The 144,179-nt window shown below is 41.8% G+C and overlaps 4 protein-coding genes across 13 annotated transcripts in view; all 4 read left to right on the top strand.

Moving 5' to 3' along the window:
• rasal2 (RAS protein activator like 2) overlaps window positions 1-27,637 on the top strand; it is a 307,207-nt gene extending 279,570 nt beyond the window's left edge. For 5 of the 8 annotated variants that reach the window (XM_078407405.1, XM_078407407.1, XM_078407410.1 and 2 more), the window contains 8 exons: window positions 1-50; window positions 1,261-1,463; window positions 5,086-5,962; window positions 8,066-8,197; window positions 14,174-14,376; window positions 16,025-16,112; window positions 22,341-22,371; window positions 25,518-27,637. The exon at window positions 1-50 is cut by the window's left edge and continues 152 nt beyond it. In XM_078407405.1, coding sequence (XP_078263531.1) covers window positions 1-50; window positions 1,261-1,463; window positions 5,086-5,962; window positions 8,066-8,197; window positions 14,174-14,376; window positions 16,025-16,112; window positions 22,341-22,371; window positions 25,518-25,732 — 1,799 coding nt within the window. In that variant the 3' untranslated portion in view covers window positions 25,733-27,637. The remainder of the gene's footprint in view (window positions 51-1,260; window positions 1,464-5,085; window positions 5,963-8,065; window positions 8,198-14,173; window positions 14,377-16,024; window positions 16,113-22,340; window positions 22,372-25,517) is intronic. The other 3 variants (XM_078407406.1, XM_078407409.1, XM_078407408.1) reach the window with 3 other exon arrangements.
• A 5,898-nt stretch (window positions 27,638-33,535) lies between these two features.
• Window positions 33,536-54,666, top strand: LOC144598115 (torsin-1A-interacting protein 2-like). Of its 2 annotated transcripts, none has more exons than XM_078408004.1 (7): window positions 33,536-33,734; window positions 37,925-38,011; window positions 43,543-43,647; window positions 46,530-46,634; window positions 48,693-48,794; window positions 50,601-50,699; window positions 53,540-54,666. In XM_078408004.1, exons 1-7 carry the CDS (start codon window positions 33,695-33,697, stop codon window positions 54,331-54,333), a joined length of 1,332 nt encoding a protein of 443 aa, XP_078264130.1. In that variant the 5' UTR covers window positions 33,536-33,694; the 3' UTR covers window positions 54,334-54,666. The 2 variants fall into 2 exon arrangements, with proteins under 2 accessions (XP_078264130.1, XP_078264129.1); XM_078408003.1 differs by having other exon boundaries at window positions 33,587-33,734; window positions 43,540-43,647.
• A 9,858-nt stretch (window positions 54,667-64,524) lies between these two features.
• On the top strand, window positions 64,525-109,267 carry LOC144598114 (uncharacterized). Its single transcript, XM_078408002.1, has 15 exons — window positions 64,525-64,675; window positions 68,406-68,456; window positions 69,941-70,015; window positions 71,345-71,422; window positions 75,054-75,104; window positions 77,558-77,641; window positions 86,707-86,757; window positions 87,615-87,671; window positions 90,353-90,403; window positions 96,129-96,197; window positions 97,608-97,697; window positions 98,946-99,035; window positions 103,409-103,498; window positions 106,883-106,972; window positions 108,295-109,267. Exons 1-15 carry the CDS (start codon window positions 64,648-64,650, stop codon window positions 109,068-109,070), a joined length of 1,731 nt encoding a protein of 576 aa, XP_078264128.1. The 5' UTR covers window positions 64,525-64,647; the 3' UTR covers window positions 109,071-109,267.
• A 7,769-nt stretch (window positions 109,268-117,036) lies between these two features.
• Window positions 117,037-136,696, top strand: LOC144597803 (torsin-1A-interacting protein 2-like). 2 transcript variants are annotated; one of them, XR_013547792.1, is made up of 9 exons: window positions 117,037-117,248; window positions 125,812-125,877; window positions 127,795-127,839; window positions 127,976-128,056; window positions 128,926-128,985; window positions 129,942-129,998; window positions 131,290-131,352; window positions 132,741-134,371; window positions 135,717-136,696. XR_013547792.1 is itself a non-coding variant. In XM_078407403.1 (8 exons), the coding sequence occupies exons 1-8, from the start codon at window positions 117,182-117,184 to the stop codon at window positions 133,532-133,534; spliced, it is 1,233 nt and encodes a 410-aa protein (XP_078263529.1). In that variant the 5' UTR covers window positions 117,037-117,181; the 3' UTR covers window positions 133,535-135,701. The 2 variants fall into 2 exon arrangements, 1 of the variants encoding a protein (XP_078263529.1); XM_078407403.1 differs by lacking the exon at window positions 135,717-136,696 and having other exon boundaries at window positions 132,741-135,701.
• Window positions 136,697-144,179: the final 7,483 nt, after the last annotated feature.

The following is a 144,179-nucleotide window of genomic DNA, read 5'->3' as shown; positions in this document are numbered from 1 at the left end:
TCTCTGTCCTGCACTGTCTGCTCTGGGAAGTGGTGTCACAACTTGATAAGGTACCTTGAAGTCATTTATCTATTAACTATTAAGCACTGTAGTTAAGGCACAATACTAAGCTTTTAAAAAATCCGTTATTTTTAATCTTTTAAGTGTTTTTATCCAGGTTTTAATACTTTCCTGCTTCAATCCTCCAAACTTCACATTTCCGATTAATAATGTTGTATTGAGGCAAACATTGTTGCATCAATTGTTTTAAATTTAGTTGTTTCCATTTCACCAAAGCTTTCCATGTAATAGAAAAATACTTTTATTTATTTATAGAAAAAAATTAAAATAGGAAGTTCTTTCATTTACTCACTTGAAATATTGGTTGCTGTACAGTTTATTTGGTCCCCATTTGTGGTCGGGAATCTAGTTTGTCAGAAGTTGGGAGAACTCAGCAAATGGCTTCGTTCTTTGGTGAAGGCAATAAATAAACTCCGTTAATGAGGACAAAAGTGTTGCTGTGGTTGGGATCGTACTCCAGCAGAAGTTGGTTGGAAAAGTGGACAAAAATGTCAACCATTCAAGGCTTACAATCTACTTAGTTTCCCTTACATCCTGCCTATAAAAGTGTAATCCACTTTTTCACTTTAATGAAATTGAGATGATTAACCTTGGCTAAAAGTAGCACTTTTGTTGAATGTCCCAAACAAATAACTTACTGCTCTCAATTATCTTAAGACTGAATATCTGAATATCTAATTAAGACTGAAGTCTATACTATTGCACCGTATTTTTTTCCTGGTATATTGTAAGTAGAAGTCATAATTTACACTACGAACATCAAACTGACATTACAATTGTTTGCATGCATAAACAGTTTGGTTTTGCTCCCATTTTCAGTCTCTTGTTTTACCAGTGAATCCTTTCCAACCATCCTTCCCTTCCTCTGGGTGGATGCAAGTTTTTCTTTTAAGTTGCTCTGTTTTTAGAATCATTTAAGATATTTATTTTGCATGTTTTGTATGTTTGAATGCTACGTTTGAATGGATAAGTTTGAAAGCACATTGAGTTATGTTAGTTTTGTTCCTAATTTATTTATGTCCCCTTTCTCCTCCTTCCCTTTCATTCATCCCTACCCCACTCCTGCACCATTTTTGCTGCCTCCCTCACCACAATCATCATGGTTATGTTGTTTGGCGCATCTGCATTCTGCTCCGTTCACATCAATCGTCATCCTCCACCCAATAAATTGTGGATGTTTCCGTGGCACTGTCCAACCAGGGTGAAAATTCATTTCTACAGGCAACAGTAGCGAAGCTTGGCCCTCTCCCACGCATACTCGGCGATATTACCAAATCACTAACTAGCCCCACACCAATCCAGCAGCAGGTCCGTCGATTTGGAGAGCATGTCAGTTCTTCCCCAAATGTGAGTGGCAGTGTGTCGTCTGGACTGCAGCGGATATTCGAGGATCCCAGTGACAGGTAGGATTTTGTTGCGAGATTTTCCCACATTTGCCTCGGTTTTGTTTGTTGTTCGTCTGCACTGCCTGAGAAAGGTACACTTGTAATCCCCAGAAAATTATTTTTCTTTTGGATGAGTCTGTGAATAAAACCATTACTGTGTTCAAGGAAAGGGAATAGGGAGAGAGAGAGAATTTTGCTCCATACACTGATAAGAGTATTGAGACAGTTTTGGGCTCTCCCAAACTGTCCCAAGTTCATGACGCATGCACCTAAAGACAGTCGCTTGATAGAGGCTGCCTGTCTGAACGCTGTTGCGTCCACCAGCTGCAGTCAGCATGATTCAGATAAATATTTTTCTTCCCTCTATTTCTAACATGACCAATATTTCACATTCTGTCCCCTTAATCACAGTGTCTAGAGCCACATTTTTTTATGGTCCAAAAGGCATATTTTTGGTTATTTTTCCTAAAATGCCCAGCTTGTTGATTTCCTCCACTTATTTTACAAAATGTCCTGGTTTATCTGCCACCAATCTTTATTTAGCTCTTTTGCCTTCCTAATTTTTGTTTCTAATTTCACCCCTGCATTTTTTTGACGCTCAAGGCCTTCTGCAAAATTGAGCACTCATTATTTGTCACAGGCGTCTTGATTTTGTCTTATTGGATTACACATGCACTTTGAACTCCAATGGGTCCAGAATTTGACATTCTATCCTTTTCTAAGCGGGAAAATATTTGCCGTGGATCCTTATTGAGGTCTTTCTTGAATCCCTTCAAAAGTTCTGACTCTATCCACTTTTAAATTGCTGTTTCCATTCCATTTAGTCAATCAAATCTTGGGCAAATAAAATTGGCATTATGTTGGTTGAAATCTTGTACTCTGAGTCGACAGGAATCTTTGTCCTTTTGAATAATTACGCTAACTAACTTAATTATGATCAATCACAATGATAACATAGTTTCCCTATGCCAATCCTTTCACCTTCACACTTTAATTTCTGAAACTAACGCCTAAATTGCCCTGTCTCTTGTCGAGCAGCTACATACTGATCATAAACATTCTCTTGGATGTATTTTAAGAATTTTACACTCTGTCCATTTTTTAATACTATTTCTGTCCTTTTCAAAATTAGGGCAGTTGAAATCTCCTGCTGTTGCTGCTATTTATATGGCACATCAGACATTATCCCACCTACTTGATCTTCAACCTCCCTCTGACATGGACTATGCCATTGGCAGACAGGGTCTATACTTTGCTCCTAACAGTATGAAAGCTCATTTGTGATCCTCGATTCAACCAGTTTAGTTTCATATGTTAATCTTCAGCATCCGATCCCTCCTCAGTTGCATTTATTTAATTAACCAATATTGCACCACCTCTATCCCCATCCTCAGTTTTATTCCTATCTCAATGATACCTTTCTGTAATAGTGATGTCATACAGTCACATATCTACTTATGTTCTTGTTCCACTGGACCTAATTTCTTTGATTTCTTGATGCATGAAATCATCTATTGGTTTTTGTTCACAAAATGCTGGAGTAACTCAGCAGGTCAGGCAGCATCTCAGGCGAGAAGGAATGGGTGACGTTTCAGGTTGAGACCCTTCTTCAGACTCGACCCGAAACGTCACCCATTCCTTCTCTCCTGAGATGCTGCCTGACCTGCTGAGTTACTCCAGCATTTTGTGAATAAATACCTTCGATTTGTATCAGCATCTGCAGTTATTTTCTTACACTACCTATTGCATTTTGTTCATCCTTTGTTTCCTTTGCCAAGTTTTTTTTAACAAATTCCCTGTCCTTCATGATAATAATACCCTTCTGGTTTAAATCCTCTCTAATTGGTCCTGCAAACATCCCAGCAGTGATATTGACCCCAGTAACTCAGCGTGTCAGGCAGCATCTCTGGATGACGTGGATGTGCATTTCGTCTATAGATGATGTGGCGAGGTTTTGAGTTATTAGCTGCTACTGAGTCACAGGCAGACGCTGCTGAGACAACGAGCTTTAGCCCAGCAACATTGACTCTCGCGCTTTGTGTCAGTGTTCTCAGTGAGTTATTTTGGACAGGGGAGGAAACAGGCACAGAGTTGGTGATTCTGAATTACATAAAATCTGACTTACATGAGGGATTTCTGAAAGTAACCATTGCGTAACTTTGGGAATGCCTGTACCTCTTTTACCCCTCCTCCCCTCATATCCAGTTATTGAAAGTATTCCCTGTTGTGGCAGCTTTCATGCTCACATCTTGTTCAGCTGAGCCATGTAAGATGCTGTAGAATTGGTTTCAGTTGCATATTACCAAGGAATCACTACATTCTCATGTGTCTGGGGTGATTAATTGACTACTGAAAGGTGGTATATGTTTCTACTAACTTGTATAATGCACATTTGTCTGAATTGCAATTTTCTATTAAAATTAGCATATAGATAACTTGCCTCATGTTAGCAATTACTTTTGGACCACTTTACCAGTAGAAACCTATTTCAGTCAGAACATTAGTCTTTGTGTTCAACTCACAATAATCTGAATGGTCAAGACTAAAGTACATCCAAGTCTTCTATTCTCTTGCTTGTTGTGAGGAAAGCAGAGGTCAGCAAACGGGTCGATTGCATGGCACCCTGTCCCAGTAAACCAATCATACCTGGTGTAAGAAAGATAACATCCCTCTGCGTATAATATTAGAGTCATGGAGTCATACAGCGTGGAAACAGGCCCTTCGGCCCAACGCCCTCATTGACCAACATTCCATCTACACTAGTCCTATCTGCCTACGTTTGGCCCATATTCCTCTGAACCTGTCCTCTCCATGTACCTGTCTAATTGTTTCTTAAATGTTGCAACAGTCCTTGCTTCAACTACCTCCTCTGGCAGTTCGTTCCATACACCCACAACCCTTTGTGTGAAAAGGTTACCCTTCAGATTCCTATTAAATCTTTCCCCCTTCACCTTAAACCTATGTCCTCTGGTTCTATATTCCCCTACTCTGGGCAAGAGACTCTGTACGTCTACCCGATCTATTCCTCTATTGATTTTATACACCTCTATAAGATCACCCCTCATTCTCCTGCGCTCCAAGGAATAGAGTCCTAACCTTCTCAACCTCTTCCTATAGCTCAAGTCCTCAAGCCCTGGCAACATCCTAGTAAACCTTCTCTGTACACTTTCCAACTTGACATCTTTCCTGGAACCTGGTGCCCAGAACTGAACACAATACTCTAAATGTGGCCTCACCAATGTCTTAGATAACTGCAACATGACCTCCCAATTTCAATCACAAAATGCTGGAGTAACTCAGCAGGTCAGGCAGCATCTCAGGAGAGAAGGAATGGGCGACGTTTCGGGTCGACCCGAAACCTCGCCCATTCCTTCTCTCCTGAGATGCTGCCTGACCTGCTGAGTTACTCCAGCATTTTGTGAATAAATACCTTCGATTTGTACCAGCATCTGCAGTTATTTTCTTTTCCTCCCAATTTCAATACTCAATACTCTGACTGATGAAGGCCAATGTGCCAACAGCCCGTTTGAAAGATGAAGAGTAGTGTAGAGAATAAATGTAAATAAAAAGCAAACTTGGAAAATAAATATTTTTGTAAGAAATGTGAATATGCAAATGGAAAATATATTTTTATTTCCAGCGACGTACAGAAACTGCAATCTCCAACTCAAGAGAACATTGAAGCGTTTTTCCATAGCAAGCCGCACTTTCCAGCTCAGCCAGCCTCCACTCATAGCATGACTTACTCTGACAAGGATGAAGAAGAGTCCACCCTGCATAACGGCAGGAGTGTATCACTCGTAGATCTGCAGAGCACCGCCGTGACTCAAGGGGCGAGTAGCGTTCCGGTTATCCCCAGTGTTCCTGCACGCCACCCTGGTAGCCAGGCCTCAATTACGCACATAGCAAACACCAAGCAGCCGCGGGAGGTGCAGAGTGGAGCGCAGAGTGTCCCTCAGATCCGCAGGCCTCTTCATCCAGCTCTGAGCCAACAGAGCAGCCTTCAACCTCTGTCCTTCCAAAACCCCGTCTACCAACTGAACAACCCCCCAGCAGGAGGCAGTAAAGCTGGCGTGGACTCTAGTTCTGAGAACCTGAGTTCCACCAGCTCCCAGAGCCACACTAACAGTGAAGAGCTGATCAGCAAGCTGAGCGGCCCCAGTAACAGTAGCATTGAGGATTTTGCCAAACGCAGCGTGTTCAGCGAAGACTACTCCAAACGACACACCATGCCGGACAGGAGCAATCTCCCGGTGGCGTTGCCTCGGCAGAATTGTATTGGGCATTCACAGCTCCGCAGGACAGAGCTGTCCGGGTCCAGCGGTCGAGTGAAAGCACCGCATTCGTTACCACTTAGTGCATCGCAGAGAAGCACAGGCAGCATGACCGGATTACCATCGACATCACCTGAGCCACCACACAGCGAAAACCGGTCACGGCAGCCATCAACATCATCAAAAGGGGAAAGCCCTGTGCCGAAAGTCCGGGCAGTACATAAACAGCAGCAAACACACCAGGTGAGAAGCTTCTTCAAGCTACTGTAACTCGAGTTATGGAAACGCTGTCCTCTTTATCGACTTTACTGTGAGTTCCCTTATCCTGAGGATTATGACAGTTTCTGCTAGAATGCTGTTCTGTAGATGCTTCAACTAAACTGCTATTCATCAATTTTGAAGGTTGGCCGGCTAATTATAGCAAGCAACAGGTGCTGCACTCAGCACGGCTGCTTTAGTGTGATGGGAATTGCTTGACAGCAGCAAGAATGGGTTTCATTCCATGTGCTTCCTCCTGCCTTTTCTCTCATTCATGTGCATCCTAATTCTCAGGAAGGGACGCATATCTTAATGCCACAAGGTCTTTCAGTTCAAGCATATAAATACATACCAGACCAAGGTGATGAAAGGCGTCTTGTATGGCTGCAAGGATCCTATTCCCGATTTCAATGAATGTGAGCAGGTTTCCACCTATGGTAGATGCTGGCTCAGAACTATCAATAGACAATAGGTGCAAGAGTAGGCCATTCGGCCCTTTGAGCCAGCATCACCATTCAATGTGATCATGGCTGACCATTCACAATCATTACCCCGTTCCTGCCTTCTCCCCATACCCCCTGACTCCACTATCTTTGAGAGCTCTATCTAGCTCTCTCTTTAAAGCATCCAGAGAATTGACCTCCACTGCCTTCTGCGGCACAGAATTCCACAGATTTACAACTCTGACTGAAAAAGTTCATGACATGTCTGTGTCTGGAAATTTGATGCTGGTGCAGGGAGTGAAAATGTTACACTGGTGCAGAAACAGTGCTGATCTAGAAATCAAGTTGTAGCACTGTTTTATTTTGTACTTAACCCCTCTTACACTTGGTTTGAGAATGTTGAAACTTCTTTAGTCAGAGGGTGGTGAATCTATGGAATTCATTGTCACAGACGGTTGTGGAGGCCAAGTCATTGGGTTTTTTAAAGAAGAGTTTGAAAGGTTCTTAATTAGTAAGGGCTTCAAAGGCAACAGGGAAAAGGCGGGAAAATGGAGTTGAGAGGGAAAAATAGATCGCCCATGATCAAGCGCGGCACAATGATAGTGTTGCTGCCTCACAGTGCCAGAGACCCGGGTTCAATATACCGACAACAGGTGCTATCTGTACGGAGCTTGTACGTTCTTCCTATGACCGTGTGGGTTTTCTTGGGTTGCTCCGGTTTCCTCCCGCACTCCAATGACATACAGGTTTGTAGGTTAATTTGCTTTGGTAAGTTGTGAAATTGTCCCCATCGTGTGTAGGTTAGTGAACGGGGTGAGCGCTGGTTGGCGCGGGCTCTGTGGGGTGAAGGGCTTGTTTCCACACTCTATCTCTAAAGAATGGCAGAGAAGACTCAATAGGCCAAATGGCCTAATTCTGCTCCAATGTCGTATGATCTTAGAAGAGATTGTTCCTGTCAAAAGCAGCCCTCCAATACTGATACCACACAAGCTTCCCTCCCCACCACGAGGTTCACAACATGCATTGTTGATAACTGATGTAACAGCACATACAATTTCAATGTTACTTTGCATTTATTGACAATAACTCAATGCTGTAAGGATAAGTGTCCATCTCTTATTAACTTTTCCAATTACCTGAGGACATGATGATCACAAAATGTTTGCTACGTCTCTTTGACATTATTTAATTCATTTGTAGCCAATGCGGAGATCTGTTACGATGTAAATCAGTGAGGAAGGGAGACTAACTGCCTGTGCTCTCTAATCCTGGCACCAGCTCATTTAGACTTTAGAGATACAGTGCAGAAACAGGTACATCAAGTCCGTGCTGACCAGCGATCACCCCATACACTAGCACTATCCTACACACTAGGGACAGTTTACAATTTTTACTGAAGCCAATTAACCTACAAACCTGTACATCTTTGGAGTGTGGGAGGAAACCAGAGCAACTGGAGAAAACCCATGCGGTCACAGGGAGAACAAACTCTGTACAGACAGCACCCATAGTAGGGATTGAAACTGGGTCTCTGCCACTGTAAGGCAGCATATCTACCGCTGCGCCACTATGCTGCCCTGTGTGATTGTTATACTCTGGCAATGTATAGAAGTTTAAGCTAGTCACCTGATTTTATTTAATGCAGGTTCAGTCACCGGTAGAGACTGCCACCATGTCCCCAGTAGAGAGAACAGCTGCCTGGGTGCTGAACAATGGACAGTATTTAGAAGACGACGAGACTGACCAGATTCGTGAGGAGGGTAAACACGCAGAGAAGGTAGGTAAAAGTTGCTTGCTTCTTCCCTAATCAATGTCAGGGATAAAAAAAACTCAGTAAACCATAACTTCAATCGTGTAAGTGAAAGGGGCAGAATATTTTCCCTTGGGAACAACCTGATTTTATTTTTACAAAGAAAAACATTAAAAACAAATCTGGTTCTTTCGAAGACAAAATATTCTGCACCTTTCACTTACTGTACATGATTGAAGTTATTTTTGTAAATCTGCCCGTTACTAAATCTAGCCTGTTCAATGTCACCAATGTCATGTTGATTTATTTTAAGTGGCATATCTTAGCGATAGATATTAGGCAGGCATTTACAAGTAGTATGTCGAGGAGAGGAATTTGGATTAGTATTGCTGGCTATATTCAATTTGTCACAACGCCATTTTGTTTTCTTTAAATCCCTCGTGGAAGAAAGATGGCACCAGCATGGTCACAAAAAAATCCCCATCTTTCCCATTAGTTACTAAACTCTGACAGACTATACCAATCTTTTTTCTCTGTTTCACATCCTCCAAATAAAAATCTCATGCAGCAATGGTAAGGCAGTCAAACTGATGCTACTTTATTTAGCATGTCACACACTCTGAATCTGTAAATTACCTCTCTCATGTTTTTCTACAGTTAGAACTCTTGTTTTAGATGATTCCTGTTAACTGCTGAGTATCTGGGGCAGTTGATGAGTGAACAGTGTGAAGCAAAGTAGGGGAGTGAGTAATTGGTTCTGCACTGAAATGACACACTTCTGGAGTTGCAACACTGCACAATATTTTGGCTCCTCTATATTTGCAACAAATACAGAAAATAATCATTGTGACATTGTTTGAATTCCTAGCTTGCTCACAAATTATGATCGTGGAATTAAAACCAATTTCTATTTATGACATTTATTTTAAATTTGCAAATACTATGGGGTATAATGTGAAAACTAGTATTTGATTCGGGTAGAGATCTGGAAATCTTTAAGTTTAGAAGTTGAAAAGGCAACCGAAAGCCAGACAAATACACAAAGAATAAGTGCAGAGTATTTAATTTTGAAATTTTATTTGTTGCCTAGAGTCTAAATTATGTTTGGGACTCAGATCCACACCTGATAAATTATTATTAGCTTTCTGAATATCATCAGTTCCTCCCCTCTGAGATCTTCTACTGATTCCACAAGAAGTCAAACCAATGCAAGACCTTCACAGTGAATGTGGGCCCTGGGGAGTGTTGTAGACCAGAGAGATCTACAGTGCCCTCCATATTGTTTGGGACAAAGACCTATCATTTATTTATTTGCCTCTGTACTCCACAATTTGAGATTTGTAATAGAAAAAATCACTTGTTGTTAAAGTGCACATTGTCAAATTTTATTAAAGGGTATTTTTATACATTTTAGTTTCACCTTGTAGAAATTACAGCTGTGTTTATACATAGTCCACCTCCGCATTTCAGCGCACCATAATGTTTGGGACACATGGCTTTACAGGTGTTTGTAATTGCTCAGGTGTATTTAAATGCCTCCGTAATGCAGGTATAAGAGAGTTCTCAGCACATCGTCTTTCCTCCAGTCTTTCCATCATCTTTGGAAACTTTCATTGCTGTTTATCAACATGGGGACCAAAGTTGTGCCAATGAAAATCAAAGAAGCCATTATGAGACTGAGACACAAGAATAAAACTGTTCGAGACATCATTAGAGACTTTGGCTTACCAAAATCAACTGTTTGGAACATCATTAAGAAGAAAGAGTGCACTGGTGAGCTTACGAGTTGCAAAGGGACTGGCAGGCCAAGGAAGATCTCCACAGCTGATGACTGTCTTTATAATAAAGAAAAAACCCCAAACACCTATCCGACAGATCAGAAACGCTCTTCAGGAGTCAGGTGTGGATTTGTCAATGGCCACTGTGCGCAGAAGACTTCATGAACAGAAATACAGAGGCTACATTGCAAGATGCAAACCACTAATTAGCCACAGAAATAGGATGGCCAGGTTACAGTTTGCCAAGAAGTTCTAAAAAGAGCAACCACAGTCCCACATGTCCCAAACATTGTGGTGCCCTGAAATGGGGGGGACTATGTATAAACACTGCTGTAATTTCTACATGGTGAAACCAAAATGTATAAAAATACCCTTTATTAAAATCTGACAATGTGCACTTTAACCACATGTGATTTTTTTTTCTATTACAAATCGCAAATTGTGGAGTACAGGGGCAAATAAATAAATGATGGGTCTTTGTCCCCAACATTGTGGAGGGCTCTGTAGGAGTACTGATACATGGTTCGTTGAAAATAGCAACACAGGTAGATGGGCGGTAAAGAAGGCTGCATTGGCTTTCATCATTTAAGGTATTGAATATAGAAGTTGGGATGTTATGCTACAGTTGTACAAGACATTGATGAAGCTGTATTTGGATTATTGTGTTCAGTTTTGGTCACCCTACTATAGGATGGACATCATTAAACAGCAGAGAAGTTTTACGAGCATGTTGCCAGGACTTGAGATTCTGAGCTACAGGGAGAGGCTGTGCAGGCTAGGACTTTATTCCTTACAATGCAGGAGGCTGAGGGTTGTGGAGAGGAATAGATAGGATGTATGAGGGGAACATCATGTGGGGAATAGATAGGATGTATGCACAGAGTATTTTACCCAGGGAAGGGGAATCAATAAATGGAGGACAGGGGTTTGAGGTGAGAGGGGAAAGATTTAATAGGAACCTGAATGGCAGCTTTTTCACAGAGGGTAGTGGATATATAGAAAGAACTACCCTTTGAGATGGATGTGGTAGGTACTATAGCAGCAATTAAAAGAGACTAGACGCATAGATAGGAAAGATTGAGAGGGATATAGACCAAATGCGGGCAAATGGGACTAGCTTCGATGGGACAATTTAGTCAGCATGGACGTGTTTAGCCAAAGGTCCTGTTTCCATTCTGTGTGACTATGACAAGAAAATAGGGGCAGGAATAGGCCACCAGGCCCCTCAAGCCTGTGCCTCATTCAATAAGATAATGGCTGATCTATGTTAGCCTCAACTCCTCTTCTGTGCCAGTTCCCCTTAACTCTCGCAACCTTGATATTTCAAATGCTTATCTTTCACCACGTTAAATATTTCTAATATCTGACCTCCACCACTCTTATCGGCAGAAGAAATTCCTTCACGCCTCATTTATAATTGATTGGCCCCTTATTTACAACTATGTTCTGTTATCTTTGACACTTACAACAGTGAAGCATCTCAATATCTACCCTGTCAAACCATCTTGTATATTTAAATAAGTCTTCTGAACTCCAAGGAATGCAGGCCCAAATTGTCTAACCTAGGACAATCTTGTCATCCCAGGCGGTAAGCTGGTGAATCACCCTGCTGCAATCTCCATTGGACTGTTTCCTCTGTTGCTATATCCATTTTTGGGTAAGGAGACCAGAAATGTGCACAGTTCTTTCTTTTTTGGAATATACCTTTGCTGAGATTTTTGAAGTATTTACTTAAATGTCTGTCACTGCTAATTACTTTTAAAATCTACTTTCCCTATCCTTTTCGCCAGTTCTATTCACATACCAACGTAATTGCTTTTGTTAAAGTTTTGCCCACTAGTTGAAGACATATTTCTGACCCTCTGACTAAATTAGACATTATGCAGTCTCACGATCATCCTTTCCAAAGGGATCCCACACCATTGGTCATTAATTAATCCTGTCTCATTACATAATACCAAATCTAAAGTAGCCTTCTCCGTGGTTAGTTCTTCAACATACTGCTATCAGAAACCATCTCTTATAAACCTGTTCACCCGTACCAACTTGATTTGTCATAACGCCATCCCAACGCGTTCATGCCAAATTAGATGCCCAACTAAGCTGGTCTCATTTACCTGCGTCTTACCTGTATCCATCCAAGTCTTTCCTCTCCATGTACCTGGCCAAATGTCTTTAAAATGTTGTTATTGTATCTGCCTCAACCACTTCATCTGGCAGCTCGTTCCATATATGTGAGGTGTTGCACATTGGAAGGGAGAATGTAAGGGGAAAGTACACAATTAATGGAAAGACCATTAACAGCATTGTTTTTCAGAAACATCTTGAGATACAAGTCCAAAGTTCCCCGTAAATGCCAACACACTTAGATAGAGTGGTAAAGAAGATGTACGGTATGCTTGCCTTCATCAGACAGGGCTATTAGTATAAGAGTAAGGAAATCATATTACAGTTTTACAAGACTTTGGTTGGGCTGCATTTGGAATATTGTGCACAATTCTGGTTGCCTCAGATGTAAGAAGGATGTGGATACTTTGGAGAGGGTGCAGAAGAGATTCACTAAATGCTGTCTAGATTAGAGGGTGCCACCTAAAAGGAGAGATTGGACAAACTTGGATTGTTTTACCGAGAACGCTGGAGGTTGAGGGGAGACCTGATAGAAAGGGCGGAAATGTAAAATACCAGAGCGCATAACTTTAAGATAAGAGTGGCAAAGTTTAAATGGGATGTGTGTCAAGTATTATACACAGAGGGTGGTAGGTGCCCGGAATGCGCTGCCAGGGGTGGTGGTGAAGGCAGATATGATAGTGGCATTTAAGAGGCTTTTAGATAGGCACATGGATTTGCAGGTAGATATAGATCACGTGCAGGCAGAGGAGATTTGTTTATAACTTGGCATCATGTTTGTCACGGATATTGTGGGACAAAGGGTCTGTTCTTGTGCTGTACTGTTCAATGTTCTATGGTTGAATGGTGCTACAACAACAATTTCTTGCTTAACTTCAACAAGATAGACTACTCACCAGTTTTTATTGGTGGGTTGGTAGTGGAAAGAATTAACAGCTTCAAATTCCTGGGCATTAACATCTCGGATGACTTGTCCTGGGCCCAGCACATGGATGCAATCACGAAGAAGACTTGCTTTCTTGTGCGTTTAAAGAGATTCAGTATGTCTCCAAATTAGTAAACTTTTGTAGATATTCTGTAGGAAATATCCTTACTGGTTGCATCATAGCCTGCTTTGACAATTCTGAGTCTTTGCTTCTGAGTCCTCCAAGTTATTTTACACATTCCAAAGTCTCCTCCATCCTTGAGGAGCTTCGTTCAAAATGTTCACAGAGGGAATTCCGCAATCAGCAGCCTTAAGGAAGAGGATGGCTGAGTTATTTTCTTGCCCCTTGACACATTAAAGATCTCCAGATCCATATGCTGGGATCTATCAATTGAAAGCCACAGATAGCACAGTGCCCCAGAACCTGCTGGCCTCCATCTTGGATATTTTAAATGACAAGCAGGAGAGTTATCCTCAAGCCTGGAAATTCAAGTTACCCCCCCCCCCCCCCCCCCCCCCGTGATAGCCCTGTTGGAAATCTTCAAGCCAGTGTTTTCTGCCCCCTTGTGGAATATATCTGAAGGAACAATGTGTCCATCTGACAGCAATTTTCTTTCAGGTTTATTCCACAAGGGTGCAGAAAACACTGGCTTGAAGATGTCCAGCAGCAGTAACACAGTAATCACAGAGGATTTTAATATAGACTGTCAGTAGTAATTTGCACATAAATGAAATACTATTTCTTCTGTAAATGCAATATATGAATGTACTGTATCTTTTATCACGAATGAAGTATATTTTTGGAACACAAAAAAATTTCATTGTGCTTGCAATTGAGGCAGCATGATTCTAAAGAGGAGCAGTCACTTTTATACAGCACACAGTGGCGCTCTCCCTCTCCCTCTCCCTCTCCCTCTCCCTCTCCCTCTCCCTCTCCCTCTCCCTCTCCCTCTCCCCTCTCCCCTCTCCCCTCTCCTCTCCCTTTCCTCTCTCTCCCCTCTCTCTCTCTCTCTCCTCTCTCTCTCTCTCTCTCTCTCTCTTTCTTTCAAGTTTTACAGTAGACTTGACCACTGATACTGTTTCATTCTGCATTGACATTCTGACAAACGGGGATAAAAAGAAACAAGAGCGAGGTGCTTCTGTCTGCTTGTTAACCCTCAGTTTCTCTTCCAGTATGAGCAGGAGATCACAAAGCTCAAGGATCGGCTAAAGGTCTCAAGCCGGCGGCTGGAGGAATACGAGCGGCGCCTGCATGCCCAGGAGCAGCAGATGCAGAAGTTGCTGCTTGAGTACAAGTCCAGGTTGGAAGACAGTGAGGAGAAGTTGCGGCGGCAGCAGGAGGAGAAGGACAGCCAAATGAAAACGATCATCAGCAGGTCAGCCCCGCTGCAGGTTGTGGGAGCCGCAAGCCTATCTCTAAATCAGTACCATAACACGTGAAATAATTCTCCTTAATTCCCTTGATGCTATATAGGTCCAAAATAACTTAAGAGGTCAGATCAAAAAGCAGTTTTGGGAAGACAACAAACATTCCAAGGGATCATCTCCAGAGTCCCAGGTGCAATCCTGACCTTGGTTTTTTTTTGTGTGGAGTTTGCACGTTCTCCCTGTTAAGGCATGGGTTTCTTCCTGGTGTTCCGGTTCCCTCTCATATCCCAGCCATGCAGGTTGGCAGGTTAATTGGCCACTATTGGCCTTAGTTTGTCGGTAAGGATAAAATCTGAGGGGATTGATGAAAAGACAGGGAGAATAAAATGGGAATTGTGTAGATGGGTACTTAATGGTTGGGGCAGGCTCATTGGGCTGAAGGTCCTGTTCCTGCTGCATTGTGTGATTTTGTTCTATAAGAAAAACATTGTTTATAAACAATAACAAAATTGACTGAAAATGTAAGACTTTGGGTATTAAGATCCTGCCTCTGTTTATGATTGAGTGACAGCAGTTAATTCTGACAGATCCATTTATTGTTCGTTCTCACACTTCTGGTGATATTAGTACTGCAATTGAAGTTGGAATTCCAGTCAGATTATTATTGGAATAGACAACACAAGGTTGTATTCGTGAGCCATGTCCTGAGAAAACTCACAAAACAGTGCTATCTTCATGACCCACATTGGCTTTTGGTCAGAACATAAGAAACAGTAGGAATAGACCTACCTGCTCTGTTGTTCAATAAGATTGGATGGTACCTCAGTGCCACTTCCTTGCACTAACCCTGTATTTTTGTTATTGTTAACATCCAATATCTATGAATCTGCTTTGCATATAATCAACCACTGTGCCTCCACAGCCCACTTGGTGTAGAATTCCAGTTTCACTTTGAGTGAAGATCCATTTATCATGTCAGCCCTGAATATCCTTCCCTTTATTTTCAGCTGTAAATTTGGTGTTGGTTTATTATTGGCACGTGCACCAAGACACAGTGAAAACATTTGTGCATATCCAGTCATGAATACAATCAAGCTATTACAGGTACAGCAGGTAGTACAAAATGGAAAATACAAGTATACATAAGAGAATATTGCAGCATTATAGTGTTACAGTTACAGAAAAAGTATAGATTTTATTAAATGCAGGTGCCGCATTGAGGTTGGTTGTTAGATCAATACACCAGATACACCAGTAGCTTATGGTAGGACTGTTCAGTCATCTTATAACAGGGAGAAGAAGCTGTTCTTGAATCTGGTCATACATGCTTTTAAGTTTTTCTGCTACTCAACAAGAGAACGGGGAATGACGATGGTGTCACTAAATAATATACCCTTTATTCTATATCTGTATACTGTGGATGGGTTGATTGTTGCAGGGTGGTGCTGGAACATGGTGACACTTTCCATGTTTCCCCAGAAGAGAATCTACCTTCAATCATTTTCCTCTTTTACTTGTGTATGATTGGACGTGTATGGTATGATTTGGTACAGTATGCAGAACAAGCTTTTCACTGCCTCAGCACACATGACAATCCTAAACTAATGTGCATTTGTCCTTTGTGTTCAAACACGTTGTTTCTCATCTGGTTTGCAGACTGATGGCAGTGGAAGAAGAATTGAGGAAAGACCACTCAGAAATGCAGGCAGTAATTGATACCAAACAGAAGATTATTGAAGCCCAAGTGAGTATGCTTTACTGTTCAGCCAAGAGTTTTTATTGCAAACATTTCAACGCTCGCACTTCATTTTGATTCACTTTTCAAATATTTACAGCATAGCCACAGAATATGGCTTTGTACAAAATGTATTTATATTATCAGATCTGGAAACTATGAGAAATCCAAAGGGAATAGAGAACATTTGTTCCTGAAACCCAATGATTAAGGAATAAACAGACTACCATCTGGGAGATAATGGTATGTAGTGCAGAGAGAATCCTCGGGGTAAGATTAAGTTAATTACACGGTGAAGAAAGGTGTTTAATTAAGAATTATAATGAAACCCATGATAACCACGCAAGCTCTGAAGCTGTTGGGAGTTACTGCTATGAAGTCAGCAGAAACTCTGATTACAACAAGAATCAAAACACCATGGGGAACAAATGTATCTTTAGTCACAACTTGTACTCAATTTTGCAAGTTCAGTTCCTTCAGCTAGTTGAATATCCAAGGTACCATTGTCACAGATCTGTGGGTCAATGCTCATCTCAAAGTGGAGTAGGACACTGAGTTGATGAAATGTCTCCGTCAGCTACAGTTATGGAAGGGGGGGAAGAATGGAGTTAGTAACCAGCAATCAATGACAGTATCCTCAGTCTATCTGAGGTTTATCCGGAGTTAAGAATTAAATTTGAACTTGGAATAATTTTTTTAATAAAAATAATTTCAGTGGGTTCATCACCAAACTGAAAATTTTAAACGTCTATTGAGTGCAGAATTTAAGAAAGAATTTACAACTGCTACCTATGATCGGTTCTTGCAATGCAAGAGTCTTTCCGCTATATTTTTTATAAACTAATCCATAATGAAATGAACCTGAAATATAAGCAAGTGGAAAATTCAGAAATTTAAGTAAACGTTCTTCTGCAGTTGTATAAGGCCCTGGTAAGACCACATCTGGAGTAGTGTGTACAGTTTTGGTCTCCTAATTTGAGGAAGGACATCCTTGTAATTGAGGCAGTGCAGCATAGGTTCACGAGATTGTTCCCTGGGATGGCGGGACTGTCATATGAGAAAAGATTGAAAAGACTAGGCTTGTATTCACTGGAGTTTAGAAGGATGAGAGGGGATCTTATAGAGACATATAAAATTATAAAAGGACTGGACGAGCTAGATGCAGGAAAAATGTTCCCAATGTTGGGCGAGTCTAGAACCGGGGGCCACAGTCTTAGAATAAAGGGGAGGCCATTTAAAACTGAGGTGAGAAGGAACTTTTTCACCCAGAGTTGTGAATTTGTGGAATTCTTTGCCACAGAAGGCAGTGGAGGCCAAATCTCTGGATGGATTTAAGAGAGAGTTAGATAGAGCTCTGGGGGCTAGTGGAATCAAGGGATATGGGGAGAAGGCAGGCACGGGTTATTGATTGTGGATGATCAGCCATGATCACAATGAATGGTGGTGCAGGCTCGAAGGGCCGAATGGCCTCCTTCTGCACCTATTTTCTATGTTTCTATGCAAAGCAAACAAGAAATGATCATGAACTTGGTTTCAATTTCTCATCACACACCATGCAGCTGTCACTCTCCACCCCCTCCCTGATATCAGCTACTTTGGATATTACTGCGATTAGGCTCTGAGCATTTGCAGCAGGTACCATCAATCATTGCTGTTGCCTTTCTGTCTGTCTACATCCTCCAATCACAGAAGCCATTCCTTTATTGGAATGCAGAATTAATGTTAAAATCAGATCAGCATCGTCTTACTAAATGGTCGAGCAAGCTCAAGATCCTTTCCCTGAGCCTAGTTTGTATGATCTCAGAATTGCCAAATTGCCTTTTAAAGAGCTAAAGTGAAACGAAAATAAGGGCTCCCTCCAAAGCTCTGATATCAGTTTTCAATTAAACCACCAAATAAAGGTACATTATGATCATCAAAGAAATGAAGGAAGCATATTCAACCTAAAGTTAATCTGGTCCCTTAATTGTTATTAATTGGTCATAGTATGTGGGTTTAGTCCAATATTTAGTGCAAATGTTTGATCCCATATTTTACTTTTCTTTGAGAAAATTAAAAGTATTTAAATCTATTTCTTGACATGTTCTCATGTCATTTACTTGCAATTTTTTGTGATTTATAAATGTTCCAACTTCTGAATGGATAATCGCTTGAAAGATCAGTGATAAGCCTGTGTTTCATATTGATTTTTAGTTATCATTTGAGAAATCGGTCTTCATATTTGTTATTTTACATACATTCTTCATTTTTTGGGAACTGAGCATCCTTGGCAAAACCAGCATTTATTGCCAATTTGTTACAACGTACTAACATGTTTGACAATTTCTATGCTTGTGATGTAGCAAGAACAAAAGAAAGCTATAGAAACATAGAAAATAGGCGCAGGAGTAGGCCATTCGGCCCTTCGAGCCAGCACCGCCATTCAATGTGATCATGGCTGATCATCCAAAATCAGTACCCCGTTCCTGCTTTCTCCCCATATCCCTTGATTCCATTAGCCCTAAGAGCTAAATCTAACTCTCTTGAAAACATCCAGTGAATTGACCTCCACTGCCTTCTGTGACAGAGAATTCCACAGATTCACAACTCTCTGGGTGAAAAATGTTTATTTCCATCACATTTACTTATTTTATCAGCATATTTAAACACTCCATTGGTTGTAGATAGATAATAGACTGCTTCTATTTCTCAAAGCAGGACATGCAGTCTTTTATATTCACTTGATAAAGTAAACATCTCATTTGAAAAGAGTGCTTTTATTCCACATAACCTAACAATGAGTTGTTGAAGAATGGAGGTTCAGTCATTTTACACCACAATCCCCCACCAGTAAGGCCTTAAAGACTTCCCTTTTTTCCTCAACGACAGAACCAGCCAATTTCCCTAACACTCTGCTCTGCCTGGTCCTCAATCTCAACTTCTCCGACTCCTCCTGCTTCCTCCAAATTAAAGGCGTAGCTATGAGCACTCGCATGGGGTCCAGCTCTGCATGCCTCTTTGTAGGGTACGTCGAACAATCCTTGTTCCAGGCATACACTGGCCCTATCCACAAACTCTATCTCTGCTACAGCAACAACTGCATCGGGGATACCTCCTGTACCCATGCAGAACTCATGGACTTCATTAACTTCACTACCAATGTCCATCCTGCACTCAAATTCACATGGACCATCTCCGACACCTTTCTTGATCTCACTGTCTCCATCACAGGAGATAAAACTATCAACGAACATCTATTACAAACCGCGTAGGAAAGAACCGCAGATGCTGGTTTAAATTGAAGGTAGACGCAAAATGCTGAAGTAACTCAGCGGGACAGGCATCTCTGGAGAGAAGGAATGGGTGGCGCCTCAGGTCGAGACGTCACCCATTCCTTCACTCCAGAGACACTGGCTGTCCCGCTGAGTTACTTCAGCATTTTGTGTCCACCATCTATTACAAACCTTCTGACTCCCACAGTTATCCAGACACTTCTTCCCACCCTGCAGACTCTAACCCCTACTACCCTAGGCCCTCATACGTCTCCTCGGAATCCCGCAGCTCCGCTCTTGCTTCCCTCTTGTAGACCAGGGTCGCAAGCACCAGTTGTTAAAGCAGAAAGAATAGGCAAATGGAAATGTGGCAACAAAACCAAATTAAAGTGGAAATTATTTTCCATCATTTAATTAGCTGCTCGGTGAGATACTGATTAAGTCAAATAATCATAGAAATTGCTTGCATGTACTCATCTATCAATGAGCAGAGAAGGCAAGAATGTTTTTTGTCATTTTCTTCATGCGAAAGTTGGTCTGAGCTGCCTAAAATTCCATATTCTTGGTTAGTTTAGTTTTAGTGAAGTTTATTATTGTCATGTGTATCGAGATTCAGTAAAAGCTTTTTCGTTGTGTACTATCCAGTCAACGAGAAGGTTACAATCAAGCCATCCACAGTATAGATACAGGATAAAAGGTATATTATACAGTGAAGATAAAGTCCCATTAAAGATAGTTCAGAGGTCTCCAATGAGGTAGATGGTAGGTCGGGACCGCAGTCAACTGCCGAGAGGACATTTCAGTTGCCTGACATCATCTGGGAAGAAACTGTGGTGATCATTGAATAATTGTAAGGAGTATTACCGGTGAGGGAGATGAATGTAGTTCCATGGACTGATCCAGGCTCTACGCTATTGTTGCCATTACTGACACTTAGTTGAGAGAAGGACAGGAATAGAAGTCCAAAGTTTGAGGGTTTAGAGATTTCACACCCAACAGAGAGAGATGTTAAAGAGGTGGGGAAGTTTTACCGCCGATCATGGCAAATGTCACAGCTGTACTAAGGGAAGACATCCTGGATGCTCATCCAGACAGGCAATAAGAAAGATGCAGTCACTCTGATTATACTCTAGGCCTCCCAATTACCAGCAGGAGATAGAAGAATAGATACATAAAAACATAGAAAATAGGTGCAGGAGTGGGCCACTTGGCCCTTCGTGCCAGCACAGCCATTCAATATGATCATGGTTGATCATCCAGAACCAGTATCCCGTTCCTGCTTTCTCCCCATATCCCTTGATTCCGTTAGCCCTAAGAGCTATATCCAACTCTCTCTTGAATACATCAGAGGCAGATCATGGAAAGATGAAAAAGCAAAAGGATTGTTGTAGCAGGTAACTTTACTTTCCCCACCCCAATGTTGACTGGGACTTCCTTAATGCAAGCGGCTTAGATGGTGCAGAATTTGTTAGGAGAATTTGTTGGCATTCATCATAGGTCAAAGGGCCTGTTCCTGTGCTGCACTCTTCTATATTCTAATATTCTATATTCTAATAGGATTCAGAAGCTGTTTTCTTTTCTGGTAACTTTTTTTTAAACATCCTTCTGTTAACTGCTAATCACTTAACACAGGAACACAAAAATAGAAGCAAGAGTATGCCATCAGGTCATTCAAGCCTGCCCCACCATCTAATATAATCATGGACGATATATGGTGGCTTTCACTCCACTTCTATGCCAGTTCTCCATACCTCTCTGTTCCACGATCGATCAAATATTTATCCGTCCATTTAAAATACTTCTAATAATCACAACTTCCACCACCTGGTAGGGCTGATAATTCCAGAGATTCACCACATTCAGCAAAAGTTCTACTTACCTCATTTTTAAATGTACGGTCCCATATCTTGTCGTTATGTTCTTGTGTTCAAGACTCTCCCACTAAGGGAAACATCCCAATATCTACCCTGTCAAGCCTGTTTAGAATCTTATATGTTTGAAAGTGTCTGGAGCCATGATCACAATGAATGGCCTCCTCCTGCACCTATTTTCTATGTTTCTATGAATAAAGTCTTCCATCATTCTTCTGAATTCCATGAAATGCAGAACCAAAAAATTTAGTCTCTCTTGGTGAGACAACCCTTTCATTCCAGTAATTTGCCTGGTGAATCTCCTCTGGTGAATCTACCTTCAATGTTACCTTCAATCCTCCTTTAGAGAAGGGGGCCAAAACTGTAAGGGAGATTTCCAGGTGTGGCTTCACCAACAACCCATACAATTGCAACCGTGCAGGCCAAAATGCTATTTGACTTAACTACTTATTGGACCTGTTTGCTAGCTTTCTGTGATTATGCCCTAGAACACCGAAATACTGCTATACCTCACTCACTTTCAGTCTCCCTCCATTTAGATAATAATTTACTTTTTGAATTCTCTTGCCCAAAGTGCATGACTTTACACTGCCCCACATTAAACTCCATTTGCCTGTCTTTTGCCCACGCGTTCAATCGATCAGTATCTGCTTCAGTCCTCTCCTCACGTGTCATTTCATCCCTCATTATTCCCTGTTTGCTCTCAATTCTCTTTCCATTCTTTCTTGGGTTTTTCTCTTGCTCTCTGCTCTTCTCTCTAATTTCCTTCTCAATTTCCTCCAGTTACTTTCCATCCTTTCCTTCCATCCCAACAAATGCCCCCTCCCAGTGGTCCAGCTGAGGATTGGCATGTCGCTTTTGGTGAGGTCAGTGGCTTTAAGGTCACTCAATCTACACTCCCACATCCATCCTGCTTCAGTACTTGGAATAGTTAACAGCTACATTGACACCACCTTCGGCTTCCATCATTGATCGTTTGGTAGCCTCTGAGTGATAATGGATGAAGACATACCTTATTCCCTCAATTGTGTTACTATCACAAAACTGCCATGTCTTCAGAAAGTAGCTAAGATTGCTGAATATTGCCCGTGACGTGTTCACTGTATTGATTACAGGTCAATTGTGAGGATGGGATGAGCATAACAGGCAAGTAAGATTCTGTTTTCTAGCCAAGCAGTCACAGAGATGAGAAAAACCCACTGGTCCCTCCCCTCTCTCCAGCTACCATTGTACGGCTTGTCATTGCACGTTTTGACTGCCTTTTTTTTCTCTCACTGCACCATATCTTTTTTTTTAGAAGAGCTACAGTGGCTAGACAGTGAAATTTCAAAGAAGTAGATGGTGTCAATATGCAGTAGCTGATTTAATCACGGCTTAGCAAAAAATGGTGTCTCTCCATGTGGCCATGGTAAACACATAACAGACCAATTTTGCTTTCTCTTCGAACTGTTTTCCCTTAATGAGAAAGAGCTCAGTCTACAGGTCCCCTTGGCATTGATAAGTCTTTGGTCAAGTGGCTATTTGTTATTGAGAGCGGAGCAAGTGGATGCACACAGTTCAGTCTTGGGAAATCATGAATGCCAAGTCTAATTCTATCCAGTAGACACTCTGACTAGCCATGAGAAATGGGCCATGGGTGAAATCAGTTAACCAAGGATACAGCATCAAATCCAGGACCTTTATGGCTTACATAAATCATTAACAGGGCTTGAAAGGTATTTGTTCACTACATCTATCCAGGAGTCCAGCTAATTTCATCAAAAAAAATTCAAGTTCTCAATGCTGAATTTTAGTTCCAAGATATCAATTGAATTTAGTTTCCTTTGGATAAAATAGAAAGTTTGTTTACATAAACATATCAGAACGTTTTTGCAGTCAGACTCAAGGTGGTGTTAAGTTGGTCTCAACCAGAATGAAGTCAAGTTGCTATATTCGGGGAATTATAAACCAGTTAGCCTGACATCGGTGGCGGGGAAGATGCTGGTGTCAATTATTAAAGAAGTAATAATGGCGCATTTGGATAGCAGTAAAAGGATTGGACCAAGTCAGCATGGATTTATGAAGGGGAAATCCTGCTTAACTAATCTTCTGGAATTTTTTAAGGATGTGACGAGTAAAATGGATGAAGGAGAGCCAGTGGATGTAGTGTATCTGGACTTTCAGAAAGCCTTTGATAAGGTCCCACACAGGAGATTAGTGGACAAAATTAGAGCACATGGTATTGACATGGATAGAGAATTGGTTGGCAGACAGGAAACAAAGAGTAGGAATAAACGGGTCCCTGTCAGAATGGCAGGCAGTGGCGAGTGGAGTGCCGCAAGGCTCGGTGCTGGGGCTGCAACTATTTACAATATATATTAATGATTTAGATGATGGGATTAAAAGTAACACGAGCAAGTTTGCAGATGACACAAAGCTGGGTGGCAGTGTGAACTGCGAAGAGGATGCTCGGAGGTTGCAGGGTGACTTGGACAGGTTGAGCGAGTGGGCAGATTCATGGCAGATGCAGTATAATCTAGGTAAATGTGAGGTTATCCACTTTGGCAGCAAGAACAAGGAGGCAGATTATTATCTCAGTGGTGTCAGATTAGGAAAAAGGGAAGTGCAACGAGACCTGGGTGTCCTTGTACACCAGTCACTGAAAGTATACATGCAGTACAGCAGGCAGTGAAGAAAGCTAATGGCGTGTTGCCCTTCATAACGAGAGGATTTGAGTATAGGAGTAAAGAGGTCCTTCTGCAGTGGTTCAGGGCCCTGGTGAGACCACATCTGGAGTATTATGTGCAGTTTTAGTCTCCTAATTTGAGGAAGGACATCCTTGCTATTGAGGCAGTGCAGCGTAACAAGGTTAATCCCCGGGATAGCGAGACTGTCATATGAGGAAAGACTGGGCTTGTATTCACTGGAATTTAGAAGGATGAGAGGGGATCTTATAGAAACATATACAATTATGAAAGGACTGGACAAGCTAGATGCAGGAAAAATGTTCCCACTGTTGGGGGAGTCCAGAACCAGGAGTCTAAGAATAAAGGGGAAGGCAGTAGAGTCCAATTCACTGGATTAATTTAAAAGAGAGTTAGATAGAGCTCTAGGGGCTAGTGGAATCAAGGGACATGGGGAGAAGGCAGGCACGGGTTACTGATTGTGGATGATCACAATGAATGGCGGTGCAGGCTCGAAGGGCCAAATGGCCTCCTCCTGCATATATTTTCTATGTTTCTATTCTGCCTCAGTGCCCTTAGTTTGGGAAAGGCATAATCCATAATTGCACCAGCTCCCAATGGCTATCCAGCAACAGGTGTTGGAAATAATTAACTCTCATTTCCCTCGATCAAACAGCACAGCAGCATTCATTGCACAATACCTAATGGTATGAATAATGAAGATTCAAGTTGATAAATACTTTCATTTTTAGTTGAATGCATAATTTTATAGGAATTACAGTTTTTCTTTCTATGTCAATTCTGAAATTGTGCCTCTTTTTCCAAAAAAATATGTTGTGCATCAAATGACATATTGATACAGTGCATCTATGAACAGTTTAAGTGAAAGGAGCACATGTAACAGAGATGGAATACTGAACTAAGAGTATGCGATCCACATGGAGGGTTCCTTCCACTTCCACTCTGGAGGGAGAGCATCACTTTTGGTTGTTTATAACTGTTATTTCATTCTTCTCGTCTCCATTTATTGTGTTCTAAATATGCATCTTCTCATTTTCCATGCCAACCAGTCACCAGAGTGCTTGGATAATCATGACCTCTTCAGGACGAATCCAACTGCTCCCTGCTGTAGAAATACAGTTTTCCAATATGCTCTTGTGCAAATAAAATGCATTGTTAATGCAGTCGGGAGAATTTAGAGTCCTTGCATTTCCTTACATTTGTTGTCTTTGGGATTTGTGAAAAAAAGGCATGTCATGAAAGTTGTGTATAACTTCTCTGTAGGCGTGGATGACATATGCATTTAGGTGCTTTAGATGGGGTCTGCATTGTTTCTTGTAAAAAAAGAACTTAAACAATGGAAGAAAAAATACTTGATCCATTACAGCAGATTGCACTTGGGACAGAGTTGGACCAGAGGATTTTTTCAGGCCTTTTTTAGAATCCAGCTTTGGCCGCTTCCTTCCTCCTCTCTGTGTTGTGACTTCTCCCTGCTGATAATCTCAAACAATAGCTTGGTTATTTGTTTTATGTTTTTTTACTGCTTAAAACCATTCTTGCACACTGCTGTCAGTGAAATTCAGTTCAATCCCAGCTACCAGTACTTGACGTGCTTTGGTTTTCTCGCAGGAGAAACGAATCATCACCCTGGATTCTGCCAACTCTCGGCTGATGAACGCGCTAACGCAGGTCAAGGAACGTTACAGCATGCAAACTCGCAATGGGATCTCCCCAACCAACCCCACCAAGCTGTCAATAACAGAGAACGGCGAATTCAAGAACAGCAACTGCTGAGGGGGAATCTGGATGTTTCTGGCCAGACTCACATAGACTTAGCTTTCTGAATTCACTCTTGATTTATTCACAGGTGCTGCTAAGACTGTTTTTTAATGCTTTGGATTGTAAGAGATTATTCATGGGACAATGCCTAATACACCATGTACACTCTGCAGAAGTCTTACTCCACTGTGGAAACTGTATGAAACTTGTACAGAAATTAACTGTAAGATTGTATTGGGGTAAATAATTGTAGAATTTAAAGCAACTTTTTTAATTATTTCTGCCAGAATTCCTGCTCTGGAAGATGTTCCAAAGAAAAAGAGTAGAGAATGGAACAATTATTTTACAAGAGTGGAATTTTCAATTGTTGTGTATTTTCAAGTTTAAATTCTTTGGCTAGAGGGTGTATATATCTAACTAAGAAGCACATAGAGTGAAGATAGTCTGTAAAAAAAAAAAGAAGATAAGGATATCCGAAGAGTCTGCTTCTTTAATTAATACATTACAAGTTGGTTACTTTCAGGGTAAAATGTCCCATAGTCAAACTGAGATATTTTACATGAGGGTTTTTTTTTGGCTGAAAGATCTGCCATGAACAAAAACAAGACGTAGATCATATCATCTTAGAAAAAAAATTGTTTTTAAAATCAAACTTTTATCACATTGAAGTATTCATGAAGACTACATTGGAGGAAATGTTTAAAAAATACTTGTTTTAGAAAACTTATTAAAAAAAAGCTGCCGTGTGTGTGCACGTGCGTGTATACGTGCGTGTATGCACTTGTGTATGTGTGTGTGTGTGTGTCCGTGAGAGAGCGAAAGAGAGAGAGGGAAAGATGATCACAGTGGCCATTATCTATGGTTGTACAAAGAGAACGAATTTGGAAAAGCAAGTGAATGTTGGTGAACTGATGATGTTGCCATACTGGACAAAGGGAACGATAGTAATGCAGAGCATGAGTTGCTAGCACGCTTTGCTTTCTTAAATCCATTCATTTTCCAAATGAATCTCCTTAGTTTTTTTTAACTCAACTTAACTAGAATAATGTTTCGCCAAATTCCGTTCCTAACTAACAAATCTGAATGTCTCATGGAGCTGTTCTGTAGAAATGTTCAAGCTACAAAGTTGCCCCTCCTCCAACCAACTGCTGGTGGGTTTTGACAGTTGCTGCTGCTGTTTTTGTTGATTGAAGATGTGAAGAGTGTGAGTTGAATCCCAAACTATTGACTCACTTTTGATGAGAACTGTTGCAATGAGACAAAGAAAATAAAATATTGTTCAAAAATGTTTTATTTTTATTTTTAATATCTGTACCTTTGCTGTATGCAATGTTGCATGCAGACTTGAAAGAAAAAAAACGACTCAGCAGGCATGCATTTATCAGGAAAAGGGGACAAAAGTAAGCTGAATAAGATCAAAAACACGGACTAAATTACATTTAACCCGGTCTGTGAAAATAAAACACTGCAGATGCTGGTTTATACCAAAGATAGAGACAAAATGCTGGAGTAATTTAGCGGGTCAGACAGCATCTCTAGAAAATGTTTAGGTGATGTTTTGGGTCGGGACTCTTCTTCAGATCTGTAACCTCACCCATCCATTTTCAACAGAGAAGCTGTCTGACTGCTGAGTTACTCCAGCGTTTTGTGTCAGCAGTTTTCTCCAAGTAAAGCATTCACATACTCTGATTTGTGAATAGAATCACAGCCAGCCAATGCAAATATCTCCTGCAATTGTCTGTGGGTAAAGTTTAAGCTGAAACGTTGCACTTAACTGCTTGGACATTTGAAGAGTCTAATAATGAGCAAAAAACAAAGGGCTGGAGGAATTCAGCGAGTTAGGCAGCACCTGTGGAGGGAATGGACAGATGAAGTTTCAGGTCGGGACCCTTCTGGATTAGGTGGAGAAAAATGGGAAAGAAAGAGGTGGGACTGGAATAAGGCCTGGCACATGATAGATGGATATTGGTGAGGGGGGGGGGGGGGGAGGACACGATAGGTGGAGTAAGTGACAAAGGCTGGAAGTGAAAAAGAGACTAACTAAAAGGTGTCGGATAAGGAGAGGAGGAGTGAAATGTAAAGCCAGAGAGAGAGAGAGATATGGGGGAAGGAGGAAAGATGGGGGATAAAAAGGGAATTAGTGATGGGAGAAGTGTGGACGAAGGAAGGGGAAGAAGCAGGGTGACTTGGGGGGAGATGAGGGATAGTGGGAGAGTGCATGCACACCCGGGAGGAGGGGAGGCAAAGGAAAGAGGTGTGGGTATTTCTTGAAATTGAAGAAGTCATTCTTTATACTGTTGGATTGTGAAAAAACACCCAAGTGGAATATGAGGTGTTGGTCCTCCTGTATGGAGGTAGCCTCACTCTGGCAGTGGAGGAGGCTAAAGATAGAAATGTCCGTATAGAAATGTGAAGACAAGTTAACTCCTATACTAACAGTTCATACTATAAGATTTACTTTGCCTCCATTTTCATTGTTTAGCGAAGTAATTTCCTAATAGAGAATGAAGGAAGGAAATCTGTTCTTGGATGTTCTGTAATGTAGGTTTAGGTGTAACTAGGGATGAGCAATAAATGCTGGCCTGGTGGGAAGGTCCACGTCCCATGAATGAATGAAAAAATAGATGCTCATTCAGTGTATTAATGCGATGTCCCGAATAAACACCTAATTGAAGAAACAGCATGGGAATTACCTGGCTTCAACTGGTGAAAAGGTAAACTGTATGCGCAGGTAACCCCTTGTCAAATGTGTAATGAAAGATGAATGTGATGTGAATCTGTAGAAACAACAAACTGCAGGTGTTGTTTGCCAAAAAGGACACAAACTCAGCGGGTCTAAAAAAGGCTCCTGGCCGCATCGTCACCTCTCCATATTCTTTAGAGATGCTGCCTGACCCGATGGGGTACTCCAGCACTTTGTGTCCTTTTGTGATGTGAATCTATTCATATTGAGCGACTGTCCCCACTGATTTAAACAGAAGTAACCAACATTAACTATCTGAGGGAGTTGGCCATCTCATAATTGTCCACATCATTGAAATCAGTCTGAAGAAGGGTCTCGACCCGAAACGTTGTCTGAAGAAGGGTCTCGACCCGAAACATCACCTATTCCTTCTCTCCCGAGATGCTGCCTGACCCGCTGAGTTGCTCCAGCATTTTGTGTCTACTTCACATCATTGAAATGATTGTCACTCTCAATATTTAATTAGAATGTTGTCAGATGAAAAAATTGAGACACAGGATTATTCTCTTGCTCATCTGAAGCAATATTTAACTAACCTATCCTCTTGAAGAATCTGAGAATTCTTGTTCATTTTTTTGTTTGAGGAAGAATTCTTTGTGGTTGGCAGGAGCTGATTGAAGCTGGAGCTGACTAAGCTATCGTTCTGAAAACACACCTGAAATGTGTTTATTTTCTAATACTTATACGAAAGGTTCAAGGACATTCTCAAAAGATTTTGTATAAATGGAAATTGCATTGTACTGTGATACACCTCTCGTATTACTCAAGAAAAGCATGATTGTCGACATGGTCAGAGTTAAACAAACTGAAATAAAACCTTCAAAGCTGGTAATGCAATTACCTATGTTTGTAAAATGTGGTTTAAATGCTTGTCATTTAAGTGTGTGTTTTGTTACCTGTTTTAAATATCTTGTTTTACAGAAAAAAGAATTACAAATATATTTACATCCTATTCGCTATGTACATTCAAACAGTACTACAAAAGTCACCGTGCTACACTAACCTGACACTGGCAACATTCTATTTTGTGGAACAAAGGGCCACCTGTGTAAAATTGCCTTTGTCTCCATTTTCATTCCATTGTGGGAACAACAAAGTCTGAGGATTTTGTTGAAAGGATCAGATTGATAATGACAGAATTCTGCTTGTAGGCATTCATACTCTGAACTAAATTAAAGAAACAACAAGATGAATTGCAACAGAAGTACTGGATTAATGAGATCACCAGGTTGTGGAAACTGAAATTGGCATTTCCAAACACAACATCCTTCCCTATATTGGGGTGACCAAAACTCAACACAATACTCCAGGATTAATTGTTTTAATCAGGTTATATTTGTGTTCAAAGGGAAAAGAGAGAGAGATTGCCCTTATTTAATTTTGTTTCCTGTTACACCATAGCTGAGCAGCTATTAATAGAGACAAATTCATCAGAATATTGCCTGGAATGGAGACCTTTACTTCTGCAAAGCAATTGAATAGGCTGAGGGAGTCTAAACCTAAAGGACATTGGTTAAGCTGAGAGTGAACTTTAGAGGAGATCTAAGGAGCATGATTTTCACATTGAGTCATAGAGTCATACAGCATGGAAACAGGCCCTCTGGCCTAACTTGCCCATGCCAGCTAAGATCACCAATCTACACTAGTCCCACCTGCCTGTATTTGGCCCATATCCCTCTAAACATATCCTTTTTATGTACCTTAGCAAATGTATTTTAAATGTTGTTATAGGACCAACTATCTCCTCTGGCAGGTTCAATCCACCTCAGGCCTTGTCTGTGTGGAGTCTGCATTTTCTGCCTGTGACCACATAAGTTTCCTCTGGGTGCTCTTGTTTCCATCTACATCCCAAAGACATGCAGGTCAGTAGGTTAATTAGCCACTGTAAATTGCCCCAAATGTGTGGTGAGTGATAGAATCTTGGGGAATTGATGGGAATGTGGGAGGAATGAAATAAGTGGGTGCTTGGTGGTTGGCAAACAGCTGGTTGGCTGAAAGGTCTATGTCCATGGTGTATGAGTTTATTTCTGGACGTTGTAGTTTGGTTGGTGTTTCAAGAGTCTGATTGGGTAAACTCTGTTCCCGGATTTGGTCGCTCCTATACCTTCTTCCCAGGAATGAGATGAGAGCATGGCCAGGATGGTGAGGGTCCTTAATGATGCTGGAGCCTTTATGAGGCAGTGCCTCCGATAGATCCCTTTGATGGAGGGGAGGTCAGTACGCATGGTGGACTGGGCAGTGTCCACCACATCTTGTAATCTCCTTCACTATTGGTATTTGAGTTGCCGAACCAGGCCATTATGCAACCAGTCAATATGGTCTCGTACGTACACTTGCAGAGGTTTAAGTGAGTATTTATCGACATACCAAATCTCCTCAATCTTCCAGGGAAGCAGAGGCATTGAAGGGATTTTTTAACGATTGCATCAATGTGCTGTGACCAGGACAGATCTTCATAAATATGTCGCCAAGGAACTTAAAGTTGTTGACTGTCTCCACCCCACCATGTGTCGGTGAAGGTTCATGGATTCTTGGCTGCCCTCTGAAGCCAACAATCAACACCTTGGTCTTACTGACATTGAGAGCAAGGTTGTTGTTCTGGCACCATACAATCAGATAATTGATTTCCCTCCTCTACTCTTGACTTCTCATTACCCATAATTCGTCCGGCAATGGTGATGTTGTTGGTGAATTTAAAGATGGAATTGGAACTCTGTCTGTGAGTGGAATAACTCAGCGGGTCAGGCAGCATCTCTGGAGGAAAAGGATAGGTGATGTTTCTGGGTGGGACCCTGCTTCAAACTGACAGTAGGGGGGTGGTGAAGAGTTGGCGAGTAGGCGAGAAAGAAACAGGACCAATCAGGGTTGGCAAATTACCTCAGGCATGGAGGTGTCCTGGTAGGCCCATTGTAGGCCAGGGAAAGTGTGATCTCAAGAGACAATATGGTAACCGATGGTTCTCATTTCACTCTACAGACAACTTACAATGGCCTGATAGACACAAATTGCTGGAGTAACTCAGCAGGTCAGGCAACATCTCTGGAGAGAAGGAATGGTGACGTTTCGGGTCGAGACCCTTCTTTTTACAATGGCCTGTTACCTTTATCATCGTTACTTTTTTGCATATCTTTCATTCATTGTTCTTTATCTCTCCACATCACCGTCTATATCTCTTGTTTCCCTTATCCCTAACCAGTCTGAAGAAGGATCTCAACCCGAAACGTCACCCATTCCTTCTCTCCAGAGATGAGTAGTGTTTATCTATGGTAACCTGTGGAACTGGTTAAACAACTAATGGTGGAGGAAGGGCGGGGGAGTGTTAGTGGAAGTTATTTAAAATGAGAGAATTCAATGTTCAACATTTTTGTCCTGGGCCGCCTTCATTGCCTGAGTGAGGCCACACGCAAATCGGAAGAACAACATCTCATATTTCGCTTGGGTAGCTTGCAAGCCAGCGGTTTGAAGTTGCATTCTCTAATTTTAAATAACTTCCACCAACACACCCCTTCCACTCCAGTCGTTTGAGGCACCTCCTCTTATCGATGGTGGGGAGGTCAGTACCAAAGATACTGACCTTTGGTAGGAGTAACAAGATAGACCACTCCGTTGAAATCGCCTATACTGAAGTGTAGTACGCAAAGGAGTGGAACGGCCTCCATTTTGGCATTAACACGATACTTACCCACTATCCTACAACCTGTAAAAACGTCATATTTAAATTCAACCGATAAGTTGGTCAAATAACAGGCACCTTCATGGTTTTTTTTTGTGATTTATGGATTTTTCAAATGTGAATATCTCATAACGACACATTTGTGGGTTAGCAGTACATTGCACCAACCCCTTCAATTTTACATCATTCAAAAAAACTTCATAAACAAGGATAACACTTTTTATTTCTGTCATTCATGGTAAGATTTACATCATTTTGTGTGCGAGATATACAGGGTTGCACTGTTTCGCATATCAGCTAACCAATGAAAAGATCAGGTCCTGATTTATACCAGCTCTTCACCTTCCCACACCTTGTCTGAAGAAGGGTCCCATCCTGAAACATCACCCATTGGTTTTCTCCAGAGATGCTGCCTGACCCAGTGATTTACTCCAACTGTGTCTATTGGAATTGGATTCATGCTTCTGTACCACGTCAGGCTGCATTGGTAATTTTAGTGGCTGTCAATGATTTTTAACTGATCAATTCACCAATTGAAATTTTCTTGGTTCTAAGTATTGTTAAGTTAGATAGAGCTCTTCATGATAGCAGAGTCATGGGGTATGGGGAGAGGGCAGGAACGGGGTACTGATTGTGAATGATCAGCCATGATCACATTGAATGGCTGTGCTGGCTCGAAGTGCCGAATGGCCTCCTCCTGCACCTATTGTCTGTTAAATGTCTTTTCAATTATATTGTGGAGACAGTAGAGTTCGACTGCAAATGCCTAATCTCTGCTTCCATGACTTTTTTAAAATAAAACAAGAAGAGATACAGTTCGTGGAGGTGAAATTAAAATTAACAGAAAGCAAAGAACAGTTCATTAAATATGATCAATTGGCCTGATACAGAGTGGATCTCTAGTGCAAATATTCAATCAGTAACATCCAATGTTTAAAGATCACGAAGCAGCAACTCGTCAAGAAAAAGTTATAAATGTTATCAACTTATCCAAGAAGTTGAACAAAAATAATTGTTTGCAATTTATATACGAAAATAATTGTTTGCAATTTATATACGAAGAAATGGCAGAGTTGTGAACACTGCCCAGTCCATCACGCACACAGTATGCTTACTAAGATGGCGCTGAAATTTACCCATGACCTACTGCGGTTTTCGGAGTCGAGTGGTCCATCGTGCTCCTCTAGTATCTTTGAACAGTGCCCGTGATGGGCTGGCAATATCCACCGATCTATCCCCCTTTTCAATGCCGCTGCCCAAACTATTTTAACGAAGGCTTAAGCCTATATTTGTTGGTTTGCTCTCTCGGCCAGTCAAAGGTGTTTTATTTGTACACGTCTGCAAAAGTTGTACAAGTTGTTCTGAGTCGATAAGCATTCGCTTGCCCCGAAGTGGAGGTGTGCGGAAGCACTTTGTGCCCTGCAGTCCGTCTCCAATACTAGTCCCTGCTGCTCTCACAGTGTCCCCACGCCCAATGTCGCCGGGTTGCAAACCAGCGGCGAATGTGCCCCCCCCCCCCCCCACCCGCCGATTGCTGGCGGCTTCATGTCGAGAAGAGCGAAAGTTGAATGAGTGCCCCCTGGAAGGACGGAGACAGCGCCTGTTGAAAGAATGGACGGACAGTGTGAACGTGGAGACCAGCAGCTGCGGGGTGAGGTGGACGCTGTTTGGGTGTTCAGTGAGTTTTCAAGGAGAACTCCAAGTTAGTGAAGGGAGTTCCCGAGTGAGTGCTGGCCAGTTAATATTGTCAAAGTCAGAAAACTATGTAGTTAAAATGCTAAATCTTAGAAACCCTACATTTATGCATATTTGCAAGGCTGCTATTTCATTTGCGACAGTAAAAAGAAGTGACGGTCTGCAAGCACCATCAAACTCCACCCGGCCAAGTTTGTGACTTCACTCAGAGTTTGAAAGGCGCTCCCTCCCAGCGTCTGCCTTGTTGAACACTGATCAAAGACCACTTTACTAGTTGCTTTCATCGTCTTCAATGTATCGGTCAGGAGGGCAGATGAAAGAAAAAGCCAACCAATACTTTAGTCTCGTCTGTAATTTGAGAAATTGGAATCATTTTGTAAACAGCTGGCTTGTTTAAATGTAGAAAATACATGCATACTGCGGGGTTTATACTTGTGAAAAGTCTGAGCTAACCAGTCGACACAAAAACATTTGTGTTGCACAATCTTGGATTTTTTTACTGCCTGGTATTTATGGCAAATATGTTCAATGTTAATCGCTCCATATTGAGACTTTTCTATAGATAAGCAAACCAGCATAGATCATAGATAAGCATAGAAGAGGAGCCATTTGTGCAATGAGTCTTCATCATCATATCATCATCATATATATACAGCCGGAAACAGGCCTTTTCGGCCCTCCAAGTCCGTGCCGCCCAGTGATCCCCGTACATTAACACTATCCTACACCCACTAGGGACAATTTTTACATTTACATTTACCCAGCCAATTAACCTACATACCTGTACGTCTTTGGAGTGTGGGAGGAAACCGAAGATCTCGGAGAAAACCCACGCAGGTCACGGGGAGAACGTACAAACTCCTTACAGTGCAGCACCCGTAGTCAGGATCGAACCTGAGTCTCCGGCGCTGCATTCGCTGTAAAGCAGCAACTCTACCGCTGCGCTACCGTGCCGCCCTGAGTCTTATGAAATAATAGTCATACTCCCCCACTCCCAGCTCTTGTTTGTAAATTCGGCAATTTAAACTGCCATTTAATCTCCTTAAATGTATCAATGGATTGTTATTTAGCAAAGGTGGGATGTAATAAACTCGGATACAGGGATAAAAATCTCTTCACCATCCCTCTTGGTTTTTGCCAGTGATTTAAAGTTAATGACCTCTGGTTGTCGGCTTGACCCTGTATCTGGGGCAGAACCATTTCCCTCTATTAAGCCATCTCGTAACTTTCTGTTTCAAGAAAAACAATTCTAACATTTCCAACCTACCTGTAATTGATGTTACTCAATCTTATTAAAGTACTTTTTTTCCTTAAGAATGTAGTAGGCTAGGGGATGATCTTATTGAAGTATACAAAATCAAGAGAAGCATAGCTCAGTTTTTTCCCCCAAAGTAGAGGATTCTAAAACTAGAGCATATGCACAAAGTCCAAAGATATACAGGTTTGTAGGTTAATTGGCATGATAAAATCGTAAATTGTTCCTAATCTGTGTAAGATAGTGTTAGTGTGCAGGGATTGTTAGTCATTGTGGACTCATTGTGCCAAAGAGCCCTGTTTCTGCACTGTATCTCTAAACTCTACTAAGGAAACTACAGAATCTGATACAATTCCGACTTTCAAAAGACATTTGAACAGAAGTATGGATGGAAAGGACGGAGGCATTTGAGCCCAATGGAGGCAAAAGGGATGAGCCAAGAATGCCAACTTAGTCGACAAGGACTAGGTGGGCTGAAGACCCTGGTTCCATACTGTGTCAGTCTCCGTCTCCTCTCCCACAACATCTACCTATGTGTTTGGAGGAGATGTAACACCTGTCCACTAACCTCTTCCCTTTGATTATTGATATATGCCTCAGCACTGACCTCTGTGGAGGTGGCAGCCAACCAGAAAAAGACCCCTTTATTGCCACTCTTTGCCTTCTGCCATCCAGCCAATCTGCTATCCATGGTAGTATCTTCCCTCTGACACCATGGGCCCTCATCTTCTTCAGCAGCCTCACATACGGCACCTCATCAAAGACCACCTGAAAATTCAGGAAAACCACATCCATTGACTCTGTCTATCCTGCTATTTACTTCCTCAAAGAATTCCAACAGGTTCATCGGACAAGATCTCCCTTTCACAAAACCATGTTGACTTCGGCCTATTTTATCATGTACTTCCAGAAACCTCATCTTTAAAAATGGATTCTAAAATCTCACCAACCACTGAAGTCAGGCTAACCGGCCTATAGTTTTCACTTTACTGCTTTGCTCCCTTCTTGAAGAACGGAGTAATATTTGCAATCTTCTAATCGCCTGGAAACACCCCTGACTGGTGATTCATGAATGGTCACAGCTTATGCCTCCACAATCTCTAAGCCACCTCTTTCTTTACTACTTACATTTGCAATGTCCTTTGGCTCTGCATTGATAAATCTGATCAATAAAGTGTACATTGTATTTTCTGCATATGCATCTGGGTCTGCATTATATTTTCAGCTATAAAGAGCCACAGTAGAACATAATAGGAACTCAATAAAGTCATTAGCAATTATTGATGGTAATTACTTAAATTATGAAATGGGAAGTACATATAAGGAAATATGTTTTTATTCTTCTGTCTAAAAATTAGATTTTGATGAACTGAACATTATTCTGTGCAGTAAATATAAGGCCCGTTTATGTATTGGTCTGTACTTTGGGACTCCAGTGTTCCCAAGGAGATGTAGAAACAAAGAAATGCAGATGCTGGTTTACAAAAGAAGATACCGAGTGCTGGAGTAACTCACCGGGTTAAGATGTATCTCAGGAGAGCATGGAAGGGTGACGTTTTGGGTCGGGATTCTTCTTAAGACTGATATCTGAAGAAGGATCCCAGCCTGAAATGTTGGCTATCCATGTCCTCCTGCGATGCTGTCCGACCCGTAAAGCTACTCCAGCACTCTGTGTCTTTTGCCAAGGAGATGTTTGCAGTTCATACTCACGAAACCACTTAATACAGAGAACAAGTCATATGCAACAACTGTTGCTCTTGTGTTTCTTTTGCCATCTATTTTAGAATTAGTTTTCCTTTTTGTTATTGAAATGTATTGGGTGTGGCAAGGTGGGGGAGGAGAGGAAAAGTCTAAAGTGTGGGTCATTGAATTTTTGCTTTAATTGCACAACTGAATAACATTTCCTGGATTGGATTTCACCTCACATTGTCCTGCTAGTTCTTGAGATTGCTGTAGGACTTTGGCCAGATGTTAAATATCCTATTTTCTAGTTAATCATTATTTTCAATTAGTTTGTAATACTCTGGACAGCAAGGTCTAATTTTTGAACAGCTCATGTATCTCTGCTGAGCAAAGTGCCTACAATTTGACCTGTTGGTTCCACGCCAGCTCTCTGGAGAAATTCCATAAGTTTCATTCCCTCTCTCCTTACTCCCTGAGGCTCATACTTTCTCTCAAATGCTCGTCTAGTTCTCGTCAATTCCTTTGCCACACCTATACACTCGTGATAATTCACAGTAGCTAATTCTACCAGCATGGCTTTTGGAAGTCGGAAGAAATCCATGTGACCATGGGGAGAATGTACAAACTCCACACAGACAGCACCATTGGTCAGGATTCAATCTGAGTCCCCAGTGCTCAGCAGCTCTACCTGCGGTGAAGTCTAGCAGCTCTACCTGATGTGCCACCTTTTGGTCTTGCTCCTTGCTGGCTTTAGTGTGCTTAATTTTATCGTAACAAAATACAAAATATCTATTTGGAGCCAATCAATTAGGCACCAGCTTCACAAGCATCTCAGGCATTTTATATTTCCCTGTTAAGTTTGGTAGCTATTCTGGAGCCACTATTCTATCGGAAGTCTATCTTCTCATTTGGAGACTGTGGCAAAATATATTATTCTGAGGTCTGAATCAATCTAATTCCAAAAGGATGCCTATTCATCCCCGATCTTTACTATCTCTAAGGACAATGTTTGCTAGAGAATGGGAAAACCAACTGACACATTGCTCCCACATGGAAATATGTACCCACTCAGTGCCTAAAGAAGCCAGTTTGTTCCCCATGATTAAAAAAATCTATATGTACTTTATCCTTTCGATTGTTATAAAGAGTATTATTTCAGACGTGGGTAACTTTTGGAAAGAAATTGATTGATGTTCTCTTTCTTCAAGAATCCTCAAGTGAAGAGTGGGGATACAGTGAGAAGCCCATGGAAAACCTGGAAGGGGAGCACGTGCCTGAGGAATCATTTGATCATGGTAAAGTGGTGAGAAAGTGTTTTGAGGAATGTGGTGCATGTGGGACAGAATGGATGTGGGACCAGTCAAGTTTCAAATCAAAAAACAAATTGCATGTGGATAGGGTCAGAACAGAGATGGAGCAATTTCTTTCGCCAGAGGGTGGTGAATCTGTGGAATTCATTGCCACAGACGGCTGTGGAGGCTGAGTCATTAGGTATTTTTAAAGTGGAAATTGATAGGTTCTTGATTAGTAAAGGTATCAAATGTTACGGGGAGAAGGCAGGAGAATGGGGTTGAGAGAGAAAAAGAAATCACCCACGATCACAGACTGGATGGGCTGTGGCCTAATTCTGCTCCTATGTGGGTTTAACAGCTGTAAATTCTGCTCCTATTATGGGTTTAACAACTGCAATAATTGTACCACCTGAATATGCACTGATGTTATGGATATTGGTAGGGAGTAGCGATTAAGAGGATTAGGAATACCCGACAGAGCCGAGTATGATTTGTATGTATTATGTTAAAAATGCACAATGATTACAGTAGGTAAATGGAGGTAGAGAATTTTGTTAGGCCTTGGAGATTTGTAATAACATGTTGCAGGCAAGTTACCTATTCTAAAGCAGTATGGAGAGCAGCTTGTTTAAAGTTTTATAATAATAAAGAATCCATGGCTCTGTGATGTCGACAATTCCAGCCCAGTGAGAGAGGAGCTTTCTCTCTGTCTCTTCCTTCAATGGCCATGTTGCTGGGGACTTGAACCAGGCCAACATGAAGACAGTTCTCCCTCATTACTACCAGCATGTGGACTTTGCAACCAGGGGAGTGAATACACTGAACCTAGTCTATACAAACATCAAGAAGGCATTCAAGGCAGTCCCCTGCCCCCACTGTGGCTCCTCAGCCCATCTCTCTGTGATGCTAATTCCTGCATACAGGCCCCTGCTCACCAGAGAAAAAACCACTGTAAAGCAGGTTAGGGTCTGGCCAGAGGGAGCTATGTCAGCATTACAGGACTGCTTTGAGTGCACTGACTGGGACATGTTCAAGACGGCTGCGGCTGACAATCAACACACCAACCTGGAGGAGCATGTGCGTCTGTGTCTGCACACATGGAAAAGTGCATCGAGGATGTCTGTGTCACCAAGAACATCACTATACGGGCCAACCAGAAGCCCTGGATGACCACCGAGATACGTGCAATGCTGAGAGCACGAAATGCGGCATTTATATCCGGCGACATCGTGGCACTCAGATCAGCAAGAGCCAACCTGAACCGAGTCATCAGGCTAGCAAAGCGTGCCCATGGTCAGGAAATCCAGAGTTTCTTTCATGACCCCATGAATACCAGGCGCATGTGGCAGGGAATCCAAACCATCACAGGCTATAAGACTGCTCCTCCACCCTGTGAAGACAGCACAGGTTTTCTCAATGAACTCAATAAATATTTTGGACGGTTCGAGGCACTCAACATTGCACCTGCGAGGAAAGCTATTCCTCACCATGATGAACAGGCACTCAGTCTCAACACAGCAGCTGTCCAGAGGCAGGCCCTGATAACATACCAGGCCGGGTGCTCAGGGAATGTGCTGATCAGCTGGCACATGTCCTCACTGACATCTTCAACACCTCGCTGAACCAGGCTATTGTCCCATCGTGCTTCAAGACTGCTACCATCATACCAGTGCCAAAAAAAAACACAAACACATGTCTCAACTATTACCGCCCTGTAGCACTCACTCCCACAATGATGAAGTGCTTCGAGAGGCTGGTCAAGGACCATATCATCTCCAGACTCCCCCTCACACTCGACCCGTTCCAGTTTGCTTACCGGCCAAACCGCTCCACAGAGGACGCCATATCCTCTGCACTCCACCTGAGCCTGGCACATCTGGAGGAGAAGCGCACAGATGTGCGAATGCTGTTCTTGGACTTCGGTTCAGCATTCAACACGATCATCCCTCAGCACTTGGTAAGCAAATTGGGTCCACTGGGCCTTAGCACCCCCTGTGTAACTGGCTACTGGACTTCCTCACTGACAGACCCCAGTCTGTGCGGGTTGGAAACAACATCTCCAACATCATCTCTCTGAACACCGGTTCCCCTCAGGGCTGTGTCCTGAGTCCACTGCTGTTTAACCTGATGACCCACGGCTGTTGTGCCAGGTTCAGTACAAACCACATCATGAAGTTTGCGGATGACACAACAGTGGTGGGCCTTATCCGGGACAACAATGAACTGGCTTGCAGGGAGGAGGTGAAACAATTGGTGGACTGGTGCAACACGAGTAATCTGGTCCTGAATGTTGCAAAAACAAAGGAGATCATCGTTGACTTCAGGTGAAAACGGCGCAGGCACACACCACTCCACATCAGTGACACTGCGGTGGAGGTAGTCAGGAGCACTAAGTTCCTGGGGGTGCAAATCACAGACAACATGACCTGGTCCCTAAACACTGCAGCTCTAGTCAAGAGAGCCCAGCAGCATTTGCACCTTCTGCGCCGGATGAGAAGAGCACACCTCCCCCATCCCATCCTCACCACTTTTTACAGGGGCACCATAGAGAGCAGACTGACCAACTGCATCTCTGTCTGGTCTGGGGACTGCAAAGTCTCAGACTGGAAGTCCGTGCAGAGAGTGGTGAGGATGGCTGAGAAAATCATCGGGACTTCACTTTCTTCCATCCAGGACATTGCGCACAAACGCTGCTTGTCCAAGGCCAAAAATATCATTAAAGACCCCACCCTTCTCCATCATGGACTGTTCACCCTGCTGCCCTCTGGTCAAAGGTACTGCAGCACACGGAGCAGAACAGCCAGGTTCTGCAATAGCTTCTTCCCTAGAGCCATCAGACTCTTGAATTCACAATGATCCGCTGTCATTATTTTATGTGCGGGTTATTTATTTATTTTTCTTTAATCAATTTTTATTATTTGGTGTTACATTGAAGCCAGTTGCAACGGAATTTCATTCAAATATGCACTCGTCTGTATAGTTTTGAATGACAATAAAGTTATATTCATTCATTCATTATTTGAAACCGATGTGGAGAGATAAAGAACAATGAATGAAAGAAATACAAAAAAGTAACGATGATAAAGGAAACAGGCCATTGTTAGCTGTTAATAGGTTGAAAATGAGAAGCTGGTGCGACTTGGGTGGGGGAGGGATAGAGAGAGGGAAAACCGGGGCTACCTGAAGAGAGAGAAATCAATATTCCTACCACTGGGCTGTAAGTTGCCCAAGCGAAATATGAGATGCTGTCCTCCAATTTCCTTTTAGACTGTTTAGTCTGTGTAGGAATGGGAAGGAGAAATTCTGCCTTTACACATAATCCTCTGAAATTTTCGCCACAACACATAATCCTCTGGCATTTCTGCCACCTCCAACAGAATCCCACCACTAGTGCCATTTTTGCATCTCCACCCCTTTCCACCTTCCGCAGAGGCCATTCTCTCCGTAACTCTCTGGTTAACTCATCCCTTCCCACCCAAACCACCCCCTCCCCAGGTACCTTCCCCTGCAACTGCAGAAGGTGCAACACCTGTCGCTATACCTGTCGCTATACCTCCTCCCTCGACTCTGTCCAGGGACCCCGACAGTCCTTTCAGGTTACGCAGAGGTTCACTTGCACCTCCTCCGACCTCATCTACTGTATCCGTTGTTCAAGATGTGGACTCTTATACATCGGCGAGACCAAACGCAGACTGGGCGATCGTTTCGCAGAGCACCTTTGCTCAGCCCGCCTGAACCTACCTGATCTTCTAGTTGCTAGATGCTTTAATTCTCCTTCCCATTCCTACACAGACCTTTCTGTCATCGGTCTCCTCCATTGTCAGAGTGAGGCTAAATGCAAATTGGAGGAACAGCATCTCATATTTCGCTTGGGCAGCTTACAGCCCAGAGGTATGAATATTGATTTCCCTCACTTCAGGTAACCCCGGCATTCGCTCTCTCTCTATCCCTCCCCCACCCAAGTCGCACTAGCTTCTCATTTTCACCCGACAAGCATAGAAAAAATAGGTGCAGAAGGCCATTCGGCCCTTTGAGCCAGCACCACCATTCATTGTGATCATGGCTGATCAGACACAATCAGTAACCTGTGCCTGCCTTTTCCCCATGTCCCTTGATTCCACTAGCCCCTAGAGCTCTATCTAACTCTTTTAAATTCATCCAGTGAATTGGCCTCCACTGCCTTCTGTGGCAGCGAATTCCACAAATTCAAAACTCTCTGGGTGAAAACGTTTCTTCTCACAGTTTTAAATGGCCTCCCCTTTATTCTTAGACTGTGGCCCCTAGTTCTGGACTCCCCCAACATTGGGAACATTTTTCCTGCATCTAGCTTGTCCAGTCCTTTTATAATTTTTTACGTCTCTATAAGATCCCCTCTCATCCTTCTAAACCAGTGAATACAAGCCCAGTTTTTCCAATCTTTCCTCGTATGACAGTTCCGCCATTCCAGGGATTAACCTCGTGAACCTACGCTGCACTGCCTCAATAGCAAGGATGTCCTTTGTCAAATTAGGAGACCAAACTGCACACAATACTCCAGATGTGTTCTCACCAGGGCCCTATACAACAGCTAACAATGGCCTGTTTCCTTTATCATCGTTACTTTTTTTGCATATCTTTCTTTCATTGTTCTTTATCTCACCACTTCACTGTCTATATCTCTCGTTTCCCTTATCTCTAACCAGACTGAAGAAGGGTCTTGACCCGAAAAGTCACCCATTCCTTCTCTCCAGAGATACTGCCTGTCCCACTGAGTTTCTCCAGTTTTTTGTGCCTATCTTCAATTTAAACCAGAGTCTGTAATCAATTTGATTCACTCTTGATTACAAAACGACTGAGAGTATTCCCTTCACTACACAGTAAAGGAAAGAGGTTCAGAGGGCATTCCTGTTGTATTACTGAAGACCTGCACCTCCTCTAAACTGTTCCAGTACAGTTGCAATACCAGTATCTACTTGACAATGTGGAAAGTTTCCCAGGTACGTCCTGTTCAAAGGAGCAGGACCCACTCTACCTAGCTAATTACCATCCAATTGGCCTATTCCCATACCTCAATAGAGTGATGGAAAGAGGTGTTGACAGTGTTTCAAGAGTCACTTGCTCACCAGTAACTTGCTCAGCACTAGACCTCGTATAGCCTTGGTCCAAAAGAACCTCCTAGGGCGGCACAGTGGTAGAGTTGCTGCCTTACAGCGCCAGTGACCTGGGTTCGATTGGTACGGAGTTTATTCATTCTCCCTGTGACCATGTGGGTTTTCTCCGGGTGCTCTGGTTGTCTCCCACACTCCAAAGATTTGCAGGTTTGTAGATTAATTGACTTCTGTAAATTGCCCCCAGTGTGTAGCATAGTGATAGCGTTTTGGGTGATCGCTGCTCGATGTGAACTTGGTTGGCCAAAGGCCATGTTTCCACGCTGTATCTCTAAGGTCTAAAGCAAAAGTCTAAAGTCTAACTTAATTCCATCGTTTGATTTAGATATCTTGATGTTTGGAATGATCACTGATCATTCTTAACGGTATATCTTTTTCCCTCAGAAGATATAAATGGAAAAGAGGTATCTGACGAGAAGCCTTTGGAAGATGCACAAGAATTGAACTGTTGTAACACTCCAAAAGAAATTGAAGCTGAAGAAGTGAATAAAGGTAAAACAGAGAAGATTTAAGGGCTGTTTTTTTTAGTTTCTTTGGTGATACACTGTTGGCCATTTAATCAAAAATACGGGTATGAATTCTGTACTTTCTGACTCTTCGCCAGGTGTCATGTAGTGCTCTTAGTTGAAGAATGTAGAGACATGTTTAATTCTGAGAGCTCTGTCAATCTCATTTGAAAACTAAGATTTGGGAGCGCAGCGAAAAAATTCTCACTTCTATTCATAGTCTTAATGTTCACTTTTACCAAGCAAATGATCAAGTTCTGTACGCTGTTGTTCAGTTGAAAGTGCTTGATTTGTGTCATGTTTGATGAAAGTAATCAGAGTGTGTTGGAGGTTATCCAATATTGGAAGACTTTAACAGATGATAATAGGAATTTCAGTCACACTGCAAGATCTCACCAAAGCCTGTTAATTGTTTTATGTTGTTTACACAATGTTGTTCAATGTCGATTATCATGAGGTTCAACGATATGGAGCATCATGTCACTGGCTTTACAAAGATGGGAGAACCTTCCAGAAGGACAACTATATCTGCAGTACTCCGCCAATCTGGCCTTTATGGTAGAGTGGCCAGACGGAAGCCACTCGTCAGTAAAAGGCACATGACAGCTCGCTTGGAGTTTGCCAAGACACCTAAAGGACTCTCAGACCATGAGAAACAAGATTCTCTGGTCTGATGAAACCAAGATTGAACTCCTTGGCCTGAATGCCAAGCGTCACGTCTGGAGAAAACCAGGCACCGCTCATCACCTGGCCAATACCATTACCTACGGTGAAGTATGGTGGTGGCAGCATCATGCTGTGGGGATGTTTTTCAGCGGCAGGACCTGGGAGACTAGTCAGGATCGAGGGAAAGATGAATGGAGCAAAGTACAGAGAGATCCTTGATGAAAACCTGCTCCAGATCGTTCTGGACCTCAGACTGGGGCGGAGGTTCACCTTCCAACAGGACAACGACCCTAAGCACACAGCCACGACAAAGCAGGAGTGGCTTAGTGATAAGTCTGTGAATGTCCTTGAGTGGCATAGCCAGAGGCTGGACTTGAACCCGATCGAACATCTCTTGAGGGACCTGAAAATAGCTGTGCATCGACGCACCCCATCCAACCTGACAGAGCTTGAGAGGATCTGCAGAGAAGAATGGGAGAAATTACCCAAATACAGGTGTGCCAAGCTTGTAGCGTCATACCCAAGAAGACTTGAGGTTGTAATTGCTGCCAAAGGTGTCTCACAAAGTACTGAGTAAAGGGTTTGAATATTTATGTAAATCTACCTGCTCCTGCTTCCCAATACCTCCTCTGGGATTGTCATAAATCATGCACAGAGATCCATGGTACAAAGAAAACCATGGACCCATAGCGGAAAGTGAAGATTTAGACTTTTTAGATTTAGAGATACAGCGCGGAAACAGGCCCTTCGGCCCACCGGGTCCGCGCTGCCCAGCGATCCCCGCACATTAACACTATCCTACACACCCTAGGGACAATTTTTACATGTGCCCAGCCAATTAACTTGCATACCTGTACGTCTTTGGAGTGTGGGAGGAAACCGAAGATCTCGGAGAAAACCCACGCAGGTCACGGGGAGAACGTACAAACTCCGTACAGTCGGCGCCCGTAGTCAGGATTGAACCCGAGTCTCCGGCGCTGCATTCGCTGTAAGGCAGCAACTCTACCGCTGCGCCACCGTGTCGCCCGGGAATAGATTGGAATAGTGAGAAATTACCAACTAGATTTTCTCTCTGCATTGGACAAAACAGATAGCTCATGTGCATTCATTCAAATCACACTCGCTGCACATTCTGTTTCTTGATGGAGGCCTTCCATATTCCCAATTCAAAAGTGTACATATAATTTGTCAACTATGGGAATGTTCCATCAGGATGGTGAGAATTTTCAGTTACATTGCTTGATCTCATCAAAACCTTCTGATCTATTTATATCCTATAGGATATAATGCACATATTATCAGATATAATACACATTTACTGCCTTTCTTTGTCGATTGCTATGTAGTTGCCCAGTTTAGTTTTGTAAATAGCACAAGTGAAGACCATAACATTGCTGATCACTGAAATATTAACATGGACAACTATTTCAGCAGTTTTGCTCTTGTTCTGGATGAATTCCAGTGCATCCGCAGGTAATCACTATCCTCTTTATTGGATTTCTGATTAACCTCAACAATAAATTCCGGTCAGCAACTCAAAGAAAACATGAATTTAAATTAAGATCATTAAAAAGAACCTTGCTGTTGTTTATATGCTAGTAAAGTCCCTCTGTTTCTAAACCTGCAACAAAAAAATCCTCAACCCAGGCTTCTACACGTATAACACTGGGCTTCAATTATAAGCTGAAAGAGTGATCTCACGGAACAGAGTCATGTTATATCAAAGTAGATGTCGTCAAATGTGCATCACGCGTATCTAAAAATACACGTGGCCACAAACTCCAATCTAGGCTGCATACTTTACACCATTGCCTGATTCATTCCTTGGATGGACCCAAATTGGAAATTATGAAATAACTCCCAGAGCAGTAATTTGGCTCAGGAAATTAAACATTGCTGCTCTCCCTGTCATGCAAAAGATTGCCTGGTATAGGCTCCAATATTACCATTTCAGACGTGGTCAATTACCCCACATTTTGATTAATACATGGCTTATATCAACAAATTTGTTTGAACATAACCACAACATGGCATAATGGTTAATACGGGTTTGCCAAAAAATGTATTCTGCCTTTACACCCAATATTTATACATAAAATTAGGTTATGTTCTTCTTTAGATTCCAGTCTGCAATCGTGTTTTGCAAAGATTAAGTTTTCATTATTTTCATGTGAATTTTTTACTATTTTCTGTTCCTTTCAGAACCCACCCCCGAAGACTGTAGTGACAAGAAACCAGCAGGAGACGTGGAAAGTTTACAATGTGACAAGAAGCCAAATCAAACGCAGGATGAAAGCGAAAATAGAGGTAAAATGGAGAGAAGTTGCAGAGTAGATTTCTGAGTTTTATTCATTCACAAAATGCTGGAGTAACTCAGCAGGTCAGGCAGCATCTCGGGAGAGAAGGAATGGGGATACGCGTGATGCACACTCTGAGTTTTATTCCCTGTGCTGGACCTGTTATGGACCTGTGCTCACACCCACCCATTTCTCATTTAATCCAAACTACTTGTGTATGGAGCCTATACTTTCTGATTATGCACCATTCAGTCGGCACAGCTCTCGCTGGAGGGAATTAGACACACATTTGGCTTCTCATATTAACCAACAGTAAAGTTTTACATGCTCTTTCTTTATCAGGTGTCATTCAATTTCCACAATGAAAGAATGTGAGACAGAATTTACAGTGGAATCCGAGACGTGCTCAGACTATATTGAAGATTAGCAAATATTGGAAAAGTTTCAACAGAGCGAATTTTCAGTCAGATTCTGATTTTATCATAAGCTGTTAGCTTGTCAATATAAGTGCTGCATACTTAGCTTCAGTACTCCTTTTGTTCAAGCCAGTCCAGTATTAACACATCACAGCACATGCTTTCCTTGCAGTATTAAAGTTTGCCAGCCATCTCCTAGTTTCTGCTTCTCTAAAGTCCTCTCAATAGAACATCTCAGATTCTGTTGATTGCTCTCAGTTTTGAGCCACATGACCTTCCTAAAATCAGAAGAGATCCTAAATTAGATTCACCTTTGAGAAAATCATGTCAATTGTTATTTATTAGTCAGTGAAGAGTCGAACTATCACCCTAAAGTCATAGAACCCTTCCGACAATCAATTAAAACTTTCCCAGACTGTCCTGACGAACAATGGAAATAGGGGAAAGTAACTATCTGAAATAAGAACACAAAATGGTGGAATTGTTCTTATTTCAGATTGATTCGTAGGACTGGCTGTTACAATCCCTGAAGTAGTGCAAAACGTCAGGGATTGTAACAGCCAGTCCTACTAATCAATCTGAAATAAGCACAAAAAATGGTGGAAGCATTCAGACAGGCAGCATGTAGAAATATAAAGTTACATTTCAAGTCAAAGATCCTTTGTGGGAACTAGAAATGAGAGTTTGCTTTAATTTATGAGAGGTTGGGGAAAAAGGAATATCTCTTAAGAGGTGAGGCCAGGATTGCTGTGAGAATAATCTGCAAGTGAGGTCAAAGATTAATGCAGGTAGTTAAAGAGAGAGAGAGAATCTGAACAAGGAAATATAAACGTTAAGAAATCGAGGTCATTGGAGAACATGAACACAGAGGAATGCAAATGTTGTGAAATCAGAGCTCGAGGATATGCCTGATGGGTCATGTTGTGCGAATGGAGAGAGGAAAACAGGCAATATAACAAATGGATGGCCAGCTCTGATACAGGCAGCGAAAACAAGTTGTGGTGCTGTTCCTCAATTTCACATTCAGCCTTGTTCAAACAGTGCATCAAACTTGAGACAGGTTAGAGTGAGAGTAGGATGGAGTATTGCAATCTAGTTATGTGAGAGGGTCTCCAACCTGAAATGATAACTCAATTTCTGTCTACTTACAGGCTGCCTGACTTGCTGTTACCAGTATTTAATTTTAGATTTCCATCTTCTTCTGCTATTAATTTTCAGTTGTGAAAAGCCTCCTTGGCCAACACTACCAGCAACATTTAAACCCCATGCTCAATTGGGAATTCTTGCCTTTTATTCATTGCCTTCTCATGTTATCAAACTATTAATCAGATTCTGCTACACTGAATTATCTCATTGAAGGTGCATAATATGAAACCAGCATTGATTACGTCAGTTTGCTTTTGATGAGGGGGGTATGGGGAGAAGGCAGGAACGAGGTACTGATTGTGAATGATCAGCCATGATCACATTGAATGGCGGTGCTGGCTCGAAGGACCGATTGGCCTATTCCTGCACCTATTGTCTATTTCTCTTGTCTATTGATGGTCAGCAAAAGTTTCAGGATTTCCTAAACTGATTATTGGGATTGTTGAACGCTTAGGTCATTGGACATGACAGTGATCTTTCCTAACTTTATGTTATGTTCTTTGCAGATTGCATCTGTGAAAACCATGAACAGGAGGCAAAGGAAAATATGCAAGATCCACAGAGCACAATGCATCATGAATCTGATGAGGAAAATCACTCTGATAATGGTGAGTAAGTGCCAATTTTGCTTTTAGGTATTTCTCTGTTTTGGACAGAGTGGACATAGTTCATTTACATTCATTTTTATTTCAATCTAATTCCCTAAGTGAATTGTCCACTGACCAAAATCCATGCATTCTTCCCACGGTAAGAACGTAGTCACAAATCTCTCTAAATATCCCACAATGAAGGGATGGAAGAGTAGAGGTGTCATCCTGTACCTCTGCCCTGCAGGTCTCCATGCAGTTCCTATGTTACCAGCTATCGGTTCTACTTTAATACATAAATTCTTTGAATAAGATCTGTGGGTAAGGATCATTTGTTTGTTGGACTTTGTAATTGATGTGTGTATTACCACAGAAATACCCATTGGAAACCTGGGAACTGAACTTTTCAAGTTGAAAGAATTTTTAGAAGGGCCATTACAAAAAGAGTGCTGATTTTGGAGCAATAAATGTGGGATTAAAACATGGGATGACAATGCAGACGATGGAGGGAGAGGGATTGAAAGAATTGGACTTGCCAAATGGTGGCAGGTTTGATTTCTTGTTTGTATTGAAAGTTTAGAGTCAGATTTTTCCCAACTGGAGCAGTATGGGAGCGCTCAGCTCATGCAAGGAAGATTGGTCCTGTGCTAAACACAAGCTGTCGCTGCATCAGTGGATGCATGAAACCTACCAAGACTGACAACATCACCGACTCTCTGGCATTGCACCTCCTGGAATCAGAAGAGCTGTAGCCAGTCAAAACGAACGCCTCAGACAATCAGAGGATGAAAGACACCCCCTACATGACCACCCTTTACTATCTCAGCGTTTGAAATCACGCAGAAGTTTCCTCTCTTCTGTCCATCCCCTGGACTGCAGGGCATCGTCCAGAAGGCGTAAACTCTGGGAAGAGAGACTAGAGAAATTTCCGGAAGACATTCCCATGGAAATCGATCCCTCTGAGAAACTCCCACCAGGTTCCGACCAACCCTGAATAACGTGGCGCAGTCTCAACAGACTGCTTGCTGACAGGCATGGGGAGGAGCAAATCGAACATGCTGAAGTGGGGATATACTGGAGATGCGGCAGACTGCGAGTGCGGACGGGGCCTCCAGACTATGGAACATCTCCTGAGCTGTGACATACTGCATGACACATGCACTGTAAAGGATCTTGCAGAGGCCAACGATGTGGCCTCGCTTTTGGCAAACAGTTGTGTGATGACAAATAAATAAACTGGAGCACTGCGACTCTTTGTCTGTTCTTCCCAGAGAAGGATCTACTACCAACCAATATAACCGCTCTACTCTTCTAAACCTCTTTTCTCCCTTTTGCTCTATCTATGATACTTGAATTTGAACTGATTGTATCTATGTTTGGTGTATCTATTTATATATGGTATTTCTGATCAGTTTGGATACGTGTGACATTAATGAAGCTAAACCAAATTTGTAGAGCTATGAAATATTCAGAGCACTTGAAGATTGTTATGAAAAGAGAAGACCATTGTTTCGAAATTATGGTAAACATACCAATCTTCCCTCACTGTTAAGGAATACTTTAAGAGCAGGCCTCTTCCTTATGAGCAATTAGCGATGGACAATGAATGCAAGTTTTGTAGTACTGCCTCTGGTGCTCTTTATTTTCTATTTACATTTTTATATTTGCACATCATAATCTAATTAACATTCACGTAATTTATCTGAAAGCACTTGATCAGATTACAACATCAGGGTTTTTTAATATGTGAGTCTGTACACAATATGAGGATTAGCTAACTGTTTGATTGGAATTAATCATTTTGTTAATTTCATCCATTTCATTCAGAATATCCAAATGAAAAATTGGGACATGGCGAGATTTCAATGGGAAGTGTGCGGAACTCACAGATAAATGAAGATGTCAACAAACGTCAGTCTGATCAAGGTAAATGTAATATGGAAATGAATCTGTTCTTGAAGAAGATTTGGATGGATTTGATGTCTTATTTACCAAATTTCAAGTTAGAACTATAGCATAAAAGAAGTTGAAAGGGAGGCAGATGGCAGTACTTTATGAAACAATAGGACAGGGATTGTTGCACAGCTGAATCTATACCTCAAACCCACTTCATTGTGGGTTGGCCTTAATCTGGCTTCTGATTTAGCTCCGATATTAAAGATGCGTAATAAATGCGAGCCTTGCCAGTGAAACGTCAATGATAAAATCAAGAAAGATATGTCTTGTTATATGGAAAGGGCATTGCAGACTGATTAGAATAGATAAAGCCAACCATAATGAGAAACAAGTTTATATTGTACTGGCAGCAGAAGTTTTCAATTAGCTAACATCCACTTATCACTCCTTCCAGTATCAGATTACAAAACCTTTCTTGCCCACCTATCGCAAGACCTGGTCAACATCCGAGCCTGAGCACAGAAGTTAGGAATAACAGTAGTACAATATCAATGCCAAGCATTCACCAAAAGAGAACCTTTACTGGATTAGACACAGAATATTCTACCCTCAAGAGCAGGCATTTGTGGTCCATTTGTTTTTCGAAGCCTTTCTGTCGCCCACGATTTAAAAGTCAAGAGTGTGAGGAAACATTCTCCTTTCCTTTGGATGGGTGAAGTTTAACAACACTCGAGAAACTCAGCACCATCCCAAACAAAATGGCCTATTCGATGAGCAGGCCGTGCACACCATCTGCTCAACAACTTTTTCGTGTGAACCATTTATAAGATGCACTGCAGCAACTTGCCATGGTTGCTACCAGCTCAACAGACAAAGGTAATAGATGCACATTGACACCACTGCCTGCCAGGTACCTTAGTCATGTACCATCGTGACTTGGAGATACAGTGTGGTTCTTTCATCACCACTAAAGCAAATTCCTGGAACTTCCTACTGAAGAATACTTTGGAAGTCCTCCAGAATACACCATGCTGTCAAGGAGGAATGGAATGGCACGTTCTTAAAGACATATGGGATGTCCAATGAATACAGCTCTGACTTGATTTCCCATAAACAATTCCATTGTACCATGCTAAATATGCATTCCTTTTTCCTGTGGTTCACTGGCTGTAGTGGATAGCATCTACCAAATATATTGTATTTCTTTGACATCCCCTCCAATACTCACAACCCGGAAAGGCAAGGGCAAAAGACACAAGGGAGTAGCTTACAAATTCCTCTCAATGTGGCAGCTTCTCAAGAATTGAAAAATAAATCACTGTTGTCATCACAGGGTATAAATACTGGAATGCTCTAGGCAATAGGATGTGGGAAAGCTTCCATTAAATGCACTGCAGGTGTCCACAGACAGCTTATTACCATATTACTTATTACCAATATTACCATCTGCTGCAACCGCAGGAGATGCAACACCTGTCCCTTTACCTTCCCCCCTCAACTCCATCCAAGGACCCAAACATGCACCTCCTCCAACCTCATCTATTGCATCCGCTGCTCTAGATGTCAACTTCTTTACATCGGCGAAACCAAACGCAGGCTCGGCGATCGCTTCGCTCAACACCTGCGCTCAGTCTGCCTTAACCAACATGATCTCCCGGTGGCTGAGCACTTCAACTCCCCCTCCCATTCCCAGTCTGACCTTTCTGTCATGGGCCTCCTCCAGTGCCATAGTGAGTCCCACCGGAAATTGGAGGAACAGCACCTCATATTTCGCCTGGGCAGCTTGCAGCCCAGTGGTATGAACATTGACTTCTCCAACTTTAGATAGTTCCTTTGTCCCTCTCTTCCTCTCCCCCTTCCCAGATCTCCCACTGTCTTCCTGTCTCCACCTAGATCCTTCCTTTGTCCCGCCCCCTGACATCAGTCTGAAGGGTCTCGACCCGAAACGTCACCCATTCCTTCTCTCCTGAGATGCTGCCTGACCTGCTGAGTTACTCCAGCATTTTGTGAATAAATACCATATTTACAAGGGTAATTAGAGATGCAAAATAAATTCTGATCTTCTCTAGCATACCATTAACTCATACAAAATGAGTTTGTTTGGGAAATCAGGGAGAAAGGCCAAAATGGTTGTGCTGTTGCATTTAAATGAGAAAGCCAGCTGAAGCATAATTGCTGTCAGAACACAGAACTATACAGCACAGGGACGATTGTGTCAAACATTATGCCAAGTTAAACAGCTTTCATCTGCCTGTATATGATCCATATCTATCTATTCCTTGCATTTCCATGTGCCTATCTAAAAGCCTCTTAAACGCTACTATAGTATCTGCCTCTACCACCACTCCTGGCAATGCCTTCCAGGCCCTCGCCACTCAGTCTGAAAAAAGACAACTTGCCCCGCATGTCTCCATTGGTCTTTTCCCCCTCTCACCCTCTAGTGTTGGACATTTCCACCCTGGGAAAAAGGTTCTGACTATCTGTCCTAGAAAACATGAGGTGAATGGGATGTTTCAATGCTCAGAAATCTTTGTAATCTCCAGCATAATATTTTAATATTCATTCGAGTTGGCCACTTTGTTGGAATATTTCTTGTGATTTGCAACATATTGTCAACCTCACAAACTTTGTGTGCAATGTGATTTGTAGCCCTTGTGTAACATTCTGAACATCTTATATTGATGAAGGATTTATTAATATTACTTAGCTGTTTTAAATATTTTTCTACTTTACTGTTGAATTTGCTCTTTATTATACAATTTGCTGTTTTATCATTTGCAACTTCCCATTATCTTTCAAGTTGTTACTGTTGTGTGAATATTAACCCTGGTACCTGGATATCTTGTTGAATAATTTTCTTTTCTCCAAAGGGAAACAGTCCGATCTTGGTTTTCTCTGGATAGGAATCCTGTTGATACCTCTGTTCGCCTACCTTTGGTTGAATTTTCAGATCAATCAAGAGTCTGAAGTTGAAAAAGTACTCAACATATTCTTGCAGAATTTTGAAAAGGTGCAGAGAGGTTTTCCAAATCAGGATGAACAGCTATGGAAAAGAAGTAGGATCCTGTTGCAGAAACAAGTGAACAAGACTGTGCACTCTGAACCAGCCATCCTAATGTTTGCAGCTGCTTGGGATGCAGAGGAGACTGTGCGTTGCCTCACAAGTAGGATTGCTGGAGCTTATGCCACGGCCTTCAGCTCCAGGATATTGGAAATTGATGGAAATGGTAAAAGATTTCTAAACAGCGATGAAGTCAAGCTTGATCTCGATAATCAGTTGTCATCAGGATTCAGAGAAGGCAGAAAGTCAGCCATTGTTCATCAATTCCAGGAGCTTCCACCTGCTTCTACACTTCTGTTTTATAAGTACTGTGATCACGAAAATGCAGCCTTTAAGGATGTTTCTTTATTAATCACGGTTTTAATCGATGAGCCCAAACTAGATCCAGACTTGAGCCTTGATGCTCTGGAAGAGATGGTTTACAATTTTCTTGTAATGAAGTTCAATGTCTCCAGTAACAGTGCACAGTACAACATCCTGGACTCAGACAAATTCAGTGGGTTGTGGAGTCGTATAGCACATGCCATTTTGCCTGTTCGGCCTGAAAGGGAAATTGAAGAAAATGGCTGTGGATACGCAAAAATGGCCCGAGAAAATTTTTAATGAATCGACTGAGTTTGACCCGTGAGACAAAGTATATGCTCAGGGCACTAATGAGTAGGATATTCAGTTTGTAAATAGCATATCTAATCAATTCCAATCTCATGAATTTTGTAATGTCTCACCTAAAACCAGTGTATTTTTGATAGATGACTGGTTCACTATGTCAATCTTTACTCTATTGGGCTTCACGCATCAGGCATTAAAGTTTGAGTCTTTATCATATGTAAATCAATGAACCTCTAAAGATTATTTTTGAAGCTTGAATGTTTTCTGGATTTTTCTGTACTAACTTACATAGAATTATGATACACAGATTGGCTATTACAAGTTGAACCAGAATAAATAAATAAATTGACTTGTGAAGCAGAATTATTATTAAACTTGTTAACTGTTTTGTTTCCAAAGAAATGTTGATTTAATGAATCATTTGGTTCAGGAATAATGATATTTACATTTGACAGTGACTTGGGTGGCATTCACATCAACCAACATGCTGAACTGTTGCACCATTTGTTTGGGACAGCTAATCTGGATGAAATATCTTGTGAATGGAAATAATACCTAAGTGTAGCAGAGGATGCTATTCTTGATGAGGACTAGGTGCAATGATGGTGAACAGTGGATGGTATTACGAATGCATCTTATTTATGGCACACTTCATCTACAATCTGTAATACTGACTTTTGATGTCGTTGAAAAACAAATCCATTGTATTGTTTCACATAAAAGAGAATGTCATTTTTTTCATGCAGAAGGACCTCTTTGCTCCTATACTCAACTCCTCTTATTATGAAGGCCAACATTCCATTGGCTTTCTTCACTGCCTGCTGTACCTGCATGCTTCCTTTCAGTGACTGATGCACTAGGACACCCAGATCTCGTTGTACATCCCCTTTTCCTAACATGACACCATTCAGATAATAATCTGCCTTCCTATTCTTACCACCAAAGTGGATAACCTCACACTTATCCACATTAAACTGCATCTGCCATGCATCCGCCCACTCACACAACCTGTCCAAATCACCCTGCAACCCATAGCATCTTCCTCACAGTTCACACTACCACCCAGCTTTGTATCATCTGCAAATTTGCTAATGGTACTTTTAATCCCTTCATCCAAGTCATTCATGTATATTGTAAATAACTGCAGTCCCAGCACCGAGCCTTGCGGTACCCCACTTGTCACTGCCTGCCATTCTGAAAGGGACCCATTTATCCCCACTCTTTGCTTTCTGTCTGCCAACCAATTTTCTATCCATGTCAGTACCCTACCCCCAATACCATGTGCTCTAATTTTGCCCACTAATGTATGTGGGACCTTATCGAAGGCTTTCTGAAAGTCGAGGTACACCACATCCACCGGCTCTCCCTGTCAATTTTCCTAGTTACATCCTCAAAAAATTCCAGATTAGTCAAGCATGATTTCCCCTTCGTAAATCCATGCTGGCTCGGAACGATCCTGTTACTGCTATCCAAATGCTTCGCAATTTCGTCTTTTATAATTGACTCCAGCATCTTCCCCACCACTAATGTCAGACTAACTGGTCTATACTTTCCCGTTTTCTCTCTCCCTCCTTTCTTAAAAAGTGGGATAACATTAGCTACCAATCCGTCAGAGGATGCCACAAGAATTGATCCTGAATCTATAGAACATTGGAAAATGATCACCAATGAGTCCACAATTTCTAGAGCCACCTCCTTAAGTACCCTGGGATGCAGACCATCAGGCCCTGGGGATTTATCAGCCTTCAGTCCCATCAGTCTACCCAACACACTTTCCTGCCTAATGTGAATCTCCTTCAGTTCCACCGTCACTCGAGGATCTCTGGCCACTAGAACATCTGGGAGATTGTTTGTATCTTCCTTAGTGATCCAAAGTACCGGTTCAATTCGTCTGCTGTACTATAAGACATGTACACTGTGTGCATGTTGCATGTATAATAATGTGTGCTGTAATGTGTGTGAAAGGACAAAGACAATTAACTGCTAAATGTAATCTATTTAATGAAACAAACTACAATTTAAAAAAAAAAGAAAACGAAAAAGTCTGAAACTTCTCAAGTTGGTAGTCCGTTTACAGTAGTTTAAAATCCCCACTTCTCATGTCTGCAACAATTCCAATACTGTCCATGTATACAATAACAAAAGGATTGTCAGATTCTTTTGATTTGTACCGCAATTGCAATTTACCAGTTGCCATTTGCTTGACACATTCTCCTAACCACCAAATGTCTCCTTTCTCCTCCCTCCACAGGTGAGAAAACTGTCTCCCAACCAGACTAGTGGGGTCATCAACGAGCATCTCAAGTGGGGTCTTTGTTGATGTTTCTTGGACTTTGGCCATGAGAGTTTCAAGATTTGATTTTAGTTTAGCGTGTGCGGCTTTCTATTTGAAGAAAATGAGTAGAGTTCCTGTGGGGCTTTCTGCTGTATAATCTTTCTTATGTTGATTTGTGTTTTTAATGCAGCAGTTTGCTGTGCTTTTGGTTTTCCACTGAGGTTATTATACATTTCTTCTCTAGTCTTCCACAGTCCACCTAGTTGTGGTAACTCCTCCAGCATTGCTTCTATGCCCGCCCGCTGACCTTCTGTCTTCCTTTCCCACTCTTCTTTTTTTTGAACGAGTTGCTGTCGTTTTTCCTGTTCTATTTCTCTCTCTCTTTGCCTGTCTTCTTTCACAGCTCTCCTAGTCTCTACTCGTGCCCTTTCCAGTAGATCCTCTTTATCATACAGGTTACCCAACCACCGCTCAGTGTCATTATTTTGATATATTATTTTACCCTCCCCATACGCTACCTTTGAATTTGGTGCTCCTCTTAGTTCATGGTCAAACTGACCAAACACTCGTTCTCCACTGATGTTGTTTCCTGTGCACAACTCTGCATTCTCAAGAAGTTCCTCTGATGGTTGGTGGTGGATTCCTCCAGGTAGCTGGTCTGCAAGCTGGCGTGTGCAATCCTCCTGGATGCTTGTCAGCAGGACTTTCAGAAGTTGCGCCGTATCTTTATCGAAAACGGATGTTATTAGCTTGATGAAGACATCATCTTTCCTGATTGGAGCCTGGGGAAACGGATCAGCTGTCCCTGTCATGAGACAGGTGGGGTCTCTGCTCCATTCTTCCAGTTTGGAGCAAACATGTTCCAAGAGAGGATTCAGATGTAGGATGCTGATGTCGCTCTCAATCAATCTCATCCACGGTCTGGTGACATACTTGCCTAAGTGCCCGACAAGCAACAGCAACATATTTCACCTGGATATCATGCTTCACTGCTCGCTGAAGGTCATCGTGATTGTCACACCACACCTTTGTGAGAAAGTCAGATATTATGGGCATGAGAAAGAAAGATGCTTCTGCATTTAAGAAATAGACACGAAAGCGGTTCCCCATAATTGGTTGCAGTGGGTTTCTCTTGATCCCATTCATTGCCAGAAGTGTTTTGATTTCGGCTGGTAAACGGGTGCCATCTTTGAAACACAAGCAACACCGTGCTTGAATAAGTGCATAGGTGTTGCTGCTTCCACCTGATTTAAAACTTAATACAGTGTCACCACCTCCAACTTCCTGTTCCCATTGTTTCACTGCTTTACAATACAATACAATACAATATATCTTTATTGTCATTGTACCCAGGGGTACAACGAGATTGGGAATGCGCCTCCCATACGATGCACTAATTTAGGTAATTTAGACAGCAGCAACCCAACGAAACGAACAGTTGTAACAGTTTTGGACAGGGTAAAGTGCAAGTTGATCTATGCGTTGTGGCCATCCGGCTCAGCAGGACCGGTTCATAGCAGCTATGGCCCTGGGGATGAAGCTGTTCCTGAGTCTGGAGGTGCGGGCATAGAAGGCCTTGTATCGTCTGCCCGATGGAAGGAGTTCGAACAGACTGTTGCAGGGGTGTGAAGAGTCTTTGTGGATGCTGGTGGCTTTTCTGAGGCATCGTGTGTTGTAGATGCCCTCCAAGTCTGGTAGCTGTGTTCCGATGGCCCTCTGAGCTCTATGGACTACCCGCTGTAGAGCTTTCCTTTCTGCCTCCGTGCAGCTGAGGTACCACACAGGGATTCCATGCGTTAGGATGCTCTCTATGGTGCAGCGGTAGAAGGTCTTCAGCAGCTGTTGGGGTAGACCAGACTTTTTCAGTGTTCTATCTGCTGATTTTGCAAATGTGTCAAGGGGGTGCATGGCACAGTAAGAATTATTTAGATCATTGTTTGCCTGTCCACACTTTTCATTGTTTTTTTATTTACACATTTGTTTACCACATGTCTGTCTGTCATTGTATTTGATAAATCTTCAAATATTTTCTCCTTCATACCAGGAAAACGACAGGATTCTTCCAGATTTTGAATTGAGTGCTCAATGGTTTTTACATATGAATCTGCATTCCCGGAGGCCATCTCATTTATCCCAATTGTGTATGTTTTAGATTTTGTTTCAATTTGTACTTCCCCGAAATGCCTGCGCTTTTTACTTGTTCCATCATATTTTTTTGTTGTATCATCTTCTGTTAACAGCTCACTTCCAACCTGAATTCTTGACAACTCCCTCATCTCCGGTACCATCCTTGAGCATGTAATGGCATCGGGTAGTTTTCCGACTGTTTTGTTTGTCATTTTTTCTACAACATATTTAATCAAAGGTTGTAGTGGCCTGGCGGAGGCCAGAGAAAAGGCTGGACGCCAGGCAGGTTTAGCAAAAGGTCTTTATTTGGCTGTGAGCTCCTACTCACAGCGAAGTCCACCTAGGGATAAACCACACCTCCCAATGGGCTGACCTTTAACCCCTTAAGCCTGTCCATCAAGTGACGAGGGGGCTGACCCAAGGAGTGGCCTGATCCCCAGGGACCGCCACAGGACCCCTCCTCCCCCCCAAGAACCGGAGGTACAAAGCGGTCAGGAGGGCGCACGAGGCGACCAGCCCGGGTGCGCACCACGCCCGGCGCAGGGACCGGCGACCGACCGACAGGTGGAGGGGACGTAGCAGACACTGGTGGGGGTAACGTGGACGGAGGACGGCCTCGCACCGGCCGATCAATGTCCACGTCTGCCGGCTTCAGCCGTGCAATCGAAACAGTCTCGCTGCGACCCCACCTGTCCAGGACAAATGTGGCCGAGCCGTGTTGCAGGACCCGGAAGGGGCCCTCGTACGGCCGCTGGAGAGGTGACCGATGAGCGTCCCTGCGCAGGAAAACAAACTGGCAGCCCTCCAGAGCAGGAGGGACGTGCGGATGGAAGGTGCCATGACGCGACGTGGGCACAGGTGCCAGCCTGCCCACCGTCTGCCGAAGACGTTGCAGGGCGTCCGAAGGCTGCTCCACTTGACCCTGTGCCGGTGGGATGAACTCCCCGGGAAGCGTCAAAGGGGCCCCATACACCAACTCGGCGGAGGAGGAGGCCAAGTCCTCTTTGGGTGCGGTGCGGATGCCAAGCAAAACCCACGGCAGGGCGTCCACCCAGTCTGGGTCAATGAGCCGAGCCTTCAGGGCTGCCTTCAGCTGGCGGTGAAAACGTTCCACCAAACCATTCGCCTGTGGATGGTACGCCGTAGTGTGGTGTAGGCCACCTTGTGAAGCGATCAACCACAGTGAAGAGGTGGATCATGCCCCGGGACGGCGGCAGCGGCCCCACGATGTCCACATGAATGTGGTCGAACAGCTGCCTAGGAACACCGAACTCCTGCAGAGGCGCACGCACGTGTCGCTGGATCTTGGCGGTCTGGCACGGGATGCAGGTGCGTGCCCAGTGTGCGACCTGCTTACGCAGCCCGTGCCACATGAGGCGGGAGGCTACGAGGGCCACTGTCGCCCGAATGGAGGGATGAGAAAGCCCGTGGAGCACCTCGAAAACCCTGCGCCGCCAGGCGACGGGGACGATGGGCCGCGGCAGGACAGTGGAGGTGTCGCACAACAGCGTTGCGTCCCCTGCGCCACAGACAATGTCCTCTAGCTGCACCCACGACACGGCCGTGCGATAGGCGGCCATCTCCTCGTCCCCCAGCTGTGCGGCTGCTAGGGCGTAATAGTCAATACCCCTGGCCATTTGTAGGACGGCGTGGACCGGGGGTCTAGACAGGGCGTCAGCCACCCTGTTGGTCTTACCCTCCATGAAACGGATTGAGGTGGTATACTCGGACACGTACACCAACTGCCTCTGTTGCCGCCGTGCAGAACACGGATCCGAAACCTTGGCAAATGCGAAGGTGAGCGGCTTGTGGTCCGTAAATGCGGTGAAGGGTCTCCCCTCCAGGAAGTACTGAAAGTGGCGTACGGCGAGGTAGAGGGCGAGGAGCTCACGGTCGAAAGCGCTGTAACGCCGTTGGGCCCCGCTGAGGTGCCTGCTAAAGAAAGCGAGTGGCCGCCAACACCCGTCGATGAGCTGCTCCAGCACCGCACCGACCGCCACCTCAGAAGCGTCCACGGTCAGGGCGGTTGGGGCATCCTCCCTGGGATGAATGAGCATCGTGGCCCTGGCCAGGACCTCCTTAGCATGCTCGAACACCGCTCCTGCTTCGTCGTCCCACTCGACGTCCTTGCGGCGACCAGCCATGAGGTGGAAGAGTGGGCGCATAGTTCCGGCTACCGCCGGCAAGAAGCGGTGATAAAAGGAAATCATCCCAACAAATTCCTGCAGGCCCTTGACAGTGGTCGGGCGGGGTAACCGGTGGACAGCATCCACCCTGTCCGGAAGAGGTACCACCCTTTGTGGGGTCACCCGATGGCCGAGGAAATCGATGGCCGTCACCCCAAAACGGCACTTGGACGTGTTGACGGACAAACCGTACTCGCTGAGGCGCTGACAGAGCTGGCGGAGGTGGGCGCAGTGCTCCTGTCTCGAGCAGTTGGCCACGAGTATGTCGTCCAAGTACACGAACACAAAGTCTAGGCCACGGCACACAGTCCATAAGCCGTTGGAAGGCCTGTGCGGCGTTCTTCAACCCGAACGGCATCCTTAAAAATTCGAACAGGCCAAACGGAGTAATGATGGCTGTCTTGGGGATGTCGTCGGGGTGGACCGGGATTTGATTGTACCCGCGCACATGGTCCACCTTGGAGAACACAGATGCTCCGGCCAGGTGGGCATTGAAGACCTGGATGTGCGGGACCGGGTACCTGTCGGCGACGGTCGCGTCATTCAAGCGACGGTAGTCCCCACACGGGTGCCAGCCCCCGTTCGCCTTAGGGACCAAGTGGAGTGGTGACGCCCACGGGCTATCGGAGGTGCGCACGATGCCCATTGACTCCATCCGACGGAACTCCTCCCGAGCTAGACGGAGCTTGTCTGGAGCGAGTCGCCGCGCTCGGGCGTGCACGGGTGGCCCGGTGGTGGGGATGTGATGCTGCACCCCGTGCTTGGGAGCGGAAGTGGGTTTCAACAATGTCCGGGAAATCCGCCACGATGCGCGCGTAAGTCGCATCCATGGACGACAGGGGTCCGACGTTGGGGGAGACCGACCCCAGCGTGCTGGAGTGCACCAGGCGCTGCCGCCTGACATCCACGAGCATCGAATGTGCCCGCAGGAAGTTGGCGCCCAGCAGCGGCTGGGAAACATCGGCGATGACGAACCCCCATGAAAACCAGCTATTGCCGTAGTTAAGGGCGAGCTTGCGGACTCCGTAAGAGCTGATGGGGCTCCCGTTCGCCGCAGTGAGGAGGGGGCCGCGTTTGCCCGCATGGGTATCGGCGGTGGAAGGAGGTAGAACGCTCACCTCTGCTCCAGTGTCCACGAGGAACCGACCCCCGGTGCGGCGATCCCGAGCGAACACACGATGGATCTGGCCGGCCACCGAAAGAATCACTGACGGCCGGCCCCTGCGTTTCCCAAAAGAAACAAGGTAGGCGACATTGCTTTGCATTCGGTCCCCAGCGATGGTGATAATAGCACCAGCCCCCTCTGCTGGTGTCCGGTGGTGGTGCAGACTGGGATGCCCACCAGCGACCACCGGTGGCCTCCAGCGGTATGGGAGGTGGTGCTGACTGGGCTGACCACCAGCGACCTCTGCTGGTGTCTGAAGGAACTGGCGTCGGGCCGTGCGAGAACGACGTGCCTGCCGGATTTCGCCGCGGAGGTCGGCCTAAGACGCAGTCGACGGAGGCCCACGGCTTGCTGTGCGCCTCCCAACGCTGTGGAAAAGATGGCCAGCGTGTCCAGGTCCTCCCGATGGGGCATCCAGAGCTGGTCGGCGCGCTCGCCCAGCGCCTGCGTGTCAGTGAACGGATCCCCGGTGAGCAGCAGGCAGAGGTCGGCTGGGAGCTGCCGAAGGTAGGCATGTTTAAATAGAAAACAGGGCTCATGGCCGCCCATAAGGGCGAGCATGTCCTCCAGGAGGGCCGACGGCCCCCGAGGCCCTCCTTGCTCATAACTCGAACTGCCCGTTCAGCCTCGCTGAGGCCGAACCTCCTGATAAGCATGTCCTTGAGGCCCGCATATTTGTTAGCTGCCGGGGGGGGGCGTTCAGGTAGGGCTTTACTCGCCTTGCAGTCTCCTGGTCCAGGGCGCCGACGACGTAGAAATACTTCATCTCGTCCACCGTCACGCCTCGCACAGCAAACTGTGCCTCTGCCTGCTGGAACCATACCTCAGGCTCTTCGGTCCACAAGGTCAGGAGTTTGAGCGCGACGGCATCGAGGTCGGCAGGACCGGGTTGCGCATTATTGCGATTCATTAACGACGTGTGATGAATGTCGGGGTCACCAATGTAGTGGCCTGGCGGAGGCCAGAGAAAAGGCTGGACGCCAGGCAGGTTTAGCAAAAGGTCTTTATTTGGCTGTGAGCTCCTACTCACAGCGAAGTCCACCTAGGGATAAACCTCACCTCCCAAACCTCACCTTAAGCCTGTCCGTCAAGTGACGAGGGGGCTGACCCAATGAGTGGCCTGATCCCCAGGGACCGCCACAAGGTGAAGTATTTTGCACTGAAACATGATGACTAATGCAAAAATAGACGCATTCTCTTACAGCAGAATTAAATGTTTTTCCATTTTTCAGGGTATTAATAAAATTTCCTTCTTGCCTTTCAAGTTTTTCCTTTAAGATCTCATTCTAATTTTCTAGATGCTGAATTCGGCTCGACACTGATGAATGCTGAGATGTACTTGTATGCGATACTGAAACACAAGACTGCTTTGTTCGCTGCAATAATCTTGCTTTTTTTATAAGCATTCTTTAGGCTGCTTTTCTGCTTCTGTAGTTTTCTTTATTCTTTAGCTTTGTAACCATTGCATTCAAATGCTTAATTGTTGCACTTGGTTCTGCTTTCTTTTTTAAGCATTTAACTTTATTTTTCAATTGCTGAATTTTTTTTAACCTCGTTTCAGTTTTTGCTTGATGATACGATTCATCTTTGTTGCTGACTTCTGCTTTTTTAAGTTTGTGTCTGATTCTTGTTCTGCTTTCATTAGATTGCACGAAACATTCTTCAGTTCTACTGACAAACTGTTAACAGTAAGTTCCAAACTCTCACAATCTCTGCACTGATTTGGTTTAGATGATCTTGCAGAAGTAAAGGGTCTTCTTGCTGATTGATCGCAACATTTCTTTTCTGGCAGGCTGAATTGTTCTTTCAAGAAGTTCTCAAGTCTTGTCACTTGTGTTTTTGCTTTGCTTTTCTTCAACTGTTGATTTGTCTTTTTACAGGAATGCATCGCAGATAACAAACTATTAGGTAACGGATCTGTCCATTTGCCATTATTGTTGTAAATTTTTTGCATCCATTTAAAAACAGTTGCCTGAGAGTCAACTTTTTGTAAGATTTCAATAACAATTCCTTTAGAAATAGATTGTGAAGATTCCTGAAGTAGAAAAGGCTCATCTGATTGTAAAGTCGTCAGAGTAATGCCAACCTGGCTGCAGTGTTCATCAATGTAGTCTGCCATCTTTCAGTAATTCTGTGAAAGTCGACTTGACTTATCTCTAAAATAAGTACGCAAAACACAAGACTCAGTTAAATCTTTTTACTGAAACACCAAGGTGGGAGAAGACACAGAGACCTGAGTGCACTGTTGTTTACTCAAGCATCTGCTTCTGTCCTCTCTATCTCTCTCTATCTCTCTCTATCTCTCTGTCTCTCTATCTCTCTCTATCTCTCTATCTCTCTCTCTATTACAGAAGCTGCCTGACCTTCCTTGTTTCTGCTTGTATTTCCCGCCAGCATCGAGCGGAAGCGCCCGACGCCCGAGAAAGCGGAAGTGGCGGTTGCCCCGCGGGGGGTTCCCTCCCCCGACCAGGTCCGGAGGGAAACGGGGGCCGCGCGGAAAGTCCGGACGGGGCGCGATTGCGGAGGGGAAGGGACGGCAGCTGAACGGCGAGAAGATGAGGCGGAGGTCAAATAGAAATAAAAGTGCGTAACCCAAAGCCCTGAGAGGAAACTGATCAAAAAAATGTGTGATTGGATAGTTCGCTTTTTGTTTTAAATGAAAAGATGAATGATTGTAATCGTTTAGTTTTCAGGGCATCTGTTTACGGTGCGAATTAGAAATTGAAAGCGATTCCGACTTCTGTCACCGACTCAGGCAGTCAGTGAAAACATTGGGTTGTAAACTGCTGAGGGGCCTTCATCCTCTAAAGATGAGCTGCTTGGAGATTTGTTGTTTCCTTAGTAAGCTGGGAGGGAGGGAGGGAGGGAGGGAGTGTTGCTGGCTTTCTGTGTGGGAGCTGAGATTAGCTTTCACAGACGGTGCATGTCCTGCTTTGTCTCGTCTCCCAGTTCTTGACTCGCTGACTGTTAAAACTCACCGAGCCCTGAACTGTCCGAACATTAATCCATCTGTGCGGCTACTTTAAAGGGGGGAGAAAGGAGACTGTCGATGCTGGCGTCTCGAGAGCAAAAGACAAGCTGCTGGATGGAGGTAAAGGTCGGGCAGAGTCTGTGGAGGGAAGGGACAACCGATGTTTAGGAACAAAGAAGAACTGCAGATGCTGGCTATTACACAAAGAGACATAAAGTGCCAGTGGCAGTGGAGCAGCAGAAATCACCGAGGGGGGTGTAACCATCCATGGTCTGAAGAAGAGTCTCGACCCGAAACGTCGCATATCCACGTTCTCCATAGATGCTGCCTGACCTGCTGAGTTTCTCCAGCACTTTGCGTCCAGTCCATGTTTGGGGTCGGGACACTTTTTCAGACTGATGGAGAATAGAGGAGAAAGCTGGTAAAAGAGAGTGGAAATGGTAGGGCGAGAACTGGCAAGTGATGGGTGGATCCAAACGAGTTCAGTCAAACGGGGGAGAGAAGGGTGGAGCTAGAACCAAGTTTAGAGATGATAAGGCGAGAAGACAAAAGGGTGCAAAAGGGAGAATCTGGCAAGAAAGAACTGTAGTTTGGCCACCGAGGCCCACCCCCCATGTTATTTGACTTCCTGAGTTCCTCCAGCAGTTTTATTTCGCTTTTGGTGTAATATTGTGGATTAACTTTAATACTGAGTAATAGCTGAAAGAACATAAAACTGCCATGATATACGAGTCGCAGCACACAATTATCTCCAGTGTATAATATTTGCAAATATGCAACATTTTTCCACAATTGTCATTTGAACCCTTCGATTAAAACCTGTTTTGCTTCGAATAATGGATAATAACAATAGTGTGAAATACTGGAGAGGGCACTAGGAAAAAATCTGTTGGTCTTGTTTCTCTTTTATCCTCCATTTCCTTTCCCATCAGTTTTTCCTCTTTTCTGCCATCTACCTTATTATTTATCTTTTTTCCAATTAAATAGTTCTCCCATTTTTATGCAAAGTATTGCTGTTCTGTGATCAATACTTTGAAGTTTGTGAGGCTTGCAAAGCTAGCTTGTCTGCTGCACATTTGATGTCTGATTTGTTGCAAGTTTATTTATGTTATGCATTTGTTTCTAATTTACTATTTTAGTAGTTTCTTTGTAGTTTATTTATATAGTGTTATAGATGTTTACATATTAATATATATATTATGAATTTTAATATATATAATATGTATTACTTATTGGATCACTGAGTCTGCAGCATCCAACAGACTTGCACAAATCCAATTTTATTCTCCCCACATTCCATCGTACATCCCAGATTCTACTGCTCACCTATAAGCTAGGGGCAATTTACAGTCAATTAACCAACAGATCTATATGATGGGAACAATTTACAATGGTCAATAAACCCACCAACCTGTACTGCTTTAGGACGTGGGAAAAAAACTGGAGTGCTCAGAGAACACCCAGATGGTCATGATGCAAACTATACTTAGCACTGATGGTCAGGTCTGAACCTGGGTTGCTTCATTTGTGAGATGGTAGCTTCAATTGCTATGCCACTGTGCTACCTATTTCTTTGAGTACTCAGCTGAATAAATTTCTTTGAGTACTCAGCTGAAGATATTTGTCTTGTCTTAGAAGTGAAATGATGGGAGTCAGAGTGACTGAATATTGGTTAGACTGTTGAAGTGAGGTTTTTTTTCCACTCAGAGGGCAGTGAATCTTAGGCATTCATCACACTGGAGGCTTGAACATTTAGTTCATTCAAAGTAGAGATTGATAGCTTTCTGGTATTTAAAGGAAATAAGATACGCCAGGACAATGGCATTCAAAGTGGAGAAAAGCCATTATCTGGTTAATTGGCAGAAAGATCACAAGAGGCTGAATGGCTTACTCCTCCTATTTCTTATGTCCTTTTGATCCAGAAATGCAAGGGTGGCACAAATTTTGGAGGAGGCATATGAGTCTTTCTGTATTCACTTTACAAAGCAAAAGTAGAACCCAGAACAGCAAATTATATATCTAGGCTGAAGAAAGACACAAAAAGCTGAAGTAACTCAGCGGGCAGACAGCATCTCTGGAGAAAAGGAATAGGTGTCGTTTTGGGTTAAGACCCTTTTTCAGACTGAGAATCAGGGGAAAGGAAAATTAGAGATATAGACAGTGATATAGAGAGATATAGAACAAATGAATAGGAAAATAACTGCAGATGCTGGTACAAATCGAAGGTATCACAAAAAGCTGGAGTAACTCAGCGAGTCAGGCAGAATCTCAGGTTGCGTTACTTACTGCTCCACTGCAAATTCTCCACAAGGTATGTCTACTTTGAAGAAGTTCTCCTCCTCTCTTCCACGAGAGTTTAGCAACATGCTCTCTCACTGCTCCCCCTCTATGATTCTCTGACTTTAGATAGCTCCTCTGTCCCTCTCTTTCCCCTCCCCTTCCCAGTTCTCCCACTGTCTTCCTGTCTCCAACTACATCCTTTCTTTGTTTCGCCCCCTCCCCTGACATCAGTCGGAAGAAGGGTCTCGACCCGAAACGTCACCCATTCCTTCTCTCCTGAGATGCTGCCTGGCCTGCTGAGTTACTCCAGCTTTTTGTGATACCTTAGAACAAATGATTGAAAGATATGCAAAAAAGTAACGATGATCAAGGAAACGGTCCATTATTGGCTGTGGGCTAGGTGTTAATGAAAGAGACAATGAAACTCACCAGGACGACAGTGAAACTAGTACAACGACTAGGGTGGGGGAAGGACAGAGAGAGTGGGGATGCAAGGATTACTTTAAGTTAGAGAGATCAATATTCATCCAGATGGGTTGTACACTGTCCAAGCAAAATATGAGGTGCTGTTCCCCCAATTTGCGTTTGGCCTCACCCTGTCAAAGGAGGAGTCCCAGGTCAGTATGGGAAGGGGAATTAAAGTGCTTGGTAACCGGGAGATCATGTAGGCCCAGGCGGACTGAGCGAAGGTGTTCAGCGATATGATCACCGAGTCTAGGTTTGGGCTCGCCGATGAATAAGAGTCCATACCTGGAACAACGGATACAGCAGATGAGGTTGGAGGAGGTGCAAGTGAACCTCTGCCTAATCTAAAAGTACTGTCTCTATTTCAGTTTGTCCACATTTTGCTCTCTTTTCTATCAAGTTTCTACTTACTTCTGCCTGCTATTTACTTTCTGCTAATTCCTTATTATTTTTAAGACTGTTCTTGGATTGACTTAATGATATTTTCCCCTTTCCTGCCATCTTGCCATTGCTACAAGGATGGATGATGACAATGAAAATGCAATTATTTGAAAGCAATCATCTTTGCTATATTTGTAATGCATATTTCTTTGTTAGGTAATCAACAGCGTTCAAATTCATCAGAACCTTCCAAGAAGTCTCGGAAAGGTAATCCTTCCATTTGCTGATTAGATCATTTCTGACTTGATGCCTTGAAAACCAAGTGAGCAGTTAACCAGGCTAAATAACATGCAATTTGTGCCACCCCTTAGTTATCCGGCGCACCCAATTGCCTTAAAATTTAGGCCTGAAGGTACAAATGCAAAGTTCCCTGATGCAATGTTTAACATGCAATAAAATATCTGTTCCATTGGGGCCATCTTAATTCATCAGTGTGATGTGGTCTTTGAAATGAATGAAGATTGCAAACTTTGGTCTAATTCCAGTGGGAAATTAACAAGAAACATACCCTTCGGCCCACCGAGTCCATGCCAAGCAGCAATCCCCGCACATTAACACTATCCTACACACATTAGGGACAATTTAAAATTTTACCAAGCCAATTAGCCTACAAACGTCTTTGGAGTGTGGGTGGAAACCGGAGCACCTGGAGAAATCCCAAGCAGGCACAGGGAGAACGTACAAACTCCGTTCAGATAGCACCCGTAGTCAAGATTGAACCTGGGTCACTGGCGCTGTAAGGCAGCAACAGCAGGGGGAGAAGGCAGGAACGGGGTACTGATTGAGAATGATCAGCCATGATCACATTGAATGGCGGTGCTGGCTCGAAGGGCCGAATGGCCTCCTCCTGCACCTATTGTCTACCGCTGTGCCGCCCCAGGAAGTTCTTTTGGACCAAGGCTATATGAGGTCTAGTACTTCATTTTTCTCTATCGGAGAAATTCCCAGTGTTCAACCCATTGCCTCCCAGCATCTGTACTACTTTGACTAATTATTTTCTCTCTTTCTCAGTTCTGACAAATGGTCTCAGACATAAAATGTTAACTGTTTCTCTTTTCACAGACTATACCTGCCCTACTGAGTTTCCCAGCATTTATTTAAAATTTTCCTTCATAGTCCTCAAACATTCTTCATTCTCCTACTTTTCTAATTGTTCCCCTCTATGGCAGAAAAATAGCTGCAAGCAGCAGCTCTGTCCGGCCAAAGAACTACTGTGTAGGAAGGAACTGCAGATGCTGGTTTATACCGAAGATAGATTCAAAATGCTGGAGTAACTCAGAGAGTCAGGCACCATCTCTGGAGAAAAGGAATAGGTGACGTTTCAGGTTGGAACCCTTCCTCAGACTGAGGCCATAGAACTAGTTTTGTGTCTCTTCCAATGATCTAACATTTAGATCTAATGAAGAAGGGTCTCGACCCGAAATGTCACCCATTCTTTCTCTCCAGAGATGCTGCCTATCCTGCTGAGTTACTCCAGTTTTTTGTGTCTATATTAGGTTTAAACCAGCATATGCAATTCCTTCTTACACATCTAACATTAATAACTTGTTAGCTCAGTAGAACACCATCTTTGTATAAAAGCAAAAATATTACCATGGCAAAGCAATGCAGTTGATGAAAATTCAATTAAAATTGAATTAAAACTGAATTGAAAAATTAGAATAAAAAATAATGCTCTTTATTTCTTACAGAAGAAAGTCAAGCCTCATCAAGCAAGGACTGCCCCACAGAGGGCAAAAGCACTGGCCAAACACATCCAATAAATAGTAAGTGGTAATGGATCCACTTTGAGACCTACCATTTCTTGCTGTGAGTCTTGTGTTTGTAGAATGAGGTTGCGATGAATCCAATTTTAGAGTGGCAGGTTGTTTAATTGCAGATAAATAAAGTCAACTTGCTGTGATAAACTATGCAGCAGAGACTAGGCACATCATTCATAGGAGACCAGTGTCACTGGTTGGTGCAATATTTTATGATTTGGCTTTTCTCTCAAATCACGTTGTCTTTCCTGAATCTTTCTCTGTGATTTTCACTCAGTGCCCTCACAAATTATGGCTTGTGTCTAAAATTTGCTTGTGACACTTGGCATGTCTCTGAAGGTTCTTAAACCTGTTGATATCAGAAATACCTCATGCACAAAGCCTGATTAGTTCTTGGATGGGAGACTCCCCAAGAATCCCAGCTACATTTAGCTTTGTCTGGAAACAAAATGGATACCAACTGCCAAGTCACTCTAAAAATCACTTCTGTTGGTGTAGATTAAGGTGCTCCAATGGTTATGGCAGCCTCTTGACTACTTTCGACTTGAAACTTGCACCTGAATTGATACTGCGCTTAACAAAATGGTCACTGATCTTCTTATTAAGTTGCCTCATTCTGGAATTTCCCTCCCAAAGAATCGTGTGTTTTTTTCCCTGAAAATTGGAACATAACCTAATTCATGCAAAAATATTAAACATTAACAAAGAAATAATGCATAAAAATTGCAATATTATTGTTGCATATCTGAGAGAACATTTAAATAATTTAACATTTTGTATAATTCATGTTCTAAAGATTTCTCGTCCAAATTGGATATGCATTATTTTGATTTCTGTTACCCAATCACAGGGACTGCTAAGTTAATATTCAGCAGAACTTTCATCTTTACTTTCAAAGGTCACAATCAATAACTTGCACTTTCTTCAGTCTTTAACAAGGATTAATTTTTCTTCAAAATTCAAACATTTGTGCGCACCAGTTCTAGTTCCCCCATAGAACTTGTGACTTTTATTTTGTCTTGCACTATGATTCTGGAACTTTGGCTTGAATTCCACCATTTCACCAGCAATAACATCAAACTGTTTCCATGGAAATCAAAGGTAAATATTAATTAGTCAGTGTCTCCATTGAGAAAATGAAAGAGGTTTGGCGATTATCTTGGCTGGTGTGAATGCACAATATGTACTGTTGGCATTAATCCAATGTAGAGTGCAGACTGTTTTTCATCCGAAATTATTCCAATCTTTAAACGACAAAAACATCATGAATATAAAAAATATTAATTGGACCAGTTGCAAATGCATAGTTTTTAACAGATGCCTTGGTTCACACAGGTTCATCTATAGGAAATGAAGGTGACCAGATGGTAACATCACGTCCTTCGATAAGGAATGCAAGAAAAAGAAATGTTGGTAAGCTACTCTAATTATATAAGACACATTCACCTCATCCTATTGACTCTTCAAAGTTGTTTATGCACTAGTCAAGAGACATTTGGTTGTAATAGTTTAGGAATTCCACAGCTTTGACATACTTTTACTTCAACAATTGTTCATTTCATTACATGCAAAAGTTCTTTACAGGAAAACAAAAGTGAGTTTGGGTGAAAGAATCTGGAATTTAAGAATTGAAACCATTTATTTTGATCAAAATCATTAACCTGAAACATTATATAAGGTATATGATTTTTGTAATTTATTAAAGATGAATAAGAAATTGTGTCTTAAAAATTTGATTGAGTTTTTGAAGAAGTGGGGTGGCATGGTGGCACAGTGGTAGAGTTGTTGCCTTACAGTGCCAGAAACCCAGGTTAGATCATAAGTACGGGTGGTGTCTGTACAGAGTTTGTACGTTCTCCCTGTGGCCGTGTGGGTTTTACCCCGATTTTCCGGTTTCCTCCCACATTCCAAAGACGTACAGGTTTGTCGGTTAATTGGCTTCGGTAAAGATTGTAAATTGTCCCAAGTGTGTGGTATAGTGCTAATGTATGGGAATTGTTGGTTGGCATGGACACGATGGACTGAAGGGCCTGTTTCCATGCTGTATCTCTAAACTAAACCAAATTAAAATGAAGAAGAGGATTGACAAAGGCAGGGCTATAGATGTCTGTGTGGATTTAGCAAGCTCTTTGACAAGGGACCGCATGGTAGGCTAACCTTAATTTAGAGTTTAGATATACAGTGCGGAAACAGGCCCTTTAGGCCCACTTGGTCCGCGCTGGCCAGCGATCCCCGCACTATTTTAAACCTACTAGGGACAATTTTTACATTTACCAAACCAATTAACCTACCTCCCTGTACGTCTTTGGAGTGTGGGAGGAAACCGAAGATCTCGGAGAAAACCCAGGCAGGTCACAGGGAGAACGTACAAAACTCCGTACAGACGGCGCCCGCAGCCGGGATCGAATCCGGGTCTCCGGCACTGTATTCGCTGCAAGGCAGCAACTCTACTGCTGCGCCACCGTGCCGCCCATAAGTTGGAAAGTTAGATCACATTGGAATCCAGGGTGAGCAAGCCAATTGGATCCAAAATTGGCTTGGTTGAAGGAGTCAGATTGTGGTTGTGGAGAGTTGTTATTCATATTCATCGGCCTTGTGACCATTGGTATGCCGTGGGCTTTGCTGCTGGGTCCCCTGTTGTTTGTCATCCAAATTGTTAATATGGATGAAAATATCGTGAACATGGTAAGGAAGTTTGCAGATGATTCAAAATTGGTGATGTTGTGGACAGTGAAGATGGTTATCTAAGATTACAAAATTATTCTGATGATCTCGGGAACGTGGGGCCAATGAATGACAGATGGAATTTAACTTGGACAAGCACAAGGTATTGCTTTTTGGTAAATGAAACCAGAGCATGACTTGCACAGTAATTGGTAACGCCTTGGTGACTGTTGTAGAACAGAGGGACCTTATGGCACTGGTACATAGCTTGCTGGCAACGGCGACACAGGTGGACTAAGTTGTGAAGGAGGCAATTGGCATGCTTTCCTTCATCAGTCATGGCAATGCGTAAAGGAATTGAGATGCCATATTGCAACTGTGCTAATCACTGGTGAGAGCACACAGAGTATTTTGAGCAGTTCCTGTCATCCAACAATACAAAGATGTCATGCAGCTGGAAAGCGTGCAGAAAAGTTTCACAAGGATGTTACCAGCATTGGAGAGGTTGGATAGGTGGGAACATTTTCCCCTGGAGCTAGGAAGCTGAGGGGTGACCTTATCAAGGTACATAAAATCATAAAGGTACATAAAATCGTAAAGATGGTTAGTCATGTTCAACTGTGTAAAGGACTCCAAAGCTGGAGAGTAATGGACTCTAAATTCGAGATGGCAAGAGATTAATGATTATAAAATGGATCTGAGGGGCATTTTGTTCGCAGAGGGGTGGTGGGTATAGCCATATATATGGAACAAGCCATTGGAAGAAGCAGTCAATCCGGGTACAATAACAACATTTAAAAGACATTTGGATATGTGCATGGATGGTAACTTTTTTGAGGCATATGGGCCAAACACATTCAAATGGGACAACTAAGAAATACATCTTAGTTGCCATGGATGAGTTGGGCTGAAGGGCTGTTTCGGTGTTGTATAATTATTACCCCAGAAAGCTTGCTATGCATTCAAATCAGGAGGGTAGAAAGTTGCCTTGAGTAAACCTAAATTCATTAAGGGAAAAACGGCAATTTTAATAGGGCTTGAATTTTTGTTTTTATTTTTGTTTCAATTCATGGGATGGGGGTATTTTTAATTGGGTTATTGGGTATTTCCACTTAAAAACTTCAATCAACCAGTGTATTAAGTTTCAGTCCGCATGAGGTATTACGTTCTACACACCAATCAGCCAAAACATTATGATCTGATGAGCCAAAACATTATGACCACCTGCCTAATATGCTGTTGGTCCTCCGTGTGTAGCCCCATACGCAGCAGGGTGCGATGCACTGTGAATTGTGCCACATTCCTCCCGTGGCCACCATTACAATTTTCTGTGACGTGTGCCACAGTAGACCTTCTGTCGGTTCGGAACAGATGGGATAGCCTTCGTTGCCCTCGCGCATCGATGAGCCTTGGGCGCCCAACATCCTGTCACCGGTTTGTGGTTTGTTCCTCTTCAGACCATTGTCAGTAGTTACTCACCTCTGCTGACCGGGAGCACTCCATAAGCCTTGCCGTTTCAGAGATGCTATGACCCAGTTGTCTGGCCATTACAATTTGGCCCTTGTCAAAGTTACTCAGGTCTTTACTCCTGCCCATTTCTCCTGCATCCAACACATCAACCTCGAGAACTGACTGTTCACTTGCTGCCTAATATATCCCACTCCTTGACAGGTGCCATTGTAACAAGATAATCAATATTATTTACTTTGCCTGTTAGTAGTCATAATGTTTTGGCTGATAGGTGTATGTAGGTACTGAAGAAATAATAATAACAAGTACAAGTTCAAAATCATATCAACCAAATGACATTTATCAAAAGCATGTCACCTCTAGAACGTCTGGTTAATAAATAGGTTTGGTCAACAGGTTATTTGGGAACATTATATTCATAATAATAATAATAATACATTTTATTTATATAGCGCTTTTCATATACTCAAAGACGCTTTACAGAGATTTTGAGAACATAATGCAGTAAACCCTCATTATAACGGACCATATGAGGGAAATGTTGTCCATTATTGACGATTGTTTGCTGTAACTGAGTAAGGGATTCGCTCCAACCACCTCTGTGAAACAAGAAGTTGTTTTCAAATCCAAAGTTCTTTTTAACAGCAAAAAACTTGTTTTTGTTTCTGCTAAAAATACTAAAGGCTGTTTGTTACATTGTTTAATAGAGTTAAGTGTCAATTGAACTGATTGCTTGTCGATTTCAATGCAGTGTTAATTTCAATGCAGTGTTAATTTCAATGCTGTGTTAATTTCAATAGCCTCCAGTGTAACTAGCAGCCTGTTCTTAAAGAGACAGTCCACAATAACTGGAATTCATTATAAAGAGGTCTGTAATAATGAGAGTTTATTGTATTTGCTTTTTTGTCAGATCGTGCACTCAGCTTGGAATCATCGGACCCTGAAAAGAAGTCTCGTAAAGGTACATTCTTTCTGATTGCTGATTAATTTATTTATAACTATGGGAGGTTTGTTCATGCTGTGTAAACCAATTGAGTCGTGAATCAAGCTTACAAAATACACATTTGATGTCCACCCACCTAGTTATTTGCTGTGAAGCAGATCAACACAGTTAAAGTGACCTTTCCTTGACAACTTTGAAAGTTGTCATGGAAGTGAGGAGAGCTGGGATAAAGATAGTTCAGGACATCCAGAATTGTCGTGCAATCCGAATAGGTTCCATCATGGAATTGTCACACATCCATATTATGTATTGGAGCCACAGTACTGCCCATCTGCAAAGGAGGGAGGTACGAAGGGTGGGGATTGAAGTGGAGAGTGAGAGAAGTAACAGTGCACAGGTCCCCAAATGGAGTATCTCCAACAGGTTGAACTGTCGACCATATTGTTCTTTGTGGCTGATCCTAAACTACCAAGGGGAGTGGTGGTGTCAGGGCCGGTGACTGAAACTTCTATGACTTGAAGTTGTCAGTGCAGATACTTTAACCTGCTCTGTGAGATTTGAATTTGAATTTTGAATTTGAATAAGTTTATTGGCCAAATATATGCATATACAACGAATGTGCCTTGGTGCTCCGCTCACAAATGACAATACAAACATACAGTTAACAATTAAGAATAAAGCATAAACACATAAAAACAATAAGGATATAACATTATGGTCTAAACATGTGGGTGAAAATAAACCAGAGCAAAAAAGAGACTAGCAAAGGTTGTAGGTGATGATCTTTGCTCCAATTTCTGCTGGTGTGCTATTAATGTGTTCAGCACATGTGATGATGTCATGACATGTATGAAACACATTGTGAAAATGGGGTGAATCATAACAGGAAGTTGGTGGTCCAGCTTCCTGATGGTGGAAAGTCAATAAGAAGTGAATGCATACACTTTTAAAAAAAAAGCAAAATTGCTTTTTATGAATGATGAACTCATTTGAAAGAAACTGGCTTAAATGCATTTAATATCTAGGTCTTATTATAAAGCCTTTGATTCAAATTACATTAAATAGCTAGAGCAGTGAATTTGTCAAATTAACTCGAAGAGTAGAGACTGAAGGGTGACTAATGTACCTTTATTTAAGAAGGGCAAAAAGGCTGGTCTATCATCAGAGGCAGTAGAATTAATGAAGAGGATTCTGCAAGATAGGAGCTACATGCATTTGCAAATACAAAGACTGATTAGGGGTAGTTAGCATGTTTTCTGAATGAGAAATCGTATTTCACAAACCTGTGGGTTTTTTGAAGAGGTGACCATGAGTATTAATTAGGGGCAGGGCGGGGCAGTAGACTTGTCCACAAGGTTTTGCGCAAGGGCTTTGACATAACAGTCCCACATAATAGTCTGATCCAGAAAGTGGGACCACATGGGATCCACGGTGAGCTAACAAATTGGATACAGAATTGACTTTGTAGAAGTCAGAGGGTGGTAATGAAATAGATAGGTTATTTTTCACATTGAAGCCCTGTGACCACTGTTTTTTGTCAACTATATAAACGATTTGGATGGTAATGGAGTTGGCATGGTTGGTAAGTTTGGGGATGGCACTGAAGTTGGTGCAATAGCGGACGGTGAAGAAAGTTATCTAAGATTGCAACTGGATCTAGATGCATTGGGGCAGTGAGCCAAGGATTGGCAGAGGGGATTTAACTTGGGCAAGTGCAAAGTGTTCCATTTTGGTAAGTTAAACCATGGCAGGTATTGCACAGTAAATGGCAGGGACTTCGAGAGTGTTGTAAAACAAAGGGACAGGTACATAGCTCCTTGAAAGTGGTGACACCCGTAGGCAGATGCGGAAGGAGAATTTGGCATGTTTGCCTTTATTGGTCAGGGTTTTGAGCACAATAGTTGGGATGTTGTGTTATAACTGTACAAAATGTTTGTCAGACCTCACTTGGAGTATTATGTACAGATCCTGTCATCTTTCTATAGGACGGATGTCATTAAGCTGGAAAGGTTGCAGAATAGAGAAAGATACTGGGATGGAAGACTTGAGTTATAAAGGAGAGTGAATTTGCTGTACTATGGCGAGGATGTTTCTCCTCATCACAGTCCTAAATAGTCGACCCCTTATTCTGAGACGGTGTCTCCTGGTTCCAGCCACCACCCAAACATTATCTCTGCATCGACTCTGTCAAGCATTGTCAGAATTTTGTTTTTATAAGACTGCATCTCGGCTTTCTAAATTGAAGAGAGAATAGGCCCAATCAGGTGAATCCCCCTAATTAAGTATCCATTTATTTATGGGCTGGTGAAGGTATTCTGTTATTATCCCTTTCTCATTATCTGGACTAATGCTCTCTTTTACACTGTCTTCCCTTTTCTCTGCCTGCTATTTGTCCTTGTGTTCTTTTTATTTTATTGATATGCGTGCTGTTGCACACATTTAGCATTTTTATCTTTGTCTCTTTTTAAAAGATGGAGCTGCAGCTGAGGTATATTCCCAGATTAACATGGACCATCATGCTCTTGCTGAGGCTCTGGAATCTCAATCCAAATCAGGTATTGGCACATCCAGAATCCACTGCAACATTGGTTTTCACTTATTTTCGTGCATATGACAGTTTTAATAACCATAACAGTTTGCATATCTGACTGGGATGCTTTTCCTGAGTTCTAGTTACTTTTTGCCCGTTCACCAAGTTGATAAAATCACGAGGTGCATAGAATGCACGGTGTATTTTTCCCGGGATAGATGCAAAATGCTAGAGTAACTCAATGGGTCAGGCAGCATCTCTGGAGGAAAGGAATAGGTGATGTTTTTTGGGTGGAACTTGGGAAAGCAAGAACTGGAAGGCAGAGATTTCAGGTGAGAGAGTAAAGATTTAATAGGAACCTGAGGGGCAACCTATTCACACAGAGGAGGTACTGATAGTAAATGAGCTGTGTTTGATCCAGTTTAACTAATTTAATAAAAATTCCGAGCTAATCTTTTTTTATATGAATTTTGTATTTCTGAGGAATGCATATAACTATATTCTCTGGATACATGTCAAATGCAATTTTTTCTGCTATTCTTTTTGCTTTTACAGTTTGTTTCAATGTTGATAAGAACATTTGGCAAGTGAATGATTCTGTTTGAGACTTGTGCCACTCATTGCAACATGCTATCCATGTTATCTCCCAGAGACAAACAAAGTGGGATAGGAGCTTTCACTTCTCAAATGTGAAAAGTTGACAATTGGAATTAATGACAAAGCAGAAAATGTTCAGTAAGTCAGGCAGCATCTTCTTTTATAATGAAGCATGAAGCTATTTTCCCCCACCGTTGATGCCTGAAGCGTTGAATGTTAGTGTTGTTCACTGGTATATCACTCACATTATTAGAACCGATGTTTCAAAGATTTGTTTGTGCACTATGTATCATGTCCATTAATTAACAAATAGTTGCTAACATTCCAGGAAAAATATTTTGCGCTTTCTCATGACATTGGGCCCATCAAGTCTCTGTGAGCTCTCAGAGAATTCCTTCCCTTTTCCCACTTATTTCAATATAACCACTCTCCTTCGCATGCACTCCTGTCACCATTGAGATACTAAACAACTTGCAAATATGTACTGCGCCCAACAATTCAAAATCAAGAGATCAAAATCAAATGAAAATAGACATCAGCTGAACATTTTGTAAAATCATAGAAGCACAGCATATTTTAGCCTATCTTCACTGTTCCTGTTGTCCTCATTAGGCTCGTAGTCTTCTATGCCTCTCCTATCGAAGACCCTTCCCCAACATATTTTACATGTTGTAATTGTATCTGCTTCCACCACCACCTCCTTCGGTTGTGAAGGCCCTGTCCCAGTTACGTGATTTTAAGGTGACTGCCGGCGACTGTCAAAGTCGTAGCAGATCGCCAAAATTTTCTTTTACCCTACGACAATGACCACGACAATGCTGAGTCAGGTCGATACAAGTTACTTTTTTTGTGAAACTAGCACCTGGCTAAGAGATTACACCGTCTTCGGAAACATCGCAAAATTCCCACGCTTACCTGACCGTCAAACTGTCCCCTCCAATCTACCTGTCAAATGTCCTGACGATAAATAAATTGGTTAAACAAAACTATCTTCTGGTATCTTCAAATGCCTTTTCTTAATTTAATATTACCTGCTTCTAAATGCATCTGCGACAAGGGTTTTTCAGTGAATAAATAAATAAATAAATGAAAAGAGTTTTCGTAGTGCAGTGCCTGTGTCAGCGTTTTATTTCATTGGTCAAAATGAATGAGACTAGAATCTTTGAATGAAATGCCACGATAAAGTACTTAGAAACATAATAAATTCAGACTCTATTTTTTTTTTTAAATCACCAAAATCAACTTTATTACAGCAAACTATATTTCTATGAAAGATATAACTACATGCCAAAATCTTTTTTTTAAACGGACACTTCAAACGATTACAAAATATGCCTAAAAATGTCACTGGCCGGACCTTGCTGTCGGTTTGTTCAAGTGTCCACCCACCTTTGACAGCATCGCGATCTCTGCCCCCATTCCACACCTGGCTGTTGCAGCTGCACTTCTGTCAGCTGTCAAAACGGGTTTTGACAGTTCCTGTCGGACCTTGTGCTCTCCTGATCCCGGTACCTGTCTCCAGTTGACGTTGGTAGTCGACAATGAAATTCATCCGTCCTCAGTACCGGCGACAACCTAGCAAACCCGGGGACAGCATGCGACAGTGCCCACAATAAGCTACTATACGGGGGGCGTGTCCAATGTTTGGCTGAGTAGACATAACTTTTCAGCACTCCCGAGAACAAAGCCCTAAACTACCAAAAAAAGACGCACTAAAAGAATTCAAGTACTTTAATTTAAAGTTAAAAGTATAAAGAACGTACCAAGAAAGAAAGGAAGGGAGCACTGCTGCCACTGAAGCCAAGAAATCCACCGATGGAATCAAGAAAGAAAATCGAAGGTAGGCCTACAGCCACGATGGAGCAGGGGCCTGGATTTGAGGAGCTCTCAGCAGGCGCAGAGGCATGGCCCTCTGGTGGCCGAGAGGCTCAAGTTTTGGAAACGAGTGAAGATGAGGGAACTAGCAGTGAAAGTGGAAACGAGCAAGAACGGGATCAAGAAGATTCAGAGATTAAAATTAAAGCGATGTTTGAAGAAATTATTAAAAGGCTCAAGAAAATTGAAGGAGCTCACAAAGTGATAGAAAAGGAAGTGAAAGCATTGAGGATAGATAATAAGGAACTGCATAACGATAACAAGGAGCTTCATAAGGACAATATTGAAATATATAAGACTTTGAAAAAAATGGAAGGGGACTTTCAAACAGTGATAAACAGAGTGGATAATATAGAAATGGAAAACGAATTGTTAAAATCCAGAGTGGAAAGAAATGAAGATAGTATTACTGCTGCAACAATTGAAAGCAAAAAGATCGTGGAAAAGTTGGATGCCTTGGAAAACTACAGCAGGAGAAATAATGTTAAAATTGTTGGCTTGCCAGAGGGAGTTGAGGGGGAAGACCCAATCAATTTTTTTCAAGATTGGATAGTGACTAGTCTTGGAATAGATAAACAAGGACCGATGGAAATAGAAAGAGCACATAGGGCTCTAAGACCGAAACCTACGAATAATCAAAAGCCAAGATCTGTGTTGATTAAATTCTTAAGATACCGAGATAGAGAATTGGTCCTCAAAGCAGTCGGAATGAATATAAGACAGGGAAAACCAATAGAGTATGAAGGTACCAAAATAATTTTTTACCCAGATATTAGTAATGTCTTGTTGAGCATGAAAAAAGAATTTAATAAGGCAAAAAATATTTTATGGAAGAAAGGATATAAGTTCATTTTACTGCATCCTGCTACTTTGAAGATCATGATCAACATTGGAGAAAATAAATTTTTCAAAGACTTTGTCAGAGCACAAGAATTTGCTGAAGAATTGCCATCGAGAATTGGTGAAGAAGATCCGTGAATGAATAATTATTAACAAGATTTGTATACTATAGAGGGGATCAATTGTATTAAGGATAGTTAATTTTTAGAAGTACTTGAAATATCAGGGGGGCTGGAGAATATGCATGCTCTACCATAATCATGGGCACAAGTGTGGTGTGGACCACACCTCGTATAATAGAGGGGGGTAATGTTGTTAATTTATTTATTAACAACATTAGAGGGAGGGTTTACTTTTCTTTCTTTCTTTTTTCTTTTCTGTTTTTGTACCTGGACGATGGAAGGGAGTACACTGAAATACGGCACAACGTAAATATTCGAAGAGGTAACAAGATAAGGAGGAAGGGAAAAAAAAGAATGAATGGAGAATAAATTAAATTTTTTAAGTTATAATGTGAATGGGTTAAATGGACCGATAAAAAGGAAGAGAATTTTAACACAGATGAAAAAATTGGAAGTGGATATAGCTTTCTTACAAGAAACACATCTAACGGAAAAAGAACATCAAAAGTTAAAGAGAGATTGGGTAGGAAGTTTGGTAGCATCTTCTTTTAATTCAAAAGCAAGAGGGGTTGCGATCCTATTTAAGAAAACGCTACCAATTAAGATACAAAATATTGTAAGTGACCCAGTAGGTAGATTTATAATCGTACATTGTCAAATTTTCTCAGAATTGTGGACTTTAATGAATATATATGCACCAAATACAGATGAGAAGTTTGTGCAGGATACTTTTCTAAATCTAGCGGAAGCACATGAAAATATATTGATAGGGGGAGATTTCAATTTTTGTTTAGATCCAGTAATGGATAGATCATCAAGGACAACGACAAGGACAAGAGCAGCGAAGACAACCTTGAATTTAATGGAAAGTTTAAATTTAATAGATGTTTGGAGGAAAAGCCATCCCAAGGAAAGAGATTACTCTTTTTATTCCAATAGACATGATACATATTCTAGAATAGATCTATTTTTGATTTCAGCTCAACTAAGCGGTAGAATAATACAAATAGATTACAAGGCTAGATTGTTATCAGATCACTCACCATTATTAATGAAAATTACGATGCCAGATAAAGAGCAATCAGTGTATAGATGGAGACTCAGCTCTTTACTATTGAAAAGGCAAGACTTTTGTGATTTTATTCGAGGACAAATTGAATTATATTTGGAGACAAATTTAAATTCAGTGGATGATAAATTTATTGTATGGGATGCAATGAAGGCTTATTTGAGAGGCCAAATTATAAGCTACTCATCTAAGATAAAGAAAGACTATAGGAAGGAATCTGAAAGATTAGAAAAAGAAATCACTATTAGAAAAAGACTTACAGAAAACTTCTTCAGATACAAAAAAAACACAACTTGCAAATAAAAAATTTCAATACAATACATTACACACTCACAGAACTGAAAAACTAATATTACGAACTAACCAAAGATATTATGAATTAGGAGAAAGAGCCCACAAGGTATTGGCATGGCAACTGAAAGAAGAACAAATATCAAGAACAATAAATTCAATTAGAACAGATCAGAACATTATTACTTATAAACCTAGAGAAATCAATGAGGTATTTAAGCAATTCTACACTAATCTCTACCATTCTGAATCTGAAAAGGATGAAATTAAGATAAATAATTTTTTATCCAAGATACGATTACCAACAATCTCTAATGAGGAGCAGATGGGACTAAATGCCTCCTTTACTTTGAGAGAGGTGGAGGAAGTACTATATTCTTTACCAAGTAATAAATCTCCAGGGGAAGATGGTTTTCCGCCTGAGTTCTATAAAAAAATTAAAGAGTTGTTGTTACCACTATTTATGGAAGTGATACATCAAGCGGAGAAAACATCTACATTACCAGACTCCTTCTCATTGGCAATTATAACTGTAATTAAAAAAAAAGGGAAAGACCCTTTAAATGCATCTTCTTATAGACCAATATCATTGTTGAATGTAGATTATAAAATAGTTGCTAAACTTTTAGCAAGGAGATTGGCAGAATATTTACCGAGGCTGGTTAAAGAGGACCAAACTGGATTTGTCAAAAAAAGGAAAATATCTGATAATGTAGCAAGATTTATAAGTATTTTACATTTAGCACAGAAAAGAAAGGAATTGAGCGTAGCTGTTGCTTTAGATGCTGAAAAGGCGTTTGACAGGTTAGAATGGGATTTTTTATTTAAAGTATTAGAGAAGTACCGATTAGGAAACAGTTTTATTAACTGGGTAAAAGCTCTTTATAAACAACCTAAAGCCAAAGTGGTGACAAATGGCCAATCTTCTCAACCATTTAATTTGGAAAGATCTAGTAGACAGGGATGTCCCTTGTCACCGGCGTTATTTGTATTGGCCATTGAACCTCTGGCAGAGCTAATAAGATCAGATTTAGATATTAAAGGATTTAAAGTTAACCAGGAAGATCACAAGATTACTTTATTTGCAGATGATGTCTTAATTTGTCTTACTAGACCATTGGAATCCTTAAGAAAACTATATTCTAGACTGGAAGAATATGGGAAAGTATCAGGATATAAAATTAATAAAGATAAAACTGAAATAATGCCTCTTGTTGAAGGCAATTATGATCAATGTAAAAGAGAAAGTCAGTTTAAATGGCAAAAAGAAGGCATTAAGTTTTTAGGAGTTAAAGTAGATAATAAGTTAAATAATTTGTATAAATTAAATTATAAACCACTAATAAAAAAAATAGATGAGGACCTGAAGAAATGGATGAATCTTCCAATTACATTGATAGGGAGAGTTAACTGTATTAAGATGAATATTTTTCCGAGGATACAGTATTTATTTTCAACACTGCCTATACCTTTGACAAATAAATTTTCCCAAGAATTGAACAAAATTGTGAGGAATTTTCTTTGGAAAGGTAAAATGCCAAGAGTGTCTCTGGAAAAATTAACATGGAAATTTGAATTAGGTGGATTGCAATTACCAAATTTAAAAAATTACTACCTGGCAGCGCAAATGAGTTTTATTTCATCCTTTTATCAAGAGGGTGGAAAAACAGCATGGGTTAAAATTGAAATGGATAAAATAAAAGAGTCTTGTCCAGAAGAATTTATATATAAATGGGAAGCGAAGATATTAGTTAAGGATAAAGAGTCACCCTTGCTAAAACATTTAATTAATACATTGTTGAAAACAGTTAAAGTTAAGGATAAAAGAATTTTTTTAACAGCTAAAACTCCATTAGTAAAAAATGGATTATTGCCGTTTGCTTGGAATAATCAAATACTACAACTCTGGGAACAGAAGGGTATTAAAAATATAGGAGATTGCTATGAAGGGAATATCTTTTTGACATTTTCTCAATTGAGAAATAAATATCAAATTCCAGGGAATAGTATTTTTTTCTATTATCAATTACAATCTTTTTTAAGGGAAAAGTTAGGAAATTCAATGTCTCTATTTCAGATTAAAGGAATCGAATCCTTGATTCAGGGTAAGGGAATTAAAAAATTTATATCATCAATGTATAAACTACTACAGATAGCTAGTCCAAAGATAGGAATTAATAAAGCAAGACAAAGATGGGAAACAGATCTTAATATTATTATTGATGAACCAAGTTGGGAAAGACTGTGTCTAGATATTATGAAAAATACTATTAATGTGAGGTATAACTTAGTGCAGTATAATTTTTTGCTGCAACTATATTTAACCCCGGAAAAATTAAATAAATTTAAACTAAATTCAACTGAAAGGTGTTTTAGATGCAACCAAGACGTGGGCACTTTTATACACTCTACTTGGGCATGTCAGAAGGTAACTCCTTTTTGGCAAGACCTAAAAAAGTTTTTAGAGCAATTGATGAATAAGATTATACCAATGGATCCAAGGTTGTTTCTGCTAGGAGATACAAAAGGAATAACACCAAAGCTAAGTCTCGATAAACATCAGGAAAGATTTCTCAAAATATCATTAGCAGTAGCCAAAAAATGTGTTGCGGTTACATGGAAAGAACAAAATGAAATAAGATTCGAAAGATGGCATGCAGAAATGCGGAGTTGTATCCCATTAGAAAAAGCAACGTATAATCTGAGAAATGGATACGACTTCTTTTTGAAGGTGTGGAACCCATTCATGGCAAAGTTAGGATTAAGAATAGGAAGTACTTAAATTCAGGATTGCCTTGTTACCTAGCAAGAATTTAAAAAGAAATTACTCGGAAGTGACCCCCTCGGGACTCCAGGTTTCTTTCTTTCTTCTGCTTTTTCTTTTTCTTTTTCTTTCTTTTCAACTGAGGGGTGGGGGGGTGGGGGGAAGGGAGAAAATACAGAACAATACGTGTATAATCGAAGTTATAGGTTAGTGACTATTGTTTACTATTGTTTACTATGAAATGTATAATGTATAACGTATGGGTTCTGTTAAAACTTAAATAAAATATTTTAAAAAATTTAAAAACTAAGCTACTATACAAGCCAGCTGTCGGCGAGAAATTTCTAGAAGGTAAATCTTTCCGCGACGCGCCGAGATCCGCTACGATTCATTGAAGACTCCTCACGATCATGCCCGCGACACCCCGGCGAACGTTCGGCGACAGCCTAATCGCCGGCAGTCGCCTTAAAATCGCCTAACTGGGACAGGCCCTTAAGTCATCAATCTGTGATATTGTATCAATTTTTTTCTCTCCGTTAGCACAGCTTGATCTACTGGGCCTGTCTCACAGCCCTGCATTTCCCAGCTTTTACATTCGTTTGGTAGTATTCTCACTCCTTAACTGCCTCACTTCATCACATTTCCTAATTTTCTCTCTCTCAGTAACTGACCCAATAAACCTTTAACCTGATGACCCTCTACAATTTATCCACATGACCACTCTGGCTCACTCTATTAGAAATATTTCCTCTATCCTATCCATCTCTGCCCTACATTCCCTGCAAATTAAAACTAACTTGTTTGCTCTCTTTCCCAGTGTCACAGGTTTTTTCCCCCTGTTTCCACAGGTGCTGCCTGGCCTACTGAATATTTTCTGAAACATTTTCTGTCTTTATATTAAAAGATCAGGTTCAGCAGGAGAAAGCCTAGTCAATGAATGTGGGGCAAAAGTGGTGGGAATCCATTGGAGGCAAATCACGGAGGAACATAAAATTCCCAGTATTACAAGGCTGGTGGAGGATACAGGGATAGGGAAGTGCAAGACTTGGATGGATTTAAAATGAAGATAAGATTTTTAATTTGTTGGTTGGGTTGCAATATAGCCATTAACTGCCATTGTGCTTAAACTAGGCGATGGGTGGCAAGGTCAGCTTATACCGACACATTCTCGACATAATATTTCCGACATAATATTTCTATATTATTGGTCTTAGTCATTAATAACATAAAACCATAGCATGTTACAGTTGGGTGAAATAAAGTTATGTATTAGGGATGCAGGCTACCAAATAATTTGTTAGCCGCTTGTCTGAAACTTGGTTTACAAGTAACCCTTCACTCAATATGTCAAACAGCTACTTCTTGGTTCACATTGGTTGAAGTACTAAGAGGTGAGTGACAATTGTGACATGATCCTTATTCAGTTGAGAGAGAAAGAGCAGATACATGGTTCAGAAAGCATATCTGCATGCTATTTACCAATGAGGAAAACCTCTGGAATTATTAAATCCATATTTGCAATATGCTTTCAGATGGGAACCTGGCTGAAGAAAACAAAGTACATGAGAATCTTGCAGATGAAGGTAATATGTTCCAGAATCCAGAAGCGAGTGCATGTTTCTTAAAAGTACTTCAGGCCTTCCACCTTAAATATATTGCTTGCATTGTTTTTCTCTCCCCATTTCTGTGAATAAATGTCATGGACAAGAATGTAACCAGTTTATATCTAAGTCACAGAAGATTTATAGAAATACGTTGTCAAGTATAATCATTGCTCTACTGTTATTATCTTAAATCAGTTAAACCAGTTGTCGAGAAATGCTATGGTAGTCTAAAGGGTGTGAATTCTAACCCCAAGATAAACAAAGTATTTTATTTTTCCTTCCTTTGCCAGTGTTGAAGTTCCCTTAAGTGGTATAGCCTACTTTACCTCATTAAAGCATGTGCACATTGCACCCTTAGTCTTTGAGATGGTGGGGAAAACCTTGGCAGTGATTCGCAGAGATGAGGGGGAGATGAAGTCTAAGATCCCAGAAAACCTTTTGCTGGCCAGAAGTTTGAGGAAATGTGGCAGCTGAGTGTGTAAACTAATTAATTTATTTGAAAAACTGGCACGGTTACTTTTTCCATCGACACAAGTAATTAAAGCATTTAAAATAACTGGTTTTGGTTGCAATTGGATTAATTGTGGACGTTAGCATTAATTAATTAAAAGGCCTGACTTTCACACATTTTCCAAATCTCTTGGCTGGTTAACTAGCTGAGCCTGAGCCAAAACGTTAGCACCATGTAACACCTAAATCATTACATTTTCCATGATTGCTAATGAATACCTTTCTTGGTTGAAGTGTGAGTTGTTGTACTAAGCATTGGGAAATTTTGTTTGATATGTGCAACTTTGTCAATATACGTTAAGATTCCATTTTGCCTTTTCTCGCAGAATTCGAGCAGATGGACTGTTCAGATGATGTCAACCTTGATGCAGTGCCGTGTGAAGGTCTGGCATTTCTAAATTATCAGTGTTCTGAAGTTTATTCAGTTATTATTGCTGTAATAGTAAAATGATTCTCAAAACTTCAGAGATGCCGTTTGGTTCTGAAAGACAGACAAACTGGTTAGTTAGAGCATTGTACAAACTGCTTTTAATGTGAACATTTAACCCTGTCACATCAGAGAGGGGGTGGGGGGCTGGGATGGTGACAGGAATATTTGGTTTTGATTTCTAAATGTTATTCTGGTTTTGCCTTCTAAAAGAGATTTGACATTCAACATTAGGTTGAATAATTTATTGAAATCCCTCTTTCATGTTATCTTTCATCCTTCTGGATGAATAGCAAGATGCATGTTGCTGTTACTTTTTATTATTTTCATTTTTGTGACCTCAAAGCTTCTTTGGGGGAAAAACGCAATATACCCGCGGACGCCTCCCGGCGGGCCGCTAGGTCGGCGAGGCCGGAGCCCCCATGGCTTGGTGCCTGCGGCTGACAGAGCACATGAATGACGGAGCCTGGGTTGGCGGAGGCCGAGGTCGGGGCCCGCACGCCACGAGTTGGGAAGCCCTTGGCCGACGGAGGCTGGGTCGGCAGAGCCCGCAGCTGGGGCCTGGGTCGGAGCCACGGAGGCATCCGGAGAGGACCCGGCAGCGATAGTGGAGTGGTCGGCGTGACGGTCAATGGACACACCGACCGACAGATGAGGACAGACCACGTGGAGTGAGGACGCCGGTGCCGAGGAAAGGAACAAAGGAGGATCCGGCGTGGGGGAGGGGGAAGAACAATGGGGACCCGGCATGGGAGGACCCCCTTGAGGGGGTGGTGGGTGAGGGGAGAACAAAGGAGGACCTGATCCGGATACTGCAGATACTTTGTAACTTTGTCAACGCACTTATATGAATGAATGAATGAATGAATGAATGAATGAATGAATGAATGAATGAATGAATAAGTTTATTGGCCAAGTATGTGCATATACAAGGAATGTGCCTTGGTGCTCCGCTCACAAATGACAACACAAACATACAGTTAACAATTAAGAATAAAGCATAACCTCGTCAAAACAATAAGGATCCAACACTACGGTCTAAACATGTGGGTGAAAATAAACCAGAGCAAAAAAGAGACTACAGACTTTGGTTATTGAGTAGAACTATCACTCGTGGAAAAAAGCTGTTTTTATGTCTGGCTGGTGGTTGCTATGACAGTCCGGCGTCGCCTTCCAGAGGGAAATGCTTCAAAGAGTTTGTGGCCAGGGTGAGAGGGGTCAGAGATTATCTTGCCCGCTCACTTCCTGGCCCTTGCAGTGTACAGTTCGTCAATGGGGGGAAGGTTGCAGCCAACAACCTTCTCAGCTGTGCGAACGATCCGTTGCAGCCTCCGGATGTCGTGCTTGGTGGCTGAGCCAAACCAGACCATGATGGATAAGGTTAGGACGGACTCAATGATAGCTGTATAGAATTGGACCATCATTGCCTGTGGCAGATTGTGTTTCTTCAGTTGCCGCAGGAAGTACATCTTCGGTTGGGCCTTTTTGACTGTGGAGTCGATGGTGGCCCCCCATTTAAGGTCCCTGGAAATGATGGTTCCAAGGAACTTAAATGACCCCACAGATGCGACTGTGGTGTTGTTGATGGTGAGTGGGGGGAGGGGAGGGGGATCTCTTCGAAAGTCTACAATTAGTTCCACTGTCTTGAGAGCATTGAGCTCCAGGTTGTTGCGATGGCACCAGGATGCCAGCTGTGTCACTTCCTATCTGTAGGCAGATTCCTCCCCATCCTGGGCCAGTCTTTGCAAACTTCAGCCAGTGTCTGAGTAGGTGTGAATTGCTGCTTGGGGAGGAGTGGGTGGGGACGGATCCAGTCTTTGCAAACTGGAGTCAGTCTTTGAGTGCGTGTGAAGTGGTGATTGGGGGTTGGGGGAGGGGGTCCCAGGGTTATGTTTCTGTTTCTCGAACAGAAATGTGGCGACTATTTGCATACCTTGGGTATGCAAGCACAGGATTTCACTGAGACTTGTCTCATTCTTGTGAATCCATGGTCCATGACCACTCAAAGTGAAGAAGGAGCAGTGGGATGATATTGAGAACCTTGCATCTAGGCATCAGGGGTGTACGAACGCTCTGTGTAAATGGAGCAAGAAGTGTAGCACAGCATAAACTACTCTTACGTGCCCATCAGTCACCTCTGCCCCGTCTATGGAAGAGTGTACAGTTCCAACAATGGCCTCATCATTCACCTTCGAACCCATAATACTGGAGTGAAAGCAAATCGCCCTCAATCCCAGAGGACTGCCTGAGAAGAATAATGGTTAGTTGATAAAACATAATCAAATGGCTGTTTGAGTATTTCTATATTATTGGTCTTAGTCATTAATAACATAAAACCATAGCATGTTACAGTTGGGTGAAATAAAGTTATGTATTAGGGATGCAGGCTACCAAATAATTTGTTAGCCGCTTGTCTGAAACTTGGTTTTCAAGTAACCCTTCACTCAATATGTCAAACAGCTACTTCTTGGTTCACATTGGTTGAAGTACTAAGAGGTGAGTGACAATTGTGACATGATCCTTATTCAGTTGAGAGAGAAAGAGCAGATACATGGTTCAGAAAGCATATCTGCATGCTATTTACCAATGAGGAAAACCTCTGGAATTATTAAATCCATATTTGCAATATGCTTTCAGATGGGAACCTGGCTGAAGAAAACAAAGTACATGAGAATCTTGCAGATGAAGGTAATATGTTCCAGAATCCAGAAGCGAGTGCATGTTTCTTAAAAGTACTTCAGGCCTTCCACCTTAAATATATTGCTTGCATTGTTTTTCTCTCCCCATTTCTGTGAATAAATGTCATGGACAAGAATGTAACCAGTTTATATCTAAGTCACAGAAGATTTATAGAAATACGTTGTCAAGTATAATCATTGCTCTACTGTTATTATCTTAAATCAGTTAAACCAGTTGTCGAGAAATGCTATGGTAGTCTAAAGGGTGTGAATTCTAACCCCAAGATAAACAAAGTATTTTATTTTTCCTTCCTTTGCCAGTGTTGAAGTTCCCTTAAGTGGTATAGCCTACTTTACCTCATTAAAGCATGTGCACATTGCACCCTTAGTCTTTGAGATGGTGGGGAAAACCTTGGCAGTGATTCGCAGAGATGAGGGGGAGATGAAGTCTAAGATCCCAGAAAACCTTTTGCTAGCCAGAAGTTTGAGGAAATGTGGCAGCTGAGTGTGTAAACTAATTAATTTATTTGAAAAACTGGCACGGTTACTTTTTCCATCGACACAAGTAATTAAAGCATTTAAAATAACTGGTTTTGGTTGCAATCGGATTAATTGTGGACGTTAGCGTTAATTAATTAAAAGGCCTGACTTTCACACATTTTCCAAATCTCTTGGCTGGTTAACTAACTGAGCCTGAGCCAAGACGTTAGCACCATGTAACACCTAAATCATTACATTTTCCATGATTGCTAATGAATACCTTTCTTGAGGGGGGCAACTAGGAGCTTAATTCAAAGTTAACTCTTTTCCACTGTATTATTTTTTAAGAGACGTTCTTGAAACTGGAGGTGTGGCACGGGAGCTGGGTCCCATGTCTTGTTCATCCTGCAGTATGTGGGAATTAATAGATGCTCCTTATAGTCTCACCTTTCTGAGGGAGTTGGGTGGGGGGGGGGGGGGATTTTCTGGAACAGTTGGGGGAAGATTTAAACTAATTTGACATTAAAGAATACAGTAGGGGGTGAGGAACAGTCAAATACAGAATGGGCGCACAATCTACAAGCAAATGGTGCAAATGGAAAACTGGGTTGCATCAATTGTAATGCAAGGAGTCTGATAAGTTAGGTTGATGAATCAAAGGCACTGATGAACATATGGAAATATGATATTGTTTCTATCACAGAGACGTGATTGAAAGATGGATAAGGCTGGCGACTCAACGTTCCAGGGTATAAAATCCTCAGGTGTGATGGTGGAGGTGGGGTGAGCGTGGACATAACAGAGGATGTGAAATTGCACAATATTAATTAAGGCATCCATTACAGCAGTAAAGAGGAGCATATCCCATGAGAATAGAATTTAGAAATAAAAAAGGGGCTGATCACTTTGCTAGGAGTGTACTACAAATCTCCAAATAGTCAGCTGAAAATCGAGGAGTAGAAATACAGGCAGAAGTATAGAGAAGTGCCAAAATAATAAGCTAATAATAGTAGATAGTTTCAACCCTATGTAGACGAGAATCACTTGGGTTTAAAGAAAATGGAAATTCTAAAATGCATCCATGAGTGCTTTTTGCGTCAGTACATAGATGCTGCAGCTCAAGGAGGAGGAGTAGTAGATCTAATCTTGGGGGTCCGAGTGAAAATTAAAAAACTGCAGAGGATGGAAATCTAAAATTAAAACATCAAATGCTGGAAATACTCAGCAGGTCAGACTGCACCAGTGGGAAGAGAAACTGAGTTAGTGTTCGGGTAAAAGACCCTTCGTCGGAACTGAAAAGGAAACAAAAGAGGCTTGTAAAGCTGCAGAGTAAATTGGGGTGGTGGATAAGGTGAAATTGGCGTGACCCTGGGGAAAAACTGCAGACATGGTTATCTGATTAATGAGTAAATGAGAGCAGTGAGAGACAGAGAATGTAGACAAAGAATATAGACATAAAGAATGCAGAAGTAGTGAAATGCAGAGCAGAAAGAGAAGACTATCAGGCATGTTGTCATTCTGAGAGAGAAAGGAAAGGGGGAAAAAAGAAGCTAATTTAATGTCAAATTTTGAGCAAGTTTAAGAGGATTTTTTTAACAGACACTTAGATGGGTAAATGTTTCTGGGCCAAACATGTGAAAATGAGACCAGCTTTGGAGGGATATGGGCCAAACGCAGGCAGGTGGGACTAGTGTAGATGGGACATGTTGGTCAGTGTAGGCAGTTGTAGGTTAGTGTAGGCAAGTTGGGCCGAAGTTGGGCCTGTTTCTATGCTTAATGACTCAATAACAGCTCAGCACAGGAACAGACTCTTCAGTCCACAATGTCTGTGTTGAACATGATGCCAAATTGAACTATCTCCTCCACTTGCACTTGATTCATATTGCTCCATGCCCTGCACATCCAGGTGCTTATCTAAAAGCCTTTTGTTCATGGGTGAAACTTTTATATACATCCCCAACAGCTAGAATATTAACTAATCAAATGCTGTCATCTAAATTTCATTTATCTAGGGGTTGTAGACAAGGATGTCCACTATCACCGCTTCTATTTGCCCTTATTATAGAACCACTTGCTGAGAGTATTAGATCAAATTCAGATATTCATGGCTATAACACTAAACATACAACCAATAAAATTTCTTTATATGCGGATGATGTATTAATATATATTACAAAGCCAGAAATTAGCATTCCGAATTTATTAAATCTCATAACTCAATTTGGTTCATTTTCAGGTTATAGAATTAACTGGTATAAAAGTGAAATTATGCCAATAATGGAGCATAATCCGGCCATACTTCAACAATTTCCTTTTAAAATTGCCTATGAAAAGTTTAAACATCTTGGAATTTACGTGACTAGGAAATATACTTCTTTATTTAAATTAAATTTTCCTCCTTTACTCGCTAAATTACACAGAAATATCCAATTTTGGAAAACACTCCCGATATCATTAGTTGGTCGTAGTAATGCTATAAAGATGATCTTTCTTCCACAGCTACTATACTTATTTCAAGCAATTCCGATCTATCTTCCAAAAAAGTTTTTTTTTTAAATTGATTCAATTGTTACTAATTTTATTTGGGACTACAAGACTCATAGAATAAATAAAAGACATCTATGTAAGTCTAAAATTAATGGAGGAATTGCTTTACCTAACTTTTTATTTTATTATTGGGCGGTTAATATTAAAAATATAACCTGCTGGTTGGATGATTCTGATCAACAACCGGATTGGTTAAAGATGGAGAAAGAGGAGTGTTTACCATTCGATATTGGTGCGATCCTCTTAGCTCCAATAAATTTAAATAAAAAAACATATGGAGGTAATCCCATTATACATAGTGTTATCCGTACCTGGAAGCAATTAAAGTTTACGTTAAAATTGAGTAAATTATCTGTTTTCCTTCCTATTGCGAATAATCCTTCTTTTAAACCGTCTGTCTTAGATAGAGGCTTTGCTCAATGGAAAAGTTATGGAATCAAAAGGGTGGGAGATCTTTATCATAAGGGAACTTTTCTTTCTTTTCAGGATTTACAGCAGAAGTACGGATTACATGTTAATAATTATTTTAGATATTTACAACTTAGAGATTATGTAAAATCACACATGCAAGAATATAAGTTTAGAGGTCCAGAAACACTTGATGTATGCCTGAATCGACATTATAACTCAAATAAATTAATATCCTTTATTTACAATACTCTCCTTGACACTGACATTCCGTCATCAGAATCTTATAGACGAGCATGGGAGGACGAATTGAATCAATTTATAATGCAAGATATATGGGATGAAAGTTTACAACATATTCATCAATGTTCATTGAATACTAGACATTCCTTAATACAATTTAAAATAATACATAGATTACATTATTCAAAGACGAAATTAAATAGGATTTTTCCTAGTATCTCTCTTATTTGTGATAAATGTCAATTTCAAGAAGCTAATTTAACTCATATTTTCGTAACTTGTATAAAAATGCAAAACTTCTGGTTGGAGATTTTTAAAATAGTTTCTAAAGTTATTAATAAAAAATTAGATATGGACCCAAAATTAATTATATTAGGATTATCAGAACATACTACAAATTTTACAGTAAGTCAGGTACATTTTCTTGATTACAGTCTAATAACTGCAAAAAAATTAATACTTAAATTTTGGAAAAAACCAATAACCCCCACAATTAAAATGTGGACTACGGAAATGACAGAGACCCTGCATTTGGAAAAAAATAAGGTTTGCCTTAATCGACAAACCTGAGTTATTTTTAAAAATATGGTCTCCATTTATTGAATTTTTAGAAAAGTAAATGGGTTTGGCACAGGACTAAAATAAAAAATTTAAATTAAAAGTTGAAACTTGAGTTAGAGGTTGGATGTACAACTGTGGTTATTGTCTCCCGTTAATTTTTATTGTTAGATCTTTTTTTTTTAACCCTCTTATTCTCTCTCCCCAAGTTTATAGTTTTTTATTTTCATTTTTACTTTCTCTCTTCAAAAATTTTAAAATTGAAGCTATGTAAGAACTTTGTAACAAATGTGTTTTTTCTGATTTCTATTTGTACATATGCTTTTCAAAAATAAAAAATATAAATAAATAAAAGCCTCTTAAACGACACCCACTATCGTATCTGCCTCCACCACCAGCCCTGGGAGTGTGTTTCAGGCACCCACCACTTTCTGTGTAACTAAACAAATGCCCTAAACATCTCCTTTACATTTTCCCCTCTTTGATCTTAAAGCTACGCCTCCCCCCCCCCCCCCCCCCACACACACACACACACACACCGAGTCTTTGACATTTCCAACCTAGGAGAAAGGTTCTGACTGTCCACTCTGTCTATGTCTCTCATTATTTTATATACATTTTAGTCTCCCCTCAACCTTAAGTTCCAGAAAAAACAATCAGCTTTGCCCAACCTCTCCTTATAGCTCGTGCCTTCTAATCCAGGTTGATTCTGGTAAACTTCTTCGGCAGCCTCTCCAAAGCCACCACATATTTCCTGTAATGGAGCAACCAGAACTGCACACTATACTTCAAATGCGGCCAAACCAATGTTTTATAAAGCTGGAAAATGGCTTCCTGATTCTTATACACAAGGTCTTAAGTAAATATATTTCATCTGCAATTCAATGCAGAGAATGACATTGCAGTTGGAGGATTCAGGTGGTGGAAACACGTTCTTGAATTCTGTTGAACAGGAGGAGATATTAGATGTCTTAGCATATTTAAAGGTGGATATATCCATGTGGCCTGCTACGGGCAGGCAACGAAGGAAAGTACCAGATGACTGGAGGATAGAGAATGTTCAAGCAGAACAGCAAGGAAATCTAGTTGCTTACTGGTCAGTGACTAACATTGGTAGTGAAATTATTGGAAAAGGTTATGAGAGGCAGGATTATTCTGTACCAGAAAAGTCAAGGATGGTTCTGGGATGGACAGCATGGCTTTTAGGACTAATCTGATAGATTACACTTCATCACTTCTTTCAAAGATTTACAGAGGATAGTGAGATTGATGTAGTTTATGTGGTGTTCATTAAAGCCTTTGATGAAGTCCCACATGAACCTCATTGTCTGAGCTGGTATTTGATGCAGGTTCTTTCAGGCTTTTAAGAAGTATCTGATTCTGCACTTAAAGCATAAAAGCATGAAAGAGGAATGGGGAATATTGGATAGCACAGATATAGTGAATCCAAGGGTCTACTTCCATGCTTTCTAATCGTGACTCTAATTGTTAATTTTCAGATGTGGATGCAGAATCTGAGGTGGAGTTTGACAGAGTACAGAATTGTTCGGGCTCAACATTGTTTACTGGTACTACGCTACGTTTTTTACTGTACAATGTCACAATGCCATTTTCTTTGCAAGAACCTGTAACACAGTGAGATAAGGCCACGAGTTATTTCAGGCAGTTAGGAATGGGGATCAGATGATTTACAATTACTTCACAATTTTGAAAATAATTTATTTTAAACAGTGTGCATATTTAAACTGGTCCAAGCCAATAATCCTGGGGGAGGGAGGGGGAGGATGGGTGGGAAAAGTGAGTAGTGGCGTTTTTGTTTTGTATTTGTTCTTTTATTTGTGCGAGTGAGAAGATCAGTTCACATCCAATTTGAGTCCCAGATTATGGTCTTGGTGCTGAGCTGAAGCTTTGGACCTAGTTCTGCTCTGCTTTCAGCCCAAAAGAACACAAATCATCATTAGTCTGCATCATTAATTGTGTCATCCATGTACTTAAAATACATTTAATTTTATTCCCTCTTTACATACACAGGATTTCTTGCTTTTGTCCTTTTTCATGTTTGTAATGCTACGGTGGTGGGCATGAAGATCTGTAAACGATGTGTTGATTGGCTTTTCAACTTGTTATACTGTGGAAAAACTCAAAAAGAGAGGTTTTAACTCAAATATTCACAGTACTGCACATCCCATTTAGTCCCTAAGAATGCTGGAAAGTTATTTATTGGGGAGTTATTTTCCAACTTGTTAAATTGTGGAACAATTCAAACTATCTGATAGATAACAGGGAAGCGGTTATCACTCCATATAATCCACACCTCATTTTGTCCCTAAGAATGATGGACAGTTGCCTATTGGTGAATTGCTACCCAAATGGATGATTCATTTACAGTTTTAGTGGTTTAGGTTATCTGCGTAGATGTTTTTTCTGGCCATTTACTTGTTATAATTGATTGGAAATCTTACTCATGCCAATGGGAAATATTGAAGCTACTCGACAGCCTAATTCTGGGGGAAAGACCACATTAAGCCAGTGAGAAACCACTCTCTTAGGTGTCTCTATGGTAAGTTGTGGTGTATGTTAGAAATAGATTTGTTCTTTCGAAGTGCCACACCTTATTTTGATTTGGACTCTGCGGCAGTGTGGAGTCCCTGTTTTCTGCATGGCAATTTGATAATTAAATGCAATATACACCTTAGTAATCTTTATACATTTCATTACTCCACTCAGCAACTGAATGGAGATTTAGAGATAACTGGAGGTTTATACATTCATTGTTACATGCTTCAACTATTCTAAATCTAGTGTTTTTATATAGTACTAAATTAAATTGTTGACTGTCTTGCTTCAATCAGCAGATAACAGTGATTATAGTCCCATAAAACAATATATACCAAACGTTATATTGGAGAAGACACTTGAAATGTTCATGCTTTGCTCTGCTTCTACTTTCATTCTTATTTATGTTCTCCCCCTTGCAGCTGATGTTCACTGTCACCCAAGCACTAGGGAGCCCGAGGACTGCACTGACTCAAAACAAAGTTTACACGTTTTTAGACTGAATGCTCCTGGTAGGTATGAGCAAGCCAAAGCTGTACAACCTTGGGTATTGTATAGGTTCTTTACAATCTAGTTTCAAATTCTGGTTTGATTGGGTGATGTTGCTTTTCTATTTGCTTTTAGATTTTGTTTGCTAAATGCACCACACTTCACAAGTGTCTGACGAATGGACCTCTCTTTTACACTGCTTAATGACCATCCATTGACAATTCACAGAGCAGCTTTAGCACCAGCAAACTGTGGCTTCTGCTTGCTCACATCTAGGTCAAAATGCATGTTGGCACTTGCTATCAAGGCCAACTTGTTAATAACCACACAATAGGTAATTTCTTGAAGGTGTATCTTTACATGTATGCAGAAAGTAGTTTAAGTAGCACAGTGGTGCAGCTGTTCGTGCTGTTGCCAAGAAGCCCCAGTAACATGGATTTGATCATGACCTCGCATGTTGCCTGCGTGCAGTTTACATGTTTGGCAGGTGGTCTGGTTTCCTCCCACATCCCAAAGATACGCTGACGGATTAATTGGCCATTGCTCCAGTTTATGTGGGTGGCAGAATAATTCGGTGCAAGTCGATGAGAGAAAAGGTGGAATGGAGATAAGCGGAGGAATGCCGCTGATGGGTATGCAGTGGAAACTGGCATTGACTCGATGGGCCAAATGGCCTCCTGCATCTTGAGGAAATATGTGAAAACTGATCTCGCTAGAGTTAAGCCAGTTCATTCAGGGTGGCTGTGAAGAGATTGGTTTTAGGATCCCTTGTCTGTAAAGGTCAGGGTTCCACATAGTTCCAGAGAGCAATGTCATTTACAGGGGGGCATGTGTGAATATCAGGTGAGATCTATCGTGCATTATCCTCTTAGCCTGTGGAAATTAAAGAGCACATTGGTGCCTTAAATAAAGATTCACTTACAAAGATTGTTGGAGGTATTAAAGGTGTACCATTGAAATACAGTCCAGTAAAGACAACTGCTGGAAGAGGAGGGATAATTTAGTAGGAAAACGAATTGTCTACAATTTTAATAACTTGGCCTACGAAGTTCTTACAATTAATCTGTGCCTTAACTCATCAAATGCCACGGAAGTTATAATGCAATCTAACTAGTCTTCCACTTGGCTTGTTTAAGAGCACCAAGAGTGATCTCAAAAACAAAATAGGCCAAGCACATTGGGAATTTTATGCTGCTGTATATTTGTGGAAAACCATTTGATGGTTTGTTTTTTTGGTCACTAATTTCCTATTTATTTTTTTCCTTTTGCAGTTGATGCTGACCAGCGCTTAAGTAACACGGAACCCTGTAGTTTCAGTGGTACAAAACAGAGTTCACAGTTTCCCAGGCAAAAAGCTTCTGGTAAGATATAACAGTTATTTAAGGTTGTAAGGCAATGGCATTTGAATTCTGATTTGATCGGGTATTTTTGCTTTTCTATTTATTTATGCATTTGAAATGCAAAATGCAACACCTTTTATGTGTGTAGGAAGGAACTGCAGATGCTGGTTTAAACCGAAGATAGACACAAAAAGCTGGAGTAACTCGGTGGGACAGGCAGCATCTCTGGAGTGGAGGAATGGGTGATGTTTTGGGGTTGAGACCCTTCTTCAGACTCCCACACCTTATATAAATGTTGGGTGGAGGCCAACCATAATGTTGCTGTAACGTAGCTCTCTCATACACTTATTAATCTGCTGATATATCTGCTGATATATCTCAGAACTTCTTTGGCATGAAACATCATTACTGTTCCTTATGTTATCTTACTAGATTCCACAGAAGGTAGAGAAGGAAAGAGCACTTACATTTGCTGCACCATCCACTCTTCCATAAGTTTGCTGTAGAATGACAGCAAACGGCTGATAGTTACTGCAAGACCTGTTGAGCAATGGACTGTCATTTCACTTTGTGCCATTACACTGTTTCCCAAAGTATTAAGGGGTTGAAACATAAAAGTTGGAACAGCAGATGAAGTTTTAATTTGCCTGCAGCAAATAACTGTTGTTATTGTTGAACCTGAAGTGTTGCTGATGCCTGTAAACGGAATCCTACTCACCAGTACTAAATTTATCTAAAAAAATCCAGCAGTAGTTTTTAAATTACTAAAGAGAATCTCTTAAAATTATATTCAGAAAATATTTTCAACAGATATAGAGGCAACCAGCTGAATTTTGGAAAGGACATTGATTAGAAAACATCAAAAACAGAGAATAAGAATAATGGACTTTACTTGCCAGAATGTAGCTTGAGATACATGTATGAAAGTAGCTTAGTAATATTGACATTTACTTTTCATTTTGTGAATTGTTATCAATGTGCATTTGTTGGAAATGCATGTTATTCTGTGTTTATAAGATCTACAGACCAAGTCTTGTTCCACTTTATTGCACCATGGAACAATTTTAAAGACGACTGCCACTATCAATCACTTTTTGTGCCCTTGTGGCACAAAATTACATCAGCCATTACATTCTGGTTTCCTTAAGCACAAGTGCACGCATGTGTGTGTGTGTGCGCATTACAGTCTTTCCACTTTTAGGAAGCAGCTAATGATATTGCGTCATTTTAATTCGAGTGAAAATTGAATTGATGCAATATCAGTATCCCGTAGATGAGTCTGAGGATTTCTGGTGAGGCTCAGTCGACTCAGCAAAATAATCAACTAATGGAAGACAACGGTGATGCACAACATATTATATTTGTTTACTTGGCTTCCAAGTGAGGCCAACTCCTAGTGTTTGCAAGAGGGTTATTCAGAGATGGTAGAAAGGCAGCTCATTGCATTTTCAGAATAAGGTATTCTGAATTGCAGCAATGGCAGAAAAAGTGAAGGGAGGCCACCGTCTGGCACATTGCACCACAACTCTGTAGGGTGGTTGAACATGGTTGTTGCCAAAACAATCTGGTAGGCAGTCACAGGTCTTTAATGGGCCATTTTCTTCAGATATTCAAAATCCTTTGGGTTTGGGAGATGGAATCTGTTGCTCACATATGCATGATAGTGATTCCACTGCATTGGTTAGTCCTTCGATCTGTAAAATTAAATATTAATTGGTACAGAGCAACATGCTCACCTTCCCCACAGAGTTGTGGCAAATAACTTTTAAGCTGGAAGTTAAGCAAGGAATTACATTGTACGTAGTTGGGATTTTCATATTTAATGATTCGCTAATTGTGCATCGTAAATAGTCATGTATGAGAAAATTCTATTCATTTTTATTTTAACCATACCAATTTTTCAATGGAAAGGTTGTCAACTGGAATTCCCCTCGCCTGCTTCCACAGTTCTCCATTTTAACTGTTGCTTGTTCCAGATAAATAACAAAACAACAGCATCTAGATTGGTCATGTGAGGCACTAGACAAAATAAACATGACCTTAGCTGAAGGTAGACACAAACTGCTGAAGTAACAGGCAGCATCTCTGGAGAGAAGGAATGGGGACGTTTCAGGTCGAGACCCTTCTTCAGACCTTAGCTGAGTTAGCTCATCTCTCTTGGGGGATGGCTGCAATGCCAGTGGTTTCAGTGTCCCTTGATTAATAAAAGCCAGTGTTGTACAGGGATCGAGAGCACATACTAGGGTTGACCACAGACAGGAACATGTATGAAGAGTAGGTGAGATTTATGATGCATCATCTTGGCCGTGGGGATAAATAGCATACTAGCATCTGAACAAAAGAACCCACACTGTGAGAAGTACCAAAGGTATAATACCATTGAAATGTACTCCAGTAAAGTCAGCAGCAAGAAGAAAATAAGTTCACAAGTTTTCAGAGTAAAATTAGGCCATTCAGCTGATCGAGTCTACTCCGCCATTCATTCATGGCTGATCTCTGCCTCTTCATCCCATTTTCCTGCCTTCCCCCTATAACCCTTGACACCCGTTCTAATCAAGAATGTGTTTATCTCTGCCTTAAAAATATTCACTGACTTGGCCACCACAGCCCTCTGTGGCAATGAGTTCCACAGATTAACTACCCTCTGACTAAAGAAGTCCCTCCTCACATCTTTTCTAAAAGAGTACCCTTTAATTCTGAGGCTATGACCTCTGGTCCTAGACTCTCACACCAGTGGAAACATCCTCTCCACATCCACTCTGTCTCTGCCTTTCATTATTTTGTAAGTTTCCCCCTCAACCTTCTAAACTCCAGCGGGTGGAGGCCCAGTGCGGTCAAACGCTCATCATATGCTAACCCACTCATTCCTAAAATCATTCTTGTAAACCTCCTCTGGACCCTCTCCAGAGCCAGCACATCTTCAGATACGAGGCCTAAATTTGCTCACAGTACTCCATGCGGCCAGACCAGCGCTTTATAGAGCCTCAGCTTTGCATCTCTGTTTTTGTATTCCAATCCTCTTGATATAAACGCTAGCATTGAATTTGCCTTCCTTCCTACCAATTCGACTTGGAAATTAACTTTTTGGGAGTCCTGCACCAGCACTCCACAGTACCTTTGTGCCTCCAATTTCTGGATTCTCTCTCCATTTAGAAAATAATCTTGGATAGTGAGGAAATCGTCAAAGGTTACAACAAGATATAGATCAGTTGGAAATTTCGGCAGAAATGGCAGATGAAGTTCAATCTGAACAAGTGTAAAAATTTGCATTTTGGAAGGTCAAATGCAAAAAGTAAGTACAGGTGCTCCCCGGCTTACGATGCTTCGATTTGTGATATTTCAACTTTGCGATGGTGCAAACGGCAGCGACCCGTAGCGAGCCGCAGCTCGCTTCCGGCCACGTGAACACGTGTATTAAATGCATTTCACCTTACAATATTTTTGGTTTGTGATGGGTTTCTCGGAGCGGAACCCCATCATAAGTTGAGGAGCACCTGTATACTGTAAATGGCAAGACCGTTGAGAGCATTCACACACAGAGGGATCTGTGGGTGCAAGTCCATAGCTCACTGAAAGTGGCAACACAAGTGGATGAAGTGGTAAAGAAGGTGTACAGCAAGCTTGCCTTCAGTAGTCAGAGTATTCGGTATAAAAGTTAACAAGTCATGTATAAACCTTCGGTTAAACCACATTTGGAGTATTGAGTGCAGTTCTAATCACCATATTATAGGAAGGATGTGGAGACGTTAGTGGGGGAGCAGAGGATCAATAGGATTTTGCCTGATTAGCTATAAGGAGAAGTTGGACAACGTGGATTGGTTTGTCTGGAGCCTGGAGGATTCGAGCCGACCTGATAGCAGATAAAATTGAGATGAGAGGCGCAGGGTTATGTTTTGTGTTGCCCTGAAGTCCCTGTTCAAGATAAAGAACAGAGACAGCACTTTGTGTCGTAGTTCTCCTTTAATCATTCCGACCATTAAAATGGCTTCGACGGGCTTCTCATTCTGCATCTGTCCCCGCTCTCTAGATCACCTGACTTCACAATGTCATGCACTTAATTAGCATGTCACATGTCACAACACAGTTTCAATTGCAACAATATAGCACACAGAGAGGGTAGATAATTATTGTCTTTTCTCGAGGGTAGAAATATCAAATACCAGACAGCATAGTTTGCAGGAATTTTACGAGGCCATTTATTTACAGAGTGGTAGGGCCTGTCCCTGTGCTGTACTGTTCTATGTATATTTTATGAGCAGCAAGTGTGATCTGACATTAAAACATCTGCTGGCCAACTGGAGAACTTTCATATTTTTGAATATAATGGGGCAAAAACTTTAAATGTCTATGTTTTGTAGTCCTCTAATTTCCTATTTATTTTTTTGCTTTTGCAGTTGGTGTTCACCAATGCTCAAGCTACAGGGAGCAACGGAGTTTCAGCGATACAAAACAAAGTGCACAGTTTACCAGGCCGAATGCTTTTGGTAAGTTTATAATGACCTATTCGGGAGTGGCATTCTTTACAAGCTGGCATTTGAATTGTGGTTTGATCAGGTCTTTTTGCATTTGTGTTTACTTGTGGATTTGGATTTCAAAATGCACCACGGTGCACAAATGTCTGGCAAATGGCATGTTCGGGTGGAATGGAGCCAATGGACGTAATGTTGGGTTCTCTCATTCTCTGACAAGACCAAACTCTGACATTTCCCACTATGTCCACAGAACCAATAAAAGGGGAAACATTCCTTTGCCTTGACATTTTTAGACTTTAGAGATACAGTGCGGAAACAGGCCCTTTGTCCACACTGACCAGTGATTACCTATACACTAGCTACACACGAGGGACAATTTACAATTTTATCAAAACCAATTAACCTACAAACCTGTATGTCTTTGGAGTGTGCGAGGAAACCGGAGGACCTGGAAAAAATCAACGCGGTCACAGGGAGAATAGACAAACTCCCTATAGACAGCACCCATAGCCAGGATTAAACCCATGTCTCTGATGCAGTAAGGCAGCAACTCTACCGCTGCACCACTGTTGCCACTCCATTGTTGCCACTGTTGCCACTCCCCAGATTCCAAATTTGACAGGGGACAAATTAACGCTTAAACTCTGCACTGTCCAATCTTCTATCCTGTCTTCAGAAATTCCGATAAGCTATGAAAGACCTCCGAAGTTTGTGTTTGCCATGTCATTTGGTGTCATTAGACTGTTCCAACAAAGGTTAGTGGGACTGAGAAATAATGGCGGAACAGTGTGCAGCCAGCAGAACTACTGCCATACAGCTCCAGCAACGCAGATTCATACTTGACCTTTAGAGCTGTTTGAATGGAGTTTGCATGTTCCCCTTTTGACTCTATAGGTTTTCCAGTTTCTACCACATCCCAAATACGTGCAGGTTGTTGGGTAACCTGGCCACTCTTGCCCCTTGTGTGGAGGTGAATGGTAGAATATGTGAGGAGATTGTTGGAAATGTGCGCCAATAAAATGGGATTAGTGTAAAAGGATGTGAGATGGTTGTCATAGACTTGATAGGTTGAAAGGTCTGTTTCTGTGACCCAAAGTCCCAGATTGAAAAGAGCAGATGAAGCTTTAGTTTTGTATGTTGCAAACTAATAAATGTATATTTAAAAACACTTCACTCATTCAAAAATAAAAGAAATAAAACAAAACAAGGAATCTATGACAGTTGTTCCTCATTAACTTAGGCTTTCCAACAGTCACCTAATAAAAGCAATGACTGTGCTTTCATATAATTAACATGCCAGACTAGAGAACATTCAGTACCAAGGGAGAATGACGGTGGGAAAATAGCCATGGTGATTAAGAGAGTGATGGGGGAATTAAACAGATATTTTGCATTCGTCTTTACTGTAGAAAATACAATGAACATCTCATTAACACTGAACATCGCCAGGGAGGAATTTAATCACATCGCAGGAACAATTCTACCAGATAAAGTAATGGAGCTGAAAATAGATAAGTCCCCTGGCCCAAGCAGCTTTCATCTTTGGATCCGAAAAGATATGGCTACAACATGGCAGTTGCAATCTTCCAAAAACCTTTGGAAGTTTAGTTTCACTGTGCCTTAATTGGTATATGTGACAATAAACTGACCGTTGAACCATTGGTTCTGGATAAATACCACAGGATTGCAAAACTGCCACTATGATACCCCTATTCAAAAAGGAAGGAGGAGAATGTGGACAATTAACTGCTGATTAGCCTTGCATCCAATGTTGTAAAAATGTTGGAATTCATTATTAAGGAAGTAATAGCATGACAATTAGAAAATAATAATCGAGTCAAGCTGAATCAACATGGCTACAAAAGGGGGGAATTGGGTCTTAAGGAATTCCTCACTAGACTGGATGGATTTCGTTTTGTTTATTTTCACGTGTACCTCGTACAGTGTAAAGCTTTAGTTGCGTGTTAACCAGTTAACAGAAAGACTATACATGATTGCAGTCGAGCCATCCACAGTATGCAGCCACATGACAAAGGGAATGATAACAGTCCACCGGAGTTTCCGTATTGGCGTGGAAAAAGGATTTGCTAAAAGTCAGAAAATAACAAGTTGAGATAAGGAGTTCATTTTCATCTTGGCAACCTGTAATCAGTGAACTATCACCGGGATCAGTGTTGGGACAATGACTGAATACAAAATATCATATCATCATATGATGATATAAAATATATTAATGACTTGGAGGGAAGAAACAAACGAGTGGTAGCAGATTTGCAGGTAATACAGAGATGGGTGGGAAGATGATATGTAATGAGAATGCAAACTCTTCACAGGGAGGTATTGATAGGATAAGTGGGTGGAGAGAATAAACTTTGTAAATGGAGTATCGGACATATTGAGAAACAGCCCGGAAACAAGGTCTTTGCTCCATCAAATCTTCATGATGTTGCCAGGACTTGAGGGCCTGAGCTGTAGGGAGTGGGTTGGACTGAGTAGGACTTCATTCATAAGACCATAAGCGACAGGAGCAGAATTAGGCCATTCGGCCCATCGTCTACTACTCCATTCAATAATGGCTGATCTATCTCTCCCTCCTAACCCCTTTCTCCTGCCTTCTCCCCATTAGCCTCTGACGCCTGTATTAATCAAGAATCTATCTATCTCTGCCTTAAATATATCCATTGATTTGGCCTCCACAGCTTTCTGTGGCAAAGAATCCCACAGATTCATCTGGGAGTGCAGGAGGATGAGGGGTGATCATATGGTGTATAAATCATGAGGGGAATACATAGGGTGCATGCACAGTCTTTTACCCAGAGTAGCAGATAATGAATTTTGATTGTAATGGATGGACCTACCTACTGATATTTTTAAGGCAGAGATAGATAAATTCTTGATTAGTAGGGGTGTCAGGGTTTATGGGGAGAAGGCAGGAGAATGGGGTTAGGAGGGTGTAGACTTGATGGGCCGAATGCCTAATTCTGCACCTATCACATGACCTTATGACCACTGCCAGACCGGGTTGCTGACGCCACCCCCATGGTCTGTTATAATGAGGATTGAATGTACACTTTTAACGCAGATAATGAAAAAAAACTTTTTTTTAAGGGATCTGACGCTTAGGAACTTCTTGCAACAAGGGAGCTCTGAGTGCAGAATATGCATAAGTACAAGACAGATGATCAGATTTCTAATCAGCAAGGCAATCAATGATAATGGGGAAATGGCAGGAAAGTCGAGGGGAAGGATGTAAGGTTGACCATTGTCATGCAAATGGTGGAGAAGGCTCAAAAGGCTAAATGACTTACTCCTATTTCCGATTCTTATGATCATTGAATAACTTGTGGAAGATGCATTATAGTCTCTTAAACTATTTTCCTGTTTATTTTCTGGTAGTGGTTCATCACCAGCATTTCAGTCACCAAGAACCCTCAAGTTGCAGTGATGGAAAGCAAAATTCACAGTTTATTGGGCCAAATGTTTCGGGTAAGTAACAAATTTTGGGAGCGTCAAGGTTGCACTAAATATTTACACTAGATCTTTAAATCTGGGTCTGTGTCTGAGTGAGTTTCTGTTCACCTTGAGAATCAGATTGCGAAAAGGACCCAGGGTCGCACCAGGGTGCATATATTTATGAGGATGTCGCTGGGTCTGGAAGGTTTGAGTTAAAAGGATAGTCTGAGTCTTTCCCTGATGCATAGCACACAGGAATGCCATATTTGATGGTTAAGAATTCAGGCACAACATGATTGAAGGTTGGTACAGGCTTTTGCGGGTTGGAGTGATATGTTGCTGAATACCCTTCTCCTGATCTTGTCCCACCACACCTCCCACTCTGAAGAAGGGTCCCAACTCGAAATGTCATCTATCCATGTTTTCCAGAGAAGTTACCTGACCCGCTGAAGTACTCTAGCACTTTGTGTCCTTTTTTGTAAACCATCATCTGCAGTTCTTTGTTTCTACACTTCCCACTTGGGTCAGGTTGCAAGGTTTCATTGTCGAGCCTATAATTGGACATGTAGTCATTACTGAAGCAGATCTGAAATCTCCAGTGTATGAGAATGTCTCTTGATAATCCAACTCCTTGCTTAGCTAGAGCCAGAACTGTAACTGCCAGTTAAGTTTTTGAGAGGAGGCATGATAGAATGAAGTGGTTCATTTGGAAAATCACAACTACCTTGAGTTATTGTTTTGTCTTATTTCTTGTGCTACGGAATCTTGACATCAGAAACAGCAAAGCACTTTTTAACATAGTAGTTACAACGTTACAAACAGCTGCACCGGAACAGCTGAGCTAAATTTAACTAACCCACAGGTGACCAAAAATGAGGCCAATGAGGGAGATCAGAAGGAGTTTTTCAAGGGAAGAGAGAAGAAAATACATCTTTACACTGATTGTGTTTTGTATTAGCTGAAGATATCACATTGTTTCTGCTCACCAAGTAAAGCTGTCTCCATTGTAAAACAGGAAATGTGAAAATAAAGGAGTCAAGGAAAATTAAGATATAGAGAGGTTTAGCAAGGAAATTCCTGACCTGAGAGCCGAGATAGCTGGTTGCCAGAATATCGCAAGTGTGACAGGCCGAACAGGGCTATGATCCCATAATGTCATCAATTGAAATGTACAAAGAAGTAATTTTACTTGTTTTCTTTGAAGTTATTATTTAATTTTGTCTATTATACTTGAGACTGAGAATCTTCAGTGCTGCTTTGCTAATATATCTTTAGATCTGTTGTAAGAAATTACAATCTGTTATTTCAGGAACACACAAAAGGGGATTTATTGTGCATTTGCTATCTTTCCTCAGGATCCAGGTTCATTTTCTGGAAGTTTCCACTAATGGCACTGGTACCAATTTTGAGCATCTTTGTGTATTATCATTGGCCATCTGAGGCCACTGCTGATCAACTGATAAATGAGAGAGAAGTTCATCTCCTAAACAATTGGAAAGAGATCCAGAACAGGTTCCCAAATCAACATCAGGAACTGTGGGCACGGAGTAAAACTTTGTTGCTGAAGCACGCAGCCACTGTAACACACACTCAGCCTGTAGTTCTTATGTTTACTGCTGCTCATGATGCAAAGGAAACCTTGCGTTGTCTTGCACGTGGGATCGCAAGAGCTTATGCATCAGTCTTCAATTCCAGTGTGGTCGAAGTTGATGCATCTGAAAAGAAGTCGATGAACAGTGATCAAGTGAAGTTAGACATGGACAACCAGCTATCGTCTGAGTTCCAAAAAGGAAGAAAGGCAGCAGTTATTCATCACTTTCACGATTTGCCACCAGCTTCTGCTCTTCTGTTCTACAAATACTGTGACCATGAAAATGCAGCCTTCAAGGATGTCCCAATATTGATCACGGTATCATTGGACAAGTCAACGTTGAACCCGGATTTATCTCTTCTCTTGGTAGAGAAAATGGTGCGCAACTTCCTGAAGATGAAGTTCTGCTCTGAAACCCAGGGTGGACATAATGGTATGGATGTAGACAAACTGAGTGGCCTTTGGAGCCGCATTGCCCATGTGGTGCTTCCAGTGTGGCCAGAGAAAGAAATCGAAGCTGAGGGCTGTCCACTTTTTTAAAAGAAATGTGTTGCACTTGCATTGCAAAAAATGTCTGCAGGATATTTTATAAATACTATCATTGCAAGAATTGGATCTGGTATTTTTTAGGGTAGGTGGAGAAACTTTTTAAATAATATATTTTCAAGTTCTGCTGATGAGAGTTTGTATTGTTCTTTAATTTTTTTCTGTCACTTTTAATATAATTGTTCCCACTTTCCTGCTCCATAATAAAATGTTTGTAAGAATCTTATGTTTGATGTTTTGCTCTTTTTATTTTAAATAGGAGGACTCTCTCTGCTTCTTCCACTTTCATAGTGGAAATTCAGGTGCACACTGTGCACTTGAAAGCAGGGGAATAAAATAGGCCAGTGGCAGCAGCAGCATGGATGGAAAATGGGTCACAAAGCAAGAAATGGTGCATTAATGAAAGGTTATATATTGGACTGAAGAGAATTGTTACTGTGGACGGAAATATGCCTGGGGAGTCCTGAGTTCACTTTCAGGACAAACTTTACTACGTTGGCCAGTAGGTGTGTCACGTTCCTGAATGAGTCTACAGAAGGGTCTCGACCCATCCATGTTCTCGAGGGATGCTGCCTGACCTGCCGAGTTACTCGAGCAGTTTGTGTCCGTTTTTCCCCTGAACGAATGTTCTCTGATCCAAACTTCCATTATTTTTATACTATTTTAAATCTATTTCCCCCCCCCTTTAATTCCACCCTCGCATGTGCTGTAATACATAGTGAGGCAAACCTTTTAGCAGTGCTGTAGTTTAGCGTTTCATTTGCTACATAAGTCATACACTGTTCTGCTTCTACCCGGTATGTACAATGGGAAGCTCCTTGGATGGTAAGGGTTGGCTGTTATGCTGATAACCAGTCGTGGGGTCACTGCAGTTCACTTTAGCCCACAGTTAGTTCCAACTATGCTTGTGGTGAGGCCCACCTATCCAGCCCCATCCTCATCCCACAGTCTCCCTTTACATTCTCACTTTTTGCCTTAACTTAGCCAGCAGTTGTAATGCCCATTAACTTGCACTTGTTTTAGTTGATCAGGCCTTCGGGAGGGTGTCATTATGTGCCTAATTAAACCCAAATTTAGAAACTTTCCAGATTGGTTTACATAGCATAAAGCACAGGGATGGTCCCCTTGATTGGTTCAGTCCCAGGTTTATTCAACAATAGTTCTATAGTTATTTTCTTATTAATAACAATGATTATAACTTTTTGTACCTATACCCACAATAGCAAAACATCTTGAAATGTCTATCCATTCCCTTCTCAGATTCAGCCAGACTCGAAGAGTTCCTCCAGCACTGTGTTTTGCTCAATTCCAGCATCTGTAGTTCCTTGTGTCTTTCTTGCGTATGTTTCTTCTCTCCTGATTACTCATCATGGATTTCTGCTTTGCCTTCGTATAATAATGTTTTCCAATTGGCATGGACTGGTGGTAATTCTGAGGCCACAAACTTTTATTAAATCTTGTCACTGTCATTTCTCCAAACTCTTTGGTTTGATCTTTCCAGAACCTTCTTTCCTCAGAACTGTCAACTTCTTTTAGAAACATAGAAAATAGGTGCAGGGGGAGGCCATTCGGCCCTTTGAGCCAGCACCACCATTCATTGTGATCATGGCTGATCATCCACAATCAGTAACCTGTGCCCAACTTCTCCCCATATCCCTTGATTCTGCCAGCCCCTAGAGCTCTATCTAGCTCTCTTTTAAATTAATCCAGATTTTCTATTCTGATTGGGTGTATAAGCCTTGCATAACCAGTTTATGGCCCACTAAGAATGCAGCACTTGTGAAAGAGACAGTAGTTTTTACATCCATCACGAGTCGGCAGTCATTATAATGAGTGAACCCACAACTGATTGTATCGTGTTGAATCTTCATCTGGACACAAGTGGGACCTCGCCCCTCTGGATTTCCCATGAATTATTATGATGTGGTCTGGGGCATTATGCACTGATCCATCTTCCATGTTTATGTAGTCTAACAATATGTTCTTGGCATAAAACAAATGTTTTATTCTGCAACTGGTGAGGTATCTGCATGATTATTCCAATAATGTATTCTCCTATGGCCCTTGATCGACCTGATCAACCTGGCTACCTATTGTTGGGGTGACTATCAGATTGCATGTCACTGTTTACGTTGCTGCGTTGACACTCAGTTAGGAACTCTGTGTCCAGCCACTTGTAGGAGGCCTTCATGTACTTAGGAAAGCGGCCACATGGAATACATGGTGCAATGTGCTTTATTGTCATATGTACAGTGAAATTCTTTTTTTCCACACAAAGTATCAGAGTGCAAGATACTGAGTCAGTACACAAGAGTCACCACATTTGAGGCACCACCTTGTACCCTTCAAGTCCAAACTTTAAAAAAAAGTCTTAACTTGGCCATAAAGGTCCATTGTCCTTGTGGCGGCACTGGGTTGGAGTTGCAGGGGTCAGCCTGGCCTGGCGATGTGTTGATGTCCTCCACCACTCTTTGCTGTTGCAAACTGGATCTGTTCCGCACACTCGGCCACATAGAGTAGTGCCTATGTAATGGAGCCCCCTAAGATGCTTCCGGGCCCCCAGGTGAGTCCCTCACCTCCGACTGCCATCGCTCAACCTCTATATCCTGGGGTGCCTCCTGCAGATGACCCAGAGCCCCCAAAGCGGGAGGCAAGTCCCCTGCCCGCTCACCGGCATCCATCTTTCCTTCCGTCTGACACTGCCACTGCCATCTTGAAGGTATTTGCATTTAAACTTAGAGCTGGTGTTCCTCTTGTGGCATGTTCCCTAAACTATCTATAATGTCATTCATTATTTTCTCATACGTTTTAAGGATTCTCACTTCTCACTTATTTGTGAAGCTAAATGCCCTTTTCTACTCACCTGTTGATTTGAGCGTCAGAGTGCCATTGGTGCCCCTGCACTACTTTTCCATACTCCCTTCTCTTAGGCTCTTTACCTCCATGTTTTAATTTCCTGCTCATCATCTTTTCAGTTTACTGGGGTGATATCAGTCTCTTTGACATTTAACGCCCCACCTGTCCCTCGCTTCTGGATGGTTAGTGATGGGTTTGTGGCTGCTGCTTTCACAGCCCTGTCTGCATAGATGTTTCCTAATGTTGGACATATCCTGTCCGATCTTGTTTCACTTCCCCACATTGGTTTTAACCTTATTAACAGCTATTTTCTCACAGCCTGTACTAACTGCCAAAGCTTATTTCTATTTTTCACTTCTGGCCCATTTGTAATCAGGAACTGGAATTGGAACTGGAATAAGGAATTGGTAATCCTGGCCCCTGCTAGTCATGTACTACTCTGAAGGCATAACAACTATCTGTGTAAATATTAACTTGCCATTTCTAGTTTCAAGGCTCTTATGAGTGCACCAGTTTCGCCACCTGAGTGGAGTTGATCCTGGCCAATGCTCCCCCATCTAGGATGCAGCCTTTCCCATCAACTACTGGACAGTCTGTCCAAAGGATCCCATTGTGATATCTTCCAGGTTTATCCACAGCATTTGTGCAGGAAATGGACAGAAGACATTTGGGTGAAACCCTTCTTCAGACTGATAAAGTTAGGGGGATAAAGTTTGAAAAGAAAGGTGGAGGTGAGGCAAAGACTGGAAAATGATAGGTGGTTACAGGCGAGGGAGGGGTTGAATGGCAGATGGTGGAATCAGTAACAAAGGCTATTACACTTTTTTTCTTGTCTGCAAGGAGATTAAAAATCCTCAATTTTATCACACAATTTATATCTTCCATTATACCCACTTCTATCTTGTGGTTAATGTAAAGTGGCCTGTACATTATTCCCATAAGTAACTATTATTTATTTTCTTCACCCAAACAGTCTACCTTTTGCTTTTTTCTGAATGCAAGTCATCAGTCTGTATTGCACTCAGATGGTTATTAGCTAACTGCCACTCCTCCATCTTTCATTATCTTCCTTCAATATTCACGTCCCAATCTGTGTCATCCTGTAATTACATTGCTTTATTGACCATCAGATCCTATTTATTGCTATTGTGCTGCTCAATTTATTAACTCCACCTCATCCATTTTTAAGCAGCCATTTCTTACACAGACTGGTCATTCTCGTTTATCTTGAATTGTTTGACTTCCTTCCAATTAATTGTCAAAGTGAAATTGATTGAATTGATGTCAAGGTAGTTAAATCCTTAGAAAGTCATCTAACAGTAAATGCTTTAACCATCCACAAGTTAACAAGGTAATCTTAACAATACTACACCTTGAGGGTAAAAGACATGGTTTTGATCTTTGTTCACCTTCAGGGAGGCTAGCTTCTGATTATTAGTGTCTAATTTCACTTGAATGATGCAAGATTTAAACCTGCTGCCTTGCAGTGTGTGGGGTTCTATCTGAACTCCTCTTGTCATCCACAATGGAACGTGGCTGAGTCGAAAGCGATCGGATTCAGGTTCATTCTTGTTCAGATTTCAGTCTGACTAATAACTGCCATTCAAACTCCATTTCTGGTTTCAGTTCTACAAATCAAGCACTGCAGCTGTTACTATCTTGACCTTTAAACATAATTATTGACCTACTCTTTTAAGTTGATTAACAGGAAATCAGCCACTTTTCCCTTTCCCCCTGGATTAAGTTATTGGAGGGGTATCTTTATTAATTGTAGAGTATGGACCTTAACATTTGGGTGTGGCACAATGTTCCTTTCTGCCATAATCCATCAGCATTGTTGTTGCTATCCTTATAGAAATATCTTCCATTTTGTGTTCTGAATGCCCAATTCTTCTATCATGCCCATATTTGGACTGATTCGTCATTCTCTGGAGGCCCTGCAATGGCCTGGGCTCAGCTGGACTGAGCTCTGCTCCAAGAGGCTGAGCGAGTGGACCACACGCGGTCTGCAGCAGTGGAGAACACCAATGGCTTTGTTTGGCCAGGCCAACCCTGCAACGCCGTCAGGGCAATGGGCCTTCACGCACAGGTCAAGAACCCTGCACTGGCAACACCAGGGACTTGGAATGGCGACAAACTGGCGACTTTGTATACTGTCTCAGTGTCCTACTTCTATACACTAGTCCTGTAAGTGCTTATGTATAGTTATACTTGTACTGAACCCTATATAAAAATAAATGTCACATTACCTCTGTACATGTGACAATTTACCATTGACCACAGTCTTTCATAATCAATTTCAAGTGGCTGCTTCCTACGAAATAATTTTTGCTATTGGAGAACAAGTGACCAATCTTTACATCAGGTTTCCAGTCAAAGCCTGGGTGTGGAATGGAAAGATTATGAAAATCCTGGTGCCAAAGCAAGGTAGCATGCCACAAAGACTACCGTCTTGACTCTGACATCCACCATTAAGGAATGCTTTGAGAGGCCAGTCATGGTGTATATCAACAGACTGCCTCCCAGACAGCTTTAATCGCCTGCATTTTGTCATCACCACCATAGATCTTTAGTAGATGCCATCTCCCCATGGCATACAGTCATCCTTGGAGCATCTGGATAACAAGGACAGCTATATCAGACTCATTTTAGTGACTACAACACCACAATTCCAACCAAACTCATCTCCAAACTCTTGAACCTAGAATTTGGCACCTCCCTCTGCAACTGGATTCTCAAATTCCTGACCCATAGAATGCAATCAATATGAACAGACTTTGCTCTACTCCCTACAGACTCGTGAATGTGCGGCTAAATTCCGCTCTAACTCCATTGACAAGTTTCAGATGAAACCACCGTAGTAGCCAGGATCTTGAACAATGATGAGACGAAGTACAGGAAGGAGGTAGACAGCTGAGTAACATGGTATCAGGGCAACATCATCTCCCTCAATGTCAGCAAAACAGAGGAGCTTGTCATCAACTTCACGAAGTGGGATGGACTAACTGCATTCGTTAATAGTGCTGTTGTGGAGAAGGTCTAGAACTTCAAGTTTCTCGTTGTAAATATCACCAACAATTTTGTCCTGCTCCAACTAAATTGGGGCTACTCTCAAGATAGCATATCAATGCCTGTCCTTCCTCAGAAGATGAAGGAAACTCAGCATGTCTCCAATTCCTCTTACCAATTTCTCCAGTTGCATTACAGAAAGCATCTTTTCGGTATGTATCACAACTTGGTTTAGCAACTGTTCTACCCTAGACCACAGGATATTGCAGAGAGTTGTAGAGGTAGCCTTGTCCATCACCCAAACTAGTTCATCCCTTCCATCTAAGTTAAAATTCATTTTCTTAATTTTCACTCACAATATTAGCTTGGCCAAAGGCATGCTCTGGGTTATGGCCATTGACAGACTTCACTGAAAGGGTTGATGTTTACAGCATTTCAGTATTTTCTCACTTCATCCCAAAAAAGTGCACTGTCAGGGGTGCTGATACATTTGACAAAATACTTTTCTTTGACTGCTTTAATAGTTTGTCAATGTTGGCATACCAGATGCTCTGTTAAAAGTACAAAGTCAGATTACTGTACAAAATACAGTAATTCTTTACTCAATCCGTTGAAGAATGTCTAACCTAGGGCGACATCGAAATCAGTCTGAAGAAGGGTCCCGATCCGAGACATTGCCTATCCATGTCCTTCTGAGATGCGGCCTGATCCACTGAGCTACTCCAGCACTCTGTGGCTTCTTTTGTAAACCAGCACCTGCTGTTCCATGTTTCTACATTGATATTCATCACATGCATTGATATCTTCAGAAATCCTATTCTGCTGCCTTGTCAGATGCCATCATTTGCACTCCACTTTACCCTGAGGTCAACCTATTGACCACAGCGCGAGCATGTGTCTGCCCACCGGTGACATCAAGCGGCGTGTGTACACGAGGCAGCGGGCGGGAAGTTTGAACTGTTGGAGTTCGCACTGTTGGAGTTCGCAGGCCATTGTCCGAGGTGGGAAATTTCCGGTTTCTCTTTGGCTGGCTGCTGAATCTTGAACTGAACTGCAGCGAGATGAGAGAAGTTAGAAACGGGCAGCATGCACGGCGCTGATGTGCTGTGGTGCGAGAAAGGCGTGATGGATGGAGTGTGCCTGGCGATGGCCACCCTTCACTAAGATGACTGCTTCTTCCCTTCGCCAAGACTGTCACCCCTTCCCTGGACTCTGTCCAAGGACCCCAACAGTCCTTTCAGGTGAGGCAGGGGTTCACATGCACTTCCTCCAACTTGCTCTACTGTATCCATTGTTCCAGGTGTGGACTCCTATATATCGGCGAGACTAAACACAGGCTTGATGATCATTTTGCTGAATACCTCGACTTAGTCCACCTAAACCAACCTGATCTCCTGGTTACTAAACACTTTAACTCCTCCTCCCATTCCCACGCTGACCTTTCTGTCCTGGGCCTCCTCCATTGTCAGAGTGAGGCCCTGCGCAAATTGGAGGAACAGCACTTAATATTTTGCTTGGGTAGTTTACACCCCAGCGGTATGAACATTGACTTCTCTAACTGCAAGTAACCCTTCTCTTTCTCCGTCCCTCCCCCATTCTACTTCTCTGACTAGTTTCCTGTCCTCCTGATTAAATATTGCTGATTGTCTGTCTCATTGTCACCAATGATCCATTCGACATTTCCTTGATCATCGTCCCCTTCCCCTTTGATCTGTGTTTTCACACCTTACCCTTACATTTCTCAGTGTCTCCCTCTCCCCTGACTCTCTCAGTCTGAAGAAGGGTCTCGACCCGAAACGCCACCCATTCCTTCTCTCAAGAGATGCTGCCTGTCCCGCTGAGTTACTCCAGCATTTGGTGTCCATCTGCAGTTCTTTCCAACACTTCCCTTCACCAAGATGGGCCTGGCCTCCCCTTCACCAAGATGGCCTGGCCTCCCCTTCACCACGATGGCCTAGCCTTCCCTTCACCAAGATGGTCTGGCCTCCCCTTCACCAAGATGGCCTCCCCTCCCCTTCACCAAGATGGCCTCGCCTCCCCTTCACCAAGATGGCCTCCCCTCCCCTTCACCAAGATGGCCTCGCCTCCCCTTCACCAAGATGGCCTCGCCTCCGGCTCCGAAGGTTGAGTGCAAGGAGCATTTCCGGCCCTAGTCCGATTGCCGGGGCCGCAGTTCTCTTCCTTTTCCCAGGCTCTGCTTGTTCGGCTCCTTCTTCCCCGCTCTGCCCTGACCCGGCGAGATGAGTCGCAGCCCCATCACCCAGACGCGCGGTGGAGCAGACGGCGAGAGCCCGAAGGCGGGCGGAGGTGAGATGGGGCGGGCGGGCGGCGGCGCCAGTGAGATGCTGCAGGAGGCGGGGGTCAAAGCCGGCCGGCCGGCCATCCTCCTGCGTGCAGCTCGGCCGCAGGGTCTGCTTTCATAACCCGGGCAGGTTGAAATCATTGTTTGGGAAGAGAGACTGATCCCCTTTAATGCCCCACTCGCCTCCTGACTCGGGTCCAACGCCCAGGCTCTGCTCGCTTCTGGAGCCGAGTTAATTGTTGCAAATGTAGAGTTTACCATTGCTGCAGATGGTTGGCAGGAAAAACGGACAAAAACATAAGGCAGATGAACAAGAGGTCACGGAGTTTCTCCAGCCCTGCTGTTCAGTTACAGTGCCCTCCATAGTGTTTGGGATAAAAGACAGCAGGTGCAGGAGGAGGCCATTCGGCCCTTCGCGCCAGCACCACCATTCACTGTGATCATGGCTGATCATCCACAGTCAGCACCCCGTTCCTGCCTTCTCCCCATATTCATTGACTCCGCTATCATTAAGAGCACTATCTAACTCTCTTGAAAGCTCCAGAGAATTGGCCTCCACTGCCTTCTGAGGCAGAGATACACAACTCTGGGTGAAAAAGTTTTTCCTGATCTCCGTTCTAAATGGCCTACCCCTTATTCTTAAACTGTGGCCCCTGGTTCTGGACTCCCCCAACATCGGGAACATGTTTCTTGCCTCTAGCGTGTCCAATCCCTTAATAATCTTGTGTTTCAAATAAGATCCCCTCTCATCCTTCTAAATTGCAGTGTATACAAGCCCAGTCGCTCCATTCTTTCAACATATGACAGTCCCGCCATCACGGGAATTAACCTCGTGAACCTACGCTGCACTCCCTCAATAGCAAGAATGGCCTTCCTCAAATTAGGAGACCAAAACTGCACACAATATTCCAGGTGTGGTCTCACTAGTGCCCTGCGCAACTGCAGAAGGACCTCTTTGCTCCCATACTCAACTCTTGTTATGAAGGCCAACATAACATTAGCTTCCTTCACTGCCTGCTGTACCTGCATGCTTACTTTCAGTGACTGATGTACAAGGACACCCAGATCTCGTTGTATTTCCCCTTTTCCTAACTTGACACCATTCAGATAATAATCTGCCTTCCTGTTCTTGCCACCAAAGTGAATAACCTCGCATTTATCCACATTAAACTGCATCTGTCATGCATCTGCCCACTCGCCCAACCTGTCCAAGTCACCCTGCATCCTCACAGTTCACCCTGCCACCCAGCTTTGTGTCATCTGCAAATTTGCTAATGTTACTTTTAATCCCTTTATCTAAGTCATTAATGTATATTGTAAATAACTGCGGTCTTAGCACCGAGCCTTGCGGTACCCCACTAGTCACTGCCTCCATTCTGAAAGGGACTCGTTAATCCCTACTCTTTGTTTCCTGTCTGCCAACCAATTTTCTATCCATGTCAGTACCCTACCCCCAATACCATGTGCTCTAATTTTGCCCACTAATCTCCTGTGTGGGACCTTATCAAAGGCTTTCTGAAAGTCCATGTACACTACATCCACTGGCTCTCCCGTGCCCATTTTCCTAGTTACATCCTCAAAAAATTCCAGAAGATTAGTCAAGCATGATTTCCCCTTTGTAAATCCATGCTGACTCGGACCAATCCTGTTACTGCTATCCAAAGTACCTGTTCAACTCATTTGCCATTTCCTTGTTCCGCATAATAAATTCACTTGTTTCTGTCTTCAAGGGACCCACATTTGTCTTGACTATTTTTTTCCTCTTCACATACCTAAAGAAGATTTTACAATCCTCCTTTATATTCTTGGCTAGCTTACCTTTGTCCTCATCCTTTCTCCCCGTATTGCCTTTTTTGTTATCTTCTGTTGCTCTTTCAAAGATACCCAATCCCCTGGCTTCCCGCTCATCGTTGCTATGTTATACTTCTCTTTTATTTTTATACTGTCCTTGACTTCCCTGGTCAGCCATGGTCGCCTCTTACTCCCCTTAGAATCTTTCTTCCTCTTTGGAATGAACTGATCCTGCACCTTCTGTATCATTCCCAGAAATACCTGCCATTGTTGTTCCACTGTCGTCCCTGCTTGGGTCTCTTTCCAGTCAACTTTGGCCAGCTCCTCTCTAATGCCTCCATAGTCCCCCTTGCTCAACTGTAATACTGACACTTCTGATTTTCCCTTCTCCCTCTCAAATTGTAGATTAAAACTTATCATATTATGGTCACTACCTCCTAATGGCTCTTTTACCTTGAGTTCCCTTATCAAATCTGGTTCATTACACAACACTAAATCCAGAATTGCCTTCTCCCTGGTAGACTCCAGTATAAACTACATAAGAATCCATCTCGGAGGCACTCCACAAACTCCCTTTCTTGGGGTCCAGTACCAACCTGATTTTCCCAGTCTACCTACATGTTGAAATCTCCCATATCCACTGTAACATTACCTTTGCAACATGCCAATTTTAACTCTTGATTCAACTTGCACCCTATATCCAGGCTACTGTTTGGGGGCCTGTAGATAACTCCATTAGGGTCTTTTTACCTTTACAATTCCTCAGTTCTATCCATACTGACTCTACATCTCCTGATTCCATGTCACCCCTCGCAAGGGACTGAATTTAATTATTTACCAACAGAGCGACCCCACCCCCTCTGCCGACCTGTGTCTTTTCAATAGGTCGTATACCCCAGAATATTCAGCTCCCAGCCCTGGTCCTCGTGCAGCCATGTCTCTGTAGTTCCCACAACATCATACTTGCCAATATCTAACCGTGCCTCAAGCTCATCCACATTATTTTTTATACTTCACAGCTCCCAAGAGGGTGTACCTGTTTTCATTCGGCACAGCCACCTGGGTCTCCTGCACTCCACGTTTACTCCCCTTTCTCACATTCACCACCTTTGCTCGTCCTGGATCCTTGGCGTGCCAACCTCACTTTAGGTCCTGTCCAGGAAACTCTTGTTTTCCCAGATGGCCCCGAGGTCATCCAGCTGCTTCTCCAGTTCCCCAACACATTCATTCAGGAGCTGCACCTGGACACAATTCCTGCAGGTGTAGTTTCTAGAAGCTCCAGCGGTGTCCCTGACTTCCCACATCCTGCAGGAAACACACTGCATCAACTTGCCTGTCATTTCTTCAGTGAACAAAAATCACAAATTTCGATCACGTGTTGTTGCCGCCTTGCCTCGGCCTCCTCGCCGAAGACTCTTGAGCCAAAGACTCACACTTTACCTCCCAGGGCATTTCACCTCAACAATGTCGTTCTGCTACAGCTGCACTTCTTTAACTGTTACCTAATTAACTACTTTAGGACTAATTTGTAAATTACTCAAACCTGGGCCTTTGGTGCCCTTTTTAAATGTTCTTTCCCTCTGACTCACCTACTTCCAGCCAATACTCACTCTCGCTGCTTCTGGCTGCTGCTTCTCTCCCTCCTTCACGGAAAACACTTGAACTGGGCCTTTGGTACTCTTTTTAAATCTTCTTTCCCTCTGACTCACAAAGACTCATCATTTATTTTTTTGCCTCTGTACTCCACAATTTGAGATTTGTAATAAGAAAAATCACATGTGGTTAAAGTGCACATTGTCATATTTTATTAAAGGGTATTTTTTATACATTTTGGTTTCACAATGTAGAAATTACAGCTGTGTTTATACATCGTCCCCCCATTTCAGGGCAACATAATGTTTGGGACACATGGCTTCACAGGTGTTTGTAGTTACTCAGGTGTGTTTTAAATGCCTTCTTAATGCAGGTATTCTGTCTGCAGAATACTTCATGAACAGAAATACAGAGGCTACGCTGCAAGATGCAAGCCACTGGTTAGCCGCAAAAATAGGGTGGCCAGGTTACAGTTTGCCAAGAAATACTTAAAAGAGCAACCACAGTTCTGGAAAAAGGTCTTGTAGACAGATGAGACGAAGATTAACTTATATCAGAGTGATGGCAAGAGCAAAGTATGGAGGAGAGAAGGAACTGTCCAAGATCCAAAGCATACCCCCCTCATCTGTGAAACACGGTGGTGGGGGTGTTATGGCCTGGGCATGTATGGCTGCTGAACGTACTGGCTCACTTATCTTCATTGATGATACAACTGCTGATGGTAGCAGCGTAATGAATTCTGAAGTGTATAGACACATCCTATCTGCTCAAATTCAAACAAATGCCTCAAAACTCATTGGCTGGCAGTTCATTCTACAGCAAGACAATGATCCCAAACATACTGCTAAAGCAACAAAGGAGTTTTTCAAAGCTAAAAAATTCTTGAGTGGCCAAATCAATCACCCGATTTGAACCTAATTGAGTGTGCCTTTTATATGCTGAAGAGAAAACTGAAGGGGACTAGCCCCCAAAACAAGCATAAGCTAAAGATGGCTGCAATACAGGCCTGGCAGAGCATCACCAGAGAAGACACCCAGCAACTGGTGATGTCCATGAATCGCAGACTTCAAGCAGTCATTGCATGTAAAGGATATGCAACAGAATACTAAACATGACTACTTTCATTTACATGACATTGCTGTGTCCCAAACATTATGGTGCACTGAAATGGGGGGATAAAACACTGCTGTAATTTCTCCATGGTGAAACCAAAATGTATAAAAATGGCCTTTATTAAAATCTGACAAAGTGCACTTTAATCATATGTGGATTTTTTTTCTATTACAAATTTCATTGTGGAGTACAGAGGCAAATAAATAAATGGTGGGTCTTTGCCCCAAACGTTATGGAGAGCACTGTAGATCTCCCCTTACCTGACCATCTGTACTTGTTGTCCAACCATCAGTTTAACTCAGCCTTGATTACGTTCAGCGATTTAGCATCCACATCTATTAAATAGGATAGAAAATCCTAAACAACCAAGTCGACAATTTTTAAGCTTTTCCCAAATGTTCTCCAACCATCAGGAACACTGCCACTGGTGATGTAATTTGTCCTTCTGTGTTGTTTTAAAAAGCTGCTCAACCAGTCGAGCAGCCACTTGCGAAGGCAAAATAATCCTCAGTTTGCAATTTGATGGTTACAATATTGGACTAGCTCATGCAGGAAACATTTAAGGATTTAAGGGCACCTTCTTACACCATGGGTAATTTTTTGTTGGCCAATTAGCCAAACAACAGGCATGTGTTTGGGATATGGGAGGAAAAAGGAGGAGGCTTGAGCCTCCAAACAGTTTCTCTGTTGTTACAAGCTTGAATAGATCCTACTCAAGTCACATATCTTCCACGATTGTGACTCTGGTGGAGCATCATATCTTGTCTTGATCTATCTTCAGTCTATAACCATAATATTGCCTTTCGACAGTTTTGACCATCAGAGTGTGATCGCCCTCACATCGTTCCACTGTGAATTAATTCAGCCAGAAGCAGAGTAGTATGGCATAATGTTTCTTACTGCTTCTCATCTTACACATCCATCGTTCTTTTATGTTTGATGCTTTTATATATATATATATGTGTGTGTGTGTGTACACACACACACACACACACACACACACACACACACACACACATAGGTCTCTTAGCAATATTTTCTAGAAAGACAATATCAGGTTCTAAATGAGTAATGGCAACACATATCTTTACATTCATAGAGATTCCTCCATTCTCTAACTGTGTTTGTATCTGGGATCCTGTATTAGTTGATCAGAAATGTCCTCCAGTCTTTTTTGGGGAGCCAAAGCTACTGTTTCCATTGAAATCCACCTGTATGTTGCTAAGAGCATTCTCAATAACAACTGTGCATCACTTTCTGTCACATCGCCATGCAGATGAAATTCTGAAATGATGATTGTACTTGTGAAGGACAGTGTATGTACAGATAATTATTTGAGAATACCTGAGCATTTGAAAGGAAAGTAGAAATCTTTTTTAAGATTACAATTGACTAATCTAAAATGTGTCGGTCAAGGTCTGGTTACTGATTAACTTAATCAGTTATAAACCTAATTTAAGTATATTCAAAGTTCGATGCGTTGCATTGAAAGTTCAGAGAACAAAGTTCAGCAGGTTTAGACGGAATGGGTATTGAGAGATTAATGGCATGGATCGAGGTTAGTTTTAGCCGAGAATTCCATGGAGAGCTGGTGGATATCTGCGGCCTGTGGTTTGGTGACTCTTGGAATTCTCTGGGTGTGTGGTCAAACCCCTCTGTCTTTCTGCTTTGGTACTGAATTTGCAATTGAGCACCAATGTACAGAGAGGAGAACGGCAACCGTACTTGTTTAAATTTGGTTACTAACCATATTAAAAAATATTATTTGAAGATAAATATTTTTATTTTTAAATATTTTTTATTTTTTAGCTGCGTTTTAACTTCAATTCGGTTCCAATTGCTTATTTTAGTTTTAATTCAAATTTATTTGAATGTTTACATGTCTTTATAGTTTAAAAATAGTTCTAAAAACATGAAAATGGCAAGCTGGGGGGTGGTCGGATCTCAAGATTTGACCTGTTAGCTGCTTGCAGACAGAATTTGCAGTGTCTTCCAGGACCTCTCTCAAATATAGAGGGACTATAAATGTATGTGGGTGTTGGCCATATTTGGGGTGATCCAGCTTAACAGCCTGGTGTTTGCTTTTCTGTATGAAGTATGCAAATGTCTCAGATTGAGAAGTTTGCTGACAATGGTCAAAATTTAGAAGCGCATCATAATCGAGGGAATATTAGATGACCTGTGGATCTAGTGCACACTTATTGCACTCCAGCTGGTTTCTCTTTAATTCTGCAAAAATACTTTTATCTTAATGGCTATGTTGAATGTATTCTAAATTTGAGCCCAATTTCTACATGGTGGATTTTCGCATGAACAGCCCGTACCTGCTTGAATGAACTGTGTGCCATATTATTTAAGAATTCTAGAACTTATCGATAAAGCCATAATTCATTCCAGTTAGAAATTGCTTGAATTGCACATTTGAGTTACTTGAACATTGGATGTACCAGGCCCATTTGATAGCAATTCAGTTGTGATCGGCACATACTGTTGTGGCTTGTGTCTCTCTACAAGGAGACGACATTTTTCTACATTTTGTTGCTTGGATGATTTAAGAACACAATACAAAAATATAGGAGCAGGAGTGTAAAATGCATAACTCCACACTTTATGACACTATATTCCATCTGCCACTTCTCTGCCCATTCTCCCAGCCTGTCCAAGTCCTTCTGCAGAGTCCCTGCTTTCTCTACACTACCTGCTATTCCACCTATTTTCGTATCATCCGCAAACTTGGCCACAAAGCCTTCAGTCCCCTCGTCCAAATCATTAATGTACAACGTGAAGAGTAGCGGCTCCAGCACCGACCCCAGCGGAACTCCGCTCGTCACTGGCAGCCCCCTTTATTGCCACACTTTGACTTCTGCCATCCAGCGAATCTGCTATCCATGCAAGTATCTGTCTTTGACATCGTGGGCTCTCATCTTCCTTAGCAGCCTCACATGTGGTGCCTTATCAAAGGCTTTTTGAAAATCTAAGTAAACAACATCTACTGACTATGTCTGTCCTGCTATTTACTTCAAAGAATTCCAGCAAATTTGTCCAGCAAGACCTCCCCTTCATAAAGCCATGCTGATTTTGGCCTATTTTATTGAACTTCTAAGTACTCCGTAACCTCATCCTTTATAATGGACTCTAAAATCTTACCGTTATTTATTTATCTCCACCTTGCATATCTTTAATCATTTAGTCTCCACCACCCTCTGGCACATAGAATTGTAGAGATTTACTACCTGCTAAAAGATATTTGTACGACTCCTTATCTTCAATAGTGAAAATATGTCAGCATCTTCCCAAAACCTTCTGAGTATCTAGTCTGAAGAAGGGTCCCGCCCAAAACGTCACCTGTCCATTCCCATCACAGATGCTACCTGGCCTGCTGCGTTACTCCAGCACTTTGTTTTTATGGAGATTCTCGCATCTTCAGTTCCTTGTGTCACTGTGAATCTTATTTGTTTATCGCATTAGGTCACAACTCAATCTTCTAAACGTCAAGGAATACAATCCAAACTCTAGCTTCCCTTGGTAAGACAGCCTCGGAATTAGCCTGGTAAATGTCCTTTAGACTATCTCCAATGCCACTATATCTTTCGTACAAGGACTAAAACTGTGCAGCCTCCACATCAGCATGTACAGCTATAATAAAACGTCCCTATTTTTAAACTTCAAACCCTCCGAACTAAAGGCTGAAATGCCACTGCGACCTTGACTACTTGCTAGACGGACCGACGAGCTACCTTTCTGTGATTTCATGCAGTAGAACACCAAGATCCTTCAACCTGAAACGTCACCCATTCCTTCTCTCCAGAGATGCAGCCTGTCCCGCTGAGTTACTCCAGCTTTTTGTGTTGTCCTCCTTGCAGTATTTCTTTATGTAGATGATCCAGCTTTTGATTTGTCTCACCAAAGTGATGCAATTCAGAAATATGCAATGTACACTTGGTGGCAGAATGTGCACTTGTTGAAGGATGGCAGACGATGTTGTGTCATTTTGTCTGCAGCGTGAGAAAAAATAACACGCTCTGTATAATTTGTACTTCAGCTGAGTTGTTGCTCTGTATGCTTTTCCAGAGAGGAGCAGTCATTCGCCAAACATAAGAGGAACCGATGAAGTCGACACCGGTCCAGCGAAGAGAAGTATGTATCGAAGTTTTCGATTTGTTATGCACCAAAGTTTACAATGTTTAAATTATTTGACAATGATTGGGACTCCTGCTATTTGCCTTGAATAAAACATTTAGAAGAAATGAAAAATGTTATTCATAAACTTGATGTTCCAAAGTACAGTACAAGCAATAAAAGACTTTGAAGTGGAATCACCTGCTGTGCTGTAGGAAATATGCCAGTCGTTTGGAATTAAGACAAGCTCCAGAAAATTACAAAGGCAATCATCAGCCAAATTTGTTTTGTGATTTAAAAAAAAATTGGATTCTGTGTGCTGCTGCCAATGCCAGTTTTCTTTCCTCCACCCCAAACAAGCCCTTGAAAAACTGGTAGGGAGCTTACTGCCTTTCTGAAGAAAGCAAACATACAAGGCTGTTGGGTATTAAGTTAGATTGGGAATCGACAAAGACAAAGGAATGATGATAGTATGAGACTTGGACGGGGAATATGCTGATGCTCTCATGTGCTAGCTGATGTCAACATTGGTGGTATAGTTTGCAGGTTTACAAAATGATGTGTATAGCCTTGGTTAGTAACTACACTCCATTTTCATAATGGTACACCTTGTAGCCAGAGGCAGCACAGTGGCATAGCAGTAGAGTTCTGTCTTAGTGCCAGAGACCCGGGTTTAATCCTGACTATGGGTGCTATCTGTATGTTGTTTGTTTGTTCCCCCTGTGACTGCGTGGGTTTTCTCTGGTTTCCACCCACATTCCAAAGACACGCAGGTTTGTAGGTTAATTGGCTTCTGTAAATTGTCCCGTGTGTGTAGGATAGAACAAGTGTATGGGTAATCAGTGGTTGGCATGGACTTGGTTGGCCGAAGGGCCTGCTTCCTCGATGTATCTCTAAAACTAAAACTGAAATGCTGGTGGTAAATGATAATTTACCTTTGTGTACGAAGTACAAATCAAACGAGATGTTTTGTCCTAGAACCTCTTGGCTGTTATTAGAGTAAAACTCTCCCAGGTGTCTGTAGAGTTTTCGGTCATGCTCCTTTTATATCCAGTAGGTTGCTTTACAGAGTTAGAAATGTGTCTGCAGGATATAGCTTTGTCTCCGCTCCAAATAAGCGGATGCAATTGTGACTTCCATGATATTTATGGTGGTAAATTGGGCAATGTTAATTCCTCTGAATGTGAAAGGTACATAGGTGGGGTTACATTCTTTATTGTTTGAGATGATCAGCACTTTGCACATGGGTGGCACGAGGTCACTTACCACGTAATTCCTGTCTGAATGTTAATGGTTACTGTTGATTGCAGGCATAAGGTGTTTCATTTTCCCACAATTTTCTACAACAATCAACATCCACAGGATGCATGAAGTGCCAGTTTCTGTGCTGAATGAGTTGGACTCTTGACTCTAAACTCCCATGAAGATGAAGGGATGATGGCTGATAAACAAGGACCGACTGTATAGACCCAATGAACTACAGATGCTGGAACTGCACATGCTGGATATTCAACACTGGCGCCGTACATGGCGGCTTCCCGCGCCAACAGCCCGTCTCGTCTTTTTCTTCTTTTGCTGTTTTGGTCTGTGTTTACTTGTATGTTTTTAGTGTATCTTTAGTTTTTGTATTATGTGGAGGTGGGGGGGTTGGAGGAAACCTTTTTTATCTCTTTCCTCGACGGAGATGTGACTTTTTCATCGTATCCATCTGCACTGCGGCTTTAACACCGTGGAGCTGGCAGTCGCTTTGTTAGGGATCGACTGCGGGAGCTCCAACCGCAGGAGCTTCGCCCGTCCCGATCGCAGGAGTTTAGATTGCTCTGATGTGGGAGCTTCGATCGCCCCAACTGCGGAAGTTTCGATTGCCCCGACCGCGAGAATATCTGATGATTCCTGGGTATGACAGCGTCTGAAGTATGTTTCTTTTTTTTCTAGATTTGAGTCCTAAAGATGAATATGACTTTAGCCAATCGGATGAAGGTAAGTGGATGTGCATATAATATTAAACTCTTGACCAAAAAGTTTTGAAGTAATCTAAGAAAATTGTTGGCTTTCTAATTGCTGTTTGAGATCCACTAATAATTTGATTGTGATGCTTGTTACTTTTTTTCGCCAGAGGCCACTGACTCAGACGTGGACCTGGGAGCAGGTGGCGATTCACCGATAGGTCGCAGGACTCGTTCTCAGATTTCATCAGGTATAGAGTTCTCAGAGAGAGAGTACGTTTGGCATCACTCAAGAAAATCAGCTTTTCCATTTCAAACACTTGTAGTATTTGAACATAGTATTTGAAACACTTGAATATTTTTGATAATTGTGAGTGGTGTTTTTGGCAGTGGGTCAATGAATTGGACCCAAAAGTGATTTCTGACTAAAATGGATAGGTAACATTTTGGGTGGGGACCCAACTTCAGACTGATTGCACTCGGGAGAGTCGGGGCCCACTCTCCCTACTACAATCCAGCCTGAAGAAGGGTCCCAACCTGAAATGTCACCTACCGATTTTCTCTATAGATGCTGCCTGACCCGCTGAGTTACTCCAGCATTTTCTGTCTATCTTTGGTCTAAACCAGCATCTGCTCCCCCTACCCCCCCCATATAAAACAAACCAGAGAACATTAACACATACGTTTTAAAACACATTCCAAGTGATTTTTGTCTTAACCCAATAAATGGACATATAGTTACTGTGCTTTGAGTAATGTGCATGAGTAATGTGCAGCTAGTTTTAGATTTAACAGTTTATTTTCCTCACCTTCCTATTTCCCATTTTCCCTATCTTTTGCCCAACTTTTCACATCAGGTGACCACATAGGTACTTTCTGGAAGCTACAGGTTAGCTATTGGTGTTTGAGTCTTGACCAATATTTTTCTTTCTTTCTTCACTTCTGAAAGGTTGATATGTTTCAATATCCTTGTAGGCAGTTTACACAAAAATATTGAAGTAGAGAGTAAGTTGCTGTTGAGAAAAATCTGTAATAAATGCTTAATATGTGTTTTATGCATAGGAATTTGAATTGAAGTTGAGTTTAACTTGTGGTTGAACTTGTTTTAATTTTTTTGCAGATCAAATTCTTCTGCACCAACAGCCCATCGTAAGTCGAAGATCTCTTCGTTCAACCCAAGGTTAGTGCCTTGTTATTTGAGTGTGGGAAAATGATAATTGTACAGGGAGGATGTCACTGAGTGTTGAATTGACTGGACAAATCTCATTCAAGTGCTATTAACATTATCTCAACTACGAATCAGGATACTGGTTACTGTTTAACTTGTTAAGTTCACAAAGTCATCAACTCATACAGAACGGGAAGAGGCTATTTGGCATACTATGAATGTGGTGATTCTTTGAGGGACGTATTCATTTGTTGCTGATATATGCCAAAATCGGGTGAGTATCTTGGAGGAACTTAGAGTATCTTAGAATTAGAGGAACACTGAGTTCTTGGTGAGTTGTAGGGCTGGAGATAAAAAGTAGGTGTGGGCATCTCCGTACAATTTTGCTCCATGTTTTTAGCCCCTAGCACGAGACCATGATCGTAACCTTTCATTTAGTATATGAAAATTCAAATCCTTTCTGGATTTAGAAGAGGAATGTAATCTGAAGAAGGGTGTTAATCCGAAACATCGTTTGTCCATTACCTCTGCAGATGCTGCTTGACATGCTGAGTTCTTTCAGCAATTAGTATTTTACCTATACTGTTTTGGGGCTTTGAGTTATGGAACCAGGCCCTTTAGCCTACCCAATCTATACCAAAGATCAGCTATTAATTACACTGATCATACATTAATTCCATTAATTATTTTCCACACATTCTGATCAATAACCACCTCCTCTTTCCCCCAAGATTCTACCATTCACCTAGTCATTTGGGACTGTTTATTTTTCACCCAAGTAGTTTTGCCTGGTTAAAATTTGAAGTAACCTATAATGTGCAGTATGTTTCATTTCGCTGTCAGCTTGAAATTGCCCATTAGGGACTTAAAGTTTAAAATCTTTTTAAACCCTGCTATTTCATAATCATTATGTAATTTCATAAATGTACTGGAGATGTTATTTTAACCATAGTCATTCTTTTCCGTAGGACAAAAGAATGACAGGACTCAATCAAGTAAAGCTAATATTAAGCTTGAACCTCCAGGTAAAGTAGAACAACATTTTATTATAGTTTGTAGTGTTTCAGTCTATGTAGTTTTTTTTTTAGAATACGGAATGCATCACATTAAAGTTATAAGCCCAATAGGTATTGATACATTTTCTTGCAAAATGGCATGGTGTGTTTGCATGATGTGAACTATCTGCTAAAACATGAACGCTATGGCCAAGCAAGCATACAAACCCTCTATTTCTGAGACTAAAGAAATTCAGCACGTCTCAAATGACTTATGAATTTCTATATCTGCACCATTGGAACCATTATATCAAGATGCATCACAGCTTTTTCAACAACTGCTTTGCCTATGACTGCAAGAAATTGCAGAGTTGTCCACACAGTTGTACATCACGTAAACCAGCCTCTCCTCCAAATTGACTCTATCCACAATTCACACTGGCTTGGCAAAGCAACTAACATAAGGGCTACTCAAACCACTGTCATTCCCTCTTCCACCCTCCTTTCGGGCAGAAGATATAAAAGCTTGCAAGAATGTACCAGCAGATTCAAGATCAGCTTCTTGCATGGTAATCAGACCTTTGAACGGATCTCTCGCAAGCTGAGGGTGTATTACCCCCCCCCCCCCCCCCGGTCCCCACCACAACAATCTACCTTGTTGCAGGCCTTGTACTTTTAATATCTACACTTTATAACTGTAACCCAATATTCTGCACTGTTTCCTTTCTCTTGGCACTACCTGTTGTACTTGGAGAACAATGGAGGACTCGGCGTGGGGGGACCGCCGTGAGGGAGGCGGGGGGAGGACAATGAAGGACCCAGCATTGGAGGGGGGGAGGGGGGGAGGGGGGAGGACAATGGTCAGGGAAGGAACCTACTGTAAATACACTTAGGAGAATCGTACCTTCAGTCATTATTGCAAGTGAGGAAGATTTCCATGTTTCCATCACAAACTCTGTCTCCTATTGTGATGAATATACGGTAAAGCATTTCAATATGTTGAAAGGGTTCGTTTATAAAGGAGAGCTTTGAGGATATTGTTGTTAATTTTATTCCATTGTAGAGTATTTCTTAATTTTCAAGACACTAATGGAAATGAGTACATTAATCTAATGTTTGTTGTTGCTTTTGTTTTTTTAAATACAAATGACAGTTATTCCAGATAACTGAATGGAATTGACTTGGTGATCTGTGTTCATCTTGCAGTATGATTGGGTTTGTTGACTACATGTATGCCTGCGTTGATGTTTTTGTGGTGTTAGTAATATCACGGGGCAATGGATAGGTTCACTTCTCAGCAGCTTTGTTTTTATCCCCACAGTACTGTCTCCCACAGACCCTTCCCTGAAGAAAGGAGAAAAAGACAGAAGACTTGTACAGGAAGGTATAAGATTAATCCAATTGTTTAATATTGAACGTCGGCCTGCATGATAGCATAGTGGTAGATGCATTAAAAATGTTACTGGATTTTACTGAGAACAGGTTAGAAAATGGAGCGTAATGTTTAAAATTTAGGGTGTTAATGCAGTTTGTCGGTATTTATGTAAAGAGGCTGTTGACTGTTGATACGAAATTTTGCAAATGTAGGAATTTCACCAATTTCTTCTGTCAAGTTATATTCCTTTGTAGAACTCTTAATCACATATGGATATTGTAAATTTTAAGATTTATAAAGTTTTGTGTCCCTCGAATGTTGGTTCCAAACAAATTTCTGGAAGTTATATCAGAAAATACATGCTCTCTAAAACATGCTGCAGGAAAACAGCATCAGAGGGAATGAAACCATCAATGTTTTGAGTGAAAGGTCCTTCATTAGATTTTGAAAAATGAAAAGAGTGTTATCAGTTACAGAGGGAGAGCGCGGGGTAATGGAGATGAGAGGGTATCAAAGACCAAAGATGTAAAGATAACAAATGTATTTTTAAACATTGTTTTTGACTTTAGACATTAACTTGTTTTTTCAGCCTGATCTGTTGAGTGTTTCCAACAATTTATGTTACCTGAAATTGTGTATTTGCTCCTGAGGGCTGTAATGTGCCCTCTTGGAAGATGAGGTGCTGTTCCTTGACCGTACATTCAGCATTGTTGAAACTAAGTAGGAGGCTGAACTCTGAGACACATTTCACAGTTGACTTGTAAATTGAATGGAAGTAGTCTGCAAAGCAGTGATTAAAATCTGTATCGTTTTTTTCTGATGCAGAAGTGATGACATCATGAACATTAAATACATTATAATCCATTGAATTGGAAGAACTGCAAGTGAATTGGTACTTTGCCTGGAAGGGCATTTGGGGTCTTTGAGTTGTGAAAAGGGAAGAAGTGAAAGGGGAGATTTTGCACTTTTTGAAATTGCTTAGGAGAGTTCTGTGAGAAGGGGAGTGAGTATGAGTGGAGATGGAGTAAACTGAAGAAACGTAAAGAAATAAAGAAAAGCTGGATAGTACACAAAATGCTGGAGTAACTCAGCAGATCAGACAGCATTTCTGGGCTACATGGATAGGTGACATTTTGGGTCATCATGGCCCAAAATGTCACTTATATGTATTCCAGAGAAATTGCCTGACCTGCTGAGTTACTCCAGCACTCTGTGTCCTTTTTTAAAAAGTGAACTGAGGAGTTTACATGGAAAGACCCCTCTTCGTATGCTAGCTAACATATTGCTGTATCATTTACATTTGTGGTGTTGGTAATTTTGAGTACCCATGCAGTGAGGTACAAGAGACTGGCTGACTGAACATTGGTTTATTTTCTGTCCTTTTCATATCTTTGCAGAAGGTCCCGATACCTCAAACAAGCATGTGGCCTTGATCGTAATGATTGTAGCGGTAGTTTGCACCATGCTGTTCCAGCTCCTGATGAGCAAACCCCAGGCTGTTAGTTTGGTTGAGAAGACAGCACTAACTGTGTTTTTGGACAAGTTTGAGCAGGTTGAGGCCCTGTTCTATGGACAGCAGTCAGCACTGTGGAAGAGAAGCAGGATCACACTGCGCAACCAGATTAATCAAACCAAACATGAGAAACCTGCCATCCTGATGTTTGCTGCTGCGTGGGATGGGCAGCAGACCATGAGGTGCCTCGCTCGCCAGATTGCAGATGCTTACTCCGCAGCCCTCAATGCTACTGCAATGGTGGAAGTCAATGCAACGGTCGGTAGTGGCCAGGACAGTGACGCTGTGAAACTGGAGGTGGATACGCAGCTTTCATCTGGGTTTGACAAAGGTAGCAAGGTAGCAGTGGTTCACCATTTCCAGGACATGCCCCCATTGTCCACCCTGATCTTCTACAAGTACTGTGACCATGAGAACGCAGCCTATAAGGCAGTTGCCCTGCTCATCACTGTTCTCCTGGATGAGGAGAAACTAGCACCGGGCATTGGCTTGAGAATCTTGGAAGTGAAGGTCCGTGATTTTCTGAAAAGGAGATTTTCCTCTTCCGAAGGTAGCAAAGGCATGGACACCGACAAACTGAGTGGCCTATGGAGTCGCATTGCACATGTTGTGCTCCCAGTGGCACCAATACGTGAGATAGAGGAAGGAGGTTGTGATTCTAAAGGAGGTTGGAAGTAATCCATGGGGAGGGAAGTCAAAGGAGGTTTAAACAATTGCACATGATTCCCCGTTCCTTGACACCCGATCTCTCTTCATTTGGTTCCCCATCAGGTGTACATTCTGGTGTGTTTGTCTCAGGTGTACAAGTCCAGGATTTTCAAATGATGATTCTTGGGTGAGGGAGGCTGATCCAAGTTATAGATGTATCACTCAAGTGAAATCCTAACACCTGAGCAGTACTCTTGTAACCAGTTCTCACCAACAAGAATAACCATTCTATTCTGCTTGTTGATGGCGGGGTTGTTGTGGCAGTTTGCGAATCTTAAATTGCAAGTAAAATGTTTTAAAATCGTGTTGAAACAGCCTTCAATGGAGCAGACCCCTTTTATGCAATGACTCTAAAGAGGAAATCTTAGCTGCATTATTGCTTCATAAAACCCAACAAAATGCATGACTGCTTTTGTAGGAGATGTCATGTAGGAGATGTCATGTCCTGAAGGCCTTCAATCAAAACAGTTTTGCTTTTGAAATTTCTGTGCCTTTCATTTTCTTAGAACGTCTCAAGATACCTTAGACTAGATTCACCGATAAAATGCAGTCAATCTATGTGTAAAAATAGGTTTCACATCATTTAATTGTGACCAGATAATCTGGTTTGAGGGAGAAAGTGAGAGGATTTTGTGGCAGCTTAAGTAATATGAGATATCTTGCATCCAGCTGAAGAAGATGACATTTTGATTTTGCTTTCTCGGTTAACAAGTGCTTTGACAATGCAGAACAGCAGCAGAAGAGCCACCCTACATTATGTGCTCAGGTCCCTGCACCTGGACTCTACCTACAACCTTGATACTCAAAGTGAGTGGTACCTTCTGAGCCATATTGTTTGCTTTCCTGCTGTTAGCTTGCTATTGCTTATGTGCCCAGCTTTAAATTGTTCCGCTACAAAATGCACGCATAAATCAGTTTGAAACTCCTGGAGTGATCTTAAACGTGGTTTGCATTATTTCTCCTTAACCTTTTGCTCAAGATGGAACATTACAAGGCGAAACATGGTAGAATCATAGAAAAACCTTGTATTCCATGATGTGATAGATGTGCTATTGTCAATTATTTACCAATTTGAAGAATAATTAATCACTTCTTCCACTGGAGTAGCTCATAACTTGTCCTAGCCTGTAAAGCTACTTCAGTGGGAGCAAATCTGTGGAAAAAATAGTTCAATGAGGGACATTGAATGCCCATAGATGAAACTATCCGAAGGAACATTTTCTGTTAATTTTTCTGAACTGCATGTATTTACGAATTTATGAAGTTGTCTCTTTCAAAGTGTACACCTCGATAATTTGTGGAATAGGACAGCATATTCGAAGTTTAATGTAAAAGCAAGTTTTATTATGAGAGGAAAATATACTGTTGAGAGTTCAAATGCAGGTTAAGATTAGCTTGGAATAATGTCTGTTCTCCTGCCCAACTGCTGTCACCCGTTTATTGGGTCCTTTTGTACTACATTTTCTTTCATTAATGCTATTGATCTTGAGACCTCCTCTGAACCACACGGACAGCTGCAGAGAACCTTCTTTCATTTGATCAGGTCTGGTATCGCAACCTGGGCCTCCAATAAACATACAGTCCTCTCCTACAATTTAAAAAAAAAATCCCTACCAAGAGTGAAAATACATGGGCTATAAAATATAGCACGTGCTTTCTACAAATATTTGTTTGATCTGTAGTGTTTTCTCTCCAGGGAAGATCACATATAGTCTTGGCAGACCAGTCAGCTAGAAAGAACGCAGTTTAACTTGAGTGCTACCCAGAATCATCCCATTGCATTCCCCATATTACTGCAGTGACCACACAACAAAAGTACTTCATGGACTGTAAAGGTCGTTGGGCATCGAGAGAGAGTGAGAAAACATAACATAATTGGTACCAGCATCTGCAGTTATTGTCTTATATAACATAATTGGAAGATCGCTTCCCCACTGAATTAAAAGCGTACCATTTTCATTGTGTTTCTTTTTACACTAACATAAAACTCAAGGACTCTAGTTTATAATAAGGTATTACCTCTAAATTGTAATGTCTACCATTATTTTTCCTGCATTTTTGTGTAGTCAGTTTGTGTTTAAAAATAAAAATTGTATTTTTAAAAATTCTGTAGATCTTTGTTCGTGAGCATGTGTCCATTTGTTAATTTCAGAAAGGGAAAGTCAACTTCAGAAAGGGGAAGTCGGGAGAGCACATGCCAGTGGTGGGTCAGAGGAGGAGAGGGTAGGAGCTTCAAATTCCTCGGCATTACCATCTCTGACCATCTCTCCTGGGCCAAACATACAGATGTAATTACCTGGAAGGCGCATCAGTGCGCATCAATCAGTGCCTCTACTTTTGTAAAGTTTTAAAAGATTCAGCATGTCACTGAATACTCCACCAAACCTCCACAGATGCACTACAGACAGTGTCCTGACTTGTTTCATTATGACCTGCTATGGCAATTCCTACGTACAGGTATGCAAGAGGCTGCAGAGAGTGGTGGACTCAGCTAGTCCTCCACAGGCACAGCCCTCCCCCCACCCCATCAAACGCTTCTATATGAAGTGCTGCCTTAAGAAAGCAATATCCATCATCAAGGATCTTCACCGTGTGGATCTGCCCTCTTCTTGTTTGTACCATCAGGCAGGAAGTACAGAAGCTTAAAGACCCACACCACCAGGTTCATGTAAAACCTCTTTTTCTACGATCATCAGTTTCTTGAACTGACCCGCACAACTCTCATCCGATCTCAGCAATGAAACACTAAGGAACACCTTATGACCTAGTTTTCTAATATGTTTTGCACTAATGTCTTGTTTTTGCAGTTTTTCTTTTCACTGTTTTGTACATTTATGTATAATTTATGTTTTGTGTGTTGCTGCTGTAAGCAAGATTTTCATTGTACCTGTACCTCACCGTACTTGTGCATATGACAGTAAACTCATCTTGACTGAAGTGTTGATTCCTTAGTTCATGTTAATCTTCACAGGTTCCATCAGTTTCAGACACAAGGTAGCCAACTGCTTCGACTATTTTTAAGGAGGAACTTTTGAAATATGGAGGTGATATGGAGAAACCGTGTTGTATCAGAGGAGTAAATGGGAAACCATTGCTTCCCAGAGCGATGTTGTTCTGATTGTTGTTCCTCTATTGTTACTGGGCCAATTTCTTGGAAATGCTTAATTTTTCAGGAGCACCTTTAAGGGCTACAATGGATTAAGGAGACTTGTCATCATCAAGAGCAGCTGAGGAATAGCCAATAAATGTTATCCTTTGCTAGTGATGTTCATATTCCGTGAATGAATTTTAAAGGTAATTTTTTTTTAACGGCTACGATATTCTTTTTTTTAATGTGTTAGCAAACATTACAACAACTTCTCCAACAGTGCTGAGCCCTTCAGTGGAGCAAGAGGAAATTGAGGATAACATCTTTCGTCTCTGTCGAAACATAGTTCCCACCCTTGGATTCAATTCCTCATTGTGATTACTGTCTTGGGTTGAACCAGAGCAGTTCAAAATCTACATCCAATTTGGCTCCCTCGACGCAGTTTCTGGGTGTAGGAAGCAATCAGAACAACTTTTAACAGCACAAAAGCCAATGGGTTCAATGGTATTTTGTTATCACATACCTAGGTACAGTTAAATTATTTTTTGCATACAGTAAAGTTACAATCTTGCTATACACTAGGCACAATCATACTCGAGTACAAGAGTTTAAAATGGATTACCCTGAGGGAGTATACGAGTTGCCATGTTGCCGATGCCATTTGTGCCGCCAAGTTCAGAGTTGCTATCTCCTTGTGATCATAACTGAGATGTGGGGGACCCATTGTTTTTAGTTGTGCATTGCAAGGTTCTATGAAAAGCTATTTACAGAAATTCAAAAGTAACTTGGTAGAGAGACACAAAATGCTGGAGCAACTCAGCGGGCCAGGCAGCATCTCTGGAAAAAAGGAAGAGGTGATGTTTCGGGTTGAGACCCTTGTTCAGACTGAGATTAAGGCGAGAGGGAAACTAGAGATATGAAAAGGTACAAAGAACAAATGAATGAATGAATGGTATGCTGTGGTAGCGAGTCTGGGTTAAAACTTGGTCATAAAGCCGGAGAGTAGGAGGAATCCATATAACCATATAACCATATAACAACTACAGCACGGAAACAGGCCCGTTCGGCCCTACCAGTCCACGCCGACCACTCTCTCTGACCTAGTCTCATCTACCTGCTCTCAGACCATAACCCTCCAATCCCCTCATCCATATACCTATCCAATTTACTCTTAAATAATAAAATCGAGCCTGCCTCCACCACTTCCACCGGAAGCCCATTCCATACAGCCACCACCCTCTGAGTAAAGAAATTACCCCTCATGTTACCCCTAAACTTTTGTCCCTCAATTCTAAAGTTATGTCCCCTTGTTGGAATCTTCCCCACTCTCAAGGGGAAAAGCCTACCCACGTCAACTCTGGCCGTCCCTCTTAAAATTTTAAAAACCTCTATCAAGTCCCCCCTCAACCTTCTACGCTCCAAAGAATAAAGACCCAACCTGTTCAACCTCTCTCTGTAGCTTAAGTGCTGAAACCCAGGCAACATTCTAGTAAATCTCCTCTGTACCCTCTCCATTTTGTCGACATCCTTCCTATAATTTGGCGACCAGAACTGCACACCATACTCCAGATTCGGCCTCACCAATGCCCTGTACAATTTTAACATTACATCCCAACTTCTATATTCGATGCTCTGATTTACAAAGGCAAGCATACCAAACGCCTTCTTCACCACCCTATCCACATGAGATTCCACCTTCAGGGAACAATGCACAGTTATTCCCAGATCCCTCTGTTCCACTGCATTCCTCAATTCCCTACCATTTACCCTGTACGTCCTATTTTGATTTGTCCTACCAAAATGCAGCACCTCACACTTATCAGCATTAAACTCCATCTGCCATCTTTCAGCCCACCCTTCCAAAAGGCCCAAGTCTCTCTGTAGACTTTGAAACTCTACTTCATTATTAACTACACCACCTATCTTAGTATCATCTGCATATTTACTAATCCAATTTGCCACACCATCATCCAGATCATTAATGTAAATGACAAACAACAGTGGACCCAACACAGATCCTTGGGGTACTCCACTAGACACTGGCCTCCAACCTGACATACAGTTGTCAACCATTACCCTCTGGTATCTCCCATTCAGCCATTGTTGAATCCATCTTGCAACCTCACTATTAATACCCAACGATTTAACCTTCTTAATCAACCTACCATGTGGAACCTTGTCAAATGCCTTACTGAAGTCCATATAGACAACATCCACAGCCTTGCCCTTATCAATTTCCCTGGTAACCTTTTCAAAAAATTCAAGAAGGTTAGTCAAACATGACCTTCCAGGCACAAATCCATGTTGACTGTTTCTAATCAGGCCTTGTTTATCCATATAATTATATATATTGTCCCTAAGTATCTTTTCCATTAATTTTCCCACCACAGACGTCAAACTAACAGGTCTATAATTGCTAGGTTTACTTTTAGGACCTTTTTTAAACAAAGGCACAACATGCCCAATGCGCCAATCTTCCGGCACCATCCCCGTTTCTAATGACGTTTGAAATATTTCCTTCATAGCCCCTGCTATTTCTGCACTAACTTCCCTCAATGTCCTAGGGAATATCCTATCAGGACCTGGAGACTTATCCACTTTTATATTTTTCAAAAGTGTCCGTACCTCCTCTTCTTTAATCCTCATAATTTCCATCACTACTCTACTTGTTTCGCTTACCTCACATAATTCAATATCCTTCTCGGTGAATACCGAAGAAAAGAAATTATTTAATATCTCCCCCATTTCTTCCGGCTCAGCACATAGCTGTCCACTCTGACTCTCTAATGGACCAATTTTATCCCTCGCTATCCTTTTGCTATTGACATATCTGTAGAACCCCTTGGGGTTTACTTTTACATTACTTGCCAAAGCAACCTCATATCTTTTTTTCGCTTTTCTAATTTCCTTCTTAAGATTCCTTTTACATTCTTTATATTCCTCAAGAACCTCATTTACTCCCTGCCGCTTATATTTATTGTATATCTCCCTCTTTTTCCGAACCAAGTGTCCAATTTCCCTGGAAAACCACGGCTCTTTCAAATTATTATTCTTTCCTTTCCATCGAACAGGGACATAAAGACTCTGTACTCTCAAAATTTCACCTTTAAATATCCTCCATTTCTCCATTATATCCTTTTCATAAAACAAAATGTCCCATTTCACTCCTTTTAAATCCTTTCTCATCTCCTCAAAATTAGCCTTTCTCCAATCCAAAATCTCAACCCTTGGTCCAGATTTGACCTTCTCCATAATTATATTGAAACTAATGGCATTGTGATCACTAGACCCAAAGTGCTCCTCAACACATACCTCCGTCACCTGACCCGTCTCATTTCCCAACAGGAGGTCCAACACTGCCCCTTCTCTGGTAGGTACCTCTACGTATTGCTGCAAAAAACTATCCTGCACACATTTTACAAACTCCAAACCATCCAGCCCTTTAACAGAATGTGATTCCCAGTCTATGTACGGAAAATTGAAATCACCCACAATCACTACTCTGTGCTTACTACTAATATCTGCTATCTCCTTACATATTTGCTCTTCCAATTCTCGTTCCCTATTTGGCGGTCTATAATACACCCCTATAAGTGTGGCTAAACCTTTCTCATTTCTGAGTTCCACCCAAACAGCCTCCCTAATCGAGCCTTCTAGTCTGTCCTGCCAAAGCACTGCTGTGATATCCTCCCTGACAAGCAATGCAACACCCCCACCTCTTGCCCCTCCGATTCTATCACATCTGAAACAATAAAATCCTGGAATATTTAATTGCCAATCGCAACCCTCCTGCAACCATGTTTCACTGATCGCCACAACATCATACTTCCAGATGTCAATCCAGGCTCTAAGCTCATCCACCTTTCTTACAATGCTCCTAGCATTAAAATATACACATTTAAGGGACCCATCATTTCTTATTCTCAGTTTATTTCTTTTCCCTTCTTTCTCTCCTACATATTGGGTCTGAGTGTTTCCCTTTTCTGCCTCCTGCCTCACACACTGCCTATTAGCTATCTGTGTTTGAGTCCCTCCCCCCAACCGTACTAGTTTAAAGTCTCCGCAATTACCTTAGCAAATCTCCCCGCCAGGATATTGGTTCCCCTCAGGTTCAGATGCAACCCGTCCTTTTTGTACAGGTCATACTTCCCCCGGGGAATCACGGGGGGTGCAGCGAGAAAGGGTGTTGCAGAACTTGTCAGAGAGGAGAACTTCTTCAAAGTAGTTTCTGTTTCAGGAATGTAGCGGTTGGTATAAGCAGGTTTACATTTGCTCAGCCATATAACCCCTCAAGTCATCTCCGCCCCTGCGATCCTAATCTATTTTTTCTCATATCTGAATTGAATTGTTCCACCACCGAGGAAACGTTTCCATCTCAACCTTCCTCCTTTCAGGCTCTTTAAAACCTGCATCTTTGTTCAGGCATTTGGTCCCCTGTTCTAATATCTTCAGCTTTATCACTGTATCCATCGTTTTCATTTAATAATATTTCTATATGATTTAGTTTCTTTAAAGGTGCTATGTAACTGGATTTTGATGTAATATCATCTAAGACTGGTGGTATGCACCAGAAACACCACTAAGTGGCACAATTGAGTTATGTGAGGAAGAAGCCAGATTTCCAGCATCCACACACAGTTTGCTTCAGAATGACATGCGGCCTTTCATTTTCTGAATATTCTGTGATACAAAATCAAGAGTAAATATAATTAAATGTTCATTTGGTCTTGCAGTTTATTTAGCTTATGATGGACTTGCATGTGAACATTATGCTAAATTAACTCTTGATGATTGAAGAATAAGCCTATTTTATCAAGTTTACAGTAAAAAAAAAAAATCTTATGCAAGGAAGTTAGATAAAGAAGATAAGGAAAGTTAGCTTGAGCTCATTAATAAAAGTAATTCAGGCTGAGAAACTGATGCACATGATGTGCTTTTTTTAATATGTAGAATGTGTTCTTTACCCATCAGCAACATCTGGTTTAGATTTAACACGCCATTCTCTTGTGTGTGTGCATGGATGTGACAATAGTTGATCATGCCTATAGTTACAAAAGATAGGCATTGTGTAACCAACTTCACGTGTGCTGTAGTGTAGCTTATTCCTTATGTAGCCACAAGTTGACCAGTTGGATAAACTAATATATGCTGGTGTTTATACTCCAATCATCCACTATTTCATGTCAACCTTCTGGCATACCTCTTCACTCGCCTCGCCTAAGCTTATTTAACTTCTTATTAATGGTATCTGAGCTGTTTGTCTCACTTTGCTCTGAAGTGATCATAAGCTGATTTCTTTAAAGCACCAAATGAATCCTCTTTGGATGTGATCTATAATTGCAGTTGACACTGGACATGTTGAGAGCTGGATCTGTCCCAAAATCAACTCCAGCGCAATACCGCTTTCCACAGTCTGAAGATATACCTTTTACTGTTATGTTATGTTATGTTATGCTTTCAATTTTTACCCAATTTGCCATCCCCTCACTAGTGTTCCTGTCTTTGCATGCCATATTTGTCATGAACTTAGATGTAATATACTTGGATTTTTTAAAAGAAAAAATACCAAGGTTAGGAAATATTCCTGATATTCCCAATACCAATTTAAGTGGACAGGGTGGTAAAGAAGTCACCTGGTATGCTTGCCTTCGTCAGCTGATGAATTGGGTATAGAAGATGGGAAGCCACTTGCAGTTGTATAAGATTTTAGTTGGGTTACATTTGGAGCACTGTGCAGTTCTGGCTGCCACATTAAAGGAATGATATGTATGCTTTGGAGAGGGTGCAGAAGATGTTTCCCTGGATGTTTCCTGGATTAGAAGGTATTAACTGGGAGGAGAGGTTGGACAAAGTTGGATTGTTTTCTCAGGAGCTTCAGAGGCTGAGGGGAGACCTGATAAGAAGTATATAAACATTATGAGTGGCATAGATGGGCAGATAGTCTTATATCCAGGGTGGAATTGTCAAATATGAGAGGGCATTGGTTTAAGTGAGAGTCGAAAGGTTTAAAGGAATTGCGCAAGGGAAGTTTTATTTTATGTGGAGAGTGATAGACGCTCTGAATGTGATGTCAGGGGAAGTGATGGTAGCAGATAAAGCAGTAATGTTTGAGGCTTTTAGATAAGCACAAAGAACAGGCAAGGATACAGACTATGTGCAAGCAGACGTAATTAATTTAAATTGGCATCATGGTTGGTGCAGACATGGTGGGCCGAAGGGCTGTTCTTATGCTGCACTGTTCGATGTTTGCCATTTGCCATTTGCCATTTGCTTCTGAGGACAATATCTAAACCTCACTTTTACTTCAAGAAATCAAACCCTGACCTCAGTCACATTTAAGGCTTGGGAGAAAAGGGTTCTCACACTGGAGAATTTACTTATGAGGTTTTAAACTACATGTTATGGTGTAAAGCATTGTTACATTGACAACCAATTTATTGTTGCTTTAGATCTTTTGAATCAAAGACGAACTCTGCATTTTATTGAGTGATTGACGATTTCCTTTGATTTCAGCTCATGGAAAATTGGTGTGTTTGGCTGTTTTAATTTCCCTCCCCTTCCCTCACCTCTGCCAGTGAAAATAAAGAGGGGTGCAGTCAACTAGTTTACTGTTGCACTATCCTGTGCAATAACATTGGCCCTATTTGTCTGAAACATCACCCATCCCTTTTCTCCAGAGATGCTGCCGGATCCGCTGAGTTACTCCAACACTGGGTCTATCTTCAGTATAAACCAGCATCTGCAGTTCCTTTCTACACATCCTCTGCTGTATTTTGTTACGTGACCTTTGTGTCAAGTAGAATAGATTCTGACCAGGTGTGGAATCTCAAACCTGTGCTTCTACAAAATGTTGTGGTCTCCAAGTTAATTGGGACAAGGCCAACTTTGGAGGCATTAGGCAGGAACCTGCAGAGGTGGTTTGGGTGAGTCTGGGTCGGCTTGCAAGTGGAAGGCTTTCAAAAGGGAGATACCAAGAGGACAGTGGCTGCTTGGGAGAAGGGCAAGGCTGGCAGGTTTAGGGAACCAGACGAGAGCAAACCAGAGCAGGATTTGCACGGTAAATGGGAAAGCCCTGGAGTGTTGGAGAGCAGAGAAATCTTGGACTACAGGTGGTTTAGATGGTACACTTGCTTTCATAGGTCAGGACATTGAGTCAGGAAGTTATGATGCAGTTTTATGGGACTTGGATATGCCACATTTGGGGTATTGCATGCAGTTCTGGTCACTCCATTACAGGAAGGTAATTTGAGGCTTTGGAAAGGGTGCAGAGCAGGTTTACCATAATAATGACTGGTTTAGGGCGTGTTAGCTGCAGGGAGAGTTTGGAAGGACTTGGATTGTTTTCTCTGGAACGCCATATGTTGTAGGGAGACCTAATAGAAGTATAGGTTCAACACGGACATTGTGGGCTGGAGACCCTGTCCTTGTGCTGTCCTACGTGGTCCTAATTGAAACCATTAACTTGACTGGCTCTTTTAATGGCCATTGTCAGTCTCCAGTTTAGACCATCTCGAGATAGAGGTTCAC

This window comes from Rhinoraja longicauda, chromosome 11 (assembly GCF_053455715.1).
Source record: "Rhinoraja longicauda isolate Sanriku21f chromosome 11, sRhiLon1.1, whole genome shotgun sequence".
Lineage (NCBI taxonomy): Eukaryota > Metazoa > Chordata > Chondrichthyes > Rajiformes > Arhynchobatidae > Rhinoraja > Rhinoraja longicauda.
The sequence above is the reverse complement of the archived record's forward strand: the minus strand, read 5'-3'. Positions and strand labels throughout refer to the sequence as shown.

Coding starts and splice junctions, on each gene's coding strand:
- LOC144598115 (XM_078408003.1), top strand. CDS start 33,695: ATGGACGGACAGTGTGAACGTGGAGACCAGCAGCTGCGGG. Junction 43,648..46,529: donor AGCTGAAGAAGTGAATAAAG/GTAAAACAGAGA, acceptor TGTTCCTTTCAG/AACCCACCCCCGAAGACTGT. Junction 50,700..53,539: donor CAAACGTCAGTCTGATCAAG/GTAAATGTAATA, acceptor TTTTCTCCAAAG/GGAAACAGTCCGATCTTGGT.
- LOC144598114 (XM_078408002.1), top strand. CDS start 64,648: ATGAGGCGGAGGTCAAATAGAAATAAAA. Junction 70,016..71,344: donor CCAAACACATCCAATAAATA/GTAAGTGGTAAT, acceptor TGGTTCACACAG/GTTCATCTATAGGAAATGAA. Junction 96,198..97,607: donor GGGCTCAACATTGTTTACTG/GTACTACGCTAC, acceptor TCCCCCTTGCAG/CTGATGTTCACTGTCACCCA.
- LOC144597803 (XM_078407403.1), top strand. CDS start 117,182: ATGAGTCGCAGCCCCATCACCCAGACGCGCGGTGGAGCAGACGGCGAG. Junction 127,840..127,975: donor CTTTAGCCAATCGGATGAAG/GTAAGTGGATGT, acceptor TTTTTTCGCCAG/AGGCCACTGACTCAGACGTG. Junction 128,986..129,941: donor ATCTCTTCGTTCAACCCAAG/GTTAGTGCCTTG, acceptor TCTTTTCCGTAG/GACAAAAGAATGACAGGACT.